The sequence below is a fragment of the Dendropsophus ebraccatus genome, chromosome 10 (assembly GCF_027789765.1).
Source record: "Dendropsophus ebraccatus isolate aDenEbr1 chromosome 10, aDenEbr1.pat, whole genome shotgun sequence".
Taxonomy (NCBI): Eukaryota; Metazoa; Chordata; class Amphibia; order Anura; family Hylidae; genus Dendropsophus; species Dendropsophus ebraccatus.
The window spans coordinates 6,301,563-6,424,683 of NC_091463.1; the positions used below are offsets into that span (position 1 = coordinate 6,301,563).

The window sequence follows — 123,121 nt, forward strand, 5'->3', positions numbered from 1 at the left end:
CTTTGTTCTGGTGCTCTCTCTGTGACATGCGGACCGTCAGAATGAGAGACCTCAATGACGTTGCTGCTTCTTTCAGACTCTGTTATTGAGGAGGACGTCGACGTTGGAGGGGAGTCTTATTCTGACATGACCAATAAGCCCCGGCGAGCTCTAGACAAAGATCGCAGGAAAAAGGATCAGATTGTCCAGGTGAGAGTCACACACTATGGGTTTACACCGCCACGGTTATAATGCAGAGCGGCGCTGGTAAAGTCACAGCTGCCATTATATCACCATGTCTGCCATTATATCACCATGCTGGGAGTTGTTAAACAGCAAGAGAGCACATTCATATGAGGGTCTCATGATGGGAGCTAAAGCTGGGCATCCAAGGTTGGAGAATACAGCAGTACAGACTACATAGAACTATATTGGGATATTCTTCTAGGTGCCTACCAAGAGCAGCGGCAGTATACAGTCAAGGATGCCTCCTCGTTTTGCCAAGAAGCAGAATGGCATGTGCCTGGATCAGACCGACGTCCCCGGCAAAGAGATTTGGGAGACCAACAGTCAAGGTAGTTTAAAAAATAAAAAATAAAAAAAATTTACGCACACACACTTATATATACACGTTTTTGCCAGAGTTCCCCTTTTAAGGCTTAATCTTCATGTGTGTCCTCTTCCCAGGTATCTCGGTTCAGTCAGGCAGTGATACCTGGAGTAAACCTGGCAGCAGTTTCAGCACAGAGTCTACGTCCTCGGAGGTGAGTTCTCCAGCTCATTCCTGTAATAAATTGCTTGCGATCTCCTGGTCTCGTTCCAATAGATCCTGCCGACCCGTCACCATGTATACAATAGAAGGAAAGTGAGGAGCTGCCATTACTGAGAGGCTGCATTGCATTATCAGGGCCCATGCACACAAAACCTACCAAGTTTACTATTCGTAGATCAGCGTGTAAATCTATACGGGCTTCCTATTACATGCAGGTCATAGCCTGGTCATAGTGGTTCTCCGAGATCATGCCCCTGACTTCAGGTCACCTTTGGTCTGGCCTAACATGATGTTTCTTGGATTTGTAGGGTTTTAAAGGCAGCCAGGGTGACAGTGGCATCGACCTCAGTGCTGAATCTCGAGAATCATCTGCCACTTCTTCGCAGCGTAGCTCTCCATATGGGACAATGAAACCAGAGGAGTTGAATGGTGCAGTCATGGTGGAATCGAAATCTGACTGCGCTAAAGAGCAGGGCCAGAAACAGGCCGACAAGAAGGTGCGTGTCTTCTTGTATTATAGGACAGCATCAGCAGGGTGGCCTGTCCTAGAGCGTGACGCTGACCTGCCGTGTTTCATAGTATAAAACTGCATCTGTCGCCCTGTAGAAACCCATTAGTGATTGTGAGCTAGTATCTACCAGCCTGCCGTATCCCGGGGAAGAGTGACGCTTGACTCAGCTTTTGTCTCTTTCTCTTGCAGGAGTCGGACTCCGGTTCTGGAATGAACAAGGAACACAAGCCTGGCCCCATCGGCAACGAGCGCTCCTTAAAAAACAGAAAAGGATCAGAAGGGACGGAGCGATTGGAGAGCAGCGTGCCGCCCGTCAACGGTGTCGAGATTCACGTGGATTCTGTTCTTCCCGTTCCTCCCATTGAATTTGGAGTAAGCGCAAAAGTGAGGATTTTCTTGGCACACTTGCTTCTACTCCTGCCGCTGCCATCTTCAGCGTCTTCTAGTTTTTTAGTGTCCCCCCCCTTTAAATTTTCACATGTAAATAAATCCTAATTTTCTTTTCCATTTGTCCCTTCATCCAGGATGCAGACTATTCTCTGCCCCCTGGAGCCGCTCCTGGACCCCCCGCCAGCTCAGTCACAAAACTTCAGGATGCTCTAGTAAACAAGGTGAGAAACGTCCAAGTCATTTTTATATCCTAATACTTGGTTAAAGATCTCTATTAGAGATTAGGAGGCCAAGAGCACAATGGATGCAGTCGTAGGCCATATTCATGTTTTCCAGGAGTCCCTAGGGCAGAGTTAGGGAACCTTGGCTCTTAAGCTGTTGCAAAACTACAACTCCCATCATGCCTGGACAGCTGAAGCTTTAGCATGATGGGAGTTGTAGTTTTACAACAGCTGGAAAGCCAAGGTTCCCTATACCTGCCCTAGGGCTATGTATAAACTGTACTGAATACACAATGGCCGTTGTTTTAAATGCATATTGAATTGAGGTCTATGATGAATGGCTGGGAATAATTGACATGATCATTACTTTGATGGCCGTTGTTTAATACATTGTGTGAACAGTGGTCGCTGTTTGCGTTGACTTTGATGCAAATAATTCCATTATGGAAAGAACATTTGTTGTGTAAATTGAAAACAGCGGCAGTTCTTTTCTTAAGTATGTTGTGTAAGCCTAGGTCTGCATCTGACTTCAGCCACCAGTAATCGAATGCCGCACGCTTAGGTTTGGATGACCCCGAGCATGCTGAAGTTTGGCTCATGTCTAATCTCAGTCAGTGGCTTACTATTGGAACGGTCTCTGCACCAGTGGAGGGCGTTGTAGACTCTCTATGGTTCCAGCTTACAGATACGGCAGCATGGCTCTTCTCACGGGAACTTGGCAGTCAGCGCCGGGCATGGTGACATTTTGTCTCTCTGCCAGGCCGTCTGATGCATGGAAAACTTCCAGTGCCAGGTCATGATGTGCTCATAGAGCAGAAGCTATAGACTATTAGACTGGTGACACTCCCCCCCGAATGTTGTTGTATCTGTAGTAAAACCAATATATCATTGTTTCCATTTATCTGACTTATTGATGTGTACCCACTTTATTTCAGGCGGGTCTTACCCAGTCCATACCCATGCTGAGAAGAGACCACCACCTCCAGCAGGGGATAGGACTGAACCCCATGTCATACCCCACTGCCGACCTTACCCTAAAGGTAACCACCTTCTGCCCTCACCTAAGTCCATGGGCAGTTCATTAGCCTCAGTGTATTAGGAAAGGATTCCTAACCCCCCTGTAACATCAGGGTAGCTCCTCTATGCCATTGTTTTCTAAGCTGCAACTATTACAAAGCTCCAGTACCCATTGTGCACAGACAGTCCTTGTCGCTGGGGTGTAATGGGGGCTATAGTTATGTAACAGCTGGAAATCCACAGCGTTCCCTGCCCTGTGCCATATATGCATGCTCGCTGGGGGTTTGCTGCATTGTATAATCTCTTTTCTAACCTTCAGATGGAGTCTGCCCGCAAGGCCTGGGAAAACTCGCCCAGTTTACCAGAGCAGAGTTCTCCGGCAGGCCCCGGCTCAGGAATACAGCCGCCCTCCAGTGTGGGGACCTCAGCAGGTGTCAATTACAGCTCATTTGGAGGGGTGTCCATGCCGCCCATGCCTGTGGCCTCTGTGGCCCCTTCAGCTTCTCTTCCAGGTATATGCAGTTTCCTTTGCCCACGAGTCAGTGTTTTACCTTGTACAGTAGTCTGATAGTGAACAGTAAGCTTGCTCCCACAATGCACTGGGGCACCATATGCTGTGGCAGTCTAGAGCAGTGTCATTGGTCTAGATTGCAGCTCTGGATATAGGAGGAGAGGGTATATTGTAGCATAGTCTGATGTAGTCCTTTGTTCTGTCTGTGATGTTCCAATAGATCCTTCCCACCCTTCGCTATGTACTCCGAAAGGATCTGAGGAGATTTATGAATTTGCTGTATCCCATGTAATGCCTCTTCTGTCTGTCTGGTGCAGGTTTACAGCACAGTCTCTTCTCCTCTTAGTCTCTTCTGTCGTCTTGTGTTTTTTAGGCAACCACATTCCTCCTCTGTACCTGGAGAGTCACATGTTTGCCGGGCAGCCGCGCCTGGTCCAGCAGACAATACCTCAGCAGCAGGGATACCAGCAGGTGGGTGTCTCTCAATGGTTTCTTATCACCACACATTTCTCAGCCTCCGTGATGTTTCAATAGATCCTGCTGACTCTTCACTATGTACTCAGAAGAGAACTGAGGAGACCTTGCTGCTGAGAGGCTGATACATGGAGATATAGATGTGAGAGGGAATAAATACATAGCTCTATATCTCTAATATATATGTATATGTGTGTGTGTATATATAGATATAGATATATATATAGATATATAGAGATAGATAGATATAGATAGAGATTCATTTCAGATGAGCCTCCTTTGGAATCTGTTGAGCCTCTTATTTGTGGTGATGGGAAAATTAAAGGGTTACTCAAGCAGAATAAAAAATAATTAACTGGTAGAAAGTTATACAAATTTGTATATTATTTTGGTGGATGATGTCCTGCAGGAAGCGGTGTGTTCTCTCCAGTGTGACTCAGTGCTCTCTGTCCATGTCAGGAACTGTCCAAAGCAGTAGAGGTTTCCTATGGGGATTTGGACAGTTCCTGACATGGACAGAGATGGCAGCAGAGAGCACTGTGTCAGGCTGGAGAGAACATACTGCTTTCTGCAAGACATACAGCAGCTGATAAGTACTGAAAGACTGGGGATTTTTTTTTTAAAGAAGTAAATTACAAATCTTTAACTTTCTGACACCAGTTGGTTATAAAAAAAATCAATGTATGGATGGCATGCATGTATGTGCCATTCGTGTTCACGTTGCCGTGATCTTCTCTTTCAGGCTGCAGCCGCTCAGCAGATCCCCATGTCTCTGCACACATCTCTCCAAGCTCAGGCTCAGCTGAGTATGAGAGGAGGACTCCCCGTATCCCAATCACAAGAAATGTACAGCTCCATGCAACCCTTTAGGTAAGACGAGCATCGGTTCTATGGAAGGAAGAGCTAGTGGTAAGTATTCTATCTCTCATCTATCATTCTATATACATTGTGCCCTCAGGTCCCAGGTGTATATGCATCCCAGCCTGTCTCAGCCCAGCGCCATGGTTCTGACCAGCGGCACAGGCCTCAAGCCTCAGTACTCGCCGTTTCCTGGCATGCAGCCTCTGGAGATGGTGAAGACGCAGCCAGCTTCCCCCTATCAGCCTCTGAGCGGTAGTCAACAGCTTGTGTATGAGAGTCAGCTGAACCAGGCCTCCCAGATGATGGACTCCCCCCTCACACAGGTGCGTATGGACTAGTCTTTACTATTCAGCCGCAATAACAGCAAGCACTCTGCAAGTGTTTCACACCAACCTGTCTGTGATCCAGTTAACCATGCCAATGGCTGGCTCCCAGCTCGGGATGCCTCGGTACAGCTCCGGACAGCAGCCGATGCTTCTACCACAGTCTATTCAGATCCAACAGGGACAGAACATGCCGGTGGGCGCCCCGCGTAGGATGCAGCCCTCAGTCCTGACCGCAAGCCGAGACGTGAGTGCGGCTTATGATTCTGATCTCTTATAGATATTGGTTATAGTACTCTCATTCATCCATTGTTTCTTCCCCAGTCCTCTCAGATGGAGATGAAGGGGTTCCATTTCAATGAAAGCAAGCAGAGTATGCAGAGCGCCGCCTCTGTGCAAGCACAGCACTCGTATCGGTAAGACCTGTAGCCTTCCTGTAGCCTCTGCATGTAACTGCCCCCATGTGGGGTAAGATCTGTCACACAGGCAGCTCGCTCATGTGTCTGCTTGTCCTGACTCGGCCCTTGGTTTCTTGGTCAGTGTGGAATGGCTGATGGTTTTTGCATGCAGGTTATTACTGTGTTGCCTTTACCCCCTTGGCTGACAGTTATAGCTTTACCAAAGTCTGTGTAAGTGATGTGCAAACCCCAAGACTCGGCCCTTGACTCCCAATGGATGCTGTCCTATCTTCTGCCTCCACCTTCTCCAGCCACCGGGCGAGAAATACCAAACCGGAACTTGCTGTAAATTTCAATAGGAGCCATCGTAGCACAGTCTGGAGCTGCATTTACAGCCGCCAGCACAGTCTGTGTAATACACTTCTTAAAGGGGTACTCCGGCAAAAATCTTTTTCTTGCAAATTAACTGACTTCAGAAAGTTATATAGATGTGTAATGTACTTCTATATATAAATTTCCTGCCTCCCAGTGCTTATCAGCTGCTGTATGTCCTGCAGGAAGTGGTGTATTCTCTCCAGTGTGACACAGTACTCTCTGCTGCCACCTCTGTCCATGTCAGAAACAGTCCAGAGCAGCAGCAAATCCCCATAGAAAACCTCTCCTGCTCTGGACAGTTCCCGACATGGATAGAGGCGGCAGCAGAGAGCACAGTGTCAGACTGGAGAGAATACAACACTTCCTGCAGGACATACAGCAGCTGATAAGTACTAGAAGACTGGAGATTATTAAGTAGAGGTAAATTACAAATCTATATAACTTTCTGACCACAGTTTTGAAGAAAATTAATTTTATTGCTGCAGTGTACCCCTTTAAGAACAGGAAAGCATTAGAGACATGGTGGATTTTCAGTGCGGATTTCAGCGCGGATTTCAGCTGCTGTAAATCTTTAGCAGTTTGCATTACAATATATGTGGATGGGTTCTAAGTGTAGCGGATTGAAGAACATGCATGGTGTGGGGATCTGATGGATGATGCGTCTGCAGACAGGGTGTGCTGTATCTATGCGTCTCCTGTATGAATGTTCCTCCTCACGCATGGCCTCACTGACTCCACTGCTCACCCCATACCACAGTGACCTACACCAGATGGCCACCCCATTCCACTGTGATCCCCACCCCATCATCCTATACCATAGTAACCCCTAACTGGCACCTGATGGTCACCCGGACCACAGTGACCCCCAGTGACTCCCGATGGTGACCCCTTACCCCAGTGACTCCCGCTGGCACTCAGTGGTGACCCCATGCCACAGTGATTCCTGCTGGCAGCTGAAAGTGACCCCTGGCATCGGTGGATGAGGGCAGGCTATGCCTCCATGTAATCACACATCTCCATACGTCCTCGCCTCCATCTCTTTACCTTCTTTCCCCATAGTCCATATTCTTGCAGGCTCCAGTAGTTGTGGTTTTGCTCTGTACCTGCACTCAATTGGTTGCCTTTCATTTTAAGGCCAGCTTCTGCTAGTCCCAGTGGAAAGTCACCAGGATCGGGGCCATCTGCCAACTTGGGACACTATCCCCAACAGGTAAAGTCCTGTAATTGAGTGGCCCCTACCTTTCCATATGTATGTAGACTTTGTCCATCACTGGATGAGAAGCAGCGGGGCCCCTCCTGTCAGTCCCCGCGGGCCCCTGCTACTAAGGCCATTGAGGTTGGTGTTGAACAAAGCCTTATGGACCAGGCCTAGCGCTCCTCTATCCTGCCTGCTGCTCGGTTTGCATGGAGAACATGTGGTGTCTTTGTGATGTAGCAGTGCTTTTCCAGCGTTGTCTGCTGTCATTGTATTTGTGGCGTCTTATTGGCTTCCTCATTGCTCATTGTGTCTCTAAATGTTCCTACCTTAAAGGGGATCACCCGCTCCTATGTATATACAGCCCCTATATACTGACCTGCTCGGCTTCCTTCTGACAAGCTTTGTGTCTCAGTCCTTTGCCTTTTAGATCTCTGCTTGCTGTCAATGAATGGAAACCAGATTACATGTATGGTTGTATGGATGAATCCTATGTGAAGGAAAAATGGGGGCAGCACCGATCTTCACCCCTGATGTTTTGTTACAATGCCCCTGGCCGCTTTAGCTTACAGTCGATGGTTTAGGATGGATAACGTTGTCGCAAACGGCCAGTCTTGCGGAGGGGTATTATTAAAGGGGCTGTCCGGCCATTTATCCTTATGTATGATCATGAAGGGGTCTGACCACTGGGACCCCCTGCAGTCTTAAGAACGAGGGTCTTGAAGCTCCTATCAGAACGAAGCTTTGGTGGTGTTTGTGCTGCTCCATTCATTGGTTATAGGACTGCTGATGGTGGAGGGTACAGAGCTCAGCCATGTTCAGCAGCCCCCCTAGACAATGAATGGGGTGGCTCTGCCTGTCCGTCTGACTGGTGCTTTAGGTGCCAATACAACTTGGACTGTAGACGGCTGAACCCGGATTTATGTCTAATGTGTATGGGGCTGGGCCGAACAACCACTGACTGATGATGACGCTGGAGATGGTGGAAAATCACAGCTGACCCCTGTTGTGGGAGAGATGAGCTGCAGCGAGAGCGCTTACGCCTCCCTATAGGGAATACAGGAATGCTCGGCCATACCCTGTGTTCCTGTGTATGGGGAGGACGGCGGGAGACATAACTGATGGCCCCTGTTCTTTTGTAGGGGTCCTTAAGGGGTCCATAAGGCAACTTTAGCCCCATCTTCAGAAGATGGGTGGTAATGGGGGGGTAATCCCTTTAATAATTAAAGGATTTGTGTGGAATAAAGTTACTTTGAACTATGCTTCTGGCCCTGCTGGGGAGATGTTAGTGATATATACTTACCTGTCCTGTAACATTGCTGATGCCGGGTTCTGGGCTGCCCGTCCTCCGCCAGTATAGAGTTTATGCTGAACTTTAATTTACACCGGCATCACCAGATGTTCTCAAATCACTGAGAGCGGGTGGGCCGGAACTTGGCATTGGCGGATGTACGGGACAGGTAAGTATATCACTAACATTGCCGGCGCAGCAGCAGCATAGTTTTGGATGTAGCCAGGGATGGGATATCAATTTTTTTCAAAGAGACAAGAAGTCCTGTGTTTTCCATGAGAAAAAAAGAAAAATTGCTAACAAGCTTTGACGTTACTGCTGATTTTGGCCCCTTCGTAAGTCTGTGTCTGTTTTTTCTGTCAGGAAATCCTGATCAGGAGGGTTTTCAGGGTTTCCTGAGCTGCCATAGCCTTCTATGGGGGCATCTGTTTAGGAAATCCTGATGAGAATAGCACAGGTTCTATAATTCCCTGACTGGACACCCTTTAATTGATCCCTATGGGTCAGAAAATCCTGATAAGAAATCCAGACAGATTTTCCTGAAGTGTGAAGGGGGCCTCAGATTTTAAACGTCAGGGACCCTTTAAGCCTTTAAGAAATGTTCTCATTCATTTACAGCAAGCAGAGGTTGTACAGAATGTCTCCTTACACAGAGATTTCATAACCTACAGAACCATTGATCCATGCCCTCCTCGGGACCCCCTGTACGTATACCCTGTGGTAGTACTGGGGGTCTTCTGCTTTACTACCCCTATGTGCTAGATGACAGAGCAGTGGGTCCCTTGTTGCGTTTTCAGGGTGAACCTTTTTGGTCGCCCAGCCCACCCCCGACCACCATGTGTTATGGAGCCGCCTCACCAAACCACCTTCCCTTCTCTCCTTTTCTTCCAGCAGGTAAAAGCGAGGACTGATGAGAAGTGCGGCCTGGTGTCCCCCAAGTCTCCCGATCAGCCCACTGCCAGTCAGATGAAGCCGGTGCGGACAGGGGCCATCAAACCTTCTGTGACTAAATTGGAGGAGAGCGCGGCCTGAGAAGCGGTTTCCATTTTTTGTTCCCCCCCTCCCCCTTTTTGTAAATAACTAGTTCTTATCGCTCCCGCACACCTCTGTTTCCTCCTGCTCCTTTATTTTTGGATTCTTCCTCATTTGAGAGCCTCCTCCTCCTCCAGCGTTACCCCCACAGTCACATGGACAGGCGGACAGTGACCCCAACGAAAAACTGTTTGAAAAAAATGAGAAAACCAAGAAAAAAAAACAAACTACCTGTGTCGGCATCTTTAGTTACTTCTTGCTGAACGGACTCCTACCATGACACAGGAGCATCTACTTCGCCTTTTACTTTTGCTGCCCCGTTCTCCCTCCCCGCACATCATGTGACCACGCAGTCCGTGATTTGTCAGCGTCTCATGTCTCCCGCTTCCACCTCGTAGCTGACACAGCAGTGGATTTCTATCACTGTTTCTTAAACTTGTTTTTAGATGATACCTTTACTTTATTTAATTTTTTTGTCCTATACATATATATATGAGAAGACATTTTTAACCCCTTCCTTGTATTCAGTGGTGGATCTGCCCAGTTTTCGAGGGGATTTTGGGGTCGAAGCGAATAATGCGGATCTCATGACTACACCTTAAAGTGGTGGCACCAAGACGTGTATCAACCTATTCATCCAAAGGGTTTTCAGTCTGCGGGTCTCCAGCTGTCGCAGGACTACAAATCCCAGCATGCCGTGACAACCTCTGACGTGTCTGGAGTTAATTTTGCAGCAGCTGGAGACCATGTTTAAGGGTATGTTCATACACGCCGGCCATGGCGCTTGGGCCAACCAGTAACTAGAGACTACAGCACAAACCCCATTACTTAAAGCATGCATGGAACAGTTGTGGAAAACTGTGTTGGCCTTGGTATATCACCCTTAAAGGGGTTCTCCAGGATTAAAACAACATGGCTGCTCTCCTTTAGAAACGGCGCTATGCCTGTCCACAGATTGTCTGGTATTGACGCTCAACTACAACTGAGCTCAGCAATGTTCTTCTAATCCTGAACAACCCCTTTAAGCCTAACACATCCGTCATTACTGATTCAGCGAGTCATGCCAAGTGAGGGGGTGGAGCACCACACTGGGATCTATAGTTGCGATTTCCCGTCTTTAGTACTGAGTATCGCAGAATGCTGCAAAAAAAAAAAAAAAAAACACAACTAAAAATTGAATACTGAGTGATAAATGAAACGTCCCTCGGACTTCACCAGTTATTGGGTGTCCAGTAGACAGAATAGATCCATTGCTGTATGTAATGACTTCTGATGCGTCATGTGGCCCTTGAGCCTCCTTCACACTTGGGGCCCCTCAGTTTTGGAATCTGTTCTAAAAAAAATATATATAATGATCAGGGATGGGGAAACCTTCGGCCCTCCAGCTGTTGCAAAATTACAATTCCCATCATGCCTGGACAGCCAAAGGCATATAGGGAATTGTAGTTTTGCAATAGCTGGAGGGGCTGGAAGTTCCCCCATCTCTTGCTGCTGTACGGCCCTCATGCAGGGCGTCTGTATCATCAGTACAGATGTCTAGTGCACACGCTGGGGCTGCTCTGGTAGGGACTAGAGGCATAATCTGGCTTTATCAGAACTGTATATGAATAAGGTTGCATTAAATGTTCCCTATAGGTTGTTGTGGCTCAGTCCCGGCAGTCTATACACTCCCTGCTTATAAGGGCACTATAACTCCCATCATCTCTGTCCTGACTGTGTTATGTACCAAACCCCCTGCCCTGTGGTATGTGTGGTGACAGCGAAGATTGCCGGGTTTAGGAATGGGTAAATGGCTCCTCTTGTTTCAGTGGTTTTATCAGGGCAGAGTATATCTGTATCCCCACCACCACCACCACCTTAATGGCACTTACCTCCTGGTTGGTCCACGGTTCATGTACAGCAGTGTGCCCCCCCCCCCAACCTGTGGCTCTTCAGTTGTTGCAAAACTACAACTCCTTGGCATGCTGGGAGTTGTAGTTTTGCAAAAACTGAACAGCCACAGGTTGAGGGTGGAAGGACGACACTCATTTAGCTCTTAAAGTGCCCCTCCCCCCCGCCTCATGCATTGTGTACAGAGGCTGAGCCCGGTCCTTTTCACTCTGCTTTGACGGGGCGAGGTCGACAGCAGGCAGGGAAACCACACATTGTATGGCAATAAGTGCAGCTATCCCCTGGCCCTTAGAATACTATATAGGAGCAGGTATCAGCTTTTACCCCTTTATTCACATCCTATCATGTTTCTTGCAGGAGCCTGTAGAACGGCATGGTCCGGAGCCCCTCACCTTGCTTTTCAACAACCTCGGGTAGGAATCTACTGAATGCAGAATGTATGTGTAGAGTTCTTAGACCCCATTTGTAGACATCATCTCCAAGCTCCACACTGTACTGGGTGTTATAGGGTTAAACATTACATACTCGTTCTGCATGGACAGGGCAAGAGCTACCAGGAGCCTCCCCTGCTTAAACTGCTTGTTCATCAAAAAATGTTATCTTTTAAATCAACTGGTGCCAGAGATTTATTTACTTCTATTAAAGAAAAAAAAATCTCCAATCATCCTGTAGTTATCAGCTGCTGTATGTCCTGCAGGAAGTGGTGTAATCTTTCCAGTCTGACACAGTGCCCTCTGCTGCCACCCCTGTCTGGAGAGAATACGCCATGCAGCAGCTGATAAGTACTGGACCGAAGATTTTTTTTTTTTTTTTTCCTCAATAGAGGTAAATTACAAGTCTGATATTTGCGTGGTATATATTTTTTTTTGCTGAACACAAGCCCTTTAAAGGTGATTGTAGAAAAGTCTGCCCATTCCAAAAGAAGAGAGACCCCCCCCCCCCCCCCCAGCTACTAACCATATCCAACATATAAATCGCCCCACTCTATGGATGTAAAGATGGCCGCCATCCTCCCACGTCCTGGCTCAGTATCAGGATCTTAGTCTGGTTGTGTATATATGCAGTGTACAATGTGTATGTAGTAGCAAACTGAATACTATTGGAACCAGCTTTACCTCGCTTCCCGTTTTAGTCCGTGCGATGTCTTTGTATATACAATAAATTTCCTCCTCCTCCTCGCTGGATGTTGCTGCTGCCGCTCCTAGGTTATATAGTTTAGGCATCTACATCGTGGGGGCTCTGCTCCACAGTAATGTCCTCCTGCAAAAACACAAAGCGTCAACCTACAGGGGTAGTGGCCATTTGCTTTCTAAGGTCATTGTGATGTCATTAAGGGGGCGGAGTTCCTCAGTGATGTCACTCTGAGTGGTGGCTCCTTCCATTCTGCGCAGGTGACAGGGGTGTCCGCTATGATAATCTGCAGTCACATATCATCATATTTCTATAGTTTTACCACAAAAGGTAAATGGTTTGTTGTATGTCGGGGGTCCGCGACGCAGCGCAAACACCAGATAATCTATCTCTCAGTCTAGAACACCCCCTATGTAGAGTCTGACGGAGACCACCGTGAGGTGATAGAGTCCAAGTGTTTTATATTTTTTTAAAAATATATTAAGAGAAATCTTTTTAAGTGACCCAAAAAACAGAGAGGAAACCCTCACTACGTCACCGACTGGTGTCAGCCGAGCCCCCCCTCCCATGCCCCTCGTTCTCCGGTTCCATCTCGTCCTCTCTCGGTCACCCCTCCTTATACTATGTGATTGTACTAGCTCTTATCTGGAAGAATTCTCATTTAAATAATAAAAAAAATGTTTAAAAAAAAATAATAAAGCAAAATCTGCTTTTCTCAGCTCTGGTCTTGTGCGTTGTTCTTATGTTTGTGCATGCGTGTGTGGTGGGACGCCATGATACTCCAGGACGGAACATGACAGTACTTCACTACATGAGAGACACTCAGTTTAAGGATGCGGGTCATGGTGTAAGGTCAGGGGGGGGGGCCATTGTGTGCCCACACCCCACCACCCGCCTAATAAGCCCAGAAACAGCAGTTTTTGTGCCAAAATGGCCTTACTGAGGTGAAAGCATGCAAATTGTTTCTCCCTTCAGGGGAGGGCTGATAGTCCAGGATCCGATCTGTCAATCACCCACAGCCCCGCCCACTAGGAGCATAAACTGCATCCGTGTCTAGAAAAGCGGAGATGTCCACCCCTGTGTGGCTGCAGCCGCAATCCCTGTGTACAGAGGTGTCATCCTGTCAGCTGCCATAGCTGGGAGGCACAATCTGCAGCCAATATGTCCGCCACCGTTAAGGCTGTGCTCCTGTTAGAAAAACTGTATATGAGACCAAGTAACCATTGTTCGCGTGTGAACTGTAGTCAGACAAGATATGCATCAATATGGGTGCAGCCACCACTGGCTTCATGAAATAGTGATGGCTCCCGGTGGGCACAGAATATGATGAGACGTGTAGTTCCCATCCAGTATCTATAAGGGGGATAGTATATCAGACACTATAAACACAATGGTGTAATGATGAGGAAGGAAAATAAGTGGAGCTGGGGCCTAACTAGAAATGGCTGGACCCCCTAGCAAACCTCTGATTCCCCCCCCCCCCCCCCCCCCTTCCCTTTCCTGACTGACCACTAAGCCATCAAGTGTAGTGCAAGTGGTGGTCATTAGGGCTTCCAGTTAAAGGGGTTATTCAGCGCTACAAAAACATGGCTACTTTCCCCCTACTGTTGTCTCCAGTTTGGGTGGGGATTTGAAACTCCGTTCCATTGAAGTAAATGGAGCTTAATTGCAAACTGCACCTGAACTGGAGACAACAGTAGGGGGAAAAGTGGCCATGTTTTTGTAGCACTGGATAATCCCTTTTCAAGGGACATTTGCAGATCCCGGGAGATCCCCTCAGCCACCTGGTGCTGCAAATGATGACGGCCCAGGGGGCCCAGTGTATTGCAGAAGCGGGGTCACCAGGCCCCATGGCAGTCACTATGACTGCTGCTGTGGTACTTACGCCCCATGGCAGTCACTATGACTGCTGCTGTGGTACTTACGCCCCATGGCAGTCACTATGACTGCTGCTGTGGTACTTACGCCCCATGGCAGTCACTATGACTGCTGCTGTGGTACTTACGCCCCATGGCAGTCACTATGACTGCTGCTGTGGTACTTACGCCCCATGGCAGTCACTATGACTGCTGCTGTGGTACTTACGCCCCCTGAAGTGGAGAGAATGATGGCGATGTACATAGAGCGGACTAAAGGAGCAGGAAGATAATGGCGCAGGCCGCGTTATAATAACCTGCCACCCCTGAGGAAGCTAAACCACATCCGGATAAGCCGGTGACTGTGAACAGCGGACTGCTTACCCAGTGACGTCACTCGGTGCAGGTTATTGTACGGACATGTGACACGCCATTGGCCTCTACTCTGAGGAGACAATGGCGTAATATGTAAGGGCTGGAGTCACTGGGAACCACAGAAGGACCAGTAACGTAATGATGGACGTGCAGCTACGTGACAGGTAATGAGAGTGAATGTGATCACATGGTGACCTGGAGGCCGCACATCGGTCCTGGACGGCGATCACGAGTCATGTGACAACCACGCTCATTAGTCGTGAAGCAGAGATGTGATAGCGCCATCTTTGGCCGCAATGTGTTATACAGAAAGTTACCTAGTAGTTCAGGCCTGGACGGCACATAACATGTATGAGGGGTCAGTCACTACACCAACATACTCCACCACTACTGATATATCGCCTTAGATGGGACCCCCGACCTCTACTGCCCCTGTTGCCCATAGCAACCAACCAAAACGCAGCTTTTTTTCATAAACTGCTGTAGAAAAGAGAAAGCTGCGCTGTGATTGGTTGCTTCACATATCTATCACGATGGAGCAGTCACCCATAGCAACCAGTCGTCTTCCCTACAGAATCTCAGTCACCGCCAGTTGGTCTGTAACCTATACCCGTAGTCTGAATATTACACTATCCTGTATAATGGACGCTGAATTATATCTGACGCTACAATAACCGGGAATTACATTTCTCGCCGACAATATGGCCGCTTCTCCTGTTAGAGGCGACACGGATTATAGTTCTGTGCGCCCTCTGGTGGCTGAATCTACAGAGGATGCACGATGACGTCAGCACGTCCATGTACGTAAGTTTAAGCAGTCTGTACTAATCGAGCTCCGTCCTTATGAGACCTGACGAATCGCTGGCGGAGAGCCGCCGCCGAGGTGAGGAGCAAGCCGCGCGTTATATGTGCAGGTGTCTGCTCAGGACGGTACCGCAGGGCCGGGGGGACACCGGGGTGTAACGGGAGGGCAGCGATAGGACTGCTATTCATATGGCATGCTGGGAGTTGTAGTTTTACCACAGGTTAGTGAACATTGTTCTAATGGGGATGGGGAACCTACGGCTGTGCGGGCATGATGGGAAACAGCTGGAGGGCCGAGGGTCCCCATCCCTGATTTAAAGGGCTTATCCAAAAGGAAATCCTTTTCTTTCAAATCAACCAGTGTCAGAAAGTTACGTAGACATGTAATTTACTTCTATTAATAATCGTCCAGTACTTATCAGCTGCTGTATGTCCTGCAAGAAGTAGTGTATTCTCTCCAGTCTGAGTGCTCTCTGCTGCCACCTCTGTCCATGTCAGGAACTGTCCAGAACAGCAGCAAATCCCCATAGAAATCCTCTCCTGCTCTGGACAGTTCCTGACCTGGACAGAGGTGGCAGCAGAGAGCACTGTGTCAGACTGGAAATAAAACATCACTTCCTGCAGGACATACAGCAGCTGATAAGTACTGAATATTTTTTATTACAAGTAAATTTAAACTACAAATCTATATAACTTTCTGACACCAGTTGATTTAAAAGATGTATGTATACAATGACACGTTAGTAGGAGAGCGGAGGTTGTCGCACAGAGATTGGGGGCCAGGGTCTGTGTGTACACGGAAGAGGGGGGCGGGGTCTGTGTGTACACGGAGGAGGGGGTGGGGTCTGTGTGTACATGGAGGAGGGGGCGGGGTCTGTGTGTACATGGATGGGGGGCAGGGTCTGTGTGTACATGGATGGGGGGCAGGGTCTGTGTGTACACGGAGGAGGGGGCGGGGTCTGTGTGTACATGGATGGGGGGCGGGGTCTGTGTGTACATGGATGGGGGGGCGGGGTCTGTGTGTACATGGAGGGGGGCAGGGTCTGTGTGTACATGGAGGGGGGCAGGGTCTGTGTGTACATGGATGGGGGGCAGGGTCTGTGTGTACACGGAGGAGGGGGCGGGGTCTGTGTGTACATGGATGGGGGGCGGGGTCTGTGTGTACATGGATGGGGGGCAGGGTCTGTGTGTACATGGAGGGGGGCAGGGTCTGTGTGTACATGGAGGAGGGGGGCGGGATCTGTGTGTACATGGAGGAGGGGGGCGGGATCTGTGTGTACATGGAGGAGGGGGGCGGGATCTGTGTGTACATGGAGGAGGGGGGCGGGATCTGTGTGTACATGGAGGAGGGGGGGCGGGGTCTGTGTACATGGAGGTGGGGGGGGCGGGGTCTGTGTACATGGAGGAGGGGGGGGGGCGGGGTCTGTGTACATGGAGGAGGGGGGGCGGGGTCTGTGTACATGGAGGAGGGGGGGGCGGGGTCTGTGTGTACATGGAGGAGGGGGGGCGGGGTCTGTGTGTACATGGAGGAGGGGGGCGGGGTCTGTGTGTACATGGAGGAGGGGGGCGGGGTCTGTGTGTACATGGAGGAGGGGGCGGGGTCTGTGTGTACATGGAGGAGGGGGCGGGGTCTGTGTGTACAGGGATGGGGGGCGGGGTCTGTGTGTACATGGAGGAGGGGGGCGGGGTCTGTGTGTACATGGAGGAGGGGGCGGGGTCTGTGTGTACATGGAGGAGGGGGCGGGGTCTGTGTGTACAGGGATGGGGGGGCGGGGTCTGTGTGTACAGGGATGGGGGGGCGGGGTCTGTGTGTACATGGAGGAGGGGGGCGGGGTCTGTGTGTACATGGAGGAGGGGGGCGGGGTCTGTGTGTACATGGAGGAGGGGGGCGGGGTCTGTGTGTACATGGAGGAGGGGGGCGGGGTCTGTGTGTACACGGAGGAGGGGGCGGGGTCTGTGTGTACATGGAGGAGGGGGGTGGGGTCTGTGTGTACATGGATGGGGGGCAGGGTCTGTGTGTACATGGATGGGGGGCAGGGTCTGTGTGTACACGGAGGAGGGGGCGGGGTCTGTGTGTACATGGATGGGGGGCGGGGTCTGTGTGTACATGGATGGGGGGCGTGGTCTGTGTGTACATGGATGGGGGGCAGGGTCTGTGTGTACATGGATGGGGGGCGGGGTCTGTGTGTACATGGAGGAGGGGGGCGGGGTCTGTGTGTACATGGAGGAGGGGGGCGGGGTCTGTGTGTACATGGAGGAGGGGGGCGGGGTCTGTGTGTACATGGAGGAGGGGGGCGGGGTCTGTGTGTACATGGAGGAGGGGGTCGGGGTCTGTGTGTACATGGAGGAGGGGGCGGGGTCTGTGTGTACATGGATGGAGGGCAAGGTCTGCGTGTACATGGATGGGGGCGGGGTCTGCGTGTACATGGATTGGGGCGGGGTCTGCGTGTACATGGATGGGGGCGGGGTCTGTGTGTGTACAGGGATGGGGGGGGCGGGGTCTGTGTGTGTACCGGGATGGGGGGGCGGGGTCTGTGTGTGTACAGGGATGGGGGGGGGGCGGGGTCTGTGTGTACAGGGTTGGGGGGGCGGGGTCTGTGTACAGGGATGGGGGGGGCGGGGTCTGTGTGTGTACAGGGATGGGGGGGGCGGGGTCTGTGTGTGTACAGGGATGGGGGGCGGGGTCTGTGTGTGTACAGGGATGGGGGGGCGGGGTCTGTGTGTGTACAGGGATGGGGGGGCGGGGTCTGTGTGTGTACCGGGATGGGGGCGGGGTCTGTGTGTGTACAGGGATGGGGGGGCGGGGTCTGTGTGTGTACCGGGATGGGGGGGCGGGGTCTGTGTGTGTACAGGGATGGGGGGGCGGGGTCTGTGTGTACAGGGATGGGGGGCGGGGTCTGTGTGTACAGGGATGGGGGGCGGGGTCTGTGTGTACAGGGATGGGGGGCGGGGTCTGTGTGTGTACCGGGATGGGGGGCGGGGTCTGTGTGTACAGGGATGGGGGGCGGGGTCTGTGTGTGTACAGGGATGGGGGCGGGGTCTGTGTGTGTACAGGGATGGGGGGGCGGGGTCTGTGTGTGTACAGGGATGGGGGGGCGGGGTCTGTGTGTGTACAGGGATGGGGGGGCGGGGTCTGTGTGTGTACAGGGATGGGGGGGCGGGGTCTGTGTGTGTACAGGGATGGGGGGGCGGGGTCTGTGTGTACAGGGATGGGGGGTGGGGTCTGTGTGTACAGGGATGGGGGGCGGGGTCTGTGTGTGTACCGGGATGGGGGGGCGGGGTCTGTGTGTGTACAGGGATGGGGGGGCGGGGTCTGTGTGTGTACAGGGATGGGGGGCGGGGTCTGTGTGTGTACAGGGATGGGGGGCGGGGTCTGTGTGTGTACAGGGATGGGGCCGGGAGCGGACGGGAGCGGACGGGAAGGTTATCGGCTCGGCTGCAGAGAACGGCCCCAGCACCAGCTTCATGGTTGCAGATGGGACGTTGGGTTATACAGGATTTCAGCAGGTAGAAGTGTTCCTGTCAGTGCCGGGTTCTGGCTTTCTGGTATTTGTGGTGCATCAGGAACATTAGGCTTTCATGTGTTTGTATATTATTCATCTCTCTTTCTCTTCCCTCTTATTCCAGCTCCTCCAGCTTCTCATCCAACCAGAAAGATGGCGGCTGGGAAGAAGTCTCCCTTCATAGTCACCCTGGATATTAACCTGATTGTGGTGGCTCTGACCCTGTTGGGGCTTATAAGCCGCCTGTGGAACCTCGGTCACCCTGCAGCCGTGGTGTAAGTGGTCACTTAACCCTTTAGAGTGCAGGCTGGGAGTCCGGCTCCATATTACTCTGCTGACTGGCCTAATGTGCTCACCAGTGTAATGTGCAGGAGCGGCCTGCAGGGGGCTCTGTGGTATATAGAGTCTCCACTTCAGCAACTCCACATGATTGGAAACAATTGTAACAAACCCTCAGCTGTGAGACGGTTTATACCTGGACAGGTTTGTTACACGTTGGTGACTCTTCCATGGGGCGGGGACCCTCTCACCTTGTCGTGCCGTCTCTCCCGTCCAGGTTCGATGAGGTTTATTACGGTCAGTTCATCTCCCTGTACATGAAGCGGATATTTTTCCTGGATGACAGCGGGCCGCCATTAGGACACATGCTGCTGGCGCTCGGAGGTAAGAAGACCCCATAATGGGCAACCGGGTCAGGTTACATCATGGGAACAGGAGCTGCGCGGCCAAGATCCCCCTCCTGTATATCATGGTGGCCTGGTGTGAACATACAGTCCATGTAGTCTAGAAGTAGAGCAGAGATGGGGAACCTTCCACCCCCAGCTGTTGCAAAACTGTATTTCCCATCATGCCTCTACAGTCTTTAGCTGTAGCCTAGAACCCTGTCTAGTCCAGAACCCTGAGAATCTAGAGCAGGAATGGGGAACCTTCAGCTCTCCAGCTGTTGCAAAACTACACCTCCCATCATGCCTGGACAGCCGGAGGATTGTAGTTTTGCAACAGCTGGAGGGTGGAAGGTTCCCCATTCCTGTTCTAGATTCTCAGGGTTCTGGACTAGACAGGGTTCTAGACTGTCCAGTCATGATGGAGATTGTAGTTTTGCTACAGCGGGGGGTGGAGGGTTCCCCATCCTGGCTCTACATCCTCCGGCAGGTGAGTGGGGTTACCTGGTGGCGGCTGGGAGCCATGTTATTCCTATAGTCTGTGCAGCTTTTTCTCTCTCGCAGGATACCTTGGTGGATTCGATGGTAACTTCATATGGAACAGGATCGGGGCAGGTAAGACACATTTACATCAATGTACAAAACTACAACTCCCATCATGCCCAGAGAGCGTGCACCCTTGTGGGAGTTGTGGTTCCTCTGGTCTGTAGTAATTGTCAGTCCCTTGTGCTCCTTTCTCTCCCCTGCAGAATACAGCAGTAATGTCCCGGTGCAGTGGCTGCGGCTGCTCCCTGCCCTGGCCGGAGGCCTCTGTGTCCCTCTCGCTTATCAGATAGTAGTGGAGCTGGGCTCCTCCACCTGGGCGGCAGTGGCCGCTGCCCTGCTCATCCTCTTTGGTGAGTTTCCGCCTCTCCTATTGATGTGTATCCTGTATTGTGCTGAGTTGCCGGTTATGGTGTCACATATACTATATACAGTATATAGATGTATAGCTCACCATGCACCAGCTGACCGGTTCCATTTATATTCTTATTAATATTAGTTTTCTGGTTCATTACCAATTGTCTAATCTTCATGTTCTAGAAAACGCTCTGGTCACTCAGTCCCGCCTGATTCTTCTGGAGTCTGTCCTTATATTTTTCATACTTCTGGCCATATTGTCATACCTAAAGTTTCACAGCCAACAGCAAACCAGGTGAGACATGCGTATAGTGGGACAGGACGGCTCCAGAGCTGCACTCACTATCCTGCTGGTCAGGTCAATGTGTACATACATTACATTACTGATCCTGTATTATACTCCAGAGCTGCACTCACTATCCTGCTGGTCAGGTCACTGTGTACATACATTACATTACTGATCCTGTATTATACTCCAGAGCTGCACTCACTATTCTGCTGGTGGGGTCACTGTGTACATACATTACATTACTGATCCTGAGTTATATCCTGTATTATACTCCAGAGCTGCACTCACTATTCTGCTGGAATGTATGTACACAGTGACCCCACCAGCAGAATAGTGAGTGCAGCTCTGGAGTATAATACAGGATGTAACTCAGGATCAGTAATATCTGTACACAATGACCCCACCAGCAGAATAGTGAGTGCAGCTCTGGAGTATAATACAGGATGTAACTCAGGATCAGTAATGTATGTACACAGTGACCTCACCAGCAGAATAGTGAGCGCAGCTCTGGAGGATAATACAGGATGTAACTCAGGATCAGTAATGTAATGTATGTACACAGTGACCCCACCAGCAGAATAGTGAGTGCAGCTCTGGGGTATAATACAGGATGGAACTCAGGATCAGTAATGTATGTACACAGTGACCCCACCAGCAGAATAGTGAGTGCAGCTCTGGGGTATAATACAGGAGGTAACTCAGGATCAGTAATGTAATGTATGTACACAGTGACCCCACCAGCAGAATAGTGACTGCAGCTCTGGAGTATAATACAGCATGTAACTCAGGATCAGTAATGTATGTACACAGTGACCCCACCAGCAGAATAGTGAGTGCAGCTCTGGCTGGGTCACAGTATTGTGTATCAGGAGGCAGGTGCTCTTTAGCTCTGTACTGATCCCTAATGCTGATTGTTTCCTCCGCAGTCCGTTCTCTCTGCGCTGGTGGTTGTGGTTGCTCCTGACCGGTGTCTCGTGCTCCTTTGCGGTGGGGTAAGCAGCACAGACCCTGCACACACGTTGTCTCGCTCTTCTTCCGCCTGTGACGTTCTCTCCCCTCCTCCATAGAGTGAAGTACATCGGTCTCTTCTCCTACCTCCTGATCCTGTCGCTCGCTGGAGTGCACACTTGGCAGCTGCTCGGTGATCGGAGACTATCCAATGTACGTATGTGATGTGCCGCTCTCCCCTAATGCATTGTGGGTGATCTGACGTGTTCTTTCTATGTGCAGGTTTTGGTCCTTTGTCATGTAGGGGCCCGCGGCCTGGCCCTGCTGCTGCTCCCTGCTCTCCTCTACCTTGGGACCTTCTACATTCACTTGTCAATACTAACGCGTTCCGGACCCCACGACCACATCATGAGCAGCGCGTTCCAGTCTAGTCTGGAGGTGACTCTTCTAGGACCCCACATCTCACAGGAAATAAGGGGGTTACATAGGCACATGGGGTGTCAAGAGGGTGGTCTGATACACTGTAACGAGATCTACCCCTGTGTGTATACCTCACTGCAGAGTGTGTGAGGGGGCAGATCAGTGCACAGCTGTAGCCATGTCTGTCATGTATAATACATGTGCCTGATTGTCTATGTCAGGGAACTGACCTCCTCTTTGTCACCAGGGCGGCCTTTCTCGGATCACCCAGGGGCAGCCGCTGGAGGTGGCATTCGGCTCCCAGATCACGCTGAGGAACACGCTGGGTAAACCAGTGCCCTGCTGGCTGCACTCACACAAGAACCCCTACCCCATCATGTGAGTGCACCCTGTGGTGTCGGGGGAGGGGTAGATCAGTCTCCTCAAAGGGGTACACCAGCAAAAAAATTTACTTTCAAATCAACCTGTGTCGGAAAAGCTATTTAGATTTGTAGAGTGTTTCTATTAAAAATTCTCCAGTCTTCCAGTACTTATCAGCTTCTGTATGTCCTTCAGGAAGTAGTATATTCTCTCCAGTCTGACACAGTGCTCTCTGCTGCCACCTCTGTCCATGTCAGGAACTGTCCAGAGCAGGAGAGGTTTTCTATGGGGGATTTGCTTCTGCTCTGGACAGTTCCTGACACGGACAAAGGTGGCAGTAGAGAGCATACAGCAGCTGATAAGTACTGGAAGACTGAGGATTTTTAAATAGAAGTAAATTACAAATCTATATAACTTTCTGACACCAGTTCATTTGCCAGAGTTTCCCTGGCAAGTAATTTTACCCAGATTACTTCTTCTCTGTGCAGGTACGAGGGAGGACGCGGGAGCTCGCACCAGCAGCAGGTCACCTGTTATCCCTACAAAGACGTCAACAACTGGTGGATTGTGAAGGACCCAGCAAGGTAACTGCAGAATCCGGTGTATGTGTGTGTGTGTGTGTGACGCTTTGTGGAGATCAGAGAGAAAACCATTGTGTTGTCCCTCACCCAGGCAGGACATGGTGGTCAGCTCGCCACCGCGGGTACTGAGGCACGGAGACATCATACAGCTGGTCCATGGCATGACGGCGCGCTTCCTCAACACGTATGTGTCCATGATTGTATGGCTGGTGCTATATCTGATCCACAGGGACTACATCCATGTTCTCTACCCCCAGGCACGATGTTGCTGCCCCCTTCTCTCCCTATGCCCAAGAAGTTTCCTGTTACATTGACTATAACATCTCTATGCCAGCACAGACGCTATGGAAGGTGGTGAGTTTCAGCTGATCTTACGCTAACGCTGGAGTCACATGGAATGGGTCACCTGACGCCTCAAGCACATTTACCTGTTTCTTGCAGGACATCACAAATCGTGAATCTGACAGAGAAACATGGAAGACGATAGTGTCTGAGGTGAAGCTGCTGCATGTGAACACGTCGGCTGCGCTGAAGGTGAGAACGATGGAGGCCGCACTATTACTGTGCCATCCATGTCTGTGTGTGAATGTCGGCTATTGTCCCCTGTTATCAGCCACGGTATGCCGCCATGTGCATGGGCTCCACCTTGTGGCTGACATGTAACTCGCTTTCTGTGCTGCAGCTCAGCGGCTCCACCTTACCGGACTGGGGCTTCCGCCAGCTGGAGGTTGTGGGTGACAAGATGGCCAAAGGTTTTCATCAGAGCCTGGTGTGGAACGTGGAGGAGCATCGCTACGGGAAGAGTGAGTGCCCCGAGAGGAGGGCGGAAGCCTCTGACCTGCTCCTATAGGTCCTGAATGTCTCTGCTGCCTCCTGTGTGTCCTGAATGTCTGTGCCGCCCTCTATAGGTCCTGAATGTCTGTGCTGCCTCAGTTTGTGCTGCCCCTTATAGGTCCTGAATGTCTGTGCCACCTCCTACAGGTCCTGAATGTCTCTGCTGCCTCCTATAGGTCCTGAATGTCTCTGCTGCTCTCTATAGGTCCTGAATGTCTCTGCTGCCTCCTATAGGTCCTGAATGTCTCTGCTGCCTCCTATAGGTCCTGAATGTCTGTGCCGCCCTCTATAGGTCCTGAATGTCTCTGCTGCCTCCTATAGGTCCTGAATGTCTCTGCTGCCCTCTATAGGTCCTGAATGTCTGTGCCGCCCTCTGTAGGTCCTGAATGTCTGTGCCGCCCTCTGTAGATCCTGAATGTCTGTGCCGCCTCCTACAGGTCCTGAATGTCTGTGCCGCCCTCTGTAGGTCCTGAATGTCTGTGCTGCCCCTTATAGGTCCTGAATGTCTGTGCCGCCCTCTATAGGTCCTGAATGTCTGTGCCGCCCTCTATAGGTCCTGAATGTCTGTGCCGCCCTCTATAGGTCCTGAATGTCTGTGCCGCCCTCTATAGGTCCTGAATGTCTCTGCTGCCTCCTATAGGTCCTGAATGTCTCTGCTGCCCTCTATAGGTCCTGAATGTCTGTGCCGCCCTCTGTAGGTCCTGAGTGTCTGTGCTGCCCCTTATAGGTCCTGAATGTCTGTGCTGCCCTCTATAGGTGCTGAATGTCTGTGCCGCCCTCTATAGGTCCTGAATGTCTGTGCTGCCCTCTATAGGTCCTGAATGTCTGTGCTGCCCCTTATAGGTTCCTAATGTCTGTGCTGCCTCCTACAGGTCAGGAACAGGCGGAGCGGGAGGAGGAGCTGCAGACCCCGGTACAGATGGACATCGGGAGGAACCTCAGCTTCATGGCTCGCTTCTGGGAGCTGCAGGTAGGAGATTCCTGGAGGAGGTATACAGCTGGAGCTCCGGGGTGGAGGGGTGGTCCATGTATGCCGGACCCTCCTGTGTATATACGGGATATATTTCTTCAGCAGCAGCACTAGAAACAGTAGAGTGTGGGCGCATGTCTCACCAAACCGGACCCAGGTTCGTATGTAGTACCAGGACAAATGAAGAGACCGCACTTCCAAGGAAAATACACTTGTAATCCGACCAGTGCAACGTTTGGCTCAATAGGTAGCCTTTCACTGTTTGAGAGCCGAAACGTTGCATTGGTGGGATTAAAAGTGAAATTTCCTTGGGAGTGCGGTCTCCTTCATTTATCCCTATATTGGATATATAGTTATTTCCTATCTCTACAGTGGAAGATGCTGAACATGAGGGGCGAGAGTCCGGAGCACAAGTACTGCTCATCGCCTCTAGACTGGGTCACCCTGGACACCAGCATTGCCTACTGGCTCCATCCTAGGACCACGGTGAGGAGACGCTCATGGAGTCACATGACACACTATGTTTTGGTACACATTGCACTAGTAATGCCTTTACCAGTGCAGCCAATAGAGGGAACACTCGGATGGCAGGATTTGCACCTTTTCCTGAGTTTTGGACCCGATCCTGGTTCTGGTAATGATACTGACCACAATGAGGCTGAATGAACTGAGTGAAGACTACAACTGCCCCATTGTGTTCAGTATAGCCCCAACCTGTGTCATCTTCTCCCTGGGAAGTGGTGTATTCTCTCCAGTCTGACACAGTGCTCTCTGCTGCCACCTCTGTCCATGTCAGGAACTGTCCAGAGCAGCAGCAAATCCCCATAGAAAACCTCTCCTGCTCTCCAGACTGGAAAGAACACATGACTTCCTGCAGGACATACAGCAGCTGATAAGTACTGGAAGACTTGAGATTTTTGTAACAGAAGTAAATTACAAATCTCTGGAACCAGTTGATTGTAAAGATTAAAATTATTTTTTTTTGTGAACTACTGGTTTAAAGGGGTTTTCAAGGCTAAAACTGTTCAATTCCACTGAAGCGAATGGAGGTGAGTTGTTATACCACACACAACCTGAGGACGGGGTGGCGCTGTTCAGCATTTTTTTTTTTTCCAATCCTTGATAATCCCTTTAGAGGAACAATGCAGGAAAAGCTGATGCACTGTGTTGGGTGTTTGAGGGCGGAGTGTGACAACGCTGATGACGTCTCTTCAGGACCTTTACTAGGTATAATGCAGGATCAGTTTTTCCTGGACTGTTCCTTTAAGGGGTCTGTGTGGTTATAAATCCAGCTTGGTCCAATCTCCATAGCGGTCACTTCAGTACCCTGCATTTATGAGATGTTTTGCTCCTCACTGCCCCCCCCCCCCCCCCCCATAACTTCTCTGTGACCTGGGGGACGCCGCCCTGATCCTGTCTCTTCTCAGGGTTATAGTGCGGATCTCTTGTGACTTTATTTTTCTCTCATCCCTCCAGGCACAGATCCAGCTGCTGGGGAACCCTGTGACCTGGTATTCTGCCAATGCAGGTGCCATGCTGTACACCGTCCTCTTCCTGTATTACCTGCTGAGGCAGCGGCGGAGGATATGCGACATCCCGCAAGGTGATACTTGTCTGATCCATAGATCCTGCCGTGTGCTGCCATCATCCTGATCACTGGAGTCACCTCTCTGTGTGTTGTCTGCAGGCACATGGCACGGCTTACAGCTGACTGGCACATTGTGTCTGGGGGGATGGGCTGTGAATTACCTGCCATTCTTCTTGATGGAGAAGACCCTCTTTCTGTATCACTACCTCCCGGCCCTGACCCTGGAGATCCTGCTGCTGCCCCCAGTGCTGGAACATGTGTACCGGCATGTGATCAGGTGAGGCTCCTGTGCTGTGTATGGTGGGATCTGTCCTGTCCGGGGTCTCATCTGATCAGGTGAGGCTCCTGCGCTGTGTATGGTGGGATCTGTCTGGTCTGGGGTCTCATCTGATCCGGTGAGTTTCCTGCGCTGTGTATGGTGGGATCTGTCTGGTCTGGGGTCTCATCTGATCAGGTGAGGCTCCTGCGCTGTGTATGGTGGGATCTGTCCTGTCCGGGGTCTCGGGTGCACTGTCATCTGATCCAGTGAGGCACCTGTGCTGTGTATGGTGGGATCTGTCATGTCCGGGGTCTCATCTGATCAGGTGAGACTCCTGTGCTGTGTATGGTGGGATCTGTCTGGTCTGGGGTCTCATCTGATCAGGTGAGGCTCCTGCGCTGTGTATGGTGGGATCTGTCCTGTCCGGGGTCTCGGGTGCACTGTCATCTGATCCAGTGAGGCACCTGTGCTGTGTATGGTGGGATCTGTCCTGTCCGGGGTCTCATCTGATCAGGTGAGGCTCCTGCGCTGTGTATGGTGGGATCTGTCTGGTCTGGGGTCTCATCTGATCCGGTGAGTTTCCTGCGCTGTGTATGGTGGGATCTGTCTGGTCTGGGGTCTCATCTGATCAGGTGAGGCTCCTGCGCTGTGTATGGTGGGATCTGTCCTGTCCGGGGTCTCGGGTGCACTGTCATCTGATCCAGTGAGGCACCTGTGCTGTGTATGGTGGGATCTGTCATGTCCGGGGTCTCATCTGATCAGGTGAGGCTCCTGTGCTGTGTATGGTGGGATCTGTCTGGTCTGGGGTCTCATCTGATCAGGTGAGGCTCCTGTGCTGTGTATGGTGGGATCTGTCTGGTCTGGGGTCTCATCTGATCAGGTGAGGCTCCTGTGCTGTGTATGGTGGGATCTGTCTGGTCTGGGGTCTCATCTGATCAGGTGAGGCTCCTGTGCTGTGTATAGTGGGATCTGTCTGGTCTGGGGTCTCATCTGATCAGGTGAGGCTCCTGTGCTGTGTATGGTGGGATCTGTCTGGTCTGGGGTCTCATCTGATCAGGTGAGGTTTCTGCGCTGTGTATGGTGGGATCTGTCCTGTCCGGGGTCTCAGGGTGCTTCGGCAGCTGATCAGGTGAGGCTTCTGTGCTGGGTATGGTAGGATCTGTCCTGTCCGGGGTCTCGGGGTGCACCAGCATCTGATCAGGTGAGGCTTCTGTGCTGGGTATGGTAGGATCTGATCAGATGAGGCTCCTGCGCTGTGTATGGTGGGATCTTTCCTGTTCAGGGTCTCAGGGTGCTTCGGCATCTGATCAGATGAGGCCCGTCCTGTTCGGGGTCTAAGGTTGCTTCGGCATCTGATCAGGTTAGGTTCCTGCTCTGTGTATGGTGGAACTTTGTCCTCATTTCTCTCATCTCTGTTCCAGGTCGGACTCTTTACAGAACACTTTCTCTGCCCTCCTGCTGGTGTGGATGTCTAGCATCATCCTGACCTTTAGTAAGCTTTGCCCCCTCACCTATGGAGAGCCGGCCCTGGCACCTCAAGAGTTAAGAAGTTTAAGGTGGAAAGACACTTGGGACATTCTTATAAGGAAGTGATGCCCGGTAGGATGAGAACCTGTGCTGGTTACATGATGGGAGATACATGATACATGAAGATGAGAGGCTCGGCCTTCAGATGCCATGGAGTCTACTTGAGGGGTTCATGAGAATAGCAAACTCTAGGTTAGGAAGATACAGAGTGTAATGCAGCGGCTGCAAAACTACAACTCCCAGCCGATACTGATACTGGCCGTTGTAGTTACTGAACAGTGGTGAGTGCAATGGCTGGACATGAGCTGCAGGTGGCACTGTGGTCCGAACACAGGATAATGGACTGCAGGACTGACATCTCATCTGTTGGGTGATGTAGTCCAGACAGTGACAGGGAGTGCATTACCAGTAGGGGGCAACACTGAGTACTGAGGTGGAAGCTGTCCCTCTGGTGTGAGCTGTATACACAAAACCACTTTTTTTTTTTTATAAAGATAAACTTGTACATTGTTTTAGATTTATTTGAGCAATAAAACGGGATTAAGGTCACAGGACAGAAGGGATTTCTACAATTATTTCATTTTAATGACATTGATGTTATTGCAGTTTACTAGAGAAACAGAAGACATTGAGCTAGTGAGAGGCAGCGCCCTCCCCAAGCAGGAGGAGCCGGTCATTATAACAGTCTGCAGTGCTGCCATCTGCTGATCAGATCCAACCAGGGACAACAACCATCATCATCCGTGCTCATGGCTGTCAGTGAGAGGCAGCAGCCTGGACGAGGAGATGTGTAAATGACTCATGAAATGTCATGTCTGATTATCCACAGCAGCAGCCGCCGCCGACCTCCGACCCACGCCAGAAATGTCCCAGCATGCTCCACAGCCGGAGATCCGCTCATTTGCATAAGCATAAAGTGCAAAATTAAGAGAAGCAGCTATAAGGTGGGTTCAATATATACAGACTGAGAATGTGCCCCATGTGTGGGAGACTGAAGCTGAGATATGAGGTGCTGGACAGAGCCCTGCAACCAGCCCCCCAGAACAGAAGGGTCAAACTCAGACCCTTCAGCTGTTGCAAAACTACTATTCCCATTACGCCTGGACAGCCAAAGCTTTAGCTCTCCAGGCATGATGGGAATTGTAGTTTTGCAACAGCTGAAGGGCCGGAGTTTGACCTGTGCCCTAAACCATATTAGGAAATATGGGGGTAAAGCAGCGGCAGCCCAGCCGTCATGTGACATCTATAACTACATTCACATGCAGCAGATCATTGTGCAGTCATGTCAGTATGGTCGGCAGAAAGCATCTGACTCTATAGAGAAATCTCTGTAATAATTCTGCTGTGTGTGACGCAGAGCGCCGGCCATATGCTGTCACTATATATAGATGAGGAAAGACGTGAGCTGCTTTCAGTCTCACTGATCTCTGGTGGGGGATGGGAATGTCAGCCGTCTTTATGTCCTCTAATATTGGGGGGGAAGGTGCTGAACTTTTTATAGTTCAACAACTATCTGCCCAAGTGACAGTCCCTGCCGCAGCCAATCACAGTGCGGCTTTAATAGTTTAGCAATTTAAGGAATTAAAGTATAAGGTGCAATAGAGATTTGGGAGCAGTGACCACACTATTCCATCTACTGAGCAGCACTACACCTCCCAGCATGCCTGAACATACTGCAGCTGTAGGGAAATGGTGGAAGTTGTAGTTGTGCAATATCTGAAGAGCCGCAGTGTAACCACTGTGTCACATGACTGCTTCAGCCAGAGTGATTGGCCACTGTAGTTACCCGACCTTTAAATATATGACAGAGTTTCCTATCCTTCATTTCGGACCTTTCCATCATGGGGATCATCATTCTATGTACAGCTGTGTAATATCAGAAAGGTGCTATATATAAGGTCTCAATATTAAATGTCACCGGTATGGATGCTGAGAACCTTCCCCAAATATTGCTGATAGCATGAATGAAGGGGAGGGGGATCTCTCAGGATTTTGTGCGCATTGACTTCTCGATGTCACAGAAGCTGCCAGTATACCGCCAGGTACTGAGCCGCCCGCAGTGATTGTGATAAATGTCTCTTCTTACCATCGTCTTCTATGATCACTGTGTACATATCAAGGATTCTGATCCAGTACATGAGAGATGCTTTAAAAATAACAAAGCCATCATTTTGGCTTGTGTCCCAGGGCCCCCTCCATCTGCTCCCAGCACCTCCCAGATGTAGGATTATGAGTCTGATGTTACCAGTGTAATAAAACCTATAGCTCAATCCGGGGGGCTCAGTGCGGCCGGCTGCTGGACTCCAGGTGAGTGCGCTTCCCAGGGGCCAGAACTCCCCCCGGCTCTCCCGCACTGGGGAAGCTTCTCTTCTGTGACCGCCCATTCACTGACCCTCGCTGCCACTTACAGATGTCTCCGTTCAGGATATCCTGGATATGCTGCACAATCAGGTTAATAGCCACTGGAAAGGGAGAAGGAAAAAGTCAGAGCGTCTCCTATAGGTATACATTAGATATGACCAAGATGTAAAAACTGCAGTACGACTTCTCACCACGAGCGGCCTATAGACAATAATGCAACAGCGCAGTACTCACCCATATTATCCACGCCCCTTGGGATGATGACATCAGCATATTTTTTAGTCTACAAGAGGATTAAAATAAAAGAGATTAATAGAAATATCTGAGACAAAACTAAACCATAATCCAAAGCGGGAAAAAAAATCCAACATTAATCCGTGCGATTGTACAAGATGTCTGATGGAATGCGAGAAAATTACCGGGAGTGAGAACTCCTCAAATGCCGGCTTCACAAAGGTCGTATACTGAGTGAGGATCTGCTCCAGCTCCCGGCCACGCTTCATATCTCGTAGAACTGGAAAATAAAAGTACTGCCTCCTGTATACAGGAATATAACTACTATACTACTGCTCCCTATATACAGGAATATAACTACTATAATACTGCCCCCTATATACAAGAATATAACTACTATAATACTGCTCCTATATACAGGAATATAACTACTATAATACTGCTCCTATATACAGGTATATTACTACTATAATACTGCTCCTATATACAGGGATATAACTACTATAATAATGCTCCTATATACAGGGATATACCTACTATAATACTGCTCCTATATACAGGAATATAACTACTATAATACTGCTCCTATATACAGGAATATAACTACTATAATACTGCTCCTATATACAGGGATATAACTACTATAATAATGCTCCTATATACAGGAATGTAACCACTATAATACTGCTCCCTACATACAGGAATATAACTACTATAATACTGCTCCTATATACAGGTATATTACTACTATAATACTGCTCCTATATACAGGGATATAACTACTATAATAATGCTCCTATATACAGGGATATACCTACTATAATACTGCTCCTATATACAGGAATATAACTACTATAATACTGCTCCTATATACAGGAATATAACTACTATAATACTGCCTCCTATATACAGGAATATAACTACTATAATACTGCTCCCTATATACAGGAATATAACTACTATAATACCGCTCCTATATACAGGAATATAACTACTATAATACCGCTCCTATATACAGGAATATAACTACTATAATACTGCTCCCTACATACAGGAATATAACTACTATAATACTGCTCCTATATACAGGAATATACTACTATAATACTGCTCCTATATACAGGGATATAACTACTATAATAATGCTCCTATATACAGGGATATAACTACTATAATAATGCTCCTATATACAGGGATATAACTGCTATAATACTGCTCCTATATACAGGGATATACCTACTATAATACTGCTCCTATATACAAGAATATAACTACTATAATACTGCTCCTATATACAGGAATATAACTACTATAATACTGGTCCTATATACAGGAATATAACTACTATAATACTGCTCCTATATACAGGAATATAACTACTATAATACTGCTCCTATATACAGGAATATAACTACTATAATACTGTCTCCTATATACAGGAATATAACTACTATAATACTGCCCCCTATATACAGGAATATAACTACTATAATACTGCTCCTATATACAGGGATATATCTGCTATAATACTGCTCCTATATACAGGAATATAACTACTATAATACTGCTCCTATATACAGATATATAACTACTATAATACTGCTCTTATATACAGATATATAACTACTATAATACTGCCCCCATGTGTAAGAATATAACCCTTACCTCTTCTTGACAACCTGACATCAGAATCTGTGTCCACAAACAGCTTCAGGTGAAACATGTCTCTGATCTCTTGGTTATAAAATGCCAGAATCCCCTCGAAGAGCAGGACGTCAGCCGGGTAGACGGTGGTGGTCTCGGGTAACCTGCAGAGAAGAGAGAAGCTGCAGTTATACTAGTCTCCTGCAGTACAGCTGATGACCACAGTGTGGCGCTCACACACATCTATAATCACAGTGCTGCAGCCATAACCCGATGTTCTTAGGAAACTGAAGCCGATTTGTTGCCATGTTGACCCCATGATAACTGTCACTGTAGGGGCTGAAGTGTTGTCATGGGGGACTCAGGCAAATCTGAGGGGGGTCCTAGCATCTCACCTTGAATGGGTCACAAAGTCGTACAAGGGGACGTCCACGCTCTGCCCCTCTAAGATCTTGGTGAGCGTCCTAAACATCAGATCATTGTCGAAAGCATCTGAGAAGAGAGAAGAATGCTGTGGTCACATGGTGGAGCAGCAGAGCGGAGTGCGTCACCGCTTCATTCACCAGGAGCAGCAGAGCGGAGTGCGTCACTGCTTCATTCACCAGGAGCAGCAGAGCGCAGTGCGTCACCGCTTCATTCACCAGGAGCAGCAGAGCGGAGTGCGTCACTGCTTCATTCACCAGGAGCAGCAGAGCGGAGTGCGTCACCGCTTCATTCACCAGGAGCAGCAGAGCGGAGTGCGTCACCGCTTCATTCACCAGGAGCAGCAGAGCGGAGTGCGTCACCGCTTCATTCACCAGGAGCAGCAGAGCGGAGTGCGTCACCGCTTCATTCACCAGGAGCAGCAGAGCGGAGTGCGTCACCGCTTCATTCACCAGGAGCAGCAGAGCGGAGTGCGTCACCGCTTCATTCACCAGGAGCAGCAGAGCGGAGTGCGTCACCGCTTCATTCACCAGGAGCAGCAGAGCGGAGTGCGTCACCGCTTCATTCACCAGGAGCAGCAGAGCGGAGTGTGTCACCGCTTCATCCATCAGGAGCACAGAGAACAGATGGTCCCTCTGTGCCCCACTCACCTGGGTGGTCGAAGTTGTACTGCCCCTTCAGCGCCCGGGCCTTCTGCTCGGGGGTCAGCACCTTGTAGAAGCGGTCCTGGCTCAGGATCACCACCTTCCGCTGCCGCTGATCCACCTCGTTCTGCCCCAGCAGCTCCATGATCTTCTCACACACTGTGGACTGGAGGGAAGAGGAAACGTTAGCGCGATCCAGCTACAGGGGCGCCACAAAATGCCAAAATATACAACCGCACACTATGAGCCAGCAGGGGGCGCAGGCTGGAGCATCACTGATCCCTACAGGACGCTGATCATCCCCAGCTGTAAGACATTAACACAGGTCAGTGGGTGCAGAGGGCAAAGTCTGACCCTTCCTGCCCACACAGCGCCAGAGGTCACAGCAGGCGCCAACATGGACGCCCGACCAAGCACCCGGCCAGGAGCTAAACCCTGACTAATCACAGCTGAGGGCTTGTTACACCTGCATCCAGTGTAAACAATACTCCGCGGTCTCCATACGCTGTATATACTGACAATGCTCTGTGGTCTCCATGCATTATATATAACTGTATATAGTGTAGACAATGCTCTGCGGTCTCCATACATTGTATATAGCTGTATATACAGACAATGCTCTGCGGTCTCCACACATTGTATATAGCTGTATATACAGACAATGCTCTGCGGTCTCCATACATTGTATATAGCTGTATATACAGACAATGCTCTGCGGTCTCCATACATTGTATATAGCTGTATATACAGACAATGCTCTGCGGTCTCCATACATTGTATATAGCTGTATATACAGACAATGCTCTGCAGTCTCCATACATTGTATATAGCTGTGTATACAGACAATGCTCTGCAGTCTCCATACATTGTATATAGCTGTATATACAGACAATGCTCTGCGGTCTCCATACATTGTATATAGCTGTATATACAGACAATGCTCTGCGGTCTCCATACATTGTATACAGTGGCAGTCTTTGGCACCAAGCACCCCAAGCGATCGCTTGGGGCCCCCAACATCCAGGGGGGGCCCCAGGCCCCGCTCTTGTGCTCAAGACCACTGGACAGGGCCGCTGCCCCGCTCGCTGCTGCCATCTGAACTGTAACTATGAGCACTCATAATGAGCACTCATAGTTACATGCAGCAGCACTGACAGGGCGGGAGACATTGGCCCCCTTCCTGTCAGTCACTCTTGTGGCCGCAGGAAGGGTTTTCCCTGCGGTCACAAGTGGCAGCTTTGTCCTTGTGGTGCCAGCGCTCCAGTGACATCACTGGAGCATCGGCGCCAGGACAAGGGGAGTGCGGCCTCTTGTGATCGCAGGGAAAACCCTTCCTGCGGCCACAAGAGTGAAGAGAAGAGGAGACGCCCGGACCCAGGTAAGTATACGTTTGTTTGATTGTGTTATATACTGTATGGGAGGGGGAGAACACAAGGGGTCTGTTTAACTGGGGGAGCGCACATCAGGGGTCTATATAAATGGGGGGAGCACACAGGGGGGCTATATAACAGGGGGAGCACACAGGGGGGCTATAGACGACTGGGGCTTCACAGAGGGGTCTATATACTACTGGGGGCAGCACACAGGGGGTCTATATACAACTTGGGGCAGCAGAATGGGGTCTATACACAACTTGGAGAGCACACAGGAGGTCTATATCCAAGTGGGGGAGCACACAGGGGTCTATATACTACTGGTGGGGCACACAGGGGGTCTATATACTACTGGGGGAACATACAGGGGGTCTATATACTACTTGTGAGACACACAGGTGGTCTATAAATAACTGGGGGAGCACACAGGGGTCTGTATACTACTGGGGCAGCACACAAGGGGTCTATATAATACTGGTGGGGCACACAGGGGGTCTATATACTACTGGGGGAACCACACAGGGGGTTTATATACTACTGGAGGAGCACACAGGGGTCTTTATCCAAGTGGGGGAGCACACAGGAGGTCTATATCCAAGTGGGGGAGCACACAGGGGGGGGCTAAATACCCCTGAGGGAGCACACAGGGGGCCTATATACTAGTGGGGGAGCACACAGGGGGTCTATATACAACTGGGGCAGCACACAGGGGGTCTATATACAACTGGGGCAGCACACAGGGGGTCTATATACAACTGGGGCAGCACACAGGAGGTCTATATACTTCTGGGGGAGCACAAGGGGGGCTATATATAACTGGGGGAACACACAGGGGTCTATATACTACTGGGGGAAGCAAACAAGGGGTATATACTACTGGGGGCAGGACACAAGGGGTATATACTATTGGGGCAGCACACAAGGAGTATATATTACTGGCGGTAGCGCACAAGGGGTATATACTACTGGGGGCAACACACAGCGGTCTATTGTTTTGGAACGCGTGTCGAGGGGGGGGGCAATGCTCTGCAGTCTCCATACATTGTGTATAGCTGTATATACAGACAATGCTCTGCGGTCTCCATACATTGTATATAGCTGTATATAGTGTAGATAATGCTCTGTTGTGCTGTCGTTAGCTCACAGAGGATTGTCTAGACTGGATACATTGTAACAAACACTCAGCTGTGAGACGTCTCTGGTGCTGACAGGAGGAGGAGATCCTGTATCCTGTGAAGAATTGGAGGTTTATTAGAAGCAGAACAAAGCACTACACCCTATTACTGCTATGCTCTGCTACACATCACACACACACACAGCTCTGCTACACATCACACACACACACACAGCTCTGCTACACATCACACACACACACACAGCTCTGCTACACATCACACACACACACACAGCTCTGCTACACATCACACACACACACACAGCTCTGCTACACATCACACACACACACACAGCTCTGCTACACATCACACACACACACACAGCTCTGCTACACATCACACACACACACACAGCTCTGCTACACATCACACACACACACACAGCTCTGCTACACATCACACACACACACACAGCTCTGCTACACATCACACACACACACACAGCTCTGCTACACATCACACACACACACACAGCTCTGCTACACATCACACACACACACACAGCTCTGCTACACATCACACACACACACACACAGCTCTGCTACACATCACACACACACACACACACAGCTCTGCTACACATCACACACACACACACACACAGCTCTGCTACACATCACACACACACACACACACAGCTCTGCTACACAACACACACACACACACACACAGCTCTGCTACACAACACACACACACACACACACAGCTCTGCTACACATCACACACACACACACACACAGCTCTGCTACACATCACACACACACACACACACAGCTCTGCTACACATCACACACACACACACACACACAGCTCTGCTACACATCACACACACACACACACACACAGCTCTGCTACACATCACACACACACACACACACACAGCTCTGCTACACATCACACACACACACACACACAGCTCTGCTACACATCACACACACACAGCTCTGCTACACATCACACACACACAGCTCTGCTACACATCACACACACACACACAGCTCTGCTACACATCACACACACACACACAGCTCTGCTACACATCACACACACACACACAGCTCTGCTACACATCACACACACAGCTCTGCTACACATCACACACACACACACACACACAGCTCTGCTACACATCACACACACACACACAGCTCTGCTACACATCACACACACACACACAGCTCTGCTACACATCACACACACACACACAGCTCTGCTACACATCACACACACACACACAGCTCTGCTACACATCACACACACACACACAGCTCTGCTACACATCACACACACACACACAGCTCTGCTACACATCACACACACACACACACAGCTCTGCTACACATCACACACACACACACAGCTCTGCTACACATCACACACACACACACAGCTCTGCTACACATCACACACACACACACAGCTCTGCTACACATCACACACACACACACAGCTCTGCTACACATCACACACACACAGCTCTGCTACACATCACACACACACACACACAGCTCTGCTACACATCACACACACACACACAGCTCTGCTACACATCACACACACACACACAGCTCTGCTACACATCACACACACACACACACAGCTCTGCTACACATCACACACACACACAGCTCTGCTACACATCACACACACACACAGCTCTGCTACACATCACACATCACACACACACACAACACAGCTCTGCTACACATCACACACACACACAGCTCTGCTACACATCACACACACACACAGCTCTGCTACACATCACACATCACACACACACACAACACAGCTCTGCTACACATCACACACACACACACAGCTCTGCTACACATCACACACACACACACACAGCTCTGCTACACATCACACACACACACACACACAGCTCTGCTACACATCACACACAGCTCTGCTACACATCACACACACACACACAGCTCTGCTACACATCACACACAGCTCTGCTACACATCAGATGACAGTCCCCCGGCACTGACACAGCACGTGACCTCCAGCAGCTCCCCGTGCACTTTGACCCCGAGGTATAAAGGGCCACAAGCCTGTCAGCCGCCCCGGACTCCGCTATGTAGACTGTGGTCAGTGACCGCTCCCCCGCCTCACACTCACCTTGCCGCTGGCCGTGCCGCCGCTCACCCCGATAAGGAAAGGCCGCGGGTGTCCGCGCTCCGAGGTCTCCATGTTCCCTGCTGAAGCCATGGCCGGTGCAACCTGCGGGCAGCGGGGACGGAGAAGAAACTACAACTCCCAAGAGTACTCGGGGGGAGCACGGCCATCAGCGTACGCACTGTACGTACCGTACAGCATGCCGGGAGCTGGAGGATAAGGCGCCTGCGCACCACAGGGCTGATCATGTGACAGGTAATAACAGCAGGGTCACGTGACCGATAAGAAAGCCTAAAGGAGGGGCGGGGCAGAGTGACAGCTGATGGTTGTGGCGCAGGACGTTAGTGTTATCCATACCCCAGTATATAGATGTATATATACACTGCACATGGTGGGGGAGGGGCCCAAGTAGTGACTGCAGCTCTGGAGTATAATACAGGATGTAACTCAGGATCAGTAATGTATGTACACAGTGACCTCACCAGCAGAATAGTGACTGCAGCTCTGGAGTATAATACAGGATGTAACTCAGGATCAGTAATGTATGTACACAGTGACCCCACCAGCAGAATAGTGAGTGCAGCTCTGGAGTATAATACAGGATTAGTACAGGATCAGTAACGTATGTACACAGTGACCCCACCAGCAGAATAGTGAGTGCAGCTCTGGGGTATAATACAGGATGTAACTCAGGATCAGTAATGTAATGTATGTACACAGTGACCCCACCAGCAGAATAGTGAGTGCAGCTCTGGGGTATAATACAGGATGTAACTCAGGATCAGTAATGTAATGTATGTACACAGTGACCCCACCAGCAGAATAGTGAGTGCAGCTCTGGAGTATAATACAGGATGTAACTCAGGATCAGTAATGTATGTACACAGTGACCCCACCAGCAGAATAGTGAGTGCAGCTCTGGAGTATAATACAGGATGTAACTCAGGATCAGTAATGTATGTACACAGTGACCCCACCAGCAGAATACTGAGTGCAGCTCTGGAGTATAATACAGGATGTAACTCAGGATCAGTAATGTAATGTATGTACACAGTGACCCCACCAGCAGAATAGTGAGTGCAGCTCTGAATTATAATACAGGATGTAACTCAGGATCAGTAATGTAATATATGTACACAGTGACCCCACCAGCAGAATAGTGAGTGCAGCTCTGGGGTATAATACAGGATGTAACTCAGGATCAGTAATGTATGTACACAGTGACCCCACCAGCAGAATACTGAGTGCAGCTCTGGAGTATAATACAGGATGTAACTCAGGATCAGTAATGTAATGTATGTACACAGTGACCCCACCAGCAGAATAGTGAGCGCAGCTCTGAATTATAATACAGGATGTAACTCAGGATCAGTAATGTAATATATGTACACAGTGACCCCACCAGCAGAATAGTGAGTGCAGCTCTGGGGTATAATACAGGATGTAACTCAGGATCAGTAATGTATGTACATAGTGACCTCACCAGCAGAATAGTGATTGCAGCTCTGGGGTATAATACAGGATGTAACTCAGGATCAGTAATGTAATGTATGTACACAGTGACCTCACCAGTAGAATAGTGATTGCAGCTCTGGGGTATAATACAGGATGTAACTCAGGATCAGTAATGTATGTACACAGTGACCCCACCAGCAGAATAGTGAGTGCAGCTCTGGAGGGTGTGGTTACTGGGTGTGTCTGCGTTTGCTCCTGAGCTCCACACATCCAGACTTCCAGGAGGAGAGAGGCTGATTCACCACCTGCTTCCCCAGGAAGGTGGCAGCTTCCTGGGAGAGTCTTCAGCATGGATCCCCTGACCTCCACCTCCCGGTCAAGGCCGGCGGGGGGTGTAGAGTGTAAGCTACCGGCCAGCGCTCCGGCTGGAGGGGTAAGAAGATCTAGTAGGGTTCGCAGCAATGTGGACCCAGCCTTTCCAGCGACGGGTGGAAGCCGCAAGGTTTCTGATGTTGATACAAAGCCTGCAAGCAAGGTGAGCGCAAGACGGGGTGCAGGTGCAGCTGCACGGAGGGGCTCCCAGGAGGGTCAGGTGGTGGAGCAGTGGGGTCTCAGGGGGCCCAGGGAGTCTGCAGCCACCTATGGCTCCAGGATAGCTGCAAAGCTTGCAGAGTATGAGCAGCTGGGAAAGAGACTGAAGGGGTTAAGAGAAGACCTGAAGTTTGCTAAACACAGAGTCAGCTCAGCCCCAAAAAAGCAAAAGCCTGGACTCACAGCTAAGGTGAAGTCTCTGCAGCAGGAGGTGAGAGAGCTGGAGCTGCAGAGGATGACCATCCTGGAGGGCAGCGATGTCTTCAGGGAAAAACTACTGAATGAAGACAGATTTACTAAAATGAAGTCCCCAAAAAAAGAGGAGGATGAGAGTGATTGCTCAGAGGATGAAGAGAGCAGTGGTGGTGATGATAATGAGCAAGACATGGAAGCTGAATCAGCTGAGGTCTCTGTGGCAGCAAGTGGAGAAGCTGTGGAAGCTGAATCACAGCCAATACAGAGTGTGAACACGTCCCAAGCCAGCATTCCTGCAGCACAGGTGGCGCTACCATCATCCAATGAAAGTGCTGGTGAGGAGGAGGATGGCGGAGGTGCGCTGATGGCCCAAATTTCCAGCATGGAGTCCCCAGTGCACCTGGATAATTTCAGTTTGGAGAAGAATTGGGAGAAGACAAAGTTGCAAAGAATAAAAGACCAAAAAAACCATCACAGCAAGTAAATCTTGTTTATGTTCCTTTTGTGCCCTCTGAGCCGACTGCAAAGTCAGTTCAGGGAGCAGCCCCCGGTGATCTGCCCGTCCCTGCTATTACAAATGTGGAGCGGGGCCAGAACACTGGGAAGAACACAGTAAAGATGGCGGAGAGCGCCAGCCCCACTTGTCAAGGTAGTGAGGCTGGTGCAAGTGCAGGGGCGGCCGAGGGGCCGGACAATGTAGCGGACAAGGTGGCATGCCTCCAACCAGGGGGCTTTGGTGGTGTACCGCACTCCTCTGCAGGCAAGGGGGGAAGTGCCCAGGCACCAAAGGCTGATGTGGAGCTCGGGCGGCCGGGCAGCAGTGGAGACAAGGGAGCGGGCGGCTCCCATAGCGGGTCTGGCGCTGAGAGATGCTCCTCTGCAGGCGGAGGGGGGAGTGTCCAGGCGTCTGGTGCGACGCTCTCAGCAGCTTCATCCGCGGTACCTGTCCCTGCTCAGTGGCAGCGCTGCGGTGGGGCTGTTGGGGGCGGAGCTAAAGACAAAGTAAAAACTGGTGGCATTTCACAAGAAAACACCTCGACAGCTACCGGACTGGTACAGCAGGAACATGGACATAAGAGTGCGGATGATACCAACCTAGCAATGCTGCTGGCTGTTAAAGAAATTGAAGCAGGGGTATTGGCTGAGGCCGAGGGCAAACATAGTGACAAAGTAGCTTCCTCCCACATTCCCAAAGGGAGGACTGCTGCAAAGTCCCATGAGCCCAAGGATGCCAGGGATGCCAGCGTGACTGCCAGCAGCAGCAGAAACATACTAAAGCCAGCCAGATTACACCCGGGTCAGTCCAGTATAGCTAGGCAGGGGGAGATTTCTTCTAGTGTTGTGTCTCCTGTTGGTTCTGATTCTGTAAATGTAAATGTTATTTCTGCTAATGTTGCTGTGGGGGGTGGGAGTGGTCCGGCTGCCCCCCCCCCAGCGGTGGCCGCTCCATCTAGAAGCTATGCAAATGTCACTGCTGGGGGTCCTAGGGGATCCTCATCTCTAAACCCTGGGGAAGGTAACTTACAACGACGCCTCCTGGAGGCTTTGCGTAAAGGGGATAGAACGCTCCAAGTAGAGGGGCGGGAGGTCGACCTGTCCTTCTATATAGAAAGACATGGGCTTGGGGCTTTCCGAGAGCAAAATGGGGAGGTAACCTGGTCCCTCCCTACAAATGGGCAGGAGGTTGGCCGTAGGAACGTGGCCCGTCTGGTATGGAGAGGCAGTGATGCGTGCCCATCCAGGGCAAAGGTGGTGGAGCTTCTCTTCCAGATGAGATTCAGGGCGAATGACATCTTTGCTCTGATCCACCCCTACGGTACCTCTGAATTCGACATCAGCTTTGTGAAGCCAGAGGGACTTGAGCTCTTCTGGTCTAATCACGAGTTGGTGAAGGATGAGCCCATGTGGCGGGATTTCGCTGTAAAGGCGGTATCCCGTCAGAGTTCTGTCAAGAAAGTGACCGTTCTGACGCGTAACGAGTCGCTTTCTTGCTATATATACAAAACTAGTGGGCACCGCTGTAAATAAAGGAGTGCTAAACCAATGCATATAAATAGCACATAACCCTTTCAAAAAGACAAAAGCATATTCACAAAAAGGTAGCACATCACAGAAATACTTTATTGTAACATTATCAAGAATACAAAAAATTGCAAAAAAATGCCATGAATTATGCAGGAGTAAAGCAATAAGGGAGATAAACCCAAACACTACCCTACATTAAAAACACTTAAAATGTCAACATGAGACCCGCCGGTGTTCCAGCAAGGACTAATCAACCACACTGACCCCGGACTGTATAAACAATATTGGAATCTAACAAAGCTGCCTAAGCAGAATCCCTTCAACATATGACATCACCACAATGGTATATATATGCAATAGGAGAATAAAAACGATCACCATGTACAGTCCTTAGGATATAGAAAGCGGGTCAGATGGGCAAGAGTCACCCCGCACGTTCCGCCACCCAGCGGCTTCCTCAGGGATGTGGGTAATGAGATGAGGGGCATACTATATATATATATATATATATATATATATATATATATGTGTAAAACATGTGAAAACAATTACAACTTCAATGAGGTATCATATCATACCATGTGCAGGAGAATCTAGCGGTAGCGGGCGCCATCTTGGAAAAGCTGCGCATGCGCAGTGGGTCCAAAGAAGTAATCACAAGAGGCCAAACTGGAAAGACTACAAGAATATGGCGACCGTGACTAAGAATAGAGACTCTGCGCCATTGTAGAATAGTCGCGCATGCGTACTGCAAAAGGTGGCGATCACAACTAACACATATAGAGATTGCCTATGTACGGATAGCCACAGTATGGGGACTGCAGTATAATAGCTGCTAGTTCCAATAAAGCGCCGCTATGAATCATTTGCATAATTGAGTTTATTAGAATATATAAGTCTTCAAGATATTAGAAGTATGTATATAGAAACTCAGATATGGTCACTGTAATCATTGTCCACATCGTACCAAATACGGTCACATATGGTCACTGTAATCATAGTCCACATAGTACCAAACTTAAACATAGTGGTAACGTTATTATAAATAATGCATGGAGACAATGATATAAGCGCTTAAATACATGGCGACGCAATGATCCACCACAAACATAGTCACATGCACACTATAATCATATAGTGGGAAATGCTATTGTAATAGCAACATCCACTGCTATAGTTATTAAGGTGGGAAATACCATAACTATAGCAACATCTACTATTGAATATGCAAAAGAAGAGCCCGTGGAGCCTCATTGAAGAGTCTCAAAACACAGGACTAGCCAGATATCCCTCAGGGAAGGAACCCGGAGGGATATCTGGCCAGTCCTGTGTTTTGAGGCTCCACTGGCTCCTCTTTTGCATATTCATGTTTCCCAGGGGGCAATGCACCTAGGATTTCACTGCATTGAGTGCTTTCACTAGCAGCCGGCAGTGTTGTCGTTTGGCTGGTCTCCCTGAGTTCAGTGATCTGTTTCTCTTATAACATCTACTATTGAGTGCAGTGGAGTAGCCACAAAATCATGTCCAATATAATACAGTACGGCGCATTATGAGATTGCACATAGCCACAAAACCCTATCCAATAACATACAGTATGGCGTATTGTAAGATTACACAAAGCCACAAAATCATACCCAATAAAGTACAGTATGGCGTATTATAAGATTGCATCGGCTTGGGTTAAAATATAGAACCAGGTATAATCACTAAGTTTATATAGGTGTCACTAGAGTCCGATGGTACTATACATAATCAGTACATCCAAAGAACAATAATAATATTGCCGAACTAGATATACTATTTGCTAAACCCAAGTGCCAGGAAGCTCAGGCATATAGGAATATAAAGCAAGAGGTCACCAATAGTGATAACTGCTGTCACTTGCACTCTATTTAGAGTGCCAAGAAGTTCAGGCATATTGGAGGTTGTACTAGTGGTCACCACGTAGAAGAGGCTATATACAAACGGCGACAGATAGCATAAGACTGTACAAAATACACTGTTCATAAATATAGACCCAAATTATGAACTGCAATCGTATATATTGAGAAGTATTTAAAAGTCTGTATAATACAAACAGAAATACCAGTGACAAAAATTCATTTGAGACCGTATGATATCATCATCGGAACCCAATAGTGATCAAAAACTATGTATAATGTGAACTGCCCGCCACAAGGGACGGACACTGACCAAATGAAAGTGAAGTATTATAAATAGTGTAAATGATATTATAAATCTTCTGGACCCGCATGGAGGGATGAGTATGCAAAACAGAGTCGAAGATTGAGAATATGCATATGTCTGAAGACAACCACCACCCCATGCACTATCCAGATATAGATAATCAAGCAGGGTTGTGAATAAGTCAACCCCGTATGTGATAAAATGTGAACTGTGAAGGTAAGTAATAAATGATCGTGAATCCCTATACTATAATGACAACCCAAAATAAAAAAAAAATATATATATATTTTTTTTTAAACGGAACCATAAATAATAAATAATTGTGAATCCCCATAGGTGATATATGGATTCTCCTGCACATGTATGAACAGTCTGTAGTCAAATAATAGTCCAAGCAAGCGTCTAATAATTTTCCGGATTGTAGTCCCATTGTAGGCCATATCCTTTAAAGGAGAAGTCCGGCGAAAATTATTTTTTTTATATGTTATTACTTATGGAAAGTTATACAATTTTCTAATGTACATTAATTATGGGAAATGCTCATATACTGCTATTTCCCTTAATTTAGTGTATCAGGAAGTGTTAGAATTATCTCTGAAGCAGTGACGTCACGACCAACGGTGTAATTCCTATGGAGTGTCCAGCAGGGGGCGCTCTATATATAGAAGTCAATGAGTACCATTGACTTCTATATATAGTGCGCCCCTGCTGGACACTCCATAGGAATTACAGTGTATGTAATGTAATGTAATGTAATGCACTGTACTGTTGTGACTTTATGAATACATTTATGGAATACTTTGGGGAGCAAGTGTCCTTGCTCCCCAAAGTATCCCATAAATGTATTCAATGAATAGATTTGCAGGGCACCGAGCAGGGAGGGAGAGGAGTGCCATCTACCTCCCCCCTCCCTGCTCGGTGCTGGGAACATATACAAAGCACTACTCCCCCATTATCTGCAGATAATGGGGGAGTAGTGTATCCCTATCACCGCCTGCGCCGCCGCCGCTCACACAGGGGCTGCTATTCATGCCCCCCGCCGCTCCCCCTCCTCCTCCTCCCGGCATCAAACTTACGATCGCGCCGCTGATTCCCCGCCGCTCCTAACTACCCGCCCGCTCGCTCGCCCGCCCCGTTCCTGGCCGCCGCTCTCTGCTCATGCCGGCCGCGTCAGCCCGCCCCCACCCCGGCCGGGGACACCAGGAAGCGCCGTGCTCCCGGCCGGGGTGGGGGTGGGCTGACGCGGCCGGCATGAGCAGAGAGCGGCGGCCAGGAACGGGGCGGGCGAGCGAGCGGGCGGGTAGTTAGGGGCGGCGGGGAATCAGCGGCGCGATGAATAGCAGCCCCTGCGTGAGCGGCGGCGGCGCGGGCGTTGATAGGGATAGCACAGGTACTACTCCCCCATTATCTGCAGATAATGGGGGAGTAGTGCTTTGTATATGTTCCCAGCACCGAGCAAGGGGGGGGGGGGGGGAGGTAGATGGCACTCCTCTCCCTCCCTGCTCGGTGCCCTGCAAATGTATTCATTGAATACATTTATGGGATACTTTGGGGAGCAAGGACACTTGCTCCCCAAAGTATTCCATAAATGTATTCATAAAGTCACAACAGTACAGTGCATAACATTACATTACATACACTGTAATTCCTATGGAGTGTCCAGCAGGGGCGCACTATATATAGAAGTCAATGGTACTCATTGACTTCTATATATATATAGAGCGCCCCCTGCTGGACACTCCATAGGAATTACACCGTTGGTCGTGACGTCACTGCTTCAGAGATAATTCTAACACTTCCTGATACACTAAATTAAGGGAAATAGCAGTATATGAGCATTTCCCATAATTAATGTACATTAGAAAATTGTATAACTTTCCATAAGTAATAACATATAAAAAAATAATTTTCGCCGGACTTCTCCTTTAAAACAGAAGAGTGTGAAAGAAACTGTTGTTTCTCCCTTTAGGATCCATCAATGATATCCAAGTAGCTGTTCTTGGTGCAGCCATATTGACAGTTGTCTGGATAATTGTATTCAATTCCTTTCCATGTATTAGACAGGGAAATTATCTTTTCATAGGTTACCGGAAGCTTGTAGGGCATTGTATATTAACAACTCTATCCTAGAAAGAAAATGGTTGGATGTAATCAAGAAAAAGTGAAGTGACATATGTAAAGGGCCGACTGGCAGAGAAATTATCACAGCCCATGAAAGTGAATGTTGGAATATGCAAGATAAAGAGTGACCTAATGTGAAATGAAGTCCCTAAAGGGACAACTCATAATGCAGCCCCAGCTATTGTGCAAGACGTGAACCCCAACAACCGCCCCCCCACAAAAAAAACACATCACACCCCCACATAAACTACTACAAACCCCCCAACCCACCCACCTCCACACTCACTCACCACACACTACCCGTGACCCCCCCCATTTGTGTGTCCCCACCTGTTCGTGTACAGTGATATTGTGTACCCACCTATACGTGTACAACAACGCACTCATGTGAAAACTACCTACTATAATTCCATCAATTGTAATAATATGATGATCATGAGTGTACAACAATAAGAAGATAAAATTTTACCTGCCAAATAAAATAAATATGGATATCATCATTTTTTATAGAATCCGGAGAACAGCAACTCTTCATTCAAGCCCTTTGGTGTCAGGGTATCCAATTCATAAATATATCGTGACTCCATCCTAAGTAGAGGAGAGACAATGTCACCTCCCCGAACATTGCCAAGAACTCTCCCCAACACGGCAACCCTTAGGTCTCTTGTGTTACAATTGTGTTTAGTAAGGAAGTGTTCCGCCACTGAAGTGAGAGTCTTACCGTTAATCTTGTCTCGCCTCGCCAATGAGATTGTGGATAGATGCTTTTGTAGCCGCTTCTTTAAGGGTTGGGTGGTCTGTCCTACATAGGCCACTTTCTTGCTAGGATATCATGACCTTGGCTAGGAAGGTTTGGGGAAGTGACGGATGTCCCCAAGAAAAATCTGGATGAGCATGGCATATGGTCTGGGGCCTGGACGTTTTCCGTCCGTCTCCGTCGTTCAGGGAACACTGTCACACACATACCATCGGCTGCTTTCTTGGGTCACGACAGAATCCAAGTCTTTTACCAGGGGCAGCCGAAGCTGTGCCACAAGTGTGGTGATCCCACCCACTTTAGCGCAAATTGTACTAAACTGATTTGTGCATTGTGCGGTGCGGAGGGTCATCTGGCTGCCAGCTGTGGCCGGATTCGCTGTAACCTGTGTGGTGACCTTGGTCACCTGTTTAGCCGGTGTCCCCGCTCTTTTTCCAATGCTGTGGCCGCCCAGGATGGGGAGAGCCTTGAGATTGCCTCACCTGGGGAGGGAACCAGCAAAGGAGAAGGGGCACCAGGGCCAGTGAAGAAGGTGAAAAACAAGAGCCCCTCTAAGCTCAGGCGAGAGGAGAAGCGCAGAAGGAGCAGGGGCCTGGGAAGTTCCCTGGTGACAGGGGTAGTCAGTGGTCCTGCTCCTGGCGTAGGCTCAGAGAGAACAGCTGAGGCTCTGGGGGATGCCGAATTAGGCGAAGAGATGAGGAGACTTTGTTAGGAAGAAGCCAAGAGGGCCATTTCCTCAAGTTCCTCCCAATATGAAAGTTTGGATGAGGATGGTGGGAAATGGCAAGATGAAAGACCTAAGTGTGGCAAAAGGAGGCAGGGTCAAGGGAAGTCTTGTGCTTTCTCTAAATCCTCCTCTAGTGTTACGGGCCATGTGTCTAAGGAAGACCCGACTAACCCCCCTCTGATCGTTCTATCCAATAGGTACCAGACCCTTGGAGAAGGGGGTATGGAGTTGGAGGTGGAGGAGCTTCCAGGGAGCGCCGAGCCTGCTCCTACAGAGGCAGTTTCCTCAGGAGGTCAGGTGGCCCCAGGGTCTGGAGATGAGGATCCAGGGATGGATTTGTCTACATCCTTGAAAAGGATTAAAGAGAAGTCTAAAGGGTCATCCTCTGATGGGGAGGGGGGTAAGAAGAAAGGGAAAAAGCAAGTAAGTAAGGCTGTTTAACTCAATCACCCATGATGGCGGCACTCACCCCATTGACTCTGGCATCCATTAACTGTGCCAGCATTAAGTCTGATACGGCTAGATTTGCAGCCTTTGATTTTCTCGGTCGTATTAACGCTGACATTTTGTTTTTTTCAGGAGACCAGGTTGACAGACCAAGCCTAACTAGTAAAAGCCAAGAGAGAGTGGAGGCATGGGCCTTCACACTGGTCTCTTGCGGCTGAGCCGTATAGCGGTCCTTTTTACCGCTCCTGTAGAATGCAGACGGGTTATCGAGTTGGAAATGAGGAGATGCCTGATCAAGAGGGTCAAGGGTCAAGAGCTCCGGCTCATTAATATCTATGCCCCACAAACTAAGTGGGACCGTAAAAGCCTCTTCATGAGGATTAAGCCCTTTCTTTTTACGAGTCGGCAGGTGATCTTTGGTGGAGACTTCAATACTATCACGAGGTCTCAGGACAGGAGAGGCGCCAAAGACAAGCTGGCTTATGATAGCATGGCCCTGATTAGTATAGTTAGGGAAGCTCGCCTGGAGGATGCCCACATCCGGACCCCCTCAGGCCACGCGGGTTTCACCTATCATCGAGGTAGCTGCAGGTCTAGATTAGACAGGTTTTATTTAAAGGAGGAAGCCGTCTCTTCCGCAGTGTCCGTGGTTGAGGTGGAGTTCTCCGACCACTGTCTGATTTTGTTTTCCCTGAATGTTTCAGAGACCCCCCGGATGGGTAGAGGCTACTGGAGGCTGAATTCGTCCCTCCTGGAAGAAGCAGAGGTAAGACAGTCCTTTGAGGATTTTCTTCAGAGTCAGGTACCTCTACTGGGCCTATGTAGTAGTAAGTCAGAGTGGTGGGAGATATTCAAGAAGCGGGTTGCGAGGTTCTTCCGCCAGCTCTCGAGCCTCAGGTCCCTGAATAGGTATCGTGTGAATCAGGGCCTGAGGAGGAAACTCGAGCATCTCGTCTCGACTGGAGGTAGTAGAGAGGAGATCTCCAGAGTGAAAGCCTTGCTCATGAGGTGTCAGTATGATAGGCACGCATCTTTAGTTTTTGAGAGGTATTTCGGGAGGTACCGCTCGCCCGACCCCTACAGAAACTGTAAGATGTCAGTGAGTAGTAAGATCGTGACTGGACTGGTTGATAGTACGGGATCTCTGAGCCGGTCCAGGAGGTCGTCAGATCCTTTTACTCACACCTCTTGGGGAGGAAGGATCTAGATCGGGATGTGATGTCGGGTTTCCTGGCTGAAACCATTCCTGAGCCAGGGGTAGACCGCTCTCTTGATGTTTTGGCAGAAGAGATAAGGGAAGAGGAAGTTAGACTGGCGATTGAAGGGCTTGCCCTGAAGAAGTCGCCAGGTCCAGATGGCTTAACATCTGAGTAGTATAAGACCTTCAGGGACCTCTTGGTTCCCCTCTTGACCAAGGTCTTCAATGAGTGTCTTTCCTCGGACGCTCTGCCGAGGTCAATCAGGAGGTCAGCCCTGATTCTTCTGTCAAAAGGTAAAGATTCGAGCCGTATTGACAATTGGAGGCCCATAGCTCTTCTCAATGCGGACAGGAAGATTCTGGCCAAGATACTGTTTAATCGGCTGGTGAAGTTTGCACCCCGGCTCCTTTCGGGGGCTCAGCACTGCTCTGTTCCAGGCCGAAGCACCTTAAGTGCTGTCCTTAGTGTCAGGGAGGCAGTGGAGCGGAGTAGTGCGGGTCTTTGGAAGGGGTACTTGCTGTCCCTGGATCAGGCCAAGGCATTTGATCGGGTGAACCATGAGTACCTCTGGTCTGTCCTTCGGAGATATGGCCTACCAGATACTTTTGTCAATTGGCTTAAGATCTTGTATGCAGGGTCAGAGAGTTTCCCGCTGGTGAACGGTTGGTCTGGCCGCTCTTTTGAGGTTGGGTCTGGTGTTCGCCAGGGCTGTCCTTTGAGGCCACTGTTGTATGTGTTCGCCATCGACCCTTTCCTTAGGAGGGTTGGTTGTGCACCATTGGCAGGGGTCGGGATGAGCCTGGAGGAGCCAGAAGCCACCCTGAGAGTGGTAGCGTATCCTGATGATGTCACTATCTTCGTGTCCTCGAGAGAGGAGGTCGATATGGTGATGTCTCAGGTGGACCGCTACTCAGAGGCATCTGGGTCCAGCATCAACCCGGATAAGTGTGAAAGTCTCTGGCTGGGAGGGGGAGATCCCGAGTGTGATCTCCCCGACACCCTTCCAGGGCCCCAAGACTCTGCAAAAATCCTAGGCATTACATTCGGCCAGGGTGATTACCCTACTAAAAACTGGGATGGTAGGCTCCAGGATGCCACTCGGAAGGTGGATGGGTACGCCCCATGGGTATCTTCCGGCTTACGCTACCCCTACTCTGAAGATGATACGTCAATAGGTTTTGGAAATGTGGGAGATCAGGACTCAGTCAAGGAAATTCCTTGACCAAAGGGTTCTGTTGACCCATTTCCAGAAGCCTCTGGCGCTCAGGGATTGCCCAGGTCGGGATCTGAGGGTTGGGTTAAGTCTGTTGAACTCAAAGAGGATCCCCCAAAAGTTTTGGGACTTGGCCTGGTGCTGTTTCCATGGGAAGCTATATGTAAGGGATAACTTGAAGTCCAGGAGCTCCGATGATCGGGGGTGTCCCCGTGAGGAGTGTGGTAATACGCTGGAAAGCATGGATCATTTCCTGCTTCATTGTCCCTTCAATATAGGGGTTTACACCAGGGTGGGCGCCTCCATAGGTTGGAGTCAGTTAGTCAGTCTCACCTATCCGGAGTGGGCTTATGGGGCATTCAGGAACCTGGGTGGCCAAGATCGCTGCACGTTATTTTTAGTCAGCTTAGTGGTTAGGTACCACACGTGGAACGCACGGTGTCTAGTATCTACACAGCGTAGAGTCCTCTCCGAGGTGGAGGTCTGTAGGAACATCACTGGTGACCTTGGGAAGATCAGGTCTTTGGAGTATGGCAGGCTGGGTACAAGTAGGACTTCTCTCCTGTGGAGAGGTTTTTCCTTTGCTGTGCCCTAGGTACTGAGCCCACTGGGTGAGGGACTATAATTCTGGTTAGGGACAGAGTAGGTAGGGACAGAGGTAGGGAGAGTGTGAGGGTTAGATTAATATTTAGGGATAGTAGTAGGGAGAGGGTAGGGTGAATAGTCAGGGATAGGTTATAAATTATTATGGTACCCGGTCTGCCATCCTCCGATCCCGGTGGGGGGCTGTGCATGACACTTTTTAGTTTTTTGTTTTTTTTTATCAAGTAATAAACAGTAAAGGGCTTACAGGCTACCGAACTTAAGCCTTGTTGTTATGTCATAATGTGTTGGTGTTATGGGATATTGTTATGGTGTATACTTTATTTTTAGGTACTTTAGTAAGTTGAGGGCTGGATAAGCCTTATGGACAAGTATAGTTATTGTATAAGTTCTGGGGTATAGGATAGGTTGGGTGGGGTGATGGGGGGGGGGGGGGTTCCCTGGATGGGTATTGGGGTTCTGGCATGGGTCACTGAGGGACAAGAACTGAACTCATGGACCCAGACTCATGTCCAGATTTGGGGTGTGGGAAATGGGGCTTATAGTTAGTGTAGTAGATAGGTTTATGTGTGATATGGTTACTGTAATTTTATGATTTGCATTTTTATTATTTTATTTTGTTATGATTTACATCATTATTATTATGATTTGCATTATTATTATATTAGTTGCGTTATCAGTATTTGTGTCTTATAAGGCAGCCGGACCTCGTATTCTTGGGATACTTTCATAATGTTTAAAGTTGTATAGTGTATGTGTGTGTGTGTTGTTGGATGGGAGTTATGTATATGGAACTGGGGGGCTTGGTGGGTGACTTAGGCTGGGATGTGTGTGTGTGTGTGGGGGGGGGGGGCTTGTGGAGCTTGGTGGGTGAATAACGCTGGTGTGGGGGGGGGGGCTTGGTGTGTTGGGTTTGCAGGGTAAGGTGTGTGTGTGTGTGTGTGTTATTGGAAAAAAAAAGTCCAGACTGGGACTATGTTGAGTTAGAGCCGAGAATGGCTCAGAGCATGTTATAGATTCTTGGTTTGGTCTAGACAGAGTGTCTACTATATTATTTCTGTGTGCTGTGAGGTGTGAGTGTGGGGTAGGTAGTAGCGGTGGTGGGGTAGTAATAGTAGTAGTAAGGGTAAGTTGGGGGGGTAGTGTTTTATTATGAAGCTGGACTGGCCGGGTGAGGCAGGTGTGAGGGAGGATTTCCTTATAGAAAATATGATTATTATTTCAGAATATGTTTTTGTTATAAGCAGAAAGCTTTGTATTTGTTTTTGTTCTGGCCGATGGAGCCGCGGTTATGTTTATGTTGTTATACTTGTTAAGTTTTATATTTTTCTAATAAAAAGAATTACAGGATGTAACTCAGGATCAGTAATGTAATGTATGTACACAGTGACCCTCACCAGCAGAATAGTGAGTGCAGCTCTGGAGTATAATACAGGAGGTAACTCAGGATCAGTAATGTATGTACAGTTCCCCCACCAGCAGAATAGTGAGTGCAGCTCTGGAGTATAATACAGGAGGTAACTCAGGATCAGTAATGTAATGTTTGTACACAGTGACCCCACCAGCAGAATAGTGAGCGCAGCTCTGAAGTATGATATATTATATAATATATCAGAGTCTTGATCCAGATTCTGTGTTTCTCTGTTTTCCTATAACAATAAGCGCCATCTTGATGCCAGTATCCGCCTTGCGGTGAGGCCGCTGCCCGGGCGCACACAGGAGTTGTGGTTGCTGTCCTGTGTTGGTGCACAGCGGTGACAGTCAGCATGGCCGCCCTCCTGCAGCTTACACCAGGGAACCATCTGACTGGCTGGTGTGTCAGTCAGCCTGGTGATCTGTGACCTCGAGGAGGAGGCCATTAGTGAGTGCGGATGTGGGAACGTCCATTATCCCCCTTTACAGAGCGAGGTCATCACTGGGAGGAACTGGGCGAGAACTGTCAGGGGACCGGCGGCCATTAAGGCTAAATGTAAAGTCGGGGGATGGGGGGCATTACAGAACATCTACACATAGCTGATCCTCACCTGTATCCCCCCCATCACGTGTGTGTGGGGGCTGCCCTATAGCTGATCCTCACCTGTCACCTGTGTGTGGGGGCTGCACTATAGCTGATCCTCCCCTGTATCCCCCCCATCACCTGTGTGTGTGTGTGTGGGGTGGGGGGGGGGGGGGGGGCTGCACTATAGCTGATCCTCACCTGTATCCCCCCCATCACCTGTGTGTGTGTGTGTGTGTGTGTGGGGGCTGCACTATAGCTGATCCTCACCTGTATCCCCCCCATCACCTGTGTGTGTGTGTGTGTGGGGGGGGGCTGCACTATAGCTGATCCTCACCTGTATCCCCCCCATCACCTGTGTGTGTGTGGGGGGGGGGGGGGGGGCTGCACTATAGCTGATCCTCACCTGTATCCCCCCCATCACCTGTGTGTGTGTGTGTGTGGGGGGGGGCTGCACTATAGCTGATCCTCCCCTGTATCCCCCCCATCACCTGTGTGTGTGTGTGTGTGGGGGGGGGCTGCACTATAGCTGATCCTCACCTGTATCCCCCCCATCACCTGTGTGTGTGTGGGGGGGGGGGGGGGGGGCTGCACTATAGCTGATCCTCCCCTGTATCCCCCCCATCACCTGTGTGTGTGTGTGTGTGGGGGGGCTGCACTATAGCTGATCCTCACCTGTATCCCCCCCCCCTATCACCTGTATCGGCCGGGCACCTCTCACAGCTGAGGGTTTGTTACAATGACATCCGTTCCAGTCCTCTGAGCTGCAGTCAGTGAGGACGATGAATCCGGGTGTGATCAGGTTCTACCGGATCTGCAAAAGAAAGTCAAGATCCATACCCACTGCTTGTATCGCAGCCCAGGTGTATCTAATCCTCATCTAGCCCACTGCTTGTATCGCAGCCCAGGTGTATCTAATCCTCATCTAGCCCACTGCTTGTATCGCAGCCCAGGTGTATCTAATCCTCATCTAGCCCACTGCTTGTATCGCAGCCCAGGTGTATCTAATCCTCATCTAGCCCACTGCTTGTATCGCAGCCCAGGTGTATCTAATCCTCATCTAGCCCCACTGCTTGTATCGCAGCCCAGGTGTATCTAATCCTCATCTAGCCCCACTGCTTGTATCGCAGCCCAGGTGTATCTAATCCTCATCTAGCCCCACTGCTTGTATCGCAGCCCAGGTGTATCTAATCCTCATCTAGCCCCACTGCTTGTATCGCAGCCCAGGTGTATCTAATCCTCATCTAGCCCCACTGCTTGTATCGCAGCCCAGGTGTATCTAATCCTCATCTAGCCCCACTGCTTGTATCGCAGCCCAGGTGTATCTAATCCTCATCTAGCCCCACTGCTTGTATCGCAGCCCAGGTGTATCTAATCCTCATCTAGCCCCACTGCTTGTATCGCAGCCCAGGTGTATCTAATCCTCATCTAGCCCCACTGCTTGTATCGCAGCCCAGGTGTATCTAATCCTCATCTAGCCCCACTGCTTGTATCGCAGCCAGGTGTATCTAATCCTCATCTAGCCCCACTGCTTGTATCGCAGCCCAGGTGTATCTAATCCTCATCTAGCCCCACTGCTTGTATCGCAGCCCAGGTGTATCTAATCCTCATCTAGCCCCACTGCTTGTATCGCAGCCCAGGTGTATCTAATCCTCATCTAGCCCCACTGCTTGTATCGCAGCCCAGGTGTATCTAATCCTCATCTAGCCCCACTGCTTGTATCGCAGCCCAGGTGTATCTAATCCTCATCTAGCCCCACTGCTTGTATCGCAGCCCAGGTGTATCTAATCCTCATCTAGCCCCACTGCTTGTATCGCAGCCCAGGTGTATCTAATCCTCATCTAGCCCCACTGCTTGTATCGCAGCCCAGGTGTATCTAATCCTCATCTAGCCCCACTGCTTGTATCGCAGCCCAGGTGTATCTAATCCTCATCTAGCCCCACTGCTTGTATCGCAGCCCAGGTGTATCTAATCCTCATCTAGCCCCACTGCTTGTATCGCAGCCCAGGTGTATCTAATCCTCATCTAGCCCCACTGCTTGTATCGCAGCCCAGGTGTATCTAATCCTCATCTAGCCCCACTGCTTGTATCGCAGCCCAGGTGTATCTAATCCTCATCTAGCCCCACTGCTTGTATCGCAGCCCAGGTGTATCTAATCCTCATCTAGCCCCACTGCTTGTATCGCAGCCCAGGTGTATCTAATCCTCATCTAGCCCCACTGCTTGTATCGCAGCCCAGGTGTATCTAATCCTCATCTAGCCCCACTGCTTGTATCGCAGCCCGGGTGTATCTAATCCTCATCTAGCCCCACTGCTTGTATCGCAGCCCGGGTGTATCTAATCCTCATCTATCCCCACTGCTTGTATCGCAGCCCGGGTGTATCTAATCCTCATCTAGCCCCACTGAGTGTATCGCAGCCCGGGTGTATCTAATCCTCATCTAGCCCCACTGTGTGTATCGCAGCTCTGGTGTATCTAATCCTCATCTAGCCCCACTGTGTGTATCGCAGCTCTGGTGTATCTAATCCTCATCTAGCCCCACTGTGTGTATCGCAGCTCTGGTGTATCTAATCCCCCATTCCATCAGCTATGAGAAGCTCCACACCAGGACCCCTGACTATGGGGCTGCAGCACATCGCACCTTCATGACCTCTGACCCTGGGTGACCGGGCACCCCCTGACCCCATTACTGGCCACAATGGGGGCTCCACCATCCTGCTGTACGACCCCTGGGGGGTGACCCCGGACCTGCACCCTCCGGACCATCATGGCATTGGGCGGTACTGGCAGCCTTCACCGGGGAGTCAGCCGCAGGAGCTGAACTCCTATTTGCTCAGCCTTCCGCAAACAGCTCTGTCAATTATTAATAAGGAAAGCGAGACCTGAGGGAGAAGAGGAGGAGGAGGAGGAGGAGGAGGAGGAAGAAGAGCCGAGGATCAGGACGGGTGAGGTGCCAGGGGAGACAGCCGGACGGCAGGGGGGCACACCATGAGCCCCCGCCACCATTCATGAGAAGACCCCCACAGGAGGAGACAGGAGCATGGCTGCTACAGGTACAGGGAGAGTGCAAGCTCCTGGGCCCAGCTGGCAGCAGGGGGGCAGGGAGAGCAGCTGGCAGCAGGGGGGCAGGGAGAGTGCAAGCTCTTGGGCCCAGCTGGCAGCAGGGGGGCAGGGAGAGCAGCTGGCAGCAGGGGGGCAGGGAGAGTGTAAGCTCCTGGGCCCAGCTGGCAGCAGGGGGGCAGGGAGAGTGTAAGCTCCTGGGCCCAGCTGGCAGCAGGGGGGCAGGGAGAGTGCAAGCTCTTGGGCCCAGCTGGCAGCAGGGGGGCAGGGAGAGCAGCTGGCAGCAGGGGGGCAGGGAGAGTGCAAGCTCCTGGGCCCAGCTGGCAGCAGGGGGGCAGGGAGAGCAGCTGGCAGCAGGGGGGCAGGGAGAGCAGCTGGCAGCAGGGGGGCAGGGAGAGCAGCTGGCAGCAGGGGGGCAGGGAGAGCAGCTGGCAGCAGGGGGGCAGGGAGAGCAGCTGGCAGCAGGGGGGCAGGGAGAGCAGCTGGCAGCAGGGGGGCAGGGAGAGTGTAAGCTCCTGGGCCCAGCTGGCAGCAGGGGGCAGGGGACACATTGTACTGACTTCTATCCGACAGCCATGGGGGGCTGTAATCACGGCTCTGCAGAGGTTAGAGAACTACAACTCCCAGCAGACCATGGGGAAAATCTGTAACAGTGTGCAGGGTCCTGACATGTGACCGGAGGTGACAACCATAAATGTATACATACAATGTAATATAGATAGAGGGAAAGAGGTGACAACCATAACCCCATAGATAAAATGTAATAGAGAGAGAGGGGACGATGTGACAACCATAACCCTATAGATACAATGTGATAGAGGGGAAAAGGTGACAACCATAACCCTATAGATACAATGTGATAGAGATAGAGGGGCAGAGGCGACAACCATAACCTAATAGATATAATGTGAAAGAGGGGCAGAGGTGACAACCATAACCCTATAGATATAATGTGATAGAGGGAAAGGAGTGAAAACCATAACCCTATAGTTACAATGTAATAGAGGGGCAGAGGTGACAACCATAACCTTATAGATATAATGTGATAGAGGGAAAGGAGTGACAACCATAACCCTATAGATACAATGTGATAGAGGGGCAGAGGTGACAACCATAACCTTATAGATAAAATGTAATAGAGAGGGGACGAGGTGACAACCATAACTGTATAGATACAATTTGATAGAGGGAAAGAGGTGACAACCATAACCTTATAGATATAATATGATAGAGGGGCAGAGGTGACAACCATAACCTTATAGATATAATGTGATAGAGGGAAAGGAGTGACAACCATAACCCTATAGATACAATGTGATAGAGGGGCAGAGGTGACAACCATAACCTTATAGATACAATGTATGGACCTGATATAGATAGAGAGGCAGAGGTGACAACCATAACCTGGAAGACTTATAATGTGAGATAGCAGAGGTGACAGTGTACGGGGAGGTGACAACCACTTTGTTATTACTGAGGTCAGAGCCCCTCCCTCCCATGTGACCGGCAGCCATAACTGAACATGAAATCCTGTACAGGAAAGTTTATTCTCTATGGGGAAGCAACCAATCACAGCTCAAAATCACAGTTATATACAAGTATAAGATAGGGGGTGGGCGGTAATATACAGGGATATGATAGGGGGGTGGTCGGTAATATACAGGAATATGATGGGGGTGGGGGTGGTCGGTAATATACAGGGATATGAGGGGGGTGTCTGTAATATACAAGGATAAGATAGGGGGGTGGTCGGTAATATACAGGGATATGATGGGGGGTGGTCGGTAATATACAGGGATATGATGGAGGGTGGTCGGTAATATACAGGGATATGATAGGGGGTGGTCGGTAATATACAGGGATATGATGGGGGTGGCCGGTAATATACAGGGATATGATGGGGGTGGCCGGTATTATACAGGGATATGATGGGGGGGTGGTCGGTAATATACAGGGATATGATGGGGGTGGCCGGTATTATACAGGGATATGATGGGGGGGGGGTCGGTAATATACAGGGATATGATGGGGGTGGCCGGTATTATACAGGGATATGATGGGGGGGTGGTCGGTAATATACAGGGATATGATGGGGGTGGCCGGTATTATACAGGGATATGATGGGGGGGTGGTCGGTAATATACAGGGATATGATGGGGGTGGCCGGTATTATAAAGGGATATGATGGGGGGGTGGTCGGTAATATACAGGGATATGATGGGGGTGGCCGGTATTATACAGGGATATGATGGGGGGGTGGTCGGTAATATACAGGGATATGATGGGGGTGGCCGGTATTATACAGGGATATGATGGGGGTGGCCGGTATTATACAGGGATATGATGGGGGGGGGTGGTCGGTAATATACAGGGATATGATGGGGGTGGCCGGTATTATACAGGAATATGATGGGGGGGTGGTCGGTAATATACAGGGATATGATAGGGGGTGGTCGGTAATATACAGGGATATGATGGGGGTGGTCGGTAATATACAGGGATATGATGGGGGTGGCCGGTATTATACAGGGATATGATGGGGGGGTGGCCGGTATTATACAGGGATATGATGGGGGGGGGGGGTGGTCGGTAATATACACGGATTTCCTCCTGTGACACTTTATAACCGTCAGTAAATTATCGGAGATTATAGCGGATTAGAGGGGGAGACCAGGAGACTAATCCCGGGAGTGTACAGTGCTGTATATACACTGGCAGCTCCTGGATATAGACGCCATCATCCATATGATAGAGATATAGTCGCCACCCCCGGCGTCCCCTGATCCTTCCGGAATCACCGTGAATGTTTATACAAACAGCAGCCAGAACCTGATCAGTAAGAGCAAAGGTAGCGGCATAGAAAGTGACCGCCACCACACAAAGGTTACAGGGGCACTGTCACTTTAAATAAACCCCTGAGCGGTTGTTGTCTGGGTGCAGGGAGAAGCGCAGATAGAGGCTTCTCTCCCTGACAGTCTCTATTATAAGTGAGTGAACCCCCACCCATCAATCAAAGGACAAAGCAGCCATACATGTGATACTTCTCACAGCGGAGGGTTTGGTACAGTTTTATCAAATTCAGACAATGCTCTGTGAGCTAAAAAAGCCATAGACTTCTCTCCCCTGATCTGATTGGCCTTTAGACTAATGCTCTGTGAGCTGATGTATCTGAGCTTACAGAGCATTGTCTGGAGCTGATGTATCTGAGCTCACGGAGCATTGCCTGGAGCTAATGTATCTGAGCTCACGGAGCATTGCCTGGAGCTAATGTATCTGAGCTCACGGAGCATTGCCTGGAGCTGATGTATCTGAGCTCACGGAGCATTGTCTGGAGCTGATGTGTCTGAGCTCACGGAGCATTGTCTGGAGCTGTTGTGTCTGAGCTCGCAGAGCATTGTCTGGAGCTGATGTGTCTGAGCTCGCAGAACATTGTCTGGAGCTGATGTGTCTGAGCTCGCAGAGCATTGTCTGGAGCTGATGTGTCTGAGCTCGCAGAACATTGTCTGGAGCTGATGTGTCTGAGCTCGCAGAGCATTGTCTGGAGCTGATGTGTCTGAGCTCGCAGAGCATTGTCTGGAGCTGATGTGTCTGAGCTCGCAGAGCATTGTCTGGAGCTGATGTGTCTGAGCTCGCGGAGCATTGTCTGGAGCTGATGTATCTGAGCTCACAGAGCATTGCCTGGAGTTAATGTATCTGAGCTCACGGAGCATTGCCTGGAGCTGATGTATCTGAGCTCACGGAGCATTGCCTGGAGCTGATGTATCTGAGCTCACGGAGCATTGTCTGGAGCTGATGTATCTAAGCTCACGGAGCATTGTCTGGAGCTGATGTATCTGAGCTCACGGAGCATTGTCTGGAGCTGATGTGTCTGAGCTCACGGAGCATTGTCTGGAGCTGATGTGTCTGAGCTCGCAGAACATTGTCTGGAGCTGATGTGTCTGAGCTCGCAGAGCATTGTCTGGAGCTGATGTGTCTGAGCTCGCAGAGCATTGTCTGGAGCTGATGTGTCTGAGCTTGCAGAGCATTGTCTGGAGCTGATGTGTCTGAGCTCGCAGAGCATTGTCTGAAGCTGATGTGTCTGAGCTCACAGAGCATTGTCTGGAGTTGATGTATTGGTAGCAGACTGTATTCATGCCCCCCTTCACCTGTTGCAGTTGGTTTAATCACTGTCCCCCCTAATTTATTTAGGATCTGCAGAAATGGAGTTTCCCATCCGAGAGGAGGAGGAGGAGAGGAGCAGCGCCACGGCAGAGACGAGCCAAAGAGCCAACACTTCTGGGAACGTCCAATCCCTCGTGCATCCCAAGAATACGGCCCAGGAGCCTAAAGGGATAGAGAACACAGGATTTGTTGGGGACCCCCCGCCTTATTCCCCCCCGGATCCTAAGATCGCTCATCTGCTGTATCCAAACTACCCGGCAAACTTCTCAGGGAACATGCCCGTCTACTACCAGTCTGGAGCCACCATGCCCAGCGTGTACACCCCGCCGAACCTGCCGCCAGGATCCTACCCATACATCATAGTAAGGCCAAAACTCTGCTGTTCAGGTTATTCTTAGGTCTATCTGATCCTGGGAAAGCTGGGTGATCACCAAACCAGTCATCACCCAACTTTACCAGGATCCTAAGAGGATCTGTGCCTCTCCAGCTGCTGCAAAACTACAACTCCCATCATGTATTGCAGCAGCTGGGGAGCCAGGCACTCACCTGGCATTCTACATTAAAGGGATTGTTTACCAAAAAATGTTTTCATTTAAATCAACTGTTTTTTTGTAATTTACTTCTATTAAAAATCTGAGGTCTTCCAATACTTATCAGCTGCTGTATGTCCTGCAGGAAGTGGTGTATTCTCTCCAGTCTGACACAGTGCTCTCTGCTGCCACCTCTGTCCATGTCAGGAACTGTCCAGAGCAGCAGCAAATCCCCATAGAAAACCTCTCCTGCTGTGGACAGTTCCTGACATGGACAGAGGGGGCAGCAGAGAACACTGTGTCAGACTGGAGACAATAAACCACTTCCTGCAGGACATACAGCAGCTGATAAGTACTGGAAATACTAGAGATTTTTTTAATAGAAGTAAATTACAAATCTGTATAACTTTCTGGCACCAGAATTGAAAGAAAAAATGTTTAACCCCATTAATGGCCACTCCCCAGAGAGGAGCCTATGCCGTTGTGCTGCACTTTGGAACATGAAGGGTTAACCACACAGCTCCTCAGAGATACAGTAGTAATAGGATCTTGGAGACGGCTGGTTCCATCTCCTCGTCCTGGGAGGGCCTTGAATTATTGATGCCCCCCCCCCCACTAAGCTGTGCAGAGCTCGGCCTCATTGATCTCCATGATAGTTTGGTGCGGCGCCCCCACTATGTCCGCCCTTGTGCTATTACCCATGTCACCATTGCTCCCCCGCAGAATGACAGCTCCCTGGGGATGCCGCTACCTCCGCCGCCGGAAGCCAGGACCAAGGACTACATGGTGGAGTCGGTGCTGGTTACGTTCTTCTGCTGCTTCTTGACGGGGATCATCGCGGTGGTCTACTCCCATGAGGTAAGACTATAGTGGTCTCACCTGACTTAAAGGGGAACTCCATATTCATTGGGATCAGTCTGAAAGTTAGAGCATGCCACTGTATAGGTGTCCTCACAGGAAACAGAGCATGACCACAAGAGTCAGTAGTGGAAAAGCCCTTTAAAACCATGGCGGCCGGCTGCTCCGCCAACTCCGATGCCAAGCAAATCACAGACCAGATGTAAATTATTCAGAGCGGAAAAAGCAAACGTGGCAGGCGGGCGAGAGGCCGGAGGAATAGTGTATACCATGTAATATTAATGGGGTAAATGGGATGCGGGATGTTAACCCTATGCTGGACAGGACACAGCACTGTGTAGCTCCCGTCTACATGTGGAAACTGCCCACAAGCTGCTGTTGATGGATCTGATGTGGATTGTTATTGGATGCTTCATGGCATCCTGCTATCGACCTAATCTCCACCCCGCAAGCATGGAAGATGGAAAAGGGGGCATCCCCAATTAGATAACGCACCGCTACTTTCCTGTACAAACAGCGCCACCCCTGCCCTCAGGTTGTGTGTGGTATTACACCAGCTCTATTCACTTGAGTGGAACAGAGCTGCCAAACCCCCACCCTGAGGACAAGAGTGGGCTGTTACTGGAAGGAAGCGGCCATGTTTTCCTAAGGGCCCTATTCCACCGGACGATTATCGTTTGCATAATCGTTAACAATTAACGATCTCAAACGACCGCTATTGCGAAAGACCTGAAAACGTTCACTCATTTCCATGGAACGATAATCGTTACTTATGATCGTAATTGCGATCGTTTTTTCTTCGCTATTCGCTATTGCGTTCGTATCTATTGCGAACGACCGAATGATGTCTTATTCAATGCGAACGAGCAACGATAAAAATAGGTCCAGGTCTTATAAAGCGATCAACGATTTCTCGTTCGGTCGTTAATCGTTAACTGCATTTCAACCGAACGATTATCGTTTAGATTCGAACGATTTAACGATAATCTGAATGATAATCGTCCGGTGGAATAGGGCCCTAAGCCTGGACAATCCCTTTAAACAGCATTTCTTTGGTCATATATGTACTAATGAGACATGATGGCGGCCCTCTACCTGCTGTAAGACCACGACTCCCATGTGCAGACGTCATTATTGGTGTAGTAGATGAACCATGTGACCCACCTGTTTCCTCCGCAGACGCGGTCGGCGCTGGGCAGAGGCGACATCCTGCAGGCTCAGGAGTCCTCCCGTAAGGCTCGCTCCCTGGTCCTCTTCAGCCTCCTCTTCGGAGTCTTCATCTCCATCAGTTGGATCATCTACGTGGTGGTGACCATCTTCTTATGATGGAGAAGACATTGCTATGGACTGCAAACCTTCGACAGAAACCAAATATCACAGCTCGCCCCGCTGACCCCCCCGGCAGGATGATTGCCGCTCCTCATCACCCCCCATGTCTATATGTAGATAACAATAAATACCATGTATCTTTTTTAAATTAATTTTTTTTTTTCTCAATTTCCTCAAACTGCGAGACACCAGCTCTAAGGCCGAGGTCACACTGTCAGGATTTTCCCACGTTACGCAGTTTTGTCAGCAGTTTTCGGCTGCACAATTTTAACCCATTAATGACATAGAAAAGCTAAATCCTATAGTTATTAGTGAAAAGGCTGCGGTAAAACGTCATGTTGTGATGGCAGAGCCTGCGCCACTACAGCTCAGCTACATCACAGTGCCAGGAAAAGCTATTATTGTTTGCTATATCCTGCAAGTCTGTGTGGACCTAACACTGCTCACAGCTGGGGGTCTGTTACAGTTGCATCCAGTCTTGATGGCTCAGGTTAAACTAGGCCTGTGTGGACCTAACACTGCTCACAGCTGGGGGTTTGTTACAGTTGCATCCAGTCTTGATGGCTCAGGTTAAACTAGGCCTGGCCGATTAATCCAATTCATTTGCTCAGAATTCCAGAACTTATTTGATTTTTATTGAAAATCGTAAATTTAATTAAAAAAAAAAAAATGACTGACCTGTAGGGGGCCTCCAGCCTGAACAGAAGTCTGAGCGGCCCGATGTGGCAGTCTGCTCCTCCTGCAGGTCAGCGTGCCCCCTGCTTGTTAGAGGTAATACTACTACTCCCACTCCTGACACTAATAATCCCAATACTACTGCTACTACTCCCAGTATCCCCCCCTTATCTTTTATTACCACACTCCTCAGCCACTAGGCCTCTACTACTACACCCATCAGAATTATATTAAAAAAAAAAAAAATTAATATTTCATCCTTTGGTTATATCGCCCAGCCCTAGTTTTATACTGAATTGGTGTTTGCTACAATGTGACATGTATCAGTCTGGAATCCATAGAGTGTTGTCTAAACTGAAGATGTAACAACCCTGAGCTGTGTGAAGTCTTATACATCTTCAGGATTAACCCCTGTGACTGCTCTGTGTGTACTCAGCCAGCAGAGCGCAGCACCTTCAATGCTCTGTGTGTACTCAGCCAGCAAAGCGCAGCACCTTCAATGCTCTGTGTGTACTCAGCCAGCAAAGCGCAGCACCTTCAATGCTGTGTGTACTCAGCCAGCAGAGCGCAGGACCTTCAATGCTCTGTGTGTACTCAGCCAGCAGAGCGCAGGACCTTCAATGCTGTGTGTACTCAGCCAGCAGAGCGCAGGACCTTCAATGCTCTGTGTGTACTCAGCCAGCAGAGCGCAGGACCTTCAATGCTCTGTGTGTACTCAGCCAGCAGAGCGCAGGACCTTCAATGCTGTGTGTACTCAGCCAGCAGAGCGCAGGACCTTCAATGCTCTGTGTGTACTCAGCCAGCAGAGCGCAGCACCTTCAATGCTGTGTGTACCCAGCCAGCAAAGCGCAGCACCTTCAATGCTCTGTGTGTACTCAGCCAGCAAAGCGCAGCACCTTCAATGCTGTGTGTACTCAGCCAGCAGAGCGCAGGACCTTCAATGCTCTGTGTGTACTCAGCCAGCAGAGCGCAGGACCTTCAATGCTCTGTGTGTACTCAGCCAGCAAAGCGCAGCACCTTCAATGCTGTGTGTACTCAGCCAGCAGAGCGCAGGACCTTCAATGCTCTGTGTGTACTCAGCCAGCAGAGCGCAGGACCTTCAATGCTGTGTGTACTCAGCCAGCAGAGCGCAGGACCTTCAATGCTGTGTGTACTCAGCCAGCAGAGCGCAGGACCTTCAATGCTCTGTGTGTACTCAGCCAGCAGAGCGCAGGACCTTCAATGCTGTGTGTACTCAGCCAGCAGAGCGCAGGACCTTCAATGCTCTGTGTGTACTCAGCCAGCAGAGCGCAGCACCTTCAATGCTGTGTGTACCCAGCCAGCAAAGCGCAGCACCTTCAATGCGGTGTGTACTCAGCCAGCAGAGCGCAGGACCTTCAATGCTCTGTGTGTACCCAGCCAGCAGAGCGCAGGACCTTCAATGCTCTGTGTGTACTCAGCCAGCAGAGCGCAGGACCTTCAATGCTCTGTGTGTACTCAGCCAGCAAAGCGCAGCACCTTCAATGCTGTGTGTACTCAGCCAGCAGAGCGCAGGACCTTCAATGCTCTGTGTGTACTCAGCCAGCAGAGCGCAGCACCTTCAATGCTCTGTGTGTACTCCAATGCCAATGGAGCACAGCACCTTCCTCATAGTTTTCGCTCCGCTTGCTGTCAGTGGATGGAGGCGCTCTTATGGACTATGGGATGCATAGACTGTAACAATCAGCTGTAAGTAGTATTAGGTCTCGGTCCCATTAATCTGGATAGGACCGTGTGTGCTGCATATATTACAGTCCGTCCCATCAGTACAGCGTGTGGCCACCTTCATTCACTGACAGGAAACAGAGAAACGAGAGATGACAACATTCCAGAACTTTCTGCATTGCTGTTTGGTGTGAATTCATCTCGCAGAATCCATGTTACTGCACAAACAATCCCAGCCAGATGAATGGACAGAACATGTACCTGTCACTCTGAGGCCTTTTATACCTCCGCCTCCTCGTGTACAGAACTCGCTGACGCTCAGGACGTTCTCGCAGCAGCTGTGTCTGTACACTGTGGAAGCTTTAGAAGAATAATGTGTGTGAATGTACACAGCGCCACCATGTGAACAAGACATGAACTGCAGCACCAGGGCCTCTGTACAATGGAAACTTACTTGTTGGGGAGACATATCCCAGCAGCATCAACAATTTCTATGTGATAGAGATGAGATTCCACCATCACGTCCCTCCTGCACTTCATAGTGATGCTCGGTAGCTGTCACATTGGGGAGTTCATGCACTGTAGACTAAGGTTATACTGGAGAACCATAGGGCGGTACAATGCGTCCTATTGAATTTGGACTTGCAGGGTAGGGGAGGTGCCTTACAGAAACCTTATACATCTAGCTGCCGACACGCTAATGGGGGGGCAGCCATGTCCCATGTGCATGGATGTAACTGCAGAGACTCCTGATAGGAAGCAGAAGTGTGAGCGGCCTATAGACCACTAGGACACAGTACAGAGAGCATACTTGCCTGCTGTGCACTGCCGCCCTCCTAATACTATAGAGAGGCACAAAATTTCCCTGGAAAACTGAATCAGACTGGATGTGACTACTCAGGACGGCAATAGCCAGAAGTGACGGTGACCCCCGACCCCAAGCCTCTCTCCATACACTGCTGACAACATGGCAGGTTGCAGACATTGGGAACATGTCCCCAGCTACAACCCTTTATTCACGTATCTGTGGCACTACAACCCCCAGCATGTCACCACCTCAATGAGGAGGAAAATAAGTCAATTTCATTTTATTTAAATTAACAATTCTGAAGTTTGGGGGGAGATTTTGCAGCCCCCCCTCCTCTCCCGGTGGGGCCACATGACAGGACGGCTGCACGGAGACTCCAGTGAAGAACAAAGACGTTTAAAACATTTATTTGAGCTCCTGTGAGCCGGGCCCCACTGCCTCCTGGGTAATGTCACGTCAGTTTTCCTCTATGTACAGTACACGCTCAGTCTCTGTATACTTGTCATGCAACAGCATAAAAAAAATATAATAATAATAATACATATCATCACATGGCGATGGCGGCGGTGCCTCCCCCTACAACAGAACACTGATATTTACAGGAGCGGCTCGCTGCTGCCCTCTGCTGGGGGAGCAGGGGAAAACAAGAGTCCACAATAAACCAAACTTCTTGGCAAAAAAAAAAAAAAAAAAAGGACTAGAACTTTGGCTTCCTCGTCCGGTCAGCCGAGTCCCTGAAACCACAGGACGTTGTCCAACATGTCTGACCTTCCACGGATGTGTAAACGGATGGCACACAGTTTGGCCTCTTGGGATGATGGTAAGTTACGGTAAGACACGAGACAGCGGCAGGCAGGGCCGACCGCGTCATCGGGAGGTGTCAGTGACGGTAAACATGACGAATGAGCCCTCCCTCCCCTCCCCCACCAGTCTCGGCAATCTCCCCCTTCAGTCGGAGATCTCCCACAGGCAGTGTCCGGCCGGGCGGCCTCGCCCGCTCTCCTTACTTTAGGTTTTCTCGTCTCTTTCTGTCTTTCGCCTGGTGATGTTGCGAGGTTTGATTTTCAGCGACAGCTCCCATAAGGCCTCCTCAGCCAGGTGGTCGCTGAAGTCATTGAAGAAGGAGATGATGTCATCGTTCCGGCGGATATCGTAATGACTGCGGAAAGGAAAAAAACATTGTATTAAAGGGAAAACCAAAGAGGAGCGACATCACTATGTAAGGGCTTATACACACTGTATTCCACAGCTGCTGAGGGTTTGTCACCATCACATACAGGTTACAGTGAAGAGAACTGGTAACAATGGGGCAGTGCAGGTAACAGTCTATGACACTGTCTGGAGATATAACAAACCCTCAGCTGTGAGAAGTCATACACATCTAGTGGATACAACAGCAGAGATCTTGAGAAACTCCGTAAAAAATTTTTTTTCTTTCCTAAACAGCTGGGGTCAGAAAGTTATACAGCGGTACCTTGGTTTAAGAGTAACTTGGATTAAGAGCGTTTTGGTTTAAGAGCTCACAGTTTTTCAAAATAGAGACTTGGTGTAAGAGCATTGCTTTGGTGTAAGAGCTTTATATGTTATTCAAAATAATAAATCATTATGTTTGGGGTGTGGAACCAATTGTCTGCATATCTATAATTTCTTATGGGAAAATTTGCTTTGGTTTAAGAGTGGATTTGAATTACAAGCGCCGTCCCGGAACAAATTATACTCGTAATCCAAGGCACCACTGTATATATATATATTTGTTATCTACTTCTATTAAAAAGTCTCAAATATTCCAGTACTTATCAGCTGCTGTATGTCCTGCAGGAAGTGGTGGTGTATTCTCTCCAGTCTGACACAGTGCTCTCTGCTGCCACCTCTGTCCATGTCAGGAACTGTCCAGAGCAAATCCGCAGCAAATTCCCATAGAAAACCTCTCCTGCTCTGGACAGTTCCTGACATGGACAGAGGTGGCAGCAGAGAGCACTGTGTCAGACTGGAGAGAATACACCACTTCCTGCAGGACATACGGCAGCTGATAAGAAAAATTCACTGGAAACCCAGAATAGATGAAAAACATTCATTATGCAGCGATGACACAGAGGGCCCCTACACCTCGGGATGTGTGCTCATTCTGTATGTGATGTCTGACACACAGAGCACTGGTCACACTGTGCAGTTATGTCACTTATACAGCAATAAATCCGCCATTCGTCACTTACACCTGCTGGAATCGCCTCATGCTGTCCAAGATGTTGAACTGCTGCCATCGCTTGGAGAAGTTCACTTTACCATCAATGTGGTCTGGATTCCCCAGGTGCACAAAGGTGAGATCCTGTAAGATCAGACCCCTGGGGGAGAACAACAACAACAATTCAGTTAACATACTGAGAACTGGGTAGTCTTACAGGCTCTGCACAGTCCTCTCTATCCCCTCCCCACACTCATCTCTATGATCAGAGAGAACTGTGTGGTCGTACAGTTACAGCTGCACAGTCCTCTCTACCCCCTCCCTGCACTCATCTCTATGATCATAGTTACAGCTGCACAGTCCTCTCTATCTCCTCCCTGCACTCATCTATATGATTATACAGAGAACTGTGTGGTCGTACAGTTACAGCTGCACAGTCCTCTCTATCCCCTCCCTGCACTCATCTCTATGATCAGAGAGAACTATGTGGTCACACAGTTACAGCTGCACAGTCCTCTCTATCCCCTCCCTGCACTCATCTCTATGATCATAGTTACAGCTGCAAAGTCCTCTCTATCCCCTCCCTGCACTCATCTCTATGATCAGAGAGAACCATGTGGTCATACAGTTACAGCTGCACAGTCCTCTCTATCACCTCCCTGCACTCATCTCTATGATCAGAGAGAACCATGTGGTCATACAGTTACAGCTGCACAGTCCTCTCTATTCCCTCTCTGCACTCATCTCTATGATCAGAGAGAACCATGTGGTCATACAGTTACAGCTGCACAGTCCTCTCTATCCCCTCCCTGCACTCATCTCTATGATCAGAGAGAACCATGTGGTCATACAGTTACAGCTCCACAGTCCTCTCTATCCCCTCCCTGCACTCATCTCTATGATCATAGAGAGAACTGTGTGATCATACAGTTACAGCTGCACAGTCCTCTCTATCCCCTCCCTGCACTCATCTCTATGGTCATACAGTTACAGCTGCACAGTCCTCTCTATCCCCTCCCAGATGAAGTTACAGCCAGGACAACAGTGGAGCCTGGAGAGGTGAGTGACCCCCAGGTCTGTAGTATTCACCTTTCCCGCTGGCCTCCACCAGGGATCATGGAATTAACCATTTATCCATCACTGACGATCAGGAATACTATTATTAACCCCTTCACTGCCCTAGACCACCACGAAAATCGTCAAAAACTCTTCCACTGGCGTAAACCACTAGAACAACGTGAACACCACCGGTGGGTGAAGCTGAGAATCATGGACGGCTGTGGAAAAGCTCCTGGGGGAGGGGAGCCATCATGGTATCTAGTGTGTAGGAGGCTTACAGGTAGGGTATACATGGCGGCTCCACTTCAGACAGTGCGGCTCGGTACGCCCGGAAGGAGGAGGAGCTGTCGATCAGGGTGCAGTATTCAGCCAGGCCCTGCGGGACACAACATGGGACTCAATACAGAGAAGCGTCAGGCACAGCAGCGAGCGGAGGAGAGCGGCGGGAGCCTCACCTCGGACGTCTGCTTCTGCCACTCCAGCCGCCGGATAGGCGCAGAGTCCAATGCAGACAGGATGGCCAGATACGAGTTGAAGTTGTTGAGCTTCCTCAGGTGCTGTGGAGCAAAAAGAACAAGAACGTGAAGATCTCAGAAAAAAATCTGCACATAAAGATCAACTCGTAAAAGTTCTGGAACTTTCTAATAATAATGTTCCGTCTGTTCTCGGATTCGGGATCACGGCTTGCAGTCAGTGAATGGGAACAAATCTAACACAGTGCAATAGTAGCAGCCCCTCAGCTCTGCACCCAGTGTAGGGAATCCTCTGTACAGAGCAGGGTCAGGGGGGGAAACAAGTGGGGAACAGATTGGTAACAAAGAAGCCACCATGTTTCATGAACTACTGAAATAGAAGTCAGAGAGGCAGCCGCCATCTTCTGGGGTCATCAGACTGGAGACATCTTTGACTCACTTTCATAATTTTGATGAATTTTAGCAGCAGCCGCTCGCGATCCTGCGCCTTCTCCTGCAGCATGATGATTGATCGCACCCTGAGGAGGAAGAGGAGGAATAAGATGATCCTGCCGCATGTATTCCTCCCTCCACATGACGGCCCACGCCTCTTACCAATAAGACATGTTGTTGAAATGCTCAGTAAACTGGGTCAGGTTTGGACTCTTCTCTTCATTTTGTTCTTTTGCCCAGAGCAGGACCTCAGGGATCTGTGAGGGTGAGAGGTCGTCGGGTTAGAGGGGAATAGGTGACAGTCACACCGCAGCCTCCGCCACTGTATCGCTCCTTACCTCAATCTTGTAGAAGAGCTCGGCATCCAGGAGGGTCAGCTGCTCTGCGATCTCATGACTGTGGAAATCGTGCAGCGTTCCTGGTCTGGAATAAGGAGCAAAGACGTAGAAAAGTGAATGGTCTGTGTCGGGAGGATCCGTCGTGATGAAGCAGAGGTGGCCGAGTCTATTCACACTGTAGGGCACTACAAATCCCATCATGCCTGGAGAGCTAAAGCTTCGGGTGTCCAGGCATGATGGGAATTGTAGTTTCTAAAACATTGGGGGTTTGACCCCCCTGATATATAGAATGTGAATGCACCTATGTATTCCACGCTGTAGCAGGGAGACCCCCGTACCTTGCAGCCACCCCCCGGGCAGCCAGCGGTCTCATAGCAGAGTTGCAGTGGGTTTGCATCCTCTTGTTGTCCACCTTCTCCAGGATGTTCTTCCGCAGCACACGGGCCAGGCTCAGCTCCCCTTTACACACCAGCCGGAACACCAGCTCCATCAGCAGCTTCAGGATCTCATCGGTGAGCTCCACCAAGCTGGAGGAGGAAGGAGACCCCCGGGGAGTCAGACAAGGCTCAGGCCAGGGATCCAGAAAACCCTGCAACTATGTAATATACTCTGCATAGCGGGGAGAGTTGTAGAGAGGCCAGAACACTAATGCATGGGTTCCCCCTTAAAGGGGCAGTTCACAAAAAAAAAATGTTTTCCTTCAAATCAACTGATGCCAGAGATTTGTAATTTACTTCTATGAAATAATCTTTAGACTTCCATTACTTATCAGCTGCTGCATGTCCTACAGGAAGTGGTGTATTCTCTCCAGTCTCTCTGCTGCCACCTCTGACCATATCAAGAACTGTCCAGAGCAGCAGCAAATCTAAATAGGAAACCTCCCCGGCTCTGGACAGTTCCTGACATGGACAGAGGTGGCAGCAGAGAGCACTGTGTCAGACTGGAGAGATTACAACACTTACAGCAGGACATACATCAGCTGATAAGTACTAGAAGACTGGAGATTTTTTTTTTTTAAGAAGTAAATTACAAATCTTTGACACTTGCTGGCGCCAGTTGATTTGAAAGAAAAAAATATTTTGGTGAACAATCCCTTTAAGATAAAGCAGTGGAGAGAAGACTGGGGAACCAAGGAGTATACCGCTACAATGAGGCCAGGAGGCTGGTGTCCTCCATTGTGTCTGGATTAGCAGTCTGATAGCAACGTGTCACTCACCACAGCTCATCCACCACTCTCACCAGCACGAAGAAGGTGTTCTTGCTCACTCGCTGCTTGAAGGTGTCTTGGAAGTGACAGAACCTCTCATATGTGGACAGCGGTTAAAGAAACAAAGAGGTCATATATTCATGCAGATGTGTGTTACCCTGACATGATAGGAGTTGTAGTAGAGCTCTGCTTCCTCATGGAGCCCTGACAGATCAGTAATGAATCCTGATGGATCCCAATGACTTCTAATAGAGTCCATCAGGATTCCAGTATGTGAACCACGCTTTACTAAGTGCACTGGGAAGGATATCTATACTGGAGCTTCTGGATCAGCTCCTCGGGTGAGATGAACGTCCGGTAGGTGGTGAGGAAAGCCTCGCAGTACAGGACCAGGTCTGTAATAGAGAGAGAGACGTCCTCAATATCACAGAAAAGTAACAAACGGGTGCACGGGGTACCAAATAACTGACTACTACTCTGCAATATAAACAATGACACAGCAAGCTGCATTATACTCCAGAGCTGCGCTCACTATTCTGCTGGTGGGGTCACTGTGTACATACATTACTGATCCTGAGTTACAGCCTGTATTATACTCCAGAGCTGCACTCACTATTCTGCTGGTGGGGTCACTGTGTACAGACATTACTGATCCTGAGTTACCTGCTGTATTATACTCCAGAGCTGCACTCACTATTCTGCTGGTGGGGTCACTGTGTACATACATTACTGATCCTGAGTTACAGCCTGTATTATACTCCAGAGCTGCACTCACTATTCTGCTGGTGGGGTCACTGTGTACATACATTACTGATCCTGAGTTACATCCTGTATTATACTCCAGAGCTGCACTCACTATTCTGCTGGTGGGGTCACTGTGTACATACATTACTGATCCTGAGTTACATCCTGTATTATACTCCAGAGCTGCACTCACTATACTGCTGGTGTGATTACTGGGGATCTCACCTTTGCGATCTGTCTCGGTGGCATGGACCAGCAGGATGTCGCCGGAGCCGCCCCTCACATCCGGACCATCGTCCCCCTACAGGAAGAGGCATGTGTTACACTGAGCACTGTCCCCTATCCCCGGCCTCCACCTTGGCTGCTTTATCCCGTTACCTCCTGTTTCAGTGTGAGCCGCGCCATGATCTCACTGTGATCGACTAGAGACAGCTCGTCGGTCTCCTCGCTCCCCTGCTCCTCCTGCTCCTCGGGGTCCAGGCCTTCTGCAGAGTTCTGGGGTCTGACATAAGAAATAACGTCAATGCAGAAACCTCCCATCTCCTCCTCTCGCCATCAGGGAGTGGGAACCTGCTTACCACTGCTGAGGGTTTGTTACATTATTATCTAGTCTAGATAATCCTCTAATGCAGGAATGGGGAACCCGCCACCCTCCAGCTGTGGCAAAACTCCCATAATGCTCTGGTAACCATACAGTTGTTGCATTAGGCTGTCAGGGCCTGCAGGGAGTTGCTTCAGGTTGGGGGTGTCTAACAGCATGATGGGAGTTGTAGTTTTGCAGCTGTTGAGGGCACATCTACACGCTGTCCTCTTTAAGGCCTCACTTAGGTGACGGATCTTCGCACTCGCTCTATATAATTTGGCGAGGTTGTCGTCATTGTAGCATCTTCCCCTCCTCTGCGTGTCGGAGGAGAAGGCAGCACAATGTGGCGGTGACAGGCGATGCAGCAGATAACACGCTGTCCTGCCCTGACGGCCTCACAATGGCGTCCTCATCGCCCTCAGCCGCCTCCCCACATGTAAGGTCTCATTAATGGCGCCAGAATTAGGAGGTGAAATAACAGTAATTATATCCAAGGCTGCTGAGTGCTGGGGGAGGGGAGGAGCCGGGGGCGCTGTCATGGGGGCGCACACAGCACTGGGGGATGGGAGGATGAAGCCCAAAGCTTGTCCTGTCTCTCACTACAACTATCAGAAACTCTAAAAAATGTACTTCAGTAAAAAAATAAAAAATTAAAAAAAAATTATAATTATATATATATTTTTTTTTTATTTATTTCTAATCGACTGGTGCCAGACATTTGTCATTTAGTTAAGATGAAAAAAATCTCCAGTCTTCCAGTACTTATCAGCTGCTGTATGTCCTGCAGGAAGGGGTGTATTCTCTCCAGTGTGACACAGTGCTCTCTGCTGCCACCTCTGTCCATGTCAGGAACTGTCCAGAGCAGCAGCAAATCCCCATAGAAAACCTCTCCTGCTCTGGACAGTTCCTGACATGGACAGAGGTGGCAGCAGAGAGCACTGTGTCAGACTGGAGAGAATACACCACTTTTTGCAGGACATACAGCAGCTGGTAAGTACTGAAAGGCTGGAGATTTTTTAATAGAAGTAAATTAAAAAAAACTAGCACTTTCTGGCACCAGTTGATTTAGAAGAAAACATTTACTGGTGAACAATCCCTTTAATCCCTCATAGACATGTTAATGTGAACAAACCTTAATAAAGGTTCCTTGTCTTTATTACATCTTACAGCTGGGGGTCTGGTGCAGTGTATCATTACAGGTAGATGAAAATGTAGCCACAGGACAGGAAATAAGTATTTGACCGGTGGGGGTCTGACTGCTGGACCCCCTACTGATCACAAGAGCATGATGGGAGTGAGCGGTGCCGCTACTGGCATGCTCACGGTGGACTCCACTATCTGTCCCAGCATGCACGCTGCTGCACCATTCACTTAAGGTACCCCTGACCTTGTGATCAGTGGGGATCGAATCCAAGTAGTCACACCACCCCCATCACATACAGGCTTATTAGGGCATGCTGGGAGTTGTAGTTCTGCAACAACTGGAGAACACTTTATCCCTATAAACTGGTATTAAACTTACAACCCTGAAGCTGTTACAAAAGTACAATTCCCATCATGCCTGGACAGACAAAACTAAAGCTTTGGCAGTCCAGGCATGATGGGAATTGTAGTTTTGCAACAGCTGGGGGGGCCACAGGTTTGACCCCCCCCCCCCCTGTTAGAGTCGGGTGGCAACGCTGCAGATACCTTTCTGGGGTCTCCTGGTCCTCGCTGCCGGGGGCACAGGGCTGGGATGAGGCTCTTTGGTGTCCGTCTCCAGGCAAAGGCGATTCCTGCAGAACAATATGTCCGTGCGTTATGGGGGTCCTATCACCAGTCAGACCCCTCCCTGCTCTACAGTAAGGACGGATCCTTATATGTAGACTGTATACCAGGGATGGGGAAGCTCACCTCTCCAGTTGTTGCAAAACTACAACTCCCATCATGAATGGACAGCCAAAGCTAGAGCTAGCTAAAGATGATGGGAGTTGTAGTTTAGCAACAGCTGGAGGGCCAAGGTTCCCTCCCAGTGCTGTATCTGCATCCTCCATGATGCTGGGATGGCAGCAGGATACATACAGACAGGCTCAATCCTTATACACAATACAGTCTGCCGCTTATTATAGACCGCAGGGTCACAGTCTCAGCTACTGCAAAACTAGGACTCCCAGCATGCCCTGAAAACCTGTCAGGACGGGCTAGGAGTTGTAGCTTTGCAACAGCAGTAAAGCGACCTGTAGCCGGTCCACCATGTAGACTGGTAGCAGGAGCCACAGATATACGTAAGAACATGACAGACGCTGCGGTAAGATGGGGGAAGCACTGGAAGCGGCATGTTAATGCAAGCAGTGAGCGGGGACAGAGACCGGCACACACACGAGCCATCACAATCACAAGCGGGGCTGTTAGCGGATGATAGGAGTCGGATACAACAAGTGATACAACAAGAGCTCAGATACCTACGGCTCCCATCTGCAATAGTCGCTGGATCCCCGGATCGCCTCTCATATCGGAAAGGGAAATGGAACATCCCCCCACCCCCGCCGGACCTTAAAGTGTATTATGAGCGATCCATGTGCAGGGGACACATCCACCACACTGAGGTTAGTAGCGATCCATGTGACAGGACGACCCTCATCATCCTATACAACTCCCCGCCTGCAGCCATTCTAACTGGACAGAGAGGACAATGATCTGAAGGCCCCAGTCTGCAGCATCAGATACCACTGTATCTAAGCAATATCAGAGGGCAACATAATAGAAGACGGATTAACCTCTGCACCGCTGAGCGGACATGGTGGGAATACACATTTTCCATCACGCCGGTCCCCCATCTCCACCATCATCATCTGTCGGTGGCAGGGCTGTGAAGTCGGAAAAAATGTACTGACTCCAACTCTAGCTTTAAAAAAACATATTTAAAAATTGCATTTTCATCTGGATTTTATAATCGTTACACATTAATATAGTTTCTGTTCTATCAATCTAAGCCTCTTATTTATAAGTATCAGAACCCCCCCCCCCCCATACATTTAGTTTCCTCCATATATTGGTATCTGGTCTCTATTTGGCAGTTTCTGAGCTGGAAGAGTCCATTGTGTGGGGGGAGATCTGTGCTGTTCTCTTCCTGGATGACTGTATATGAGCAGCAGTGTAATATGGAGATATCCTGTGTAATATAGAGGAGGAGGAGAAGGAGAAGACATAAGTAGTGTAGCTGTAACCTCTGTCCTCAGTGTGGTGTTTTCTCTCTGGGAGAAGATTGTGTGTGTGCGCGTTTGCTATGGCTGCAGCAGGCTGTGTGTGTGCGCGTTTGCTATGGCTGCAGCAGGCTGTGTGTGTGCGCGTTTGCTATGGCTGCAGCAGGCTGTGTGTGTGCGCGTTTGCTATGGCTGCAGCAGGCTGTGTGTGTGCGCGTTTGCTATGGCTGCAGCAGGCTGTGTGTGTGCGCGTTTGCTATGGCTGCAGCAGGCTGTGTGTGTGCGCGTTTGCTATGGCTGCAGCAGGCTGTGTGTGTGCGCGTTTGCTATGGCTGCAGCAGGCTGTGTGTGTGCGCGTTTGCTATGGCTGCAGCAGGCTGTGTGTGTGCGCGTTTGCTATGGCTGCAGCAGGCTGTGTGTGTGCGCGTTTGCTATGGCTGCAGCAGGCTGTGTGTGTGCGCGTTTGCTATGGCTGCAGCAGGCTGTGTGTGTGCGCGTTTGCTATGGCTGCAGCAGGCTGTGTGTGTGCGCGTTTGCTATGGCTGCAGCAGGCTGTGTGTGTGCGCGTTTGCTATGGCTGCAGCAGGCTGTGTGTGTGCGCGTTTGCTATGGCTGCAGCAGGCTGTGTGTGTGCGCGTTTGCTATGGCTGCAGCAGGCTGTGTGTGTGCGCGTTTGCTATGGCTGCAGCAGGCTGTGTGTGTGCGCGTTTGCTATGGCTGCAGCAGGCTGTGTGTGTGCGCGTTTGCTATGGCTGCAGCAGGCTGTGTGTGTGCGCGTTTGCTATGGCTGCAGCAGGCTGTGTGTGTGCGCGTTTGCTATGGCTGCAGCAGGCTGTGTGTGTGCGCGTTTGCTATGGCTGCAGCAGGCTGTGTGTGTGCGCGTTTGCTATGGCTGCAGCAGGCTGTGTGTGTGCGCGTTTGCTATGGCTGCAGCAGGCTGTGTGTGTGCGCGTTTGCTATGGCTGCAGCAGGCTGTGTGTGTGCGCGTTTGCTATGGCTGCAGCAGGCTGTGTGTGTGCGCGTTTGCTATGGCTGCAGCAGGCTGTGTGTGTGCGCGTTTGCTATGGCTGCAGCAGGCTGTGTGTGTGCGCGTTTGCTATGGCTGCAGCAGGCTGTGTGTGTGCGCGTTTGCTATGGCTGCAGCAGGCTGTGTGTGTGCGCGTTTGCTATGGCTGCAGCAGGCTGTGTGTGTGCGCGTTTGCTATGGCTGCAGCAGGCTGTGTGTGTGCGCGTTTGCTATGGCTGCAGCAGGCTGTGTGTGTGCGCGTTTGCTATGGCTGCAGCAGGCTGTGTGTGTGCGCGTTTGCTATGGCTGCAGCAGGCTGTGTGTGTGCGCGTTTGCTATGGCTGCAGCAGGCTGTGTGTGTGCGCGTTTGCTATGGCTGCAGCAGGCTGTGTGTGTGCGCGTTTGCTATGGCTGCAGCAGGCTGTGTGTGCGCGTTTGCTATGGCTGCAGCAGGCTGTGTGTGCGCGTTTGCTATGGCTGCAGCAGGCTGTGTGTGCGCGTTTGCTATGGCTGCAGCAGGCTGTGTGTGCGCGTTTGCTATGGCTGCAGCAGGCTGTGTGTGCGCGTTTGCTATGGCTGCAGCAGGCTGTGTGTGCGCGTTTGCTATGGCTGCAGCAGGCTGTGGGTGCGCGTTTGCTATGGCTGCAGCAGGCTGTGGGTGCGCGTTTGCTATGGCTGCAGCAGGCTGTGGGTGCGCGTTTGCTATGGCTGCAGCAGGCTGTGTGTGCGCGTTTGCTATGGCTGCAGCAGGCTGTGTGTGCGCGTTTGCTATGGCTGCAGCAGGCTGTGTGTGTGCGCGTTTGCTATGGCTGCAGCAGGCTGTGTGTGCGCGTTTGCTATGGCTGCAGCAGGCTGTGTGTGCGCGTTTGCTATGGCTGCAGCAGGCTGTGTGTGCGCGTTTGCTATGGCTGCAGCAGGCTGTGTGTGCGCGTTTGCTATGGCTGCAGCAGGCTGTGTGTGCGCGTTTGCTATGGCTGCAGCAGGCTGTGTGTGCGCGTTTGCTATGGCTGCAGCAGGCTGTGTGTGTGTGTGCGCGTGCTATGGCTGCAGCAGGCTGTGTGTGTGTGTGCGCCTGCGCTCGCTATGGCTGCAGCAGGCTGTGTGTGTGTGTGTGTGCTATGGCTGCAGCAGGCTGTGTGTGTGTGCTATGGCTGCAGCAGGCTGTGTGTGTGTGTGTGCTCTATGGCTGCAGCAGGCTGTGTTTGTGTGTGCTCTATGGCTGCAGCAGGCTGTGTTTGTGTGTGCTCTATGGCTGCAGCAGGCTGTGTGTGTGTGTGTGTGTGTGTGTGCTCTATGGCTGCAGCAGGCTGTGTGTGTGTGTGCTATGGCTGCAGCAGGCTGTGTGTGTGTGTGTGTGCTATGGCTGCAGCAGGCTGTGTGTGTGTGTGTGCTATGGCTGCAGCAGGCTGTGTGTGTGTGCTATGGCTGCAGCAGGCTGTGTGTGTGTGCGCTATGGCTGCAGCAGGCTGTGTGTGTGTGTGTGTGTGTGTGTGCTATGGCTGCAGCAGGCTGTGTGTGTGTGCTATGGCTGCAGCAGGCTGTGTGTGTGTGTGCTATGGCTGCAGCAGGCTGTGTGTGTGTGTGTGCGCTATGGCTGCAGCAGGCTGTGTGTGTGTGCGCTATGGCTGCAGCAGGCTGTGTGTGTGTGCTATGGCTGCAGCAGGCTGTGTGTGTGCTCTATGGCTGCAGCAGGCTGTGTGTGTGTGCTCTATGGCTGCAGCAGGCTGTGTGTGTGTGCTCTATGGCTGCAGCAGGCTGTGTGTGTGTGTGCTCTATGGCTGCAGCAGGCTGTGTGTGTGCGCGAGCGCTATGGCTGCAGCAGGCTGTGTGTGTGTGTGCTATGGCTGCAGCAGGCTGTGTGTGTGTGCGCGTGCTATGGCTGCAGCAGGCTGTGTGTGTGTGTGTGTGTGTGTGTGTGTGTGTGTTATGGCTGCAGCAGGCTGTGTGTGTGTGTGTTATGGCTGCAGCAGGCTGTGTGTGTGTGTGTTATGGCTGCAGCAGGCTGTGTGTGTGTGTGTTATGGCTGCAGCAGGCTGTGTGTGTGTGTGTTATGGCTGCAGCAGGCTGTGTGTGTGTGTGTGTGTGTGTGTGTGTTATGGCTGCAGCAGGCTGTGTGTGTGTGTGTTATGGCTGCAGCAGGCTGTGTGTGTGTGTGTGCTATGGCTGCAGCAGGCTGTGTGTGTGAGCTATGGTTGGAACCTCCAGTGTGTACGAGGTCTCTGCACTCTCTTGTCTCACGTTGGCCATGAAGAATTGCAATACCCCATCCTTGTCTTGCCCTGAAGAGAAACCATCGACTGAGGCATCTGGATTGGGACAGGATAAAGAGGGGAATAAAAGAAGGCTGTGGGGTCTGGCAGAGGAATTAGGGAAGGGACTGAAGGTAGGAGAAGAGGAATAAGGCAAAGTAACTGAGGGGACTGAGGAGGCATGGGAAGCAGCTTGCTCTTCCTCTCCCCATGGGACACGTATACTCAGTTCAGCCGAGTGTGCATGAACAGGTCAGGAGGAAGGAGTGTTTGGTCACCTGAATGTGGAGCCATTATAGTCCCAAAGTCTGAGGCTCAGTGAGTAGATCCCACCATCAACATCAATGTCTCCCTATAGGCAAATCACATGATACAGGGCAGGTAGATATTGATATGGATGATTATTTGGATCAGGACGAGGGGGTCACAGCCTTCCTTCTGCCCCTTTGCAGGGCTCACCAGCGCTGTATCAGGGGCAGAGACCCCCGACCTCAGCTAAGACCCCCCTTTCTGGTGCCAGGATAATACTCCTATACGCAGATACAGATATGAGGATAACATTGTCCCCATCCGGACTGATCAGACAATGGGGTGCTTAAGATAGTCATGCTTAAAAAACGTTAATTTTGGTAAGTGCATGGGGGTCTGATGACCCTGGGGTCAGATGTTAGTGTTGGAGTAAGGGGGCAGGGTCATGCGGTGTGTTGGTCTGATGCAGCCGGGAGGTCAGAGGGGCATGCGGTACTGGGCATGCAGTGGGCTGGGGGACACCTCTACCCCCCCCCCCCCCCCGGGCTGCGGCTGCTACTTACACCATCACAGGGCAGGGGGTCTCCGTTGCTCTGCCCAGAGGAATACAGGTTGACGTATTCCCCATCTCCCGTCTCATCACTTGCATTTTCATTCTACGGTGGGAAGAGGGAATGTTTGCCAATGTCTGCAGAGTGCGGAGGATATAACAGGCGACAAGTCTACCAGACAAGGACAGACCACGACCAGGATCAGCACTCAACATCCTGTACTGATCCTGAGTTACCTCATGTATTATACTCCAGAGCTGCAGTCACTATTCTGCTGGTGAGGTCACTGTGTACATACATTACTGATCCTGAGTTACATCCTGTATTATACTCCAGAGCTGCACTCACTATTCTGCTGGTGACTGTATAAAAGAATAACCTGGGTCTCGATGGCGGTTATGGGATGACCACATGGCTTTGCTCTTTGTATATACTGATCCGGTTCTGGTAATACAGAAAGGAGACCCTATGTAGCATATTACCCCTTCCCCCCCCCTCTAGATAACATGAATGCAATGAGCTGCACTGCAGACAATCACTCGGATACAACAGTCTGTACTATGGCGATAATATCTAAGTAGGTAATAAAAGAGACCACTACATTAAAGCCTTCCTCAATCCGCCTGTACGCTGACGCTGTTCAGACCACACAATGTAGGGGGAAGCGTTACCTGAACAGCGTCAGCGTACTGTTATATACCGACCTCACATCCCCAGGACGCATGGTAGGATGCTGGATCCACTGTATTACTGCCTGAGGATATGGATGATAAGCACCATGCACCACGAGCGAGCGGGTCACATGTACACGGGGTGACTACTTCTAGCTATCCCCCACAATCCGGCCTCACACAGATGGATGCAGCTCCCTGACCGGTAGTTGAGGCGACATTGCAGATGGACCTTCCCATGTACCGCACATGGTGTTATATGAGAGCAATGAGAAGACAGAGCGATGGAAGCGGCACATCACGGGGGGGGGGAAATGAGAGGGGAACACTGACAGAAGCAACCCCCCCCCCGACACACACAGACCCATCCGGCCGAGCCAACCCCCCCCCTCCCATTCTCACCGCTGATGTCTGCAGAGAGCTGGAGAAAGGAGGCTCAAAAGGAAGGCGGGCAGGAGGGGTCCCGCAGGAGCTGCCGCCCTGAGAGGAGGGTAAGGGAGGGCACAGGGCTGGGGGAGGGGGCAGGGGGTCTGGAAGGATCGGGGAGTAGCGGGAGGAGTAAAAGATGGCGGGATTAAGCAGGGGAAGGGCAGGGGCAGCCTGACTGTGAGGGGCAAAATCCTGGGAATAGGAGCGGAAAACTGAAGATTTGTACTGGGGGGGGAGGGGGTTAAAGGGGAACAAGGGAGAAAGAAACAGAGAAGGTAAAAAGAAAAGCAGGTTAGTGTAAAAGCAGGTTTAGTATCGGAACTTCCTCGAGCACAGACCACCATAGCGGATCCCAAACACCTGACACTGCATGTGTATGATCCTCCCAGCATGCCTGGTGTGTAGGCGCCCACTGCCTATACATCCGCAGCCTCCAATGTCTCCCACCATCCTCCTTCCTCCCCTCCTCCATCACCTAAAGAAAAGCAGCCTCCCCCGCCCCTCTGACCTGCAGCAGCCTCCCCCGCCCCTCTGACCTGCAGCAGCCTCCCCCGCCCCTCTGACCTGCAGCAGCCTCCCCCGCCCCTCTGACCTGCAGCAGCCTCCCCCGCCCCTCTGACCTGCAGCAGCCTCCCCCGCCCCTCTGACCTGCAGCAGCCTCCCCCGCCCCTCTGACCTAGAGCTGCCTCCCTCGCCCCTCTGACCTCCAGCTGCATTCCTCTCCTCCTACCTGCAGTAGCCCACCCCGCCCCTGAGACCTCCAGCTATATCCCCCGCCCCTATGACCAGCAGCTACCTTCCCCGCCCCTCTGACCTGCATCTGTGTCCCTCTGACCTGCAGCTGCCTTCCCCCGCCCCTCTGACCTGCAGCTGCGTCCCTCTGACCTGCAGCTGCATCCCTCTCCTCTTACCTGCAGTAGCCTCCCCCGCCCCTCTGACCTCCAGATGCATCCCCCCCACCTCAGACCTGCAGCTGCCTCCCCTGCCCCTCTCACCTGCATCCCTCTCCTCTGACCTGCAGCTGCCTCCCCCACCCCTCTGACCTGCATCTGTGTCCCTGACCAGCAGCTGCCTCCCCTGCCACTCTCACCTGCAGCTGCATCCCCTGCCCCTCTGACCTGCAACTGCATCCCCTGCCCCTCTGACCTGCAACTGCATCCCCTGCCCCTCTGACCTGCAACTGCATCCCCTGCCCCTCTGACCTGCAACTGCATCCCCTGCCCCTCTGACCTGCAACTGCATCCCCTGCCCCTCTGACCTGCAACTGCATCCCCTGCCCCTCTGACCTGCAACTGCATCCCCTGCCCCTCTGACCTGCAACTGCATCCCCTGCCCCTCTGACCTGCAACTGCATCCCCTGCCCCTCTGACCTGCAACTGCATCCCCTGCCCCTCTGACCTGCAACTGCATCCCCTGCCCCTCTGACCTGCAACTGCATCCCCTGCCCCTCTGAACTGCAACTGCATCCCCTGCCCCTCTGACCTGCAACTGCATCCCCTGCCCCTCTAACTTGCAGCTGTGTCCCTCTGACCTGCAGCTGCATCCCTATTCTCTCACCTGCAGTAGCCTCCCCCGCCCCTCTGACCTCCAGCTGCATCCCCTGCCCCTCTAACATGCAGCTGCCTCCCCCCCACCTCAGACCTGAAGCTGTGTCCCTCTCACCTGCAGCTGCCTCCCCTGCCCCTCTCACCTGCAGCAGCCTCCCCCGCCCCCCTGATCTGCAGCAGCCTCCCGCGCCCCTCTTACCTGCAGCAGCCTCCCCCGCCCCTCTGATCTGCAGCAGCCTCCCCCGCCCCTCTGATCTGCAGCAGCCTCCCCCGCCCCTCTGATCTGCAGCAGCCTCCCCCGCCCCTCTGATCTGCAGCAGCCTCCCCCGCCCCTCTGATCTGCAGCAGCCTCCCCCGCCCCTCTGATCTGCAGCAGCCTCCCCCGCCCCTCTGATCTGCAGCAGCCTCCCCCGCCCCTCTGACCTGCAGCAGCCTCCCCCGCCCCTCTAACCTGCAGCAGCCTCCCCCGCCCCTCTAACCTGCAGCAGCCTCCCCCGCCCCTCTGATCTGCAGCAGCCTCCCCCGCCCCTCTGATCTGCAGCAGCCTCCCCCGCCCCTCTGATCTGCAGCAGCCTCCCCCGCCCCTCTGATCTGCAGCAGCCTCCCCCGCCCCTCTTACCTGCAGCAGCCTCCCCCGCCCCTCTGATCTGCAGCAGCCTCCCCCGCCCCTCTTACCTGCAGCAGCCTCCCCCGCCCCTCTTACCTGCAGCAGCCTCCCCCGCCCCTCTTACCTGCAGCAGCCTCCCCCGCCCCTCTTACCTGCAGCAGCCTCCCCCGCCCCTCTCATCTGCAGCAGCCTCCCCCGCCCCTCTCACCTGCAGCTGCCTCCCCCGCCCCTCTTACCTGCAGCTGCCTCCCCCGCCCCTCTTACCTGCAGCTGCCTCCCCCGCCCCTCTTACCTGCAGCTGCCTCCCCCGCCCCTCTTACCTGCAGCTGCCTCCCCCGCCCCTCTTACCTGCAGCTGCCTCCCCCGCCCCTCTTACCTGCAGCTGCCTCCCCCGCCCCTCTTACCTGCAGCTGCCTCCCCCGCCCCTCTTACCTGCAGCTGCCTCCCCCGCCCCTCTTACCTGCAGCTGCCTCCCCCGCCCCTCTTACCTGCAGCTGCCTCCCCCGCCCCTCTTACCTGCAGCTGCCTCCCCCGCCCCTCTTACCTGCAGCTGCCTCCCCCGCCCCTCTTACCTGCAGCAGCCTCCCCCGCCCCTCTCACCTGCAGCTACATCCCCCGCCCCTCTGACCACAACTTATCACATGGCTTGAATTGATTTTTATGGGGTCCACAGAAGATTTTAAAACTTTGAAAAGTCTCCTCACATTGCCCGTCTGAGAAATAAATTTGTCACTCCTGTAAATGCAAGTGGTGGATGAGGTGACACACGGCAGCAGCTCATACCAACAGTATAAATGCCGACAGTGCCTGCAGGGTAACACTGGCGGTCTGCAGCCCGGCTGTGATCCCTATCACAGGATGAGGTCACTGCTTCCTACGCCGCTCTCTGCTTGCTGCTGGCCATGCATTAGTAGCATTACGTCTGCTTAGTTATGTTGTAACTCAACAAAAAGAATCTCCTGTAACATGTATAGCCCTGGGCAGCACCGCACACTCCATACAGACTTCAAACTGGTTAGGGTTACATATGGCGGAACAGTCAGCCCTGCTCGGCAATGTCTGGTGAATGAATGGGAGTGGTGGCCAAGCACGCATTCACTCGGAGGGCGACCTTTACTAAATAAAAAAAATTCTTTCAAATCTGATGGTGGCAAAAAGTGATAAAAGATTTCTAATTTACTTCTATTAAAAATGTCCAGCCTTCCAGTACTTATCAGCTGCTGTATGTCCTGCAGGAAGTGGTGTATTGTCTCCAGCCTGACACAGTGCTCTCTGCTGCCACCTCTGTCCATGTCAGGAACTGTCCAGTGCAGTAGCAAATCCCCATAGAAAACCTCTACTGTTCTGGACAGTTCCTGACATGGACAGAGGTGGCAGCAGAGAGCACTGTGTCAGACTGGAGAGAATACACAACTTCCTGCAGGACATAAAGCAGCTGATAAGTACTGGAACACTGGATATTTTTTTTTTTGTTAATTACAAATCTCTGACACTTTCTGGGACCAGTTGATTTGAAAGAAAGCGAAGCTAGAGGGACGAAGGTTCCCCATCCCTGTGCTGGGGATAGCGGATATCCTTTATTCCAACCCAGAGTTCACCAAGCTGCGGAAAAACTACAGCTCCCATCATGCCCTGACAGCAAGGATCAAAGCATCACTATCATTATGTGTATAGATGTGTATAGGGCATGATAGGAGTTTTAGTTTTGCAGTCTCTTGGGGGGCAGTTATTCCTTTCTCTTCTATGATGCCTGGGGCTCTTCCTGCCCCCCCCCCCCCCCCCCCCCCCCCCAGCCGCCCTTCTTCCTTCCCTTCACACGTCCCCTCCTTTCCTTCCTGGGATTCTTGCATGCCGCAGTCTGCCTGTGGAATCCCAGCTATGCGCTCTCACAGTAGGGAGCTGGTATGCAGCCGCTCCCCCTCCTTTCCTCCTATTAATCTCCTTCCCATATGGTGCACATGGTAACTCCCGTCCCCGCTGGGGGCGCAGTATGACCACCACAGTCTCCTGTGGCTGAGGAGGGGAAGCTGAGCCTGACCGCCCCTCATCCCGCTCAAATCCGAGGCCTGGACACTGTGGCTCAGGAGGTTGTCATCTCACGTTGTCATTGTGTGCCCTATACTTGTCACCAGGTGTGTAACTAGAAAGGGCAGATTGTCTCCCCCCCCCAATCCCCTGTAGGTAATCCCACTGTTTGTTAGCCCTCCGCCCAGTAGTATGGTATATGGCCTCTACCCTGGTATCTCCCCCCCCCCCCGCTGTAGTTAGTGTCCCCCATGGTAGACATCTCCCCTAGTATCCCACCCCCCTGTAGATAGTGTCCCCGATGGTAGACATCTCCCCTGGTATCCCCTATAGTGTCCCCCATGGTAGACATCTCCCCTAGTATCCAACCCCCCTGTAGATAGTGTCCCTGATGGTAGACATCTCCCCTGGTATCCCCTATAGTGTCCCCCATGGTAGACATCTCCCCTAGTATCCAACCCCCCTGTAGATAGTGTCCCTGATGGTAGACATCTCCCCTGGTATCCCCTATAGTGTCCCACCATGGTAGACATCTCCCTGGGTAGTATGACGACAGCTCAGAAGACCCGGTGTATTGCAGGGATGCGCCCCCTGATGCGGCAAACCCCGTCGTGGTCACCATGGTGGTAGTTACGCCTCTGATTGTCAAAACATATACAGTAGTAAGAGAAGGAAGAAGGGGATAACTGCATGCAGCGACCAACATCAAGATCTTTTTGCTGCGGAAAACGATCCAATGTCACGAGTTCTGCCGCTCCGCTTACCCGCACCGTCACTCACCGGCAGCAAACAGAGACTCTGACAATAGTGCCTACATGTCCCGCCTGTTAGAGAGTTGCAGAAGTTCTGCCTGTAGACCGGGGCAGCACGCCATGAAAGTGAATGTGGTGACTACGACCATCGGCGCCCCCATTACCTTTCATTCTAGTATTCTATAGGTTGTAGCCATGGGACATCCAAACATCCTAATGGGGAGCAAGTATGTGACCATGGAGGAACATCCCAACCAAATGCTATGGCTCTATATTGGTCTAGCGTGTGTTCTCCCAGCCTCCGCTCCTGTATATGACGGCGCTATATGCTATAAGAGACGTGACGCTGCGATACACAGGACTCACGCACTCTACACAGAGATGGGGCAATAAAACAGACACTCACCGAAGGCACGGGGAACGAGCCATGGCGGCTCAGAAAGCAGTTAGAGACGGACAGACTGATGCCCTGAGGGTGGCTGCCGTCCTCAGGTGCGAAGACCCCTTTGGTTGGCTGTGCACAGTACGAGACAGAGGAGAAGGAAGAAGCAGCAAAGGAGGCCTGCTGGAAGAATTACATTGACAGAGAGAGGAAAGAGAGATCCAAAGTGCACAGAGACATAGCAGACCTGACCAATGCCTGACGGGATCGCTGCTCCCACCCAGAGGACCCCCAGCCTGGAGGATAGAAGCCTAGCTGCCAGCAGATGCCCATTTCCTTCTCACCCTATAGAAGCTGGGCTGGGCCTAGCAGAGTCTTCGGGCCTCCAACTGTTGCAAAACTACAATTCCCATCATGCCTGGACAGCCAAAGACAACAGCTGGAGGGCCGAAGGTTCCCCCATCCCTTAGCTTGAGCGATGTTACTGTAGTGTGGACAGCGCCATATGGGGGTCTCAATACAGGGGACAAGTTGTATCTTATATACCTAATGAAACCACAGAACAGAGGTTCCATATTCCCAGAGTGAATGGGGGAGGAGTGTGTGCGCTCCAGGGCGTCCCAATACTGCTGAGCTTATCGCTTGGCAATGTCTGGAGACCCCATAGAGAATAAATGGAGATTGGTGGGATAGGCTTTATCCCCAACTAGGTCTGATGATTTTGCTATATAAAGATTAAAAAAAAAAAATTAATGGAGCGATGGCAGAGCACGTGTTCACTCTATTACTACTTAAAGGGGTAGTTAAGCGCAAAAAAACAAACAAAAAAAAAAAAAAAAAACAAACTTTCAAATCAACTTGTGCCAGAGATTTCTAATTTTCTAATCTCCAGTCTTTCAGTACTTATTAGCTGCTGTATGTCTTGCAGGAAGTAGTGTATTCTCTCCAGTCTGACACAGTGCTCTCTGCTGCCACCTCTGTCCATATCAGGAACTGTCCAGAGCAGGAAAGTTTTCTATGGGGATTTGCTGCTGCTCTGGACAGTTCCTGACATGGACAGAGGTGGCAGCAGAGAGCACTGTGTCAGACTGGAAAGAATACACCACTTCCTGTAGGACACACAGCAGCTGATAAGTACTGGAAGACAGGAGATTTTTAAATATTAGTAAATTACAAATCTCTGGCACCAGTTGATATGTAAAAGTTTTTTGTTGCAAAACATGCTTAAGAAAAAGTCGTACATGTCGGGGAGGAGTACGTTAAAGTGAAGGGACCCCACTCTCATTGTCCAGATCCTGCAGCTGTCACTGGGCCTGGGGTTACCTTGGGATCAATGGACACTGAATGCCCGGTGTCTTACGCACACCTGTGATTGCTGCGGTGGTGAAGCGTGGGGTGCAGAGTCGCAGGGTATATGAAACTGTCTTCTATATACTACTCGCTCTTACCAGCTGTCGCTGCTTTGGGGGAAGGGCAGGTGGTGGAGCTCGCTCAATGCTGGCGTCCGGGCCGCTGAAGGAGTCGTTGAAGCCGTAGACCTCCCGCAGGTGTTTGTTCTTCTGCTGGTAGATGTGGTCGTTCTGCGGTGTCTGATAGAAAACCGACGGCTGCGGCTCGGAGTAATCCTCCACAAAGCGCATGTACGTCATCACTGCAGGAAGAAGAAAACAGGAGAAAACATTTCACTGAGGAAGTCTTATATATCCGGGTTCCCCCTATATGTTAGGTGGCAACTCTCCGGCATGATGGGAGTTGTAGTTCCCTACTATGGGAAGTCTCATTGTTACTGGGAGGACCGTGCTGTGATCCATGGGAAAGTTTACAATGTCTGGCACAGAGCGGCACTCTCATTGTGATGTCTACAATGGCCGGAGTGGCGGAGGAGAGGAAGTGTACGGGTGAGAACAGCTGCAGGTTTATGTGTCTCCTCCTATAAAAGTCTATGGAGAGAGAAGGGACAACTGGGGGGGGGGGGGGGGGGGGATTACTACAGGCTACAGGACAGCAGCACAATCCACACCGCTAAAGAGACATCTGCCCATATGCAACAGCTCATATACAGTATATCGCCCCAGTACTGATATAACCTCCCAATACATCATGTGACTGATATCAGCCACTCCTCTTATAATGCTCCAGTACTGATATAACCTCCTATTACATCATGTGACTGATATCAGCCGCTCCTCTTATAACGCTGCAGTACTGATATCAGTCACGTATGATGTCATGTCTAGAGGTTATATCAGTACTGGAGCGTTATAACAGGAGCGGCTGATATCAGTCACATATCATGTCATGCCTAGAGGTTATATCAGCCGCTCCTCTTATAACGCTCCAGTACTGATATAACCTCCTATTACATCCTATGTGACTGATATCAGCCGCTCCTCTTATAACGTTCCAGTACTGATATAACCTCCTATTACATCATATGTGACTGATATCAGCCGCTCCTCTTATAACGTTCCAGTACTGATATAACCTCCTATTACATCATATGTGACTGATATCAGCCGCTCCTCTTATAATGCTCCAGTACTGATATAACCTCCTATTACATCATGTGTGACTGATATCAGCCGCTCCTCTTATAACGCTCCAGTACTGATATAACCTCCAGACATGACATCATATGTGACTGATATCAGCCGCTCCTCTTATATACAACAATAAGAAGCCCTGAGTGATGCCGGTAAGGGTTTCCAGAGCACTAGGCGGTGGCTTCTTGCCAAGGTTACGGGCTCTCTTATACGGCGGTATCACTGTGAGGCCCCCAAAAGTCTATCACCAGGGACTTATGTAAAGAGTCTTCACTGATGCAAACATCTTATTAATCCAAAAAACTGCAGATTTTGCACAATGACACCGTCTATGCGGTATGGAGGGGGGATCGGGCCATGTTAGGACATTGTGGAGCTTTTTATATAATCCTGAGCAGGCATCTGTGCAATGGCATCATCAGCAAAGAAAGGCGCCAATCCTGAGGAACTGGACCGGGTGACCCCATTGTTCTATCAAGGGTAAAAAGTTACGGGAAACAGGAAAAACACAAAGTCCTAGATGTTTCCACAGTAAGGAGGTCAGATAGGATCAGCCCACATCTACAACCAAGGGACGATAACCCCCATCAGGAGAATATAGGAAGATGTCTGAGTTATCCTTATTTACTAACCTACAACAGGACTACAACTCCTATCATGCACTGACTGGCAAAGGCTGCTTTGCAATAACCAGAAGAAAGCCTGAGGGCTGTAAAGGCATGAAGGGAGTTGTAGTTCTGCAAAACAGTTTGGGTATCACTATGCAAAGGTATAGGGAACCCTCGGCCCTCCAGCTGTTGCAAAACAATTTCCATCAAGCCCTGAGAGCCAAAGCCAGGCATGATGGGAATTGAAGTATTGCACAAGTCGGTGGGACGTAGGTTCACTGCTCCAGGTATAGAGTAAGAGCTGAGAGCTGTCGGGGCATGCTGGCAGTTGTAGTCCTGCATCCCCGGTAGTCTTATGATGAGGCTGGACATCACTTACTGTGTTTGTTCTTCTTCTCCGGCAGAGGAGGCGGCAGCTCAGGGACGTCATCACTCTCCACCGCTCCAAAGTCGGCCAGGAACTCCACCTGCGACGTGTTCCCAGACTGGAAGGGCGAAACGGCAGCAAAAGGAGTAGAGGAAGGGGGCGGCAGCAGGAGGTCGTCCTCGGAGATGTTGTCGTACTGGGAGGGGTGGCGCTCGTAGCAGACGCGGGATCCGTCGGAGGTGTGGGATACAGCGCTCCTGCGTTTCTTCTCGGGAAGGGCTGGGGGGGTGTCTATGCCCGATAGGTGAGGAGCCACCTCTGAGTTCTGGGGGGTGTTAGGAGATAACTGAAAACTCTGTCCGTGAAAGGGGGAACCGGACTCTCCTAGGGATTCAGGAAGAGGGCTGAGGACTCCGGTTCCTTGGCTTAGAACTTGGTCGGTGCTGGACAGGTCCTGCTGAAGGAACTCGTAATCCGGATCGTAGTTATCTGTAGGGGAACAAGAGGAGGAGGAACCGTCAATGTGCAGACCTCACCCGTCCCTATGGTCATCACTACAGGGGGCAGGCTGCAGCGGATGCAAAACTAAAACCCCGGCATTCCCTGTCGGACAAACATGCTGGGAGTTGTAGTGCAGCAAAACAAGAGCAGAGATTGGCAAAAGTTATGAGGAGGAGGGTAATAATCCTGTACCATGAATTGCTTGTTTTCTCATATCTTTTCCTGGAAAAGCTGAGTGACTACCAATATGGCCGCCGATACGTTGCTTCATAAGCCTCTTCACCTCTCCTTGGGTTCAGCTGTCTCTAGGAAAGCTAAGTGACAACCAATATGGATGCAATAAAGCTGCTGTAAGAGTTATCACTCCTCTTTCCTAGGTTCCTGAGTGACGAAAACGTTGGGCTGGATCCTCTGCTTTGCCTTAGAGCAGCACAAGATCTATCCATCTCGAAAAGGTGGCCGACAACCCCTATGGTATGGATAATGATGGCCGGATGGTTTGTCACTCCGCTCTGACAGTCCAGGTACTCGGTGCAGCCTCTCTATAGTTGTGTGACAGTCTATTTGGAAATCATGATTGGTAAGATTGCTGAAGTATCTGCACAGAGGTGAATCCCAGCCATTCAGGGGCCTAGGAGAGCTGGATTTAATGGGGAGGGGGGGGGGGGGGGAGGCTGGGCTAGGATGCCCTGTAATTTACCGTTTGCTGTTTTTGTTACGAGAGGTTTTCTAAAGAAATGACAACGTGTTGCATCGTACAGCGGTCAATGGGCTAAGAAACCATCCTGTACATAACAAGTGCATCACATCCAGCCCCTACTGGGAGGAGAGGTGCGAAGACGTCCGCACATCAGACCAAGGAAGGAACACGAGGCCCCCTCCCCCCCTTCACCTACAGCAAAGGCTAAATAAACGCTGTCTGCAGCATCCATATGTGATGAGAGCATCCAGACTGTGTAACCCATACAGACCCCCTCCCTTACCCATACTATCATCACCCTCTTACCTATACTGATCATCCACACACACACACTCATACTGATCATTCCCGCTTACCTAGTGTCTCACAGCTGGTATTACGGGAGCACTGACCACTGTCCCTATCAAGGGAGGAGAGCTGCTCATCAGATTTACTAAGTTTTCCTATACTACTACACGGGGAAAGGCGTGGAGACTCTCCTCCATACGACTGGCTTCCCCCAGATAATCGGCGATGTGCGTAACAATTCACTTCAAAATCCTTCAGGGGAGAAATGAGAAAGGGTTAAATATGACATGACAGAGTTACATCCTATATTATACTCCAGAGCTGCACTCACTATTCTGCTGGTGGGGTCACTGTGTACACACATTACATTATTGATCCTGTACGGATCCTGAGTTACTTCCTGTATTATACTCCAGAGCTGCACTCAGTATTCTGCTGGTGGGGTCACTGTGTACATCCATTACTGATCCTGAGTTCCATCCTGTATTATTCTCCAGAGCTGCACTCACTATTCTGCTGGTGGGGTCACTGTGTACATACATTACTGATCCTGAGTTACCAGCAGACATATAGATATCAGACATTGATTGGTTCGGTCTGGTTTTCTATATGACCTGTAAGTTCAGGCTCTTACCTGGGTGCTGGTACCGAGGGGTATACTGGAGCCGCTGGTGGCCCGGCTCATAGGTGCTACAACGGCCACTCGAGTGGGTGAAGGTGCAGATTGTCTTTTCTTTGGAGGTAAAGCAGGAGGAGGACTGTAAGGAGAAGGATGGAGAGGAGTCACTGATCTCAGTGCGGAACGCCCTGTGTCCCCGGGACCCCACACGCCATTATATCTTATGTTAAGGCACAGACTATACATATCAGTCAATGTTAATATGCTAAGTGATGAGTATACATCTGTGGGGGAGGGGTCCTACCTATTGTCCATCACTCGTATACCAGGTAAGGGGGGTTTTGGGGGTGCAAGCTCATCTGTTTCTACACAGTCTACAGGGACTTCTTTAGAGGGCTCGGGGGTCTTGTTGAGAATCTCCAGTTCTCTCTCTGATAAAGGCAAGTCTTGTGTGCTGGAAGAGAAGAAACCATCAGCCGACAACACAAGAAACGAGGAAGAGGAGGAAAAGTAGACGAGGAGGAAAAGAATGAATAGTAGGAGCAGGAGGCAAAAGAGAGGAGGAAGAGGAGGAGGAAGAAAAAAAAGAGGAGGAAGAGGAACATGAAGAAGAGGACTATGAAGAGAAGGATGAAGAGGACGAAGAAGAGGAGGATGAAAAAGGAGGACAGCGAGAAGGAAGAGGAAGACGAGGATGAGGAAGAAGAGGAGGAGGAGGAGGAGGAGGAGGAGGAGGAGGAGGAAGAGGAGGAAGAAGGAGGAGAGACAAGGAGGACGAGGAGGAGGAAGAAGACAAGGAGGACGAGGAGGAGGAAGAAGACAAGGAGGACGAGAAGGAGCAGGTGGTTTGTGGGATGAGGTAACATGGAGATTTACCCCCTCTGATGCTCCCGGACTCACCTGTCTGATTTGGTGGTTGGAGGGGCTGGCTTTACAGGGCTGCTGGGAGACGGGCGCTCCTGCTTCTCGATCATTAATCGTACCAACTCCTAAAGATCGGACACGGGAGGTTAAATATGGAAAACGCATACAGCCGAATGTGGTATACAGAGGTGACCAACATCTAAAGATACAGCCAACAGTATACAGAGGTGACCAACATCTAGATACAGCCGACTGTATACAAGGGATGACCACCATCTACAGATACAGCCAACAGTATACAGAGGTGACCAACATCTACAGATACAGCCGACAGTATACAGAGGTGACCAACATCTACAGATACAGCCGACAGTATACAGAGATGACCAACATCTACAGATACAGCCGACTGTATGTAGAGGTGACCAACAGATACAGCTGACTGTATATGGGGGGGTGACCAAAATCTACACCTACAGTGTATATAGAGGTGACCAACATCTACACCTACAGTATATATAGAGGTGACCAACATCTACACCTACAGTATATATAGAGGTGACCAACATGTACAGATACAGCCAGCATTATATAGTGACCAACACCTACAGCCAAATGTATACAGGAGTGATCAGCACCCACAGATACAGCAAACTGTATACGGGGGTGACCTAACCACCCAGGCCCCTTACTAGTTATTTAGTGTATAGCAGGGATGGGGAACTTTCGGCCCTCCAGCTATTGCAAAACCAGGCATGATGGGAATTGCAGTTTTGCAACAGCTTGAAGGCCGGATGTTCCCCATGCCTACTTTATAGCATAGTTCTATAGGGTCCATCACAGATTCCTGTGCCCTGGGTGTAATGGAGCGGACACTGCATCATATGCTGTGCTGTGTGTGACATCGGGCAGGGATACATTGTGTGCTCTGGGTGGGATGTCACAATTGGGGCGGCAGAGGTCCTGCACAGCCGAGTCAGAGCTGGAAGGTGAAATCACAGCGAGGAGGGAGGGGAGGCCTGGAAGGCTCCCAAATATCTGACTTCATTCTCTGGATGACCTCACGGATGCAGACTCAGGCTGTGTCTCCCCAGAGGGGATGGACAGCCTGCCAGGCGTATGGCTGGGGTTAACCCCTTAGCTACTGGGATTAACAAGAGAGACATCTATACATGCACAAGAAGAAGTCTCCAAAACTAGACAGTGAGGATGACGGAAATCCATGGGACGGGGACTAATACGTCATCATAGAAAGTTCTCATTGTGAAGCTCCCCCCTTACCTTTACACCATCCAACACGGCCTTTATAACGTCCTTCACAGTGGCCACCATTTCCTTGTCCTCACAGTTCACACCTTCCAGCATCACCTGATCGGACCAGCGGATGAGGTTGGCGAGAGACTGGTACACGCGGCTGTAGCAGGAGGAGATGGCAGTGCTGTGAACAGGATGGAAGGAAACATTGAATACATGGATAGAGAAGCATGGAGGAGAGTGGACCTGTGTACCGGACACTGCCCCGTCTCAACTATTCCGTTGTCTGTGTCCTATACAGGTCAGCGCTCTGCAGCAGTCACTTATTAGGTGCTGTGATCCCATCTAAGAAGTGATCCACCGAGCAGAGAGTGTGTGTGTGTGTGTGTGTGTGTGTGTGTGAGAGAGAGAAGTCACACCAAGACTTCCTATGTAGAGTAAAGAGCCACCAACCTCTGCTGAGAGTGCGTGTCTGCCTGGACCAGGGGCAGGATGGCTTCCAGGACTTTGCTAGCCGAGCCGGGGAGCATGACCAACACCATCTTGTCTACGGCCATTTTGTCCACAATGGTCTTGAAGTAGCGCAGGGCGTTGACCACTTCCTTCTCCTGTTCCTCCAGCCGGCTCAGCGTCTACAGAGAGTTATGGTATTTGATAAGATGGATGTGACATTCAGGAGTCAGGAAAAGCTGTGATGTAACTACAGGGTCACTCTGGGGTCACTCAGATTTCCCAGGCTATAAGACGACAAAGAATTGATTGTGATTTACAGGAAACAATGTAAATTGTAAAGTCTTCTGCCGGGGACTCAATGTGGTTTCACTATGCGCCGCGCTCACAGGAAGAGCGGAGGATGCGAGTCGCTGTACTTTCCCCGACTCATAGTGAGAGCAGATTTCCTGAATGACACTACAGGAGCCTCGGCACATGAGGACGGGGAAAGCTCAGGTCATCAGATCCACCACACAACCGCATGAGTCAGCAGGGCATCCATCACCGTGCTGTCCCTTCAATAAGCTGCAGCACTTCTCTGCACAGGACCTGAGTGACCAGGTGGAGCACAAATCCAGGCGGAGGCCGCGTATGGCGGGGTGAGGCCGCTCTCAGCTGTGGGGCGCGTCAGGAACACAAGATAGCATGCGGCCTGTGTTACAGCTGTGGGGTGGGGGATCACAGCAGATGAGATCGGCCCGCCGCCATAACCCGACAATCCACAGAGCATAGCAAGCAGCTGAAGGGAATGTGGGAGCAGAAGCTGGAAGGAAGCCATCTCCCAGCATCCCTCTGGTGTCACACCGATACACAGCACAGGGGGATTTCTTTGGGGATTTGCTGCTGCTCTGGACAGTTCCTGGCATGGACAGAGCTGATACAGCAGCTGATAAGTACTGGAAGACTGGTGATTATGTAGGGATGGTCCGAACCTGCCGAGGTTCGGGTTCGTATGAACCCGAACGCTCGGCAGCAGATTCCCGCTGTCTGCCCGCTCTGTGGAGCGGGCGGATACAGCGGGAGGAACGCCTGGAAAACTGGGATACAGCCTATGGCTATGGCTGTATCCCAGTTTTCCAGGCGGTCCTCCCGCTGGATCCGCCCGCTTCACGGAGTGGGCAGACAGCGGGAATTATTACCGAGGGTTCGGGTTCGTACGAACCCGAACCAAACTCTGTTCGGACCATCCCTAATAAAAAGTAAAGTACAAATCTCTTGGGATTTGTTGGGACCCTTTAAAGACAGGGTGCGCCTTTAAGAGATTTGCATTAATTCATCAGGTAACGCCAACAGATCCCCATGGTCCTGTGTGATCCGCTGTGACTGAGTGAACCCTACAGCTCCCTCCCTGGCCATATAGATATTATATGGCTATTATTGTATAGCTGGACCACGCTGAGCACTATAGACAGGTACCCAGACGGATATGACTCCACCCAGCGCCACGTCTACAAACAATATGGCGGCCAATGCTCAGATTCAGGGGTAATGTGATAGGGGTGGATGAAGTGCCCCTTTAAGTGTAATGAATTTACCTTATTAACAGGCTTCTCCTCCGTTTTTACAGTGAGGTCGGCCGGCTTCCCCTTCTTGGAGGGCGTCCGCTTGATGATTTTAGGTGAATGGAACTTGTCCTTCAGTTTCATAGTGAAGGAGGAAAGGTGGGAGCGCTGACTGTCTGGGGAGACATAAGAAGATGGGAAGAGGGGATTAGACAAGGAAAGGACAAGGACCACAATAAAAAAAAAAAAAACTAAATCCCACCATTATCCCCCACCATGAAACTACTGATCCTGTACTCATCCTGAGTTCCATCCTGCATTATACTCCAGAGCTGCAATCCCTATTCTGCTGGTGGGGTCACTGGACTGACAGCCCCCTGACAGCAGACGTCCCATGATGCAATGTGATGGTATGGGGGAGCAGCTGCTGTGCAGGATGGGACGGCACTGAGTATGAGTAATGTTATGCAGCTTCTTGCAGGAAACCACAGCTAGAAATAGTCAGTGAGGAGTCGGAGGAGAGCGCAGCGGCGGAGACCACAATCCTGTGCTAAATATCACTTCTCAGCAACCACAGAAGCAGCAGCAGCTGTCACATCAGACACATAAGGGGGGGGGGGGGGGGGGGGGGGGGGGGAATCGGGTGGCAGCGACTAAATGTGTAAGAATTACCAATGGATGACGGAGCAACCTGGAGACTCCAGACAACCCCCCCCCCCCCCCCATAATACTGATATGTGAAGAGCTGCTGCAAGAGCTTCGCTCCATCAGTGGATACAACCATTCCAGCTCAGCTTCAATTCTATCCAAACTACATAACAGTACACTGGACAGGATACAAGGTATCACAGTATATACACAGACTGGGCAGGACACAATAAATCACAGTACCTACACAGACTGGACTAGATACAAGGTATCACAGTATCTACACAGACTGGACAGGATATAAGGTATCACAGTATCTACACAGACTGGACAGGATACAAGGTGTATCACAGTATCTACACAGGCTGGACTAGATCCAAGGTATCACAGTATCTACACAGGCTGGACTAGATCCAAGGTATCACAGAATCTACACAGACTGGACTAGATACAAGGTATCACAGTATCTACACAGACTGGACAGGATACAAGGTATCACAGCATCTACCCAGACTGGACAGGATACAAAGTATCAGAGTATCTACACAGACTGGACAGGATATAAGGTATCACAGTATCTACACAGACTGGACAGGATATAAGGTATCACAGTATCTACACAGTCTGGACAGGATACAAGGTGTATCACAGTATCTACACAGACTGGACAGGATATAAGGTATCACAGTATTTACACAGACTGGACTAGATCCATGTATCACAGCACGTGTGCACAGAGGGGCTATCCAGATTGGATACAATGTACAGTCATGGCCAAAAGTTTTGAGAATGACACAAATCACATTTTCCCATGATCTGCTGCACTCTGGTTTTTATGTGTTTGTCAGATGTTTTCACTCTCATACAACTTCTGCACCAAATCCTGACTGATAGCCGTCCATTCTTGCACAATCAATGCTTGCATTTTGTCAGAATTTGTTTTTTGTTTTTCCACCCGTCTCTTGATGATTGACCACAAGTTCTTAATGGGATTAAGATCTGGGGAGTTTCCAGGCCATGGACCCAAAATCTCTATGTTCTGTTCCCTGAGCCATTTAGTTATCACCTTTGCTTTATGGCAAGGTGCTCCATCATGCTGGAAAAGGCATTGTTGATCGCCAAATTGCTCTTGGACGGTTGGGAGAAGTTGCTCTTGGAGGACATTCTGGTACCATTCTTTATTCATGGCTGTGTTTTAGGTAAGACTGTGAGAGAGCCGATTCCATCGGCTGAGAAGCAACCCCACACATGAATGGTTTCAGGATGCCGGTTACAGTTGGCATGAGACAAGACTGGTGGTAGCGCTCACCTCGTCTTCTCCCAATAAGCTGTTTTCCAGATGTCCCAAACAATCGGAAAGGGGATTCATCAGAGACAATGACTTTCCCCCAGTCCTCAGCAGTCCACTCCCTGGACCTTTCCCCCAGTCCTCAGCAGTCCACTCCCAGGACCTTTCCCCAGTCCTCAGCAGTCCACTCCCTGGACCTTTCCCCCAGTCCTCAGCAGTCCACTCCCAGGACCTTTCCCCAGTCCTCAGCAGTCCGCTCCCTGGACCTTTCCCCCAGTTCTCAGCAGTCCGCTCCCTGGACCTTTCCCCCAGTTCTCAGCAGTCCGCTCCCTGGACCTTTCCCCCAGTCCTCAGCAGTCCGCTCCCTGGACCTTTCCCCAGTCCTCAGCAGTCCACTCCCTGGACCTTTCCCCCAGTCCTCAGCAGTCCACTCCCAGGACCTTTCCCCAGTCCTCAGCAGTCCGCTCCCTGGACCTTTCCCCCAGTTCTCAGCAGTCCGCTCCCTGGACCTTTCCCCCAGTTCTCAGCAGTCCGCTCCCTGGACCTTTCCCCCAGTCCTCAGCAGTCCACTCCCTGGACCTTTCCCCCAGTCCTCAGCAGTCCTCTCCCTATACCTTTTGCAGAATATCAGTCTGTCCCTGATGTGTTTCTGGAGAGAAGTGGCTTCTTTGCTGTCCTCCCTGAGACCAGGCCTTGCTCCAAGAGTCTCCGCAGTCTCACAGTGCACAGTGCAGATGCCCTCACACCTGCCTGCTGCCATTCCTGAGCAAGCTCTGCACTGCTGGTAGCCCCATCCTGCAGCTGAAACACTTTTTTTTTTTTTTTTTTTAAATACTTTATTCAAAATTTTCCACCATTTTACATATATCAAGAAAGTTCGTGGAGACAACCCTCCACTTCAGATATACAAAGGCACAGCACATTACACCTCTCAATGACAATTTCGTCACAGATCTTGACTGCATTCCCCATAATGTAGCAGGTGGAAAGCAACAGGTAAGTAGAACAGAAACAGTATAAAACTCCCCCCTCCCCCCCTCCCGCGGTCAGCTGATACACTTTTAAGAGACGTCCTGGCGTTTGCTGCTCTTTCTTAGGCGCCCTGGAGCCTTTTTGGCAACAATGGAACCTCTCTCCTTAAAGTTCTTGATAATGCGATAGATTGTTGACCGAGGTGCAATCTTTCTAGCTGCGATACTCTTCTCTGTTAGGCCATTTTTCTGCAGTGCAATGATGACTGCACGTGTTTCTTTAGAGATAACCATGGTTAACAGAAGAGAAACAATGATGCCAAGCACCAGTCTCCTTTTAAAGTGTCCAGTGATGTCATTCTTACTTAATCATGACAGATTGATCTCCAGCCCTGTCCTCATCAACACCCACACCTGTGTTAATGGAGCAATCACTGAAACAATGTTAGCTGCTCCCTATAAGGCAGGGCTGCAATCATGTTGAAATGTGTTTTGGGGGATAAAGTTCATTTTCTAGGCAAATATTGACTTTACAAGTAATTGCTGTTAAGCTGATCCTTCTTTATAACATTCTGGAGTATATGCACATTGCCATTTTAAAAACTGAAGCAGAAGACTTTGTAAAAATTAATATTTCAATCATTCTCATAACTTTTGGCCATGACTGTATCCCAGAATCTGTGCTCAAGGGGCAGGCTGGATTATAAACAATGTATCCCAGTATCTCTGCACAGGGGGGACTGTCCGGATTGGATACAATGTATCTCAGTATCTCTGCACAGGGGGACTGTCCGGATTGGATACAATGTATCTCAGTATCTCTGCACAGGGGGACTGTCCGGATTGGATACAATGTATCTCAGTATCTCTGCACAGGGGGACTGTCCGGATTGGATACAATGTATCCTAGTATCTGAGCACAGGGGACTGTCCGGATTGGATACAATGTATCACAGTATCAGAACAGGAGAGAGATCTGCCGACAGGTCTGAAATATCACATACAGCCCACAGACAGGAGAGGCGCTGTAATATCACATACAGCCCACAAACAGGAGAGGCGCTGTTTCGGAAAGGAAGCAGACACAGTTGTCACCTGATTCCCGCCCAAATTCACTACAGCAGTGATCTGCACCCTGCAAACTACAAGTCCCAGCATGCCCGGCAGCTGCAGCCCCTCATAGTCCCCATTACTAGGTTAGTGGTCACAGACTTAGGATGAGATGTCTCCGTGACGGCAGCGCTCATAGACCTCATGTCTCCTGCAATGACACAGCCGAACTCCTCGCACCTTCCATAAATATACAAGCAGCAGCATCTGGAGGGATGGGGGAGGGGGCGCTCACATCCACTGTATTCTGCACCATCGTCTATAACCTCGGCCTGCAGCACCATCTATACAGTCAGTGAAGAAAACAGGAACCAGCCCGGACCATGACCCTAGAGGAGGCCGTCACCATACACCCTATAAGGTTACAGGATGGGATGGGGGGGGGGGGGGGGTGTTCAACGGTTCAGGATCCTCATTCTCTAGAAGATAGTAGAAAGAGTGGCTATACAGAGCGTCTCTTGTACTGGAGGACCTGAACTGTCCTGTGTACATACATTACTGATCCTAAGTTACATGCTGTATTATACTCCAGAGCTACGCTCACTATTCTGCTGGTGGGGTCACTGTGTACATACATTACATTACTGATCCTGAGTTACATCCTGTATTATACCCCAGAGCTGCACTCACTATTCTGCTGGTGCGGTCACTGAACTGACAGCCCCCTGACAGCAGACGACCCATGATGCAATGTGATGGTATGGGGGAGCAGCTGCTGTGCAGGATGGGACGGCACTGAGTATGAGTAATGTTATGCAGCTTCTTGCAAGAAACCACAGCTAGAAATAGTCAGTGAGGAGTCGGAGGAGAGCGCAGCGGTGGCGACCACCCTATAACCTTCCATTAGTCCGGCATCCGCAGAAGAGATCCCCTATAACCTTCCAGTAGTCCGGCATTCCCAGTAGAGATCCCCTATAACCTTTCATTAGTCCGACATTCCTAGGAGAGATCCCCTATAACCTTCCATTAGTCCGGCATTCCCAGGAGGGATCCCCTATAACCTTCCATTAGTCCGGCATTCTCAGGAGAGATCCCCTATAACCTTCCATTAGTCCGGCATTCCCAGGAGAGATCCCCTATAACCTTCCAGTAGTCCGGCATTCCCAGAAGGGATCCCCTATAACCTTCCAGTAGTCCGGCATTCTCAGGAGAGATCCCCTATAACCTTCCATTAGTCCGGCATTCCCAGGAGGGATCCCCTATAACCTTCCATTAGTCCGGCATTCTCAGGAGAGATCCCCTATAACCTTCCATTAGTCCGGCATTCCCAGGAGAGATCCCCTATAACCTTCCAGTAGTCCGGCATTCCCAGAAGGGATCCCCTATAACCTTCCATTAGTCCGGCATTCTCAGGAGAGATCCCCTATAACCTTCCATTAGTCCGGCATTCCTAGGAGAGATCCCCTATAACCTTCCAGTAGTCCAGCATTCCCAGGAGGGATCCCCTATAACCTTCCATTAGTCCGGCATTCCCAGGAGAGATCCCCTATAACCTTCCAGTAGTCCAGCATTCCCAGGAGGGATCCCCTATAACCTCCCAGTAGTCCGGCATTCCCAGGAGGGATCCCCTATAACCTTCCATTAGTCCGGCATTCTCAGGAGAGATCCCCTATAACCTTCCATTAGTCCGACATTCCCAGGAGAGATCCCCTTTAACCTTCCATTAGTCCGACATTCCCAGGAGAGATCCCCTTTAACCTTCCATTAGTCCGACATTCCCAGGAGAGATCCCCTTTAACCTTCCAGTAGTCCGGCATTCCCAGGAGGGATCCCCTATAACCTTCCAGTAGTCCGGCATTCGCAGGAGGGATCCCCTATAACCTTCCAGTAGTCCGGCATTCGCAGGAGGGATCCCCTATAACCTTCCAGTAGTCCGGCGGATGACCAGCTATCACTCTACTTTGTCCGGTTCCCATTGATCCTGCAGATGCTTCTGTACAGAATTGATTAGTTTGGTCGGCATCTATTTCCTGCTGAGCAGACACAACTAATCGATCCCGCTCTGTGATAATGGAAGAGCGCACTACAACCCCCTCCCCCACCAATACTAAGGGGGCTGGGTAAAGCAAATATCACCTTGGAGCCCATGGTACAGTAAAAATCTCTGATCTCTGACCTTTGCTTTACTACATCCTGTGTTCTACGCCACTCACTCCCAGAGCTGCATTCACGATTCAGATGTCTGAACGCTTTGGTGATGAGCTGCTTTTTGGGAAATCTACTCTATTGACTTTACACTGTCTGATGCAAACATCTCCAGTCAAGTGCTCCGCAGACACTGAACCAGTAGGAGAGAGAGAGCTCAGAGCCAAGCGGTCACCAAACGTATGATGTCACGTGCTCCGCAGACACTGAACCAGTAGGAAAGAGAGCTCAGAGCCAAGCAGTCACCAAACGTATGATGTCACGTGCTCCGCAGACACTGAACCAGTAGGAAAGAGAGCTCAGAGCCAAGCAGTCACCAAACGTATGAGGTCATGTGCTCCGCAGACACTGAACCAGTAGGAAAGAGAGAGCTCAGAGCCAAGCGGTCACCAAACGTATGATGTCACGTGCTCCGCAGACACTGAACCAGTAGGAAAGAGAGCTCAGAGCCAAGCGATCACCAAACGTATGATATCACGTGGTCTGCAGACACTGAACTAGCGGGACAGCGACAGCTCAGAGCCAAGCGGTCACCAAACGTATGATGTCACGTGCTCCGCAGACACTGAACCAGTAGGAAAGAGAGCTCAGAGCCAAGCGGTCACCAAACGTATGATGTCACGTGGTCTGCAGACACTGAACTAGCGGGACAGCGACAGCTCAGAGCCAAGCAATCACCAGAACTGTATCTGTATTAAACAAGGGAGATATCAGTGATGCAGAGTTAGTGTGACCCTCTAACACTGTGGGTACAGTCACCCCCCAAGGCCTGTATCCGGGGACAGCGGATCTCACAGAGGAGATCCAGTATAGAGTCTTACATGCAATGCTTGATGGGAAACATGTACGCAAATTAATTCCCCTTCAAAAGAAAGCTGTTGTAGTGCAGCGTTTCCCGGCTGTGGCATCATATAAGAAACTTTGCAATATATCTTAGCAGATAAAAATGCCTGTCTCCACTTATCAGGCTTCTGAACGCATCATTTATTCATAATTTTGTACTTCCTGGTTCTGTTAAGCCACATGGGGTGTCACATGACTTCCTTTAGCCAGTCGGCTGCTGTAAATAAAATGCAGTTGGTGACCACAATTGGGGGAGCGGGATAATCCCCTGGGGGGCAGCCATGAGCCGAGCACAGAGGTTACTAACATGCTGTCCATGGCGACCTGAGTGAGTGCACCTGCCCGCCCCAAGCGCACTACCCCCACCCAGAATGCACCTGCCCCCCACACCCCGGCTGACTCAGTGTTGGAGGTAGAAGACGACCTTAAGAGACTACTGGGGAATGAACCTAGAAGGTTAAAATAGGGGGTACATGGGGGAGGGGCCACCGCTGTGACATCACAGGGGAGGGGCCACGGCTGTGCCATCAAAGGGGAGGGGCCACCGCTGTGACACTAGGGGAGGGGCCCCCCTGAGACTAGTAGGAGCCCAATGTTGTATCCCAACTGTGGCTATCGGTCAGCACCCTGGTATGTGGCGGAGCCGCAGCTGTGTAACATGGAGGGGGGGGGGGGGGGGGGCGACACATGTTCCCTGGCAGGGTGCACAGAACGCCCAGTTTATGGGTTTCCATGGAAACAGTTGGGGGGGAAGGGGGGGCGGAGTGACATCATCTATTCCAGCTGTGTGATTTGTAATAGCTGCGAGGCCCGGCGCGCTGGAATGCACGGAGCGGCCAAAGGTTTACACTAATGTATCAGTCTGCAGCGAGCTGCGTACAGAACACGGAGAGGGGCGGACGGCAGAGACAGGAGCCAATGGCCGACACAGCTGCCTGACCCAGAGGAGGATGGAAGATTTCCTGGAAGAAACTGCTGCCAGGTCACGGCCGCCCTGCACTTCACCATTCTGCAGAAGCTTTGTGTCATCGGCAGCAGTTTCCTGGAGGGACGTGTGTACATTTAAAGGGGAACTCCACCCTTGTTCTGTTCTATTGAGGTGACCAGAGTCTGACATAGTAAGGGGGCGGCCATACACATTACATACGGATTGCAGGATGATCCGAGTATGCTGGTCACAGATTACCATCCTTAACAAAACTACATGTCCCATCATGCACTGCCAGCTTGTGGCTCTCTGACTGATGCAGAACTACAATTCCCAGCATGCTGAAGAGGTTGGAAAACACTGCTCTGGACCAGGGACGGGGAACCTTCCGCCCTCCAGCTGTTGCTAAACTACAACTCCCATCATGCCTGGACAGCAGAAGGTTTCTAACCCTGCTCTAGATTGCCTCTGGCTGGCTATGCATGATAGGAGTTGTAGTTCTGAAACCTAGCTACCTTCCGTCCCCCCTTGATGGGTTAGGATCTGTGGCCCCTGCATGTGGGGTCGGCCGGCTGCAGATTGGTGGACGTTCCCTTACAGGGTTAAATACGTCCAGGGACGTGATTAATCCTGCGGGATCCTCCGCATTCTCATAATTATCAGCCACCGGTCTAATGAGACAAGAGTCTCGTCAGGAGCCAGCGGAGCGGAGGAGGATCGGGGCCCCGGGGCCCCCTATTATCACTAATGATGAAGTGATGCAGAGAATGGAGGAGCAGACAATGAGGAGGGGGACCGGGTAATGGCCGCCACCAGCACAACAAACACCAGAGGGGGCGGCAGAGGTCACAGGCCGGGCACACACCACCCTCCCCCTCTCTGTTATACCGGTGATGGCGGCAGCCGCTCCAAGGCCAATGTCACCGGCAGCATCACCAGTTCTGGAGATTAGTACACCACATCTTCTCTCATCTGAGAGTGTGATACAACAACGGCCGCCTCCCAGGAGCAGGCCCAGACGGCACGCACAGCTCCCTAGTGATGGTACAAGGAGGGGGATCATTATAATCCAATAATCAATATCAGACACAGAACAGTGAAGGCGGCTGCAGAGGATTGTCACCTGCTGCAACGTCCTGGCCGACCCTGGAGACCTTCGGGGGACCACAACCACACAGAGAGGATCAACTACTGAGGCCAGCAACGGCCAGCACACGGCCCACATTATCCTAGCCAGCACTGGAGACCTCCGGGGAACCACAGAGAGGATCAGTACAACTACTGAGGCCAGCAACGGCCCCGCACACGGCCCACATTATCCTAGCCAGCTCTGGAGATCTCCGGGGGACCACAGAGAGGATCAGCACAACTACTGAGGCCAGCAACGGCCCCGCACACGGCCCACATTATCCTAGCCAGCTCTGGAGACCTCCGGGGAACCACAGAGAGGATCAGCACAAGTACTGAGGCCAGCAACGGCCCCGCACACGGCCCACATTATCCTAGCCAGCTCTGGAGACACTACAATCCTAATAAATTTCCAGGGACCAGGACGGGACTGCAACGGCACAGTGTGACCATAAAAAGCGAGGATCACTACAAGTACAGATCTCACATAGGAAATGACCAACTATACACACAAGCACCAGGCCTCTGTCTGCATCATTGTATATGGGAGGAAGCATCACAACTACTGCCCCCTGTATATGGGAGGAAGCATCACAACTACTGCTCCCTGTATAGAGGAGGAAGCATCACAACTACTGCCCCCTGTATATGGGAGGAAGCATCACAACTACTGCCCCCTGTATATGGGAGGAAGCATCACAACTACTGCTCCCTGTATAGAGGAGGAAGCATCACAACTACTGCCCCCTGTATATGGGAGGAAGCATCACAACTACTGCCCCCTGTATATGGGAGGAAGCATCACAACTACTGCCCCCTGTATATGGGAGGAAGCATCACAACTACTGCCCCCTGTATATGGGAGGAAGCATCACAACTACTGCTCCCTGTATATGGGAGGAAGCATCACAACTACTGCCCCCTGTATATGGGAGGAAGCATCACAACTACTGCTCCCTGTATATGGGAGGAAGCATCACAACTACTGCCACCTGTATATGGGAGGAAGCATCACAACTACTGCTCCCTGTATATGGGAGGAAGCATCACAACTACTGCTCCCTGTATATGGGAGGAAGCATCACAACTACTGCCACCTGTATATGGGAGGAAGCATCACAACTACTGCCCCCTGTATATGGGAGGAAGCACCACAACTACTGCTCCCTGTATATGGGAGGAAGCATCACAACTACTGCTCCCTGTATATGGGAGGAAGCATCACAACTACTGCCCCCTGTATATGGGAGGAAGCATCACAACTACTGCCACCTGTATATGGGAGGAAGCATCACAACTACTGCCCCCTGTATAGAGGAGGAAGCACCACAACTACTGCTCCCTGTATATGGGAGGAAGCATCACAACTACTGCCCCCTGTATATGGGAGGAAGCATCACAACTACTGCCCCCTGTATATGGGAGGAAGCATCACAACTACTGCTCCCTGTATAGAGGAGGAAGCATCACAACTACTGCCCCCTGTATATGGGAGGAAGCATCACAACTACTGCCACCTGTATATGGGAGGAAGCATCACAACTACTGCCCCCTGTATATGGGAGGAAGCATCACAACTACTGCTCCCTGTATATGGGAGGAAGCATCACAACTACTGCCCCCTGTATATGGGAGGAAGCATCACAACTACTGCCCCCTGTATATGGGAGGAAGCATCACAACTACTGCTCCCTGTATATGGGAGGAAGCATCACAACTACTGCCTCCTGTATATGGGAGGAAGCATCACAACTACTGCCCCCTGTATAGAGGAGGAAGCATCACAACTACTGCCCCCTGTATATAGGAGGAAGCATCACAACTACTGCCCCCTGTATAGAGGAGGAAGCACCACAACTACTGCCCCCTGTATATGGGAGGAAGCATCACAACTACTGCCACCTGTATATGGGAGGAAGCATCACAACTACTGCCACCTGTATATGGGAGGAAGCATCACAACTACTGCCCCCTGTATAGAGGAGGAAGCATCACAACTACTGCCCCCTGTATATGGGAGGAAGCACCACAACTACTGCTCCCTGTATATGGGAGGAAGCATCACAACTACTGCCCCCTGTATATGGGAGGAAGCATCACAACTACTGCCTCCTGTATATGGGAGGAAGCATCACAACTACTGCTCCCTGTATATGGGAGGAAGCATCACAACTACTGCCCCCTGTATATGGGAGGAAGCATCACAACTACTGCCTCCTGTATATGGGAGGAAGCATCACAACTACTGCTCCCTGTATATGGGAGGAAGCATCACAACTACTGCCCCCTGTATATGGGAGGAAGCATCACAACTACTGCCTCCTGTATATGGGAGGAAGCATCACAACTACTGCCCCCTGTATATGGGAGGAAACACCACAACTACTGCCCCCTGTATATGGGAGGAAGCATCACAACTACTGCCCCCTGTATAGAGGAGGAAGCACCACAACTACTGCTCCCTGTATATGGGAGGAAGCATCACAACTACTGCTCCCTGTATATGGGAGGAAGCATCACAACTACTGCCCCCTGTATATGGGAGGAAGCATCACAACTACTGCTCCATGTATAGAGGAGGAAGCATCGCAACTACTGCTCCCTGTATATGGGAGGAAGCATCACAACTACTGCTCCCTGTATATGGGAGGAAGCATCACAACTACTGCCCCCTGTATATGGGAGGAAGCATCACAACTACTGCCCCCTGTATATGGGAGGAAGCATCACAACTACTGCCCCCTGTATATGGGAGGAAGCATCACAACTACTGCTCCCTGTATATGGGAGGAAGCATCACAACTACTGCTCCCTGTATAGAGGAGGAAGCATCACAACTACTGCCCCCTGTATATGGGAGGAAGCATCACAACTACTGCTCCCTGTATAGAGGAGGAAGCATCACAACTACTGCCCCCTGTATAGAGGAGGAAGCATCACAACTACTGCCCCCTGTATATGGGAGGAAGCATCACAACTACTGCTCCCTGTATAGAGGAGGAAGCATCACAACTACTGCCCCCTGTATATGGGAGGAAGCATCACAACTACTGCCCCCTGTATATGGGAGGAAGCATCACAACTACTGCCCCCTGTATGTGGGAGGAAGCACCACAACTACTGCCCCCTGTATATGGGAGGAAGCATCACAACTACTGCCCCCTGTATATGGGAGGAAGCATCACAACTACTGCTCCCTGTATATGGGAGGAAGCATCACAACTACTGCCCCCTGTATATGGGAGGAAGCATCACAACTACTGCTCCCTGTATATGGGAGGAAGCATCACAACTACTGTCCCCTGTATATGGGAGGAAGCACCACAACTACTGCTCCCTGTATATGGGAGGAAGCATCACAACTACTGCCCCCTGTATATGGGAGGAAGCATCACAACTACTGCTCCCTGTATATGGGAGGAAGCATCACAACTACTGCCCCCTGTATATGGGAGGAAGCATCACAACTACTGTCCCCTGTATATGGGAGGAAGCACCACAACTACTGCCCCCTGTATATGGGAGGAAGCATCACAACTACTGCTCCCTGTATAGAGGAGGAAGCATCGCAACTACTGCTCTCTGTATATGGGAGGAAGCATCACAACTACTGCTCCCTGTATATGGGAGGAAGCATCACAACTACTGCCCCCTGTATATGGGAGGAAGCATCACAACTACTGCCCCCTGTATATGGGAGGAAGCATCACAACTACTGCCCCCTGTATATGGGAGGAAGCATCACAACTACTGCTCCCTGTATATGGGAGGAAGCATCACAACTACTGCCCCCTGTATATGGGAGGAAGCATCACAACTACTGCTCCCTGTATAGAGGAGGAAGCATCACAACTACTGCCCCCTGTATATGGGAGGAAGCATCACAACTACTGCTCCCTGTATAGAGGAGGAAGCATCACAACTACTGCCCCCTGTATAGAGGAGGAAGCATCACAACTACTGCCCCCTGTATATGGGAGGAAGCATCACAACTACTGCTCCCTGTATAGAGGAGGAAGCATCACAACTACTGCCCCCTGTATATGGGAGGAAGCATCACAACTACTGCCCCCTGTATATGGGAGGAAGCATCACAACTACTGCCCCCTGTATGTGGGAGGAAGCACCACAACTACTGCCCCCTGTATATGGGAGGAAGCATCACAACTACTGTCCCCTGTATATGGGAGGAAGCATCACAACTACTGTCCCCTGTATATGGGAGGAAGCACCACAACTACTGCTCCCTGTATATGGGAGGAAGCATCACAACTACTGTCCCCTGTATATGGGAGGAAGCACCACAACTACTGCTCCCTGTATATGGGAGGAAGCATCACAACTACTGCCCCCTGTATATGGGAGGAAGCATCACAACTACTGCTCCCTGTATATGGGAGGAAGCATCACAACTACTGCCCCCTGTATATGGGAGGAAGCACGACAACTACTGCCCCCTGTATATGGGAGGAAGCATCACAACTACTGCTCCCTGTATATGGGAGGAAGCACCACAACTACTGCTCCCTGTATATGGGAGGAAGCACCACAACTACTGCTTCCTGTATATGGGAGGAAGCATCACAACTACTGCCCCCTGTATATGGGAGGAAGCATCACAACTACTGCCCCCTGTATATGGGAGGAAGCATCACAACTACTGCTCCCTGTATATGGGAGGAAGCATCACAACTACTGCCCCCTGTATATGGGAGGAAGCATCACAACTACTGTCCCCTGTATAGAGGAGGAAGCATCACAACTACTGCCCCCTGTATATGGGAGGAAGCATCACAACTACTGCCCCCTGTATATGGGAGGAAGCATCACAACTACTGCTCCCTGTATATGGGAGGAAGCATCACAACTACTGCCCCCTGTATATGGGAGGAAGCATCACAACTACTGCTTCCTGTATATGGGAGGAAGCATCACAACTACTGCCCCCTGTATAGAGGAGGAAGCACCACAACTACTGCCCCCTGTATAGAGGAGGAAGCACCACAACTACTGCCCCCTGTATATGGGAGGAAGCATCACAACTACTGCTCCCTGTATATGGGAGGAAGCACCACAACTACTGCCCCCTGTATATGGGAGGAAGCATCACAACTACTGCCCCCTGTATATGGGAGGAAGCACCACAACTACTGCCCCCTGTATATGGGAGGAAGCATCACAACTACTGCCCCCTGTATAGAGGAGGAAGCATCACAACTACTGCCCCCTGTATATGGGAGGAAGCATCACAACTACTGAGCACTGACCCACCCCCCCCCCGTCCCGTATATCCTCATCTCTACTGCTCCACCTGCACATGAGGGAGGGAGGATGTGATGATGATGATGGTAGTACCCTCACACATGGCAGTGGTAATACACTTGGCTTATGTCACGTGAGACTTAAGACTCATTAAAGAAAGAGCTCTGTGGTCCCTGGGGGCCCCTTAAGGTAATTTCCCAGGGGGCCTCCTCCTCTCATTAACATGTGGGGTCTCGGGGGAAGAAGGCCGCAGGTGGTGTGTGTGTAAGGGGGAGCGATCATAATCCCAGTAGGCTCGCACGGCTGTTAACTCTTAGGTTGTGTAGTGGCTGCTATATTGTTCTCCAATGTCCACTAATCTAGAACTCCTGCTAATCTGACAATGGGGCGGAGCCATCATTACTATATACAGCTGAAGCAGGGAGTCCGGTTTGGTGACCGATGTCCTCGTCGTTCCGGTCATTTATGACAAACGCTACAAATATAACCCTGGGATCGGCTCCCTGCAAGCTGCGGAGTGACTAGAGACGTGACTCATTGTGACAGCTGGATGTGTCCGCGGTGAGCTGGCACCCCAATATCTGCACCCACTCATCTCAGGTCATCACAGGGTGGAGGCGGACACAGATCCCTGAGCGACGTTTCACAGCACGGCCATCGCCGCAATGAAGAGAATTACAGGCGACAAAACTTCTGATGGGGAAATTACAGAGAATAAATCACAAGCTGCAATTACCAGCTGTGATATAGCAGAGCCGCGACGCAGCAGAGCCGGGGCCCGCCACGCGACGCAGCAGAGACGGGGCCCGCCACGCGACGCAGCAGAGACGGGGCCCGCCACGCGACGCAGCAGAGACGGGGCCCGCCACGCGACGCAGCAGAGACGGGGCCCGCCACGCGACGCAGCAGAGACGGGGCCCGCCACGCGACGCAGCAGAGACGGGGCCCGCCACGCGACGCAGCAGAGACGGGGCCCGCCACGCGACGCAGCAGAGACGGGGCCCGCCACGCGACGCAGCAGAGACGGGGCCCGCCACGCGACGCAGCAGAGACGGGGCCCGCCACACGACGCTCCTCTTATAACGCTCCAGCACTGATATATCCTCCTATTACATCATATGTGACTGATATCAGCCGCTCCTCTTATAACGCTCCAGCACTGATATAACCTCCTATTACATCATATGTGACTGATATCAGCCGCTCCTCTTATAACGCTCCAGTACTGATATAACCTCCAGATATTACATCATATGTGACTGATATCAGCCGCTCCTCTTATAACGCTCTAGTACTGATATAACCTCCTATTACATCATATGTGACTGATATCAGCCGCTCCTCTTATAACGCTCCAGTACTGATATAACCTCCAGACATTACATCATATGTGACTGATATCAGCCGCTCCTCTTATAACGCTCTAGTACTGATATAACCTCCTATTACATCATATGTGACTGATATCAGCCGCTCCTCTTATAACGCTCCAGCACTGATATAACCTCCTATTACATCATATGTGACTGATATCAGCCGCTCCTCTTATAACGCTCCAGTACTGATATAACCTCCAGATATTACATCATATGTGACTGATACCAGCCGCTCCTCTTATAACGCTCCAGCACTGATATATCCTCCTATTACATCATATGTGACTGATATCAGCGGCTCCTCTTATATCGCTCCAGTACTGATATATCCTCCTATTACATCATATATGACTGATATCAGCCGCTCCTCTTATAACGCTCCAGTACTGATATAACCTCCAGATATTACATCATATGTGACTTACATCAGCCGCTCCTCTTATAACGCTCCAGTACTGATATAACCTCCTATTACATCATATGTGACTGATACCAGCCGCTCCTCTTATAACGCTCCAGCACTGATATATCCTCCTATTACATCATATGTGACTGATATCAGCGGCTCCTCTTATATCGCTCCAGTACTGATATATCCTCCTATTACATAATATGTGACTGATATCAGCCGCTCCTCTTATAACGCTCCAGCACTGATATATCCTCCAGATATTACATCATATGTGACTTACATCAGCCGCTCCTCTTATAACGCTCCAGTAATGATATAACCTCCTATTACATATGTGACTGATATCAGCCGCTCCTCTTATAACGCTCCAGCACTGATATATCCTCCAGATATTACATCATATGTGACTTACATCAGCCGCTCCTCTTATAACGCTCCAGTAATGATATAACCTCCTATTACATATGTGACTGACATCAGCCGCTCCTCTTATAACGCTCCAGCGCTATTATAAGTTGCAGACACCAGAGTGGTAGCTCGCTGTGATGAGGGTGAAGAACGGGTTTCCTCTCCTCTGGTTTCTCTCCTGACCTCAGATTACAGCGGCTTCCTAAAGAAAAACATCCTGGCAGATAACGGCAGAGCTCAGAGCAGGCGGGGTGGGGGACGTGTGGTCCAGAGCAGTCGGCGGTCTTATTACTTCACATAAAAGCTTCCAACCGCCCTCTATAAGAAGAGAGGTCATAAATCCACAGATCTTTTATGGCTCCTCTACATCTGACCTGATAACATAGTACTCTTGAACCAGGAAGCTCTGGATGAGCAGACCGGGTGACCCCTCCTGCTGGACGAGCAGACCCGGTGACCCCTCCTGCTGGACGAGCAGACCCGGTGACCCCTCCTGCTGGACGAGCAGACCCGGTGACCCCTCCTGCTGGACGAGCAGACCCGGTGACCCCTCCTGCTGGACGAGCAGACCCGGTGACCCCTCCTGCTGGACGAGCAGACCCGGTGACCCCTCCTGCTGGACGAGCAGACCCGGTGACCCCTCCTGCTGGACGAGCAGACCCGGTGACCCCTCCTGCTGGACGAGCAGACCCGGTGACCCCTCCTGCTGGACGAGCAGACCCGGTGACCCCTCCTGCTGGGCGAGCAGACCCGGTGACCCCTCCTGCTGGGCGAGCAGACCCGGTGACCCCTCCTGCTGGACGAGCAGACCCGGTGACCCCTCCTGCTGGACGAGCAGACCCGGTGACCCCTCCTGCTGGACGAGCAGACCCGGTGACCCCTCCTGCTGGGGTTATCTGGTGATGTCTGGACGCCTCTGGTCCTTCTATCCAGCTCTGGGTGATAAGGAGGGAGCCAGGAATCAGAGTCCCCGGGGGAGGGGGGTCACCACCATAACATGTGTCCGTCCGCTCTCCTGTATACCATCATCTACTACACCAGTGACCCCCAGCATGTGGCTGCCCAGCTATGCACTACAACTCCCAGCATACCCCAGCAACCTGTCACTATAACTGCAGCATCTATAGCGTTTCCCAACTTGTGGTTCCACAGATGTTTAATAAAAACTACAACTCCCAGCATCCCCTGGAGGTCTTCTCTAGATCCTGCAGCAGAGTTGTAGTCCTGCAGAGATGGGACACAGCTGGAGCTGCAATTTGGGGATCAGGACTCTAAATCAGAGACAGGGGACCTTCAGCCCTCCAGCGGTTGCAAAACTACATTTCCCATCATGCCTGGACAGAAGCCGGAGGGCGGAAGGTTCCCCATCCCTGATCTAGATGCTGCAGCCAAACATGGCCAGGCATGCTGGGAGTTGTAGTGAGTGACGACAGGAAGCCATAACACATTCTCCTGTCACAATGGAAAGAGGGAAGAGACAAAACATTACAGCTCCTTCCAGTGATGGAGTGTATCCAATGCCGGAGCGTATCTAAGCTTCCATTCATGAGGCGCACAACCTGTGATGTCACCTAACCGGGGGTGGGGGAGGATGATGGAAACCAAAGACCCGGCTGGATAAGAAGGAAGTGCGACCGCTGCCAACTCCACCGCCGGATAATCTCAGCGCCGGCATTTCCTCTCTCACAGACGACTCCACAAAACCACTTAAAGGGGAACTCCGGCAAAATGTTTCTGCTTTTAAATCAACTAGTGTCAAAGTTATACACATATGTAATTTACTTCTATTTCTCCAGTCTTCCAGTACTTATCAGCTGCTGTATGTCCTGCAGGAAGTGGTGTATTCTCTCCAGTCTGACACAGTGCTCTCTGCTGCCACCTCTGTCCATGTCAGGAACTGTCCAGAGCAGCAGCAAATCCCCATAGAAAACCTCTCCTGCTCTGGATAGTTCCTGACATGGACAGAGGTGGCAGCAGAGAGCACTGTGTCAGACTGGAAAGAATACACCACTTCCTGCAGGACATACAGCAGTTGATAAGTACTGGAAGACTTGAGATTATTAAATAGAAATAAATTACATGTGTATAACTTTCTGACAACAGCTGATTTGAAAGAAAAAAAATGTAATTGGAGTCCCCCTTTAAAGCCGTACAGACAAGTCACCAAGTCCACCAGCCTATCCGATCACAGGAAAGCCAGGTGTCAATCAACATGGCCGCCATTACAGCCCTCATCTTCAGCTTTTCCAGATACTGATATAAGGAGGAGGTCACCATCTCTGCGTCTGACAACAGAGGACAATAGACATGATGGGACGAGCTTTGGGTCTGGTCCTGGGGGTGAGGGGGAGCGACCAGGATGGCTGACTGCAGCGGCGGCCGTGTTTGCCCATCACCACCAGCACGTCCGCAGAGTCGCTGTCACGTGCTAACATCTGGAGGCCATGAGGTACACATGAGCGGGGACTACACATCCCAGCAGGGACACTCACATGGAGATCACATAGAACTTTTCCTCTCATGTTGCATCAAAGTGGGAAAATTAAGAGATTGCTCCATATTCACTTATAGTCAGGCTGAAATCCTCTGTGCTGCTGTGGACTTTGCTCCTTCCTCTACAACGTACAGCCTGTGACCTCCTACAAGATCAGCAAGCTCCTCTTCTGAAATCCTCTGTGCTGCTGTGGACGTTGCACTATGAAACACTTTGCCTGAAATCCTCTGTGCTGCTCCGGCTCTTATAGACCCTCAGTTTTAGACTCCTGAATAAGCTGTGAACAATGTTAATGGGTGAGCGTGTGATGTCACCTCCGCAGACGTTCTCCGCGCCCCGGGGTGATCCCCTCATTCCTCCCTGGAGACGTCATCGACATCTGACACATCGGGAGACGCTGCTGGAGCTTCGTGTTCTTTATGGAACCGGCCCTTTAATATTATATCACCATCTACCGCGTTTCCAGCATTAAGAACCGGGGCTGACCACAGACCGCAACGACCACCAGACGGGCAGGAGGGCGCCAAAGAGCACCCACTGTACCATCACGTCTACAAAGAGCTCTGTCCACACAGCAACCAGAGGCTGTGTACCCCTCCACCAGCAATCCCATCATATACTGGGAACCACATCCTGCAGGTTATACTGGGTGACAACAAACGCTGACACTCACCCTGACCCAACACACTAACGGGAACAACAAGTAACACAACATCAGCTGAAAACACCTGTAGCGGACCCTCAGCTGTGAGCGGCACCTGTAGCGGACCCTCAGCTGTGAGCGGCACCGGTAGCGGACCCTCAGCTGTGAGCGGCACCGGTAGCGGACCCTCAGCTGTGAGCGGCACAGGTAGCGGACCCTCAGCTGTGAGCGGCACAGGTAGCGGACCCTCAGCTGTGAGCGGCACCGGTAGCGGACCCTCAGCTGTGAGCGGCACCGGTAGCGGACCCTCAGCTGTGAGCGGCACAGGTAGCGGACCCTCAGCTGTGAGCGGCACAGGTAGCGGACCCTCAGCTGTGAGCGGCACCGGTAGCGGACCCTCAGCTGTGAGCGGCACCGGTAGCGGACCCTCAGCTGTGAGCGGCACCGGTAGCGGACCCTCAGCTGTGAGCGGCACCGGTAGCGGACCCTCAGCTGTGAGCGGCACCTGTAGCGGACCCTCAGCTGTGAGCGGCATCGGTAGCGGACCCTCAGCTGTGAGCGGCACCGGTAGCGGACCCTCAGCTGTGAGCGGCACCTGTAGCGGACCCTCAGCTGTGAGCGGCATCGGTAGCGGACCCTCAGCTGTGAGCGGCACCGGTAGCGGACCCTCAGCTGTGAGCGGCACAGGTAGCGGACCCTCAGCTGTGAGCGGCACCTGTAGCGGACCCTCAGCTGTGAACGGCATCGGTAGCGGACCCTCAGCTGTCAGCGGCACAGGTAGCGGACCCTCAGCTGTGAGCGGCACCGGTAGCGGACCCTCAGCTGTGAGCGGCATCGGTAGCGGACCCTCAGCTGTGAGCGGCACAGGTAGCGGACCCTCAGCTGTGAGCGGCACAGGTAGCGGACCCTCAGCTGTGAGCGGCATCGGTAGCGGACCCTCAGCTGTGAGCGGCACCGGTAGCGGACCCTCAGCTGTGAGCGGCACAGGTAGCGGACCCTCAGCTGTGAGCGGCATCGGTAGCGGACCCTCAGCTGTGAGCGGCACCGGTAGCGGACCCTCAGCTGTGAGCGGCACCGGTAGCGGACCCTCAGCTGTGAGCGGCACCGGTAGCGGACCCTCAGCTGTGAGCGGCACCGGTAGCGGACCCTCAGCTGTGAGCGGCACCGGTAGCGGACCCTCAGCTGTGAGCGGCACAGGTAGCGGACCCTCAGCTGTGAGCGGCACCGGTAGCGGACCCTCAGCTGTGAGCGGCATCGGTAGCGGACCCTCAGCTGTGAGCGGCACAGGTAGCGGACCCTCAGCTGTGAGCAGTATTGCAGCAATTTGTGTAGAAGTGATAAATAATACAAGAGAAGTACATGAGAACATCTCATTACATGGGGGCACCCCGTCACAGGGACCCCCAAACACAGCACAACTGGGTGTCTGGGTGGGGGGAGACCTTAACGTAATAACAGGATAAACTCTGGGGAAATGGGAGGATTGTGGGGATCAGAACTCTGTAAGGGACCACAAAGATTTGCTGCATCACATGACCAAATTGCCCCCCCCCCCAAAAAAAAAACCTGCAGATACACTCAGCCCCTATACTGCTGTATATTCTCACACCATTCTAGATTCTAGCCCCTCTGGTGCCCCCTATACTGCATCTACATCAATTGCCCCCTCTCCCCCCCCCCCAGTATTGCCCCCCACCTCTCCCCCCGGTATTGCCCCCCCTCCTCTCCCCCCGGTATTGCCCCCCCTCCCGGTATTGCCCCCCTCCCTCTACCCCCGGTATTGCCCCCCCCCTCCCGGTATTGCCTCCTTCCTTTCTCCCCCTCCTCTCCCCCCGGCTTTGCCCCCTCCCGGCATTGCCCCCCCTCCTCGTACTGCCCCCTCCCGGTATTGCCCCCCTCCTCTCCCCCCGGTATTGCCCCCCCCCCTCCTCCTCCTCTCTCCCCTCGGTATTGCCCCCTCCTCCTCCTCCTCTCTCCCCCCCGGTATTGCCCCCCCCTCCTCCTCCTCCTCTTTCCCCTCGGTATTGCCCCCCCCTCCCCCTCCTCTTTCCCCCCGGTATTGCCCCCCCCCCCCTCCTCCTCTCTCCCCCCGGTATTGCCCCCCCCCCTCCTCCTCTCTCCCCCCGGTATTGCCCCCCCCCTCCTCCTCCTCCTCTCTCCCCCCGGTATTGCCCCCCCCCCCCATCTCCTCTCTCCCCCCGGTATTTCCCCCCCCCCCTCCTCCTCGGTATTGCCCCCCCCTCCTCCTCTCTCCCCCCGGTATTGCCCCCCCCTCCTCCTCTCCCCCCCCCCGGTATTGCCCCCCCTCCCGGTATTGCCCCCCCTCCCGGTATTGCCCCCCCCCTCCTCTCCCCCCGGTATTGGCCCCCCCTCCTCTCCCCCCGGTATTGTCCCCCCTCCCGGTATTGCCCCCCTCCCTCTACCCCCGGTATTGCCCCCCCTCCCGGTATTGCCCCCCTCCCTCTACCCCCGGTATTGCCCCCCTCCCTCTACCCCCGGTATTGCCCCCCCCTCCCATTATTGCCCTCCCTCCTATCCCCCCGGTATTGCCTCCCCTCCAGATATTGCCCCCCTCCTCTCCCCCCCCCTCCTGGTATTGCCTCCTTCCTTTCTCCCCCCGGCTTTGCCCCCCCCTCCTCGTATTGCCCCCTCCCGGCATTGCCCCCCCTCCTCGTATTGCCCCCCTCCTCCTCCTCTCTCCCCCCGGTATTGCCCCCCCTCCTCCTCCTCCTCTCTCCCCCCGGTATTGCCCCCCCTCCTCCTCCTCTCTCCCCCCGGTATTGCCCCCCCTCCTCCTCCTCCTCTCTCCCCCCGGTATTGCCCCCCCCCTCCTCCTCCTCTCTCTCCCCGGTATTGCCCCCCTCCTCTCTCCCCCCGGTATTGCCCCTCTCCCCCTCCTCCTCTCCCCCCGGTATTGCCCCCCCTCCTCCTCTCCCCCCGGTATTGCCCCCCTCCTCCTCTCCCCCCGGTATTGCCCCCCTCCTCCTCTCCCCCCGGTATTGCCCCCCTCCTCCTCTCCCCCCGGTATTGCCCCCCTCCTCCTCTCCCCCCGGTATTGCCCCCCTCCTCCTCTCCCCCCGGCCTGCGCTGTCACTGAGGCCTGAGTAGAATGTGTGCCCCGGGGCTGCAGGGAGCGGCCTCCTCCTCCTCCTCCCCGTTACCTGCTTTCTCTATTCTCCCGGACATGTCCGCTGCTCACAGGCCGCTCGCCGGGGACCCGGCCGCGCTCTCCGGTACCGTCTGTCCGGGCTCCGGGGTGGGAAGGCCCCGGTGCTTGTCCCTCCAGATTCCCGGCCTACACCAACCACAGCGGCCTCATGTCCCGGGCTCCGGCGCTCAAATCCGACCGGTGAGAAGCTCCGAGTCCTCCGAATCCTCCGCCGCCACCGCCGCTCTGCCTCCTGCTGTGAGGAGAGAACCCGGCGCCGCCTCCTGCTGCCTGACTGTGGCACAGCGGCCCCCAGCGGCCACACCCGGAACTGCAGCCGAGAGGAGCACCAGCGCCTACACCCAGCAGCCCCATGTAATAAGGGAGCAGCCCCGTGTACATACAGCAACCCTGTGTACACCCAGCAGCCCCATGTAATAAGGGAGCAGCCCTGTGTACATCCAGCAGCCCCGTGTAATAAGGGAGCAGCCCCATGTACATCCAGCAGCCCCGTGTAATAAGGGAGCAGCCCCGTGTACACCCAGCAGCCCCGTGTACATACAGCAGCCCTGTGTACATCCAGCAGCCCTGTGTACATACAGCAACCCTGTGTACATCCAGCAGCCCCATGTAATAAGGGAGCAGCCCTGTGTACATCCAGCAGCCCCATGTAATAAGGGAGCAGCCCCGTCTACATCCAGCAGCCCCATGTAATAAGGGAGCAGCGCCCTCTACATCCAGCAGCCCCGTGCACATACAGCAGCCCCATGTAATAAAGGAGCAGCCCCGTCTACATCCAGCAGCCCCATGTAATAAGGGAGCAGCGCCCTCTACATCCAGCAGCCCCGTGCACATACAGCAGCCCCATGTAATAAAGGAGCAGCCCCGTCTACATCCAGCAGCCCCATGTAATAAGGAAGCAGCCCCGTGCACATACAGCAGCCCCATGTAATAAGGGAGCAGCCCCATGTAATAAGGGAGCAGCCCTGTGTACATCCAGCAGCCCCATGTAATAAGGAAGCAGCCCTGTGTAATAAGGGAGCAGCCCCATGTACATCCAGCAGCCCCGTGTAATAAGGGAGCAGCCCCATGTACATCCAGCAGCCCCGTGTAATAAGACAGCAGCCCCATGTAATAAAGGAGCAGCCCCATGTAATAAGGGAGCAGCCCTGTGTACATCCAGCAGCCCCATGTAATAAGGGAGCAGCCCCGTGTAATAAGGGAGCAGCCCCGTCTACATCCAGCAGCCCCATGTAATAAGGGAGCAGCCCCGTGTAATAAGGAAGTAGCTCCATGTAATAAGGGAGCAGCCCCGTCTACATCCAGCAGCCCCATGTAATAAGGGAGCAGCCCCGTCTACATCCAGCAGCCCCATGTAATAAGGGAGCAGCGCCCTCTACATCCAGCAGCCCCATGTAATGAGGGAGCAGCCCCGTGTACATACAGCAGCCCCATGTAATAAGGGAGAAGCCCCATGTAATAAGGGAGCAGCCCTGAGTACATCCAGCAGCCCCATGTAATAAGGGAGCAGCCCAGTCTACATCCAGCAGCCCCATGTAATAAGGGAGCAGCCCCATGCACATACAGCAGCCCCATGTAATAAGGGAGCAGCCCCATGTAATAAGGGAGAAGCCCTGTGTACATCCAGCAGCCCCATGTAATAAGGAAGCAGTCCCGTGTAATAAGGGAGAAGCCCCATGTACATCCAGCAGCCCCATGTAATAAGGGAGAAGCCCCGAGCACATCCAGCAGCCCTAGGTAATAAGGGAGCAGCCCCGGGTACATACAGCAGCCCCATGTAATAAGGGAGCAGCCCCATGTAATAAGTGAGCAGCCCTGTGTACATCCAGCAGCCCCATGTAATGAGGAAGCAGCCCCGTGTAATAAGGGAGCAGCCCCATGTACATCCAGCAGCCCCATGTAATAAGGGAGCAGCCCCGTTTACATCCAGCAGCCCCGTGTACATCCAGCAGCCCGATGTAATAAGGGAGCAGCCCCATGTACATCCAGCAGCCCCATGTAATAAGGGAGCAGCCCCGTGTACATCCAGCAGCCCCGTCTACATCCAGCAGCCCCATGTAATAAGGGAGAAGCCCCGTGCACAGCAGCCCCATGTAATAAGGGAGAAGCCCCGTGCACAGCAGCCCCGTGTAATAAGGGAGCAGCCTTGTCTACATCCAGCAGCCCCATGTAATAAGGGAGCAGCCCCGTGTAATAAGGGAGCAGCCCCATGTACATCCAGCAGCCCCGTGTAATAAGGGAGAAGCCCCGAGCACATCCAGCAGCCCCAGGTAATAAGGGAGCAGCCCCGGGTACATACAGCAGCCCCATGTAATAAGGGAGTAACCCCGTGTACATCCAGCAGCCCCATGTACATCCAGCAGCCCCATGTACATCCAGCAGCCCTGTGTACATCCAGCAGCCCGATGTAATAAGGGATCAGCCCCGTTTACATCCAGCAGCCCCATGTAATAAGGGAGAAGCCCCGTGCACATCCAGCAGCCCCATGTAATAAGGGAGAAGCCCTGTGCACAGCAGCCCTATGTAATAAGGGAGCAGCCCCGTGTAATAAGGGAGCAGCCCCATGTACATCCAGCAGCCCCATGTAATAAGGGAGCAGCCCCGAGCACATCCAGCAGCCCCATGTAATAAGAGAGCAGCCCCATGTGATAAGGGAGCAGCCCCGGGTACATCCAGCAGCCCCATGTAATAAGGGAGAAGCCCCGTGCACAGCAGCCCCATGTAATAAGGGAGCAGCCCTGTGTAATAAGGGAGCAGCCCCATGTACATCCAGCAGCCCCATGTAATAACTGAGCAGCCCCGTGTAATAAGGGATCAGTCCAGTGTACATACAGCAGCCCCATGTAAAAAGGGAGCAGCCCTGTGTACATACAGCAGCCCCATGTACATCAGGCAGCCCTGTGTAATAGGGGAGTAGTCCAATAAACATACAGAAGCCTTGTGTACATACAGCAGCCCCATGTAATAGGGAAGTAGTGCAATGTACATACAGCAGTCCCATGTAATACAGGATTAGTCCAATGTACATAAAGCAGTCCCATGT

General features: G+C 51.2%; 5 protein-coding genes and 2 non-coding genes across 13 annotated transcripts in view; 5 read left to right on the top strand and 2 right to left on the bottom strand.

The window, feature by feature from the left end:
- The window catches only part of PRRC2B (proline rich coiled-coil 2B), a 33,590-nt gene extending 24,287 nt beyond the window's left edge, over nucleotides 1–9,303 (top strand). For 2 of the 5 annotated variants that reach the window (XM_069985776.1, XM_069985779.1), the window contains exons 17-30: nucleotides 77–189; nucleotides 428–554; nucleotides 667–743; nucleotides 1,060–1,248; nucleotides 1,452–1,646; nucleotides 1,787–1,873; nucleotides 2,809–2,913; nucleotides 3,210–3,402; nucleotides 3,775–3,872; nucleotides 4,618–4,745; nucleotides 4,834–5,059; nucleotides 5,145–5,306; nucleotides 5,384–5,475; nucleotides 9,210–9,300. In XM_069985776.1, the coding sequence (XP_069841877.1) occupies nucleotides 77–189; nucleotides 428–554; nucleotides 667–743; nucleotides 1,060–1,248; nucleotides 1,452–1,646; nucleotides 1,787–1,873; nucleotides 2,809–2,913; nucleotides 3,210–3,402; nucleotides 3,775–3,872; nucleotides 4,618–4,745; nucleotides 4,834–5,059; nucleotides 5,145–5,306; nucleotides 5,384–5,475; nucleotides 9,210–9,216 (1,799 nt within the window). In that variant the 3' untranslated portion in view covers nucleotides 9,217–9,300. Of the gene's footprint in view, nucleotides 1–76; nucleotides 190–427; nucleotides 555–666; nucleotides 744–1,059; nucleotides 1,249–1,451; nucleotides 1,647–1,786; nucleotides 1,874–2,808; nucleotides 2,914–3,209; nucleotides 3,403–3,774; nucleotides 3,873–4,617; nucleotides 4,746–4,833; nucleotides 5,060–5,144; nucleotides 5,307–5,383; nucleotides 5,476–9,209 lie in introns of all 5 variants that reach the window. The other 3 variants (XM_069985777.1, XM_069985778.1, XM_069985780.1) reach the window with 3 other exon arrangements.
- Nucleotides 784–869, top strand: LOC138766711 (small nucleolar RNA SNORD62). The gene has a single exon (XR_011358750.1). It is a non-coding gene; the product is annotated as a small nucleolar RNA SNORD62 (small nucleolar RNA).
- On the top strand, nucleotides 3,916–3,996 carry LOC138766710 (small nucleolar RNA SNORD62). Its single transcript, XR_011358749.1, has one exon. It is a non-coding gene; the product is annotated as a small nucleolar RNA SNORD62 (small nucleolar RNA).
- A 5,922-nt stretch (nucleotides 9,304–15,225) lies between the features above and the next one.
- POMT1 (protein O-mannosyltransferase 1) lies at nucleotides 15,226–28,796 on the top strand. Its single transcript, XM_069985782.1, has 20 exons — nucleotides 15,226–15,485; nucleotides 19,034–19,184; nucleotides 19,466–19,572; nucleotides 20,136–20,186; nucleotides 20,321–20,467; nucleotides 20,655–20,766; nucleotides 21,687–21,752; nucleotides 21,828–21,921; nucleotides 21,991–22,146; nucleotides 22,376–22,506; nucleotides 22,977–23,072; nucleotides 23,161–23,253; nucleotides 23,327–23,423; nucleotides 23,511–23,603; nucleotides 23,752–23,872; nucleotides 24,776–24,873; nucleotides 25,246–25,359; nucleotides 26,350–26,476; nucleotides 26,561–26,738; nucleotides 28,142–28,796. The coding sequence occupies exons 1-20, from the start codon at nucleotides 15,446–15,448 to the stop codon at nucleotides 28,311–28,313; spliced, it is 2,244 nt and encodes a 747-aa protein (XP_069841883.1). The 5' UTR covers nucleotides 15,226–15,445; the 3' UTR covers nucleotides 28,314–28,796.
- A 12-nt stretch (nucleotides 28,797–28,808) lies between these two features.
- Nucleotides 28,809–38,433, bottom strand: UCK1 (uridine-cytidine kinase 1). Its single transcript, XM_069985783.1, has 7 exons — nucleotides 38,232–38,433; nucleotides 33,560–33,719; nucleotides 32,882–32,978; nucleotides 32,508–32,650; nucleotides 31,028–31,122; nucleotides 30,843–30,891; nucleotides 28,809–30,709 (listed from the first exon to the last, which is right to left on the bottom strand). The coding sequence occupies exons 1-7, from the start codon at nucleotides 38,319–38,321 to the stop codon at nucleotides 30,528–30,530; spliced, it is 816 nt and encodes a 271-aa protein (XP_069841884.1). The 5' UTR covers nucleotides 38,322–38,433; the 3' UTR covers nucleotides 28,809–30,527.
- Nucleotides 38,434–56,641: 18,208 nt separating this feature from the next.
- On the top strand, nucleotides 56,642–63,833 carry PRRT1B (proline rich transmembrane protein 1B). Its single transcript, XM_069985941.1, has 4 exons — nucleotides 56,642–56,796; nucleotides 60,992–61,326; nucleotides 62,218–62,352; nucleotides 63,532–63,833. The coding sequence occupies exons 1-4, from the start codon at nucleotides 56,784–56,786 to the stop codon at nucleotides 63,676–63,678; spliced, it is 630 nt and encodes a 209-aa protein (XP_069842042.1). The 5' UTR covers nucleotides 56,642–56,783; the 3' UTR covers nucleotides 63,679–63,833.
- Nucleotides 63,834–67,238: 3,405 nt separating this feature from the next.
- Nucleotides 67,239–120,335, bottom strand: RAPGEF1 (Rap guanine nucleotide exchange factor 1). 3 transcript variants are annotated; one of them, XM_069943570.1, is made up of 25 exons: nucleotides 120,071–120,335; nucleotides 97,287–97,429; nucleotides 95,713–95,891; nucleotides 95,287–95,443; nucleotides 94,042–94,130; nucleotides 93,446–93,595; nucleotides 93,157–93,280; nucleotides 92,591–92,774; nucleotides 91,046–91,522; nucleotides 88,964–89,166; nucleotides 87,540–87,695; nucleotides 81,115–81,207; nucleotides 75,555–75,640; nucleotides 73,661–73,784; nucleotides 73,508–73,583; nucleotides 72,845–72,933; nucleotides 72,548–72,636; nucleotides 71,670–71,858; nucleotides 71,332–71,416; nucleotides 71,156–71,250; nucleotides 71,001–71,079; nucleotides 70,544–70,645; nucleotides 70,367–70,464; nucleotides 69,061–69,189; nucleotides 67,239–68,006 (listed from the first exon to the last, which is right to left on the bottom strand). In XM_069943570.1, the coding sequence occupies exons 1-25, from the start codon at nucleotides 120,093–120,095 to the stop codon at nucleotides 67,856–67,858; spliced, it is 3,372 nt and encodes a 1,123-aa protein (XP_069799671.1). In that variant the 5' UTR covers nucleotides 120,096–120,335; the 3' UTR covers nucleotides 67,239–67,855. The 3 variants fall into 3 exon arrangements, with proteins under 3 accessions (XP_069799671.1, XP_069799672.1, XP_069799673.1); XM_069943571.1 differs by lacking the exon at nucleotides 87,540–87,695; XM_069943572.1 differs by lacking the exons at nucleotides 81,115–81,207; nucleotides 87,540–87,695.
- Between the last annotated feature and the right edge of the window lie 2,786 nt (nucleotides 120,336–123,121).

What these genes read in the sequence shown, in the direction of transcription:
- UCK1 (XM_069985783.1), bottom strand. Translation starts at nt 38,321, where the DNA reads ATGGCTTCAGCAGGGAACATGGAGACCTCGGAGCGCGGACACCCGCGG. An exon ending in GTACAACTTCGACCACCCAG is followed by an intron (nt 32,979 to 33,559) that starts GTGAGTGGGGCA and finishes CTCTCTTCTCAG; the next exon opens with ATGCTTTCGACAATGATCTG. An exon ending in GACTTTGTGACCCATTCAAG is followed by an intron (nt 32,651 to 32,881) that starts GTGAGATGCTAG and finishes TCTTCTCTGCAG; the next exon opens with GTTACCCGAGACCACCACCG.
- PRRT1B (XM_069985941.1), top strand. An exon ending in GATCCTACCCATACATCATA is followed by an intron (nt 61,327 to 62,217) that starts GTAAGGCCAAAA and finishes GCTCCCCCGCAG; the next exon opens with AATGACAGCTCCCTGGGGAT. An exon ending in CGGTGGTCTACTCCCATGAG is followed by an intron (nt 62,353 to 63,531) that starts GTAAGACTATAG and finishes TTTCCTCCGCAG; the next exon opens with ACGCGGTCGGCGCTGGGCAG.
- RAPGEF1 (XM_069943570.1), bottom strand. Translation starts at nt 120,095, where the DNA reads ATGTCCGGGAGAATAGAGAAAGCAG. An exon ending in GGAGAAGAAGAACAAACACA is followed by an intron (nt 89,167 to 91,045) that starts GTAAGTGATGTC and finishes TTCTTCCTGCAG; the next exon opens with TGATGACGTACATGCGCTTT. An exon ending in ATGAGGCGATTCCAGCAGGT is followed by an intron (nt 68,007 to 69,060) that starts GTAAGTGACGAA and finishes TCCTTTCCGCAG; the next exon opens with TCATTACGATATCCGCCGGA.
- POMT1 (XM_069985782.1), top strand. Translation starts at nt 15,446, where the DNA reads ATGAGACCTGACGAATCGCTGGCGGAGAGCCGCCGCCGAG. An exon ending in ATTGTGAAGGACCCAGCAAG is followed by an intron (nt 23,073 to 23,160) that starts GTAACTGCAGAA and finishes TCCCTCACCCAG; the next exon opens with GCAGGACATGGTGGTCAGCT. An exon ending in CACAGACGCTATGGAAGGTG is followed by an intron (nt 23,424 to 23,510) that starts GTGAGTTTCAGC and finishes TGTTTCTTGCAG; the next exon opens with GACATCACAAATCGTGAATC.